General features: G+C 54.7%; 7 protein-coding genes across 26 annotated transcripts in view; 3 read left to right on the top strand and 4 right to left on the bottom strand.

Moving 5' to 3' along the window:
- The first annotated feature begins 239 nt into the window (after nt 1-239).
- Nucleotides 240-28696, top strand: SHMT1 (serine hydroxymethyltransferase 1). Of its 4 annotated transcripts, none has more exons than XM_081027376.1 (12): nt 240-332; nt 12917-13035; nt 13950-14095; nt 17499-17614; nt 17978-18138; nt 21136-21217; nt 21714-21926; nt 23230-23346; nt 24721-24843; nt 26241-26357; nt 26963-27073; nt 27394-28696. In XM_081027376.1, the coding sequence occupies exons 2-12, from the start codon at nt 12940-12942 to the stop codon at nt 27564-27566; spliced, it is 1455 nt and encodes a 484-aa protein (XP_080883502.1). In that variant the 5' UTR covers nt 240-332; nt 12917-12939; the 3' UTR covers nt 27567-28696. The 4 variants fall into 4 exon arrangements, with proteins under 4 accessions (XP_080883502.1, XP_080883500.1, XP_080883503.1 ...); XM_081027374.1 differs by having other exon boundaries at nt 246-433; XM_081027377.1 differs by lacking the exon at nt 240-332 and adding an exon at nt 541-815.
- Nucleotides 28320-42445, bottom strand: SMCR8 (SMCR8-C9orf72 complex subunit). 2 transcript variants are annotated; one of them, XM_081027373.1, is made up of 4 exons: nt 39704-42445; nt 33364-33780; nt 30510-30653; nt 28320-30392 (listed from the first exon to the last, which is right to left on the bottom strand). In XM_081027373.1, the coding sequence occupies exons 1-4, from the start codon at nt 42061-42063 to the stop codon at nt 30365-30367; spliced, it is 2949 nt and encodes a 982-aa protein (XP_080883499.1). In that variant the 5' UTR covers nt 42064-42445; the 3' UTR covers nt 28320-30364. The 2 variants fall into 2 exon arrangements, with proteins under 2 accessions (XP_080883499.1, XP_080883498.1); XM_081027372.1 differs by lacking the exons at nt 28320-30392; nt 30510-30653 and having other exon boundaries at nt 32896-33780.
- Nucleotides 42446-42698: 253 nt separating this feature from the next.
- TOP3A (DNA topoisomerase III alpha) lies at nt 42699-72983 on the top strand. Of its 5 annotated transcripts, XM_081029442.1 has the most exons (20): nt 42699-43079; nt 51011-51070; nt 51987-52060; nt 53145-53220; nt 53949-54057; nt 55404-55547; nt 55694-55864; nt 56144-56244; nt 57451-57525; nt 59388-59470; nt 60390-60597; nt 62059-62244; nt 62440-62569; nt 65337-65450; nt 65553-65718; nt 66545-66688; nt 68506-68628; nt 69513-70210; nt 70396-70427; nt 71184-71922. In XM_081029442.1, exons 1-19 carry the CDS (start codon nt 42900-42902, stop codon nt 70413-70415), a joined length of 2862 nt encoding a protein of 953 aa, XP_080885568.1. In that variant the 5' UTR covers nt 42699-42899; the 3' UTR covers nt 70416-70427; nt 71184-71922. The 5 variants fall into 5 exon arrangements, with proteins under 5 accessions (XP_080885568.1, XP_080885566.1, XP_080885565.1 ...); XM_081029440.1 differs by lacking the exon at nt 70396-70427 and having other exon boundaries at nt 71184-72983; XM_081029439.1 differs by having other exon boundaries at nt 69513-70427; nt 71184-71924.
- A 2698-nt stretch (nt 72984-75681) lies between these two features.
- On the bottom strand, nt 75682-81673 carry MIEF2 (mitochondrial elongation factor 2). 8 transcript variants are annotated; one of them, XR_013992030.1, is made up of 5 exons: nt 81527-81673; nt 80071-80227; nt 79762-79942; nt 77857-79282; nt 75705-77764 (listed from the first exon to the last, which is right to left on the bottom strand). XR_013992030.1 is itself a non-coding variant. In XM_081029445.1 (4 exons), the coding sequence occupies exons 2-4, from the start codon at nt 80215-80217 to the stop codon at nt 78225-78227; spliced, it is 1386 nt and encodes a 461-aa protein (XP_080885571.1). In that variant the 5' UTR covers nt 80218-80227; nt 81527-81663; the 3' UTR covers nt 75682-78224. The 8 variants fall into 8 exon arrangements, 4 of the variants coding, with proteins under 4 accessions (XP_080885571.1, XP_080885572.1, XP_080885573.1 ...); XR_013992031.1 differs by having other exon boundaries at nt 77857-79279; nt 81527-81628; XM_081029445.1 differs by having other exon boundaries at nt 75682-79282; nt 81527-81663.
- Nucleotides 81674-82907: 1234 nt separating this feature from the next.
- On the top strand, nt 82908-95737 carry FLII (FLII actin remodeling protein). Of its 2 annotated transcripts, none has more exons than XM_081028563.1 (30): nt 82908-83072; nt 84798-84908; nt 85158-85229; nt 86383-86463; nt 86750-86835; nt 86963-87124; nt 87262-87365; nt 87692-87867; nt 87957-88114; nt 88753-88837; nt 89240-89387; nt 89571-89704; nt 89925-90137; nt 90425-90604; nt 91245-91327; nt 91436-91510; nt 91735-91818; nt 91927-92098; nt 92584-92688; nt 92774-92965; nt 93217-93405; nt 93520-93659; nt 93740-93980; nt 94124-94278; nt 94371-94431; nt 94514-94642; nt 94719-94825; nt 94919-95024; nt 95145-95210; nt 95289-95737. In XM_081028563.1, exons 1-30 carry the CDS (start codon nt 83010-83012, stop codon nt 95421-95423), a joined length of 3813 nt encoding a protein of 1270 aa, XP_080884689.1. In that variant the 5' UTR covers nt 82908-83009; the 3' UTR covers nt 95424-95737. The 2 variants fall into 2 exon arrangements, with proteins under 2 accessions (XP_080884689.1, XP_080884688.1); XM_081028562.1 differs by having other exon boundaries at nt 82919-83072; nt 89568-89704.
- A 158-nt stretch (nt 95738-95895) lies between these two features.
- On the bottom strand, nt 95896-112015 carry LLGL1 (LLGL scribble cell polarity complex component 1). Of its 4 annotated transcripts, none has more exons than XM_081028564.1 (23): nt 111854-112015; nt 108556-108653; nt 106422-106503; nt 106201-106331; nt 104969-105127; nt 104732-104894; nt 104516-104651; nt 104168-104222; nt 103853-104007; nt 103558-103781; nt 103300-103367; nt 102134-102287; nt 101956-102060; nt 101073-101365; nt 100643-100790; nt 100324-100522; nt 98491-98786; nt 97759-98023; nt 97466-97580; nt 97147-97259; nt 96808-96928; nt 96600-96679; nt 95896-96350 (listed from the first exon to the last, which is right to left on the bottom strand). In XM_081028564.1, exons 1-22 carry the CDS (start codon nt 111932-111934, stop codon nt 96601-96603), a joined length of 3240 nt encoding a protein of 1079 aa, XP_080884690.1. In that variant the 5' UTR covers nt 111935-112015; the 3' UTR covers nt 95896-96350; nt 96600. The 4 variants fall into 4 exon arrangements, with proteins under 4 accessions (XP_080884690.1, XP_080884692.1, XP_080884691.1 ...); XM_081028566.1 differs by having other exon boundaries at nt 100324-100477; XM_081028565.1 differs by having other exon boundaries at nt 104516-104648.
- An 8269-nt stretch (nt 112016-120284) lies between these two features.
- The window catches only part of ALKBH5 (alkB homolog 5, RNA demethylase), a 19841-nt gene continuing 18229 nt past the window's right edge, over nt 120285-121896 (bottom strand). The window contains exon 4 of the mRNA XM_081027821.1: nt 120285-121896. This exon is cut by the window's right edge and continues 1 nt beyond it. Coding sequence (XP_080883947.1) covers nt 121720-121896 — 177 coding nt within the window. The 3' untranslated portion in view covers nt 120285-121719.

The following is a 121896-nucleotide window of genomic DNA, read 5'->3' as shown; positions in this document are numbered from 1 at the left end:
TGCACAAGTTAAATATAAGCCACAAAATTCACCGCCAATCCCAGCGCTCAGCGGTCTTGCCACAAGTCCCCGCCTCCGCTACCCCGGGTGCGGCCAAACGCGCCCGCGCCGCGGTCCTCGGGCCTCGGTGAGCAGCCCCTTGCGCGGGCCTCCCAGGCACCGGGCCAAGACACGCCCACCGCTCCGCGGCAGCCAATGGCGCTGGCGCCCTCTGATTGGGCGCCTCCAGAGGCGGGGCCAGGCCCAGGGCGGCGCCCGCCGGGTACGAGTGAAACGCCAGCCTCCGAGCGGCAAATTCACTGTTCGAGGCTAGCGCGGCGGTCACGTGGCGGGTGCGCGGCGGGGCGCGGGTGGACAGATCTCCGAGTCTGGTGGCGCGGGCGGCATCGTGGGGCAGAGGTGTCTCTAGGCTGGTGCTCGGGACCCCGTTTCGGTAGGTGGGCGGCTTCGGGTCCCGGGGCCTCGGGGCCAGCGGCGCGCGCGGGGCGCGTGGGTGTCAGCGCCTTCGGGCCGTACTCCCCACCCCCACCCGGGCTCTGAGAAGCGGGAGAAGTTGAGCACCTTGGTGGCTGGGGTGAGGGTCGGACGGCGGCGAGCCGGGAGCGGCCGCTTCCTGCACACAGATCGGTGCGGCGGGGGTGATGGCCTCCCCGTAACACAGCTGCGGAGGCTTAGTGCTGATACAGGTCGCCGCTGTCTACTGAGCACTTTTATCGCGGAGCATTTTAAGTGCCGCTCTTCACCTCGCTACAGTATCCTCACGATAAAGCTGCAAGGCGTGTGCTATCAGGGAGCCCATTTTACAGATGAGGAAGGTGAGGCTGGGAGACAAGAGCTGCCTTAGGCGCGACCGTGCAGCGAGCAAAACGGCAACACCCGGAATTGAACCGAGGCTCTCTGAAGCATGGGCTGCGGATGTGGTCGCTACGCCTTTTAGAGTATACGACCAGATGCCTGCCCGGGATAGGCTGCGGGGAGGGGTTGCGCCTGTTGTCTGCAATCTGTCACCCCCTGTTCTGGGAGACAAATGTTGCACTGTAGGGTTCTTGGCCCAGTGCCCTGTGCTTTGAGGTCCTGGAAGTTAAGAGAACCTCGATCGGTTCAGGCCAGCACAAACTTGTGCAATCAATCAGGCAGCTGCTGCACTGGAAACACCCTTTTAGGGAACATGCAATGGAAGTGGGTAATTGTGCTTTTATTTAGAACAGTGTCATGAAGAAGGACTTCGGAACTAGAGGTAAGCCGTAGTTCAGATTCTGACTCTTATTATAGGACCTTAGACCAGTTAGTTCTCTGAGCCTCAGTTTCCTCCACAGTAGAGATCACAAAATCTGTGTGTAAGACAGGCATTCAACAGGGTAGTTTCCTCAGCAGACCCCTGGCTGGTTGCACTTGTGTGACAAAAGCCCAGGGAAGATTTTGGAGGTATGGGGAGGGTGGTGACCTTGGAGAGTGAATTCACTTTCCTGGGGTTGAGGTGAGGGTCATGCCACAGATGAGTGACATTTCCCCAACAGAGCTATCCAACACTGTAATGGCTGTTAAGGCTCCAGTGAGTGTGTTCCCCTGAGGTGCTCAGCACGGGTTACTGAGTGGTAACAAAGATGGCCCTAAGGTTATCTGATTCTTTAGTAACGATCGTACCGGATAATTTTGGAGTACTATTCTGCCTGGCACTGTTCTGAGCGTTTTTTGTCTGGTACCTCATTTAATTCTTATACCCAGCTTCAGAATTGTCATCGTCCTTATGTTACATTGAGGGGACTGACACATAGAGGTGTTGGTAATTGGGGTTGCTTATTAGAAAGTGGAGAGTGGGCTTGGAACCCAGCAGGCGGGCTCTGTGCTGAGCCCCAGCGCTGTTTCCCCAGGTGTGACCTGCACGGTTGAGAAACGGGAGCATCGATTTCCCAGATGGATTGAGATGCAGCCCAAGACCGAGGTTTCTAGAACACAGTTTGAAACTTGTAAAATATGTACTGTCAAGGTGAAAATCTATTCTCCCAGCCCTGCTCTGACCCTCGGCCCGTGAGTCTCATCTCCTGTGCCTGTGCTTTAGTCCCCAGGCTTAGTCACAGAGGTGTGATTTCTGACCCTTGACAAATTGAACTTTCAGTGTCAGGGTCTTTGCACTTTGTGTTTGCTCTCCCTGCTGTTTGTTCTCTCCTACCCCAGATCTCATAAGCTTGGCTCCTTTCTACTGTTTAGCTCCCAGCTCAGGCACAATCCAGGCCCCATCTGAAGAGCGCCCCCCTTGTGTATTGCCCTCATAGCAATCATCATTGCCTGACATTATCTTGTGTATTTCTTGTTTGCCTGTTTATAGTCTGTTTTTCATAAGAGCAGGACCTCTGTCTTGTTGGCCCTAATAGTCTTAGTTCCTAGTTCAGTGCCTGGGACATAGGAGTTGCTCAATAAATATTTACTGGAGGAATGAAGGCATTCAATGTAGGCTGATAGTGGAGTAGAGCTTGTAAATATCAAAGGCTTATTTTCAGTTAAACATAGAATTACTATGTGATTATATCAAACGTAGAATAACTATATGATCCAGCAATTCTACTTCTGGGCATATACCCCAAAGAATCGAAAGCAGGGACTAGATGTTTGTACACCCATGTTCATAGCAGCATTACTCACAATAGCCCAAGGTGGAGGCAGCGCAACGTCAGCAATGGATGACGGGGTAAGTAAGATGTGGCATATACATCTAGTGGAATGGTATCCAGCCTTAAAAAGGATGGAAATTCTGACACGTGCTACAACATGGATGAACTTTGAAGACATTATGCTAGAGACATAAGCCAGATACAAAAGGACAAATATTGTGTGATTTCATTTACGTGCGGTACCTGACATAATAAAATTCGTAGGGCTAGAAAGCAGAACAGTTGCCCCCATGGGCTGGGGGAGAGAGGGATGGAGAGTTGTTTAACGGGGACAGAGTTTCATTTTGGGAAGATGAAAAAGTTCTGGAGCTGGATGGTGGGGATGGTTTGCACAACAATGTGAACGTGTTTAATGCCACCGAATTGTGCACTTAAAAATAGTCAAAATGATAAGTTTTGTGTATGTTTTATTACAATGTTTTAAAAAGTGAGAGAAGTTAAAGATATATTGTTTTTCAGGCAACCTCCAGTCCTTAAGAAGAGATGCGAAGTGTGACTTCCGTAAATGTAGTATTAACTAAACATGGTGACGCTCTCTCTGCACCTTAAAGAGTGCAGTCTCAGGATCTTGGTCTTTCTTGTTTTACCAGCTGTCCGGCTTCCCTAAGTCCCGTTAAGCTGACACGTAAATTGACCATCACACTCAGGATCTTTGGCTTTCTTCCTGTATTTCAGAATGCCTGGAGATATGATAGATTAAATTGATTTACTAGATATGATAGATTACATCTGTAATAGATATAATTGATTTAATTGAAACAAGACAAAGAATCTTGAACTCTGAATGAAGAATTCAAACTTCTTCCTGGTTAAAACAAAAATGGTTAAAAAAAAAAAAAGTTTAATTTGGACTCCAGGAGGGTGTGGATTTAATGAGGGAAAGATTAAGTCCTCCCTTTGGGGGATGACCTGATCCTGAGTGGTAACAGGGTGCAGGAGAGAAAACTCCTTCAAGTGGGTGGATGGTGAGAGCAGGGTGCTGGCCTCAGGAGGGGGAGACGCCACACTGCATACTCGCTCCCCGGGGTTAAGAAGTGACTGTGACTCAGAACCAAGGAAAAGATTTGCAAGGAGGGCAAAGGGCAGTAGGTTGTTAGCTGAAGTGAAATGAGTGAGACCACAGATGGAGACAGATTCTTCTTGTTGCTGAGCAGATTGGAACCGAATGCCTTTCCCGGGGTGACCTGTCCATCTGTCTGCCTGTCCTTAGAGAAGAAAGGTTCCAAATGGACATTAGTTATTTGTTGGTTGCTGTGTTGCTGGCCACCTTCAAATCCTTTTTAACCTTGATGAGTCAATATTTTAAAAAAGCTTTTCTCTTTGAGATCCTAGGACCAGGAAGCCCATTTTGCCTCTGCAGGTTTTTTTATGGGCTCGCCCCTGCTGAGGGCGTGAGAGTTGGCCCAGGCAGAGGTCCATGGGATGCACTGGCCGTGCTGGAGTGTAGAGATCAGTGTGGAGAAGCCACGGGCATAGTGCCCAAACCAGTTACACGTCTCTCCCTCCACCTCTGATGGGAATGGGGATGTGGCTGGCCACATGCCAGGCTCCCTGCCTGACCTTGGCAAGGTGACACTGCTGTTACCACCCGTGTCCATTGCATTCAAGTACAAGTGCCTCACCTTTGCTTTGCGTTTTGCAGGCATGGCTGCATTTCTAATCATGTTGTGCTTAGGGTAAAATAATGGGTGCTTTGAAAGCTCTAGTGAGGCATCTCCTGGTTAAAGGTTATTGGTAGTTTCTTCTCAGTAGTAGCTCTGCCAGAATTTAAGCACGATCACTGTGGTTTGGGACCGTTAGACTATTTTATTGAATGGGTCTATCTGTCTAGCAAATGATACTGCGTATTTGTATAGTAGAAACTACAACCTTCCTGCTGTGTTTCCCTTTCCTCTTACATCACTGCCACACTCATACTTCTGACACCAAGTGTGCGGGGGTTCCCACACGCCAGCAGTTCTGTGACACCAGCGGGGTGCCCTACAATTCTATTTAATTCTGATACTAACTGTAGCCCCACATGACCGTCCCCCACTTCAGATGCCAATCACAAGTAATAGGTCCCCAGGTTACCCACAACTTCTGTCCGACTCAGCTACAAATCAGAGGTTCCCATGACCTCCTCCTTGGGTTCCATTAATTTGCTAGAGCAGCTCCGGGAATTCAGGGAAATACCTACTATTACCAGAGGCTGTGATAAAGGACACAGATGGACAGCCAGATGAAGAGATACACGGGGTACCATCTGGGGAGGGTCCCGAGCTCAGGGGCTTCTGTCCCCGTGGCGTTGGGGTGTGTCACCCTCCTGGTTCGTGGTTGTGCTCACCGACCTGGAAGCTCTCCGAACCCCGTGCTGTTGGGATTTCACGGAGGCTTCCTCACATCGGTACGATCGGTCATTAACTCCATTTCCAGGCCCTCCCCTGTCTGTGGAGAAGTGGGGGCTGGAGCTGACAATTCCAGCTTCTCATCATGGCTTGGTCTCCTGGTGAGCAGCCCCCACCCAGGAGCCACCCAGAGTCACCTCGTTGAACAAGAGATGCTAGTTCTCTTACTAGAGCATGTGATTTAGAGTTTCAAGTCTGACCTTCATGGCCAACTTGTTATGCAACCACGGGCTAATTCCTAGTCCTCTTATCACTTAGGAAATCACAAGGGTTTTAGGAGTAGAGACCAGTACGTATTTCTTATTATTTCATAGGACTCTTGGGAAATGGGCTCTCTCCTCATGGTTGGGTCTTTCTCAGCACAGAGGTCCTCTCCTCAGATACGCCGCGGCCCAGTGGTCTCGAGTGAGCCCTGCTTGCCCCAGCCCCCCAGCGCTGGTCCTTAGCAGCACTTGTTGTCATGGCCGCTCACAGGCGAGTTGTGAAAGAATTCACGAGGCAGGTAGAAATAAAGAAGGAAGACTTATTTAAGGAAGAGAAGGGTCGGCTGGGCAGTCTGCTGGAAACTACTATGTCGAGTCTTAGTTTCATCTGAAGTTTTACATTTTCTAACCAGGACGTAAATTGCTTCCGCCTATAGTGAATTTTCTATTGAGTTCAGCTTTGCCCGTCGGGGTGGGGGAAGCAGTTAAACTTGTCATAACAGCCTTTGCACATGCTCTGTAGATTTAAGTTGGAGCCTGGAGTGGATCCCATAGAATGCAAAACCTCTCATAAGTCTCAGGCCAGCACTGGGTGGAAGTAAACAGAACCACTGAAACTGGTCTGCACCGCAAATCTATAGTAAACAGTCATTAAGGTTTGGCAGAAAGGAGGCCAAGAAAAGAGAAAAAAACTTTTTAAAAGTCCCAAGCTAAATTACACTTGTTAAATCAGAGGTTCCAATCTCAAAATAGAAGATTTAGTGTCGTTATAATCTCGTCTCATCATTTCTCCCATCTCTGCTCAGCAATGAAAAATCTTTGGAAATTGGGGCGAGGGTCCATCTTCTGTTTCAGAGCTGGGCAGGGGCGTAGAGTTGTCCCACCTACGAGATTGGTGGGCAAAGAAGGTGGAATGACCGGGCCCCAGAAAATCCAGACGGCTGTATCTAGAAACTGGATTGAGTTGGGGGCTCCAAACTGGGCGTTGGAGCTCTGATCTCTAGGGCCAAAGGCCACTCCAGGGCCATCTGCAGGGAGGGGCTGAGAACCATGTGCCATATAATGGACTCGATTCTGAAAGAGACCAGTGTAACCAGCAGGTTAAAGAGGTATAATCCAAATAGAAGTAACCTAAAAATAATGAGGGGAACTGGAAAAGGTGAGAGAAGAGACCACAACTGGGATCCCTAAGAGTGAAAAGGGGGTCCCAGGTAGGGTGCAAGAGGAAAACAAGAGCTCTTAAGAGAACAATAGTAATAAAGAGCAGCTCCAGGAGTCAGAGGTTAGTTATTAGCACTTATCAGTCTTTAACAAGGGAGAGTGACTACCTTGTTTGTAGAGGCGCTTTAGGTCTTCAGCTGGCTCACAGGAGCAGAAGCAGTAGTCTTCCTTCTGGGAGAGGCCTGTGGAAACTTAAATGAAACAGGTTTGATTGGAGGGAAGGGGACCCAGCTGCTGACTTTCTGCAGCTCGGCAGCAGTTGGGGTGCTCGGGAGAACTGCATAAGGTCTCTTCTATTTAGGAATTAACTGGACTGTCAAGGACCCTTTCCCCCTCTAGGCTTCTAACAATACTTGGTCCTGACTTCAGGGGGCTGCGATGTGTAGAGAGGTTGGCCTGGGGGAGGTGCCGGTCCCTATATTTCCTGAGAGCCCGCTGAACCTCTCAAGTTAATAATATAGGAAATAAGAGAATTGAGGTCAGAATCTACAAGCATAAAGCAATGGGCAGCAATTAGAGCTGGGGCTTAGAGGTCTCCTGACCAAGCTTTCCCCCGGTCGTTTTCAAGGGGCCTCTATTGACCTTTACAACTGAGCAGGTTTCAGAGAAAATAGGTCCAGAGTGAGCAGTTGAGATAGAGACAGAATAAATGGCTAATTAACAGGCTTACGTGCTACGTCAAGGGTCACCTGCAGTGGTGCCCCTGTGATAAGAACAGCTTGGGAGCTGCTTGGAACTTCAGGCCCGTTAATTAATCACAGCCGTTTGTGGGGAAGGCGTTGGTCCCAAGTCCCTTCAGAGCAGGGGACAATCCTTCCTCCAGTGCCCTTTTATTTTGCACAAGGGGAACAACTGCTCTGGAGGATTAGGACACTCCTTACTGCAATGGTCTGGGCTTCTATATCCAAAGCAGGCTCCTTTACCTGGTGTGTCTCTTCTGGGGTTCCAGGGTGCTCTGAGGTGGCTTTGGCTTGTCTATTAACTGCACCAAAACGTCTGGCCTATCTCTGGCCTCGTCTGGTCTCTCTAGTTCTTTCTTTCCTCATCTTCTCTGTCTCGGTTGTTACAGACATTTAAACAAATTTCCTGGCCTTCTGTAAGGTCTGTGCCTTTTCATTAAGATGCAACAATGGGTCAGAATTAGTATACTATCTTGCCAGGTTAGGGAAAACCGACCAAACTTAATGAATTTACTCTAAAATTATCTAGGTTTATAGTAAAAACACTTAAATCGTTCCTTACTCTGGCTTATATCTGACATGAGATGGGCACATGTAGTCCTAGAATACAGAAGCTTACACAATTATTAGCAAAACTTAGTTCTTACTATTGTGAAGATTTACTTTACTAACCAAGGAACTGATTAGGACAATATAAAACAGAAAATTATTCTGATGACACATAAAATCTTTGCTTTTTAGACAGAAAACTATTTTATAATATTAGTAGCAGACCAATAGTCTAAGAAATTTGTCCTGTTTAGCAGAGAGAGAGAAAAAACTACTGGCTTACTTTTGATACTCAAATTTACTTAATCATATTTATGTAGCTTAACTATACGTAAAATTCTCTCAAGACTTTTTACAAACCTTCTACAACTTTCCCAGTCCCTCTTAGTTTGTCTCTTCTCACTCATTCAGAAATAACCATCTTTAGGACAAACTACTTGCTTTCAGTTCCCTCAAAAATGAATGTCCATACCTTATACCTTCCTTGAAAAAACATAATTTTTTTTCATATTAGTTAGAATCCATAACCTTCAGAACCTTAATTTTTACTGCCAATCCAAAGCAAGCAATTAGCACTTCCATTGGCAAATCCAGGAATATATTTTGCAACCTTCAGAAACATAGGCTTTTATAATAAAATATAAGATATATTTACTAACATCTCAATTTATCTTTTAATGTTCCTGTGACAAGAAGCCAGAAATAGATGAACTCAGACGTATCTAATTATGTCAGCATTTCATTGTTACCATTTAACACAACTTAGCAAACTAAAGTCTTAAGTTACCAACAGATGCTGAGAAATCACATCCAAGCATCCACATTATATAATTAATACTGAAAAGTTTCATTTAAAACCTTATTTGAGTTACTTCTTATTAGTTCTTAACTCTATGAGATTTTAAAGTTAATTGTCCAAGCTATTTTCTTGACAAATTTGGTAACAGAGATAACATGAATTTATTTTAAAAGTAATGCCAGAATGCCAGCACGTGGGAGGATGGCGGACTCCTGGCCAAAGGCAGTCTCCCTTATAATGAGTCGCATTGTGGGTGGTCCCTGCAGGACTTAGAACTGGACCAGTGGAGTAAGGAGGAGGGGTCACAGGAGACAGGGAAAGGGATGGGGCAGAAGAATGGGAGGGAGAGGAAGGGGGGTTGCTGAAGCCTGGGCAGGAGGAAAGTCCAGAGACTGTCTCCACCATGGGGGGCACAGGATAAGAGAGGACCATCAAGGAGGTCGGGGGAGGTAGAGTGAGGAAACTTAGCCAAGCACATGCCGCATTGTTTCTGGCGGTCCGGATCTTGACTTAGGGCCATTAAGGCATGTTCATAGGGGGCCTCGGACCATTTTTGTAGCCACAGGAGGAAGAGGTCTAGTTGCATGGTGTTAAAGTTAAGAGTTCTGTTGGCTGGCCAGACTTCCTGATTATCTACTGTGTTTCCCCGAAAATAAGACCTAGCCAGGCCATCAGCTCTAATGCGTCTTTTGGAGCAAAAATTAATGTAAGTCCTGGTATTATGTTATATTATATTATATTGTATTATATTATATTATATTAAAGACCCGGTCTTATAGTAAAATAAGGCGGGTCTTATATTAATTTTTGCTTCAAAAGACGCATTAGAGCTGATGGTCTGTCTAGGTCTTATTTTCAGGGAAACACAGTAGCTTATATTGTGGCCAAGCACCATTACAGAAAAAAACTATTAGAGAAGACAGGTCGAATTTTGTCCAATTCTTAAGAAGTCAGCAGAGAGGAGAGTCTTGGGAAATAGAGGGGAAACCTCCCATGAATGAGGGACCATTACAGAAAAAAACTATTAGAGAAGACAGGTCGAATTTTGTCCAATTCTTAAGAAGTCATCAGAGAGGAGAGTCTTGGGAAATAGAGGGGAAACGTCCCATGAATGAGGGACCAGTAGTTTGTGATAGCTGGGCAGGAGCTCAAGGGGCATTGCCCGCCACCCTGCCCCCCCAATCTCCGAAGGGTTCCTCCAACTCGGTGATGGACTTAACTGGTGCTTTACCGCGCACCCAAGAGGGAGTGAACCAGAGAAACTGACTGACCGTTGGCTACTAGCGCGTCCCCTGCAGTACTAAAGTCGTGGGTGGTGGACCTGGCCCCGCGCCCCATGGTCGTCCCCAGGTGTATCTATCCACTTACCGACTGACATTCTGAGGAGTCACTGGAGGTGCTTACTGGAAAGATCGGATAAAAGGCGACAGTAGGAGATAGGGAGTGAGAGAGAAATGGGAGTCTCACACCACTCAGCCTTGGGAGTCCCCTTTGGAGAACAGGCGGGCTTTCCATTCCACTGGAGAGCAGCCCCCTCCAGGAACCGTCAGTTCCCGCCGAACGCATGGGGCATCCGAGAGAGACTCGTGAAAGGGAGAGGAAGGAGACCTACTAGTGTGTGTGGGTTCGCCCTGGATGAGCTGCCACTGCCAGCTGCGCCATGTTGCAGAGTAGGTCTCGGAGGGGGTAGAGCCACCGGAGAAGAACCCTGGTGGGGACAGGAGACAGCCAGTCCCCATACGGGCCACCAAATGTCATGGCTGCTTGCTTGTGGGTTGCGGAAGAATTCATGAGGGAGATAGAAATACAGTAGGAAGATGTATTAAAGTAAGAGAAGGATCGGCTGGGCAGAGTCTGCTGGAAACTACTACGTCGAGAATTGGTTCGTCTGAAGTTTTATATTTTCTAACCAGGATGTAAATTGCTTTGGCCTGTCGTGGAATTTTCTATTGAGTTCAGCTTTGCCCGTTGGGGTGGGGAAGCAGTTAAACTTGCCATAACAGCCTTTGCACATGCTCTGTAGGTTTAAGTTGGAGCCTGGAGTGGATCCCATAGGTTGCAAAACCTCTCCCAAGTCTCAGGCCAGCACTGGGTGGAAGTAAACAGAACCACTGAAACTGGTCTGCATACCGTGTTTCCCTGAAAAGAAAACCTAGCCTAGCTGGACCATCAGATCTAATGCGTCTTTTGGAACAAAAAATAATATAAGACCTGGTCTTATTTTAATATAAGACTGGGTATAATATAATATAATACCAGGTCTTATATTAATTTTTGCTCCAAAAGACGCATTAGATCTGATGGTCTGTCCAGGTGTTATTTTCGGGGAAATATGGTTTGTAAACGTATAGTAAACAATCATTAAGGATCTGGCAGAAAGGAGGCCAAGGAAAGAGAAAAAACCTTTTTAAAAGTCCCAAGCTAAATTACACTTGTTAAGTTGAATTATGCCAGAGATCTAAATCTCAAAATAGAAGATTTAGTGCCACCGTTACAATCCCCCGTCTCATCACTTTCCTCATTTTGTCCTTGTGCATTTAGCGCACTTGTTTGTTTGCTGCTCGTCTTCCCTGTGAGCGAAGTCCCGGGAAGGCAGGCCACAGTCTGTTACGGTCACCGCTGCATTTCCTGCAGCAATGCCATGGCCGGCACAGAGAAGGGCCTCAATAAATAGTTGTCGAATGAATGAATTTTAGCTGAAAATGTACCAAATTAATGGGAAAGTATTGAAAAGTTGCCAACTGTTGACTAAGGGAAATTAGTTCCTGTAAGTGTTTAAACTTTCCACCATGGGACATGCCACTGATCACAAACTCTGGTTCTTAGTAGAAACATGTGAAGGATTTTCCAGGATTTTAATGGGATGTAATTTTCTGATGAAAAATATAGACACAAATCTGACCTTGTAATTCTTTGTTTTTAAATTTATTGGGATGACAATTGTTAGTGAAATTACATAGATTTCAGGTGTATAATTCTGTATTACATCATCTATAAATCCCATTGTGTGTTCACCACCCAGAGTCAGTTCTCCTTCCATCACCATATATTTGATCCCCTTTACCCTCATCTCCCACCCCCACCCCCCTTACCCTCTGGTAACCACTAAACTATTGTCTGTCTGTGTCTATGAGTTTTTGTTTCTCATTTGTTTGTCTTGTTCTTTTGTTGTTTTTGGTTTATATACCACATATCAGTGAAATCATAGGGTTCTCTGCTTTTTCTGTCTGACTTATTTCACTTAGCATTATACTCTCAAGATCCATCCATGTCACAAATGTTCCTATATCATCTTTCCTTAACGCCTGAATAGTATTCCATGGTGTATATATACCACAACTTCTTTATCCATTCATCTATCAAAGGACATTTTGATTGTTTCCATGTCTTGGCCACCGTAAACAAAGCTGCAATGGACATTGGAGCACACGTGTCTTTATGTATAAATGTTTTCAGATTTTTTGGGTAGATACCCAGGGGAGGGATTGCTGGGTCATATGGTAATTCTATTCGTAATTTCTTGAGGAATCTCCACACTGCTTTCCATAGTGGCTGCACCTGTCTGCATTCCCACCAACAGTGCATGAGGGTTCCTTTCTCTCCACAGCCTCTCCAACACTTGTTGCTGTTTGTCTTGTTGATGATAGCCATTCTGACTGGGGTGAGGTGATATCTCATTGTGGTTTTTATTTGCATTTCTCTGATGATTAGTGATGTTGAGCAGTTTTTCATACGTCTTATTGGCCATTTGTGTGTCCTCTTTGGAGAAACTGACCTTGTAATTCTTACAGTGGGATTTGTTTTGAGGCAGGGGAGTGCTTTAACTGGCAGTTTCTACAGGAACCCTAAGGAGTACCTAGAGCATGGGATTTGGAGTTCCAGTCTGACCTTCATGGCCAACTTGCTGTGCAACTATGGGTTAAGATGCTTTACTTCGCTGAGCCTCATTTTTATTACTTGAAAAATGGAAAAAATAACACTTAATTCAGCAATTCATTTGTTCAGTCATTTGGCAAATATTACTTCGTGTATGGCCATGCTGGATTCTGTGGTTTCAAAAAAATTAAAAGAACATAGGCTTTGCCTTCAAGGAAGTTTGGGGGAGAAAAGCCATAACCAGGAAAAGGTTACTTGGGAGGACGCTGCACAGGGCTTTCTGTCTGCTGAGTCAGGCTTCAAAGGCAACCGGGTAGTTGATGTTACTAACGGGATAACAAGCTGACATCCTAGTTCGGAAAGGACCCAGAAGTTCCACACAGTGGTTTTGCAGAAGAATTTCTTCGTGTTTACCAAGCCGTTCTGAGGGAAATGCTAAAAATATAATGTCAGTACTTTAGCAACTCACAGAACTAAGAGGTTGCAAATGAGCTTTGACTAAATTTAATGTTGGAAGTTCTTCCTCTTTCAGGCAACTTTTGAAGCAGTGGTGCAATGGCGACTCCAGTCAGCGGGTCTCACAAGGATGCCAACCTGTGGCCCTCTCATGAGAAAATGATGGCGCAGCCCCTGAAAGACAGCGACATTGAGGTGAGGGGTGTGGGTCTTCATAGGTCTTCTTAAACTGGAGTCTCTTGCTTACTCTAGTTAGAATCATAAATGAACTTTATTCGGAACAGCCTTGCAATTAGTATAAGAGTGCGGATTTAAGAGACAGTGGCTGACAGAGTGCCAAAAGGCCTTCCAGGGTAAATTTTAAATATTTCAGAATTTCTACAAAGTACCGAGAGAGCACTGTGCTGTCTGCTCTGGAGGAAAGGGGAGGGGGACGAGTCGCTGAGTGCTAACCCTTACAGTTCAGAGGAGTACATCTGGACACTGAGAAGCGTCTTTTCTTTATGTATCTTTACGGCAGCTTTATACGTGAGGTATCATTCACTAACCATACAAATCATGTATTTAAAGTGCACAATTCATTGGTTTTTAGTGTTTTCAGTCAAGTTTAGAGTATTTTTATCCTCCCCAAAGGAAACCTCAAACCCATTAGCCGCTACCCCAGGCCCTGCCAGACTCCCCAACCCTCGGCAACCTCTGGTCTACTTACTAAGCATCTTTGATCTTAAGGAAGAGAAGCAAGGAATAAGGTTCAGGGAGGGGAAAGCTTGGTGAAATGTAGGGATAAAAATAACAAGATGGTGTAGAATTAAAAATTAGGTGAGATACTTATTTTAAAGCTCATTTTCTCTTTAATTATGTCGTTTTCCTTAAGTCGTTGTCTTCTATTAATTCCTTCCCAGATGCTAAAATGTTTGAGGAAGATTTCCTCTATTCCTTAAGAGCTGTGGGAGTCTTCTGAGTTTGCTTATTTGAGTTATGGTTGGCTTCTGAGGGCACAGCACAGCTGTATACTAGTGGCCCTTCTCTTTCCTGAGTTACTGCTTTGATCAGAGCAAAATGTTCCAGTGAAAGGCCCAAATGTCTAGCGTCTGCTTTCTTCTCATCAGGTTTACAACATCATTAAGAAGGAGAGTAACCGGCAGAGGGTTGGATTGGAGCTGATCGCCTCCGAGAATTTCGCCAGCCGGGCAGTTTTGGAGGCCCTAGGCTCTTGCTTAAATAACAAGTACTCTGAGGGGTACCCAGGCCAGAGGTATGTGAGTGTTGTCAAGGCCTGCTTCTGAATAGTGATGGGAGGTCCTGAATCAGGATAGAATCCAAACCACGTGGGGATGTCTGTTCCGCTCCTGCTCTGACACTCTTCCAATGCCCAGTGTGTGACAGATAGCACCTGTGATTTAGGAGCAGGTACACTCAGGGTCACATTAACAGTCCCTTTGGACGCTTTCTAGAATAACAGGCTAGTCCATAAGGAATGTGGAGCTGCTGGACTGTCAGCAAGCCTCTAGAAAAAAGTCACCAAGTGCTCCGATGCCATGGAAGGAGGCTGTTGCTATGGGAGTAATCAGATCTGTATCAGGAGTCACCTGGACGGGAAAACGGAATCTGTTGCCCCGGCAACCGTTTCTGCAATAGGAATGTTGGGTTTACATATGCAACGATTTCGGTCGACTCTTTCACCCTGAGAACCATGAGAAGTTATACTCATTTTTGTTTTTTACAGTCATCATCAACCAAAGGTGATGACTGCAGAATCTGACATATGTTTTTTTTCACATGTGTACGTTTATGTCCTAGAGAACACAGAGCAAGAAGGGTCACCTTGGAGTTGAACTGGCATTCTATCCTGAGATACCTGGAAGCTCTCTGTTGAAGGGCATTATCTTTCTCCTGCTGTGAATGACTTAACTTTTGTGTTGTGCTTGGAAGAGTTTATTGGGTGTTTTCACAGCTAACCTCTCATTCGATCCTCGTGGTAGCCCTATAGGGAAAGTGGGGCTACGTTCCACATTTTAAAGATGAGGAGCTGAGCCTCACTAAAATTCAGGGACTTCTCAAATTTACACACAAGTAGCTGAGCTAGGACTCAAATCCAGACATTTTCAAACTGATAGGATAAAAAAATAAATATCTGGTCTTTGTCCCTGGTTTCTTTCACTTGACCTCCTAAAACCCTTCACATCTATGGTGATAGGAATGTCTTTTATTAGTCACAATGAGCCCTTTCGAGCATACCTGGGTTTGTATTAAAGAGGTGGCTCTCGGTGGATCCCTAGGTAGCTTCATGTTGGGGGCTGGTGGCTAGAACAAGCAAGGCACGATTGGGGGGCTGGAGACGAGTTAATCCGTGGTCAATGACACCTCATAATAAAACCTCCATTAACCCTAAACCGTGAGGTTTGGAGAGCTCCCAGTTGGTGAACAGTCGAGGTGCTGGAAGCGTGGCACTCTGGAGAGAGCATGGAAGCTCCGAACCTTTTCCCTACACCTTGCCCCATGCGCCTCTTCCATTTGGCTGTTTCTGAGTTGTATCCTCTATGGTAAACCAGTAATAGTAAGTAAAGTACTTTCCTGAGCTCTGTGAGTCATTCTAGTGAATTTTCACACCTGAGGGAGTGTTGTGGGAATCCTGTGTTTGTCAGACAGAAGTGGGGTAACCTTGGAACCCAGCACTTGTGACTGGCCTCTGAAGAGAGGGCGTCCTATGGCACTGAGCACGTAACCTGAGGGGTGTGATGCCAACTCTGGAGAGTCAGGTCAGAATTGAATTTAATTGTAGGACAATTGATTGGTGTCAGAATTGGGTGGTGTGAGGAGAAAAAAACCCCACACATTTGGCATCAGAAGTGTTGTGAGTAAAAACCTCTCATCCCCCTCTTTATTGTGGTAAATATGCATAACATAAAGTTTATCATTTTAACCATTTTAAATGTACAGTTCAGTGACCTTAAGTACATTCACAATATGGTACAACCATCACCACCATCCATCTCCAGAATTTTTTCGTTTTTTAGAAACAAAGGTCTGTACCCATTAAATCATAACTCCAGCCAACAAGCACATGAAAAGGTGCTCAACATCACTAATAATTAAGGAACTGCAAATTAAAACCAAAATGAGTTATCACCTCACACCCATTAGAATGGCTACAGTAAAAAAGAAAAAACCAGAAAGCAAGTGTTGGTGAGGATATGGAAAAACTGTGACCCCTGTGCAACCCCTACTGTTGGTAGGAATGTGAAATGGTGCAGCCACTGTGGAAAACAGTATGGACGTTCCTCAAAACAGTGAAAATATAATTACCATGTGACCTAGCAATTCCACTTCTGGGTATATAGCCAACAGATTTCAGAACAGGGAGTCAGACAGATTATTTGTACACCGTGTTCATAGCAGCATTATTCACAATAGCCAACAGGTGAGAGCAACCCGAGTGTCCACTGATAGATGAATGGACGAGCAAAATGTGGTGTATCCGTATGTATCCGTACAACAGAAGGTCCCTTAGCCCTATAAAAGAAGGAAATCCTGTGACATGCTACAGCAAGGATGAACCTTGAGGACATGATGCTAAATGAAACAAATCAGTCACAAAAAGACAAATACTATGTGATTCCACTTACATGAGGTATGTAGAGTAGTCAAAATCATAGAGCTGGAAAGTGGAATGGTGGTTACGAGGGGCTCGGGGGGAGGAGACGGGAGTTGTTTGTTGGGTACAGAGATTCAGTTTGGAAAGACGGAAAAGTTCTAGAGATCTGGAGCACGACAGTGTGAGTGCACTTGTCAATGTGAGGTACGTAACACCATTGAACTGGACACTTAAAAATGGTTAATAAGATGGTAAATTTTAGGCTACGTGTTTTTACTATAATAAAAAATATACATGTAAATTTCATTTACAATTTCTAAGGTTTTTTTGATTACAAGGCCTAAGTGTTTAAAAATTTCTTCTGGATTGAGTTACTATGATTATTAGTATGTATACAGATAGTAAAAAACAAATATATGATCAATTTTGATATTAAACGTAATTATTAAACAAAAAAATTTTTTATTAGAAGTATGAAAAAAACCCAGTAAGTCTCTCCCTCTCCCTCCCGAGCCCCTGGTAACCACCATTCCACATTCTGTCTCCATGAATCTTACTATTCCAGGTACCGTGTTTCCCCGAAAATAAGCCCTCGTTAAGATTGTCAGCCAGATGGACGTATTTAGTACATTATGATGATGTTCTAGAAGTAGATGACATGACTGTATTTGAATAAATGTAGATGTTGTACATGAAAAAATAAGACATCCTCTGAAAATAAGCCCTAATGCGTCTTTTGGAGCAAAACTTAATATAAGACCCAGTCTTATTTTCGGGGAAACACGGTACCTTACGTAAGGGGAATCATACAGTTGTAAATGGCTTATTTCACTTAGCATAATGCTGATGTCCTCAAGGTTTATCCATGTCGCTTATGTCAGAATGTCCTTATAGATGAGGAGACACTTGCTTAATGTAACACAGCTTGGCACTGATGGAAGATGAGTGGTGCTGGGTTCTCACCAGGTCTCTACTTCTGTTCTTCTGTGCCACCCCCGAGCTCTTTGGCCTCTGTACTAAGCACAGAGGTTTTGGCCTAAATCTCCTGCTTTCCTTACCACAGGTATTATGGCGGGACTGAGTTTGTCGATGAGCTGGAGATCCTCTGTCAGAAACGAGCGCTGCAGGTCTATGATCTGGACCCCCAGTGCTGGGGGGTCAACGTCCAGCCATATTCAGGTAATGCCCACTTCCAGACAGGCCTGGAGCCGTCTCCTGGGGCTGACATTCACAGAGAAGGGCCCTAAAAAAGGACGACCCCTAACAAAAGTTACAAATAGCTAAACCGTCCAGGTGTGTGTTTTCCCATCGCCCTTGGCTCTCAGTTGTGCTCGCCTCAGCAGTGCCCTACCTCTGAACAACCCCTTCCCTTCCCCCCAAGGCGACTGGTGCAGGGGATACCCTGGGGGTTGGGGGAATGCATAACGGTGGCCAGGCCTGTTCTGGCCACATCTGGTTGATGGCTTAGTGCCCAAGCTCGCGGTCCTGCTTGGTGCCTCATGGACAGAAGCAATGAGGTCTCCTCTGGCCTGTCCGGTCCAGGCTCCCCTGCCAACTTCGCAGTGTACACCGCCCTGGTGGAGCCCCACGGGCGTATCATGGGTCTGGACCTGCCCGACGGAGGCCATCTGACCCATGGCTTCATGACAGACAAGAAGAAAATTTCGGCTACATCCATCTTTTTTGAATCTATGCCCTATAAGGTAAGAGTGCCTCTTTTCTCCATAGCTCCAGTGCTTGGCTACACCTACAGAAATAAATGTTGTTCACGTGGCACTAGAGGAAGTCCCCCCCCTTTCACCATCTGTCATTTCCCTGCCTGGGGACTCCTCAGGCTTACAGGGCAGGCCGGGGACAGTTGGAACGGAGACCAAGGGGCTGAGGTGAGGAACAGGGAGGAGGGTGGAGGAGGCTGGAGGAGGTCCCAGCTGCAGCAGGGGTGCTGGCTGCTCCAGAACTAGGGGCAGCGACAGCTGGGACGACGGCTCCTAGCAACCAGGCCTACCATGGCCGCAGCCGCGTGACAACAGCTGAATCCCTGCATCCAGCGCTGATGCCAGCACCACCAGCACCTGCTCAGCCCTCCACAGTCCCGTCAGCAGCCCATGTGCCCATCGTGGGACCAGCACGCATTTGTGGGCACCCTTGTCATAAACAGTTTGGTTAAAAAGATTCATGTGAGATTCATGAGCTCATGGGGGGCATAGTGACTTATCTATAAGGATGATTAGAGCAATGGGTGAAGAAGAGGTACCTTGCACACTTCTTTTGGTGTAGACTGTGCACGTGGTGATTCTTTCTCGTATCCAGGAACCATCCCGTGGTGTTTACTGTCACCTGGGCCACTCCTCGTTTCACATGTCCTACCACGAGCAAAGGGAGCCATGCATCACTGTGCTGGGTTGAATATCAGACACATAGTTTGATTCCTTTGAGAAAATCAAGCCAGTGCTCTCTTGGCATTCTGTAGTCATTGTCGCATATCCTGCATTGTTTGCTGTTTTCATTTATTATTAGCCTTTGTCTCAGTTCTGGTGATTACACATATACTTTTTGTGCAAATGACAGTGCATTGCTTTTCATGGAACACCTTTGTACTTCCAGTCACAGGTATCTGCCTTGGTCAGCGCTGACCTTGAAGCTGGATTTTTCAAACAGCCGTAGTAGCAGTGTTTTCTGTCTTTGCACTTAGAACACAAGCCAGTTACTACAGTTTCTTTCACCATGGACAGAATGGTGGCAGAGTAATCACCGAATTGTTTTCTGACATTAGATGAAGTCTCGGGGAGCCTCATGCTTTTTAGCCCAATGTCTGCTGTTACTGAAGTGTCTTCCAGGCATTAGCAAGCCCGGAACTGCATCCTGTCCCCGCCAGCCACCCCCTGCTTGACACCACTGTGCAGGCTGCAGCCCTGTGGGCACAGTAGGAAGGCCCACGCAGCGGTGGGCCTGCGGGCGGTGCAGAATGGTGGGAACTGGGACCCTGGCCAGTATGGGCAGCAGGAGGCACAGCTCAGCCAATGGAGGGACTGCTGTGGGCACCAGCCTTTACGGGCAGGGAGGGAGACAGAGCCCTGACTGGCCTCCAGCAGCAGCCCCTCAGCTGCCCACCGAGCTGCCGCCATGCCCAGCCTTTCTGGCCCCTGCCCTCCGTGGGACTTCTCCCACCTTCCGGTAACATCCCCACACAGAGCTAGGATTTCCTCTCCCTGGAGAAACAGCAACGTGAACTCTCTGCCGCTCGCCCTCCGCTGGTTCTAAGCGCCCCAAAGAGGAGAGGCTGCTTCCTTCCTGACCAGGGCCTCTGCACCCCTCTGGCCCCGGCACAGTTTCTCACACATGCCTATGAATTCTCCCAGGCGCTACTATATCGTTGAATTTTCAAGATTAAAAAAAGCAAAAAACTTATAAAAAAAAATCCCACAAGTTTCATAAGCAAAATGCGGAGGGAGAGAGCAGCAACAGATTTTTTGGGTAATTATGTCTTTAAAAATTTTTTTTTTTAGAATTATGTCCATTTTTTCACCATGGGATCAGCTGTTGATTTTTCATTAAGATAACAGTTTCTTTGCTGAGTTCAGGTGACTGAGAAAGAATCAGCTACATACTTAAAACCACACATTGTCCTTCAGCCTGTCTTTCCAGATGATGTCTCAGTTCCCATAAGCTTGCACATGAGCTTCTGTAATTATGTTGAATTGAAAGCGCTTTTTTTATTTGGCCAGGAAGGAAGCAGCCTCCCCTCTTAGGGGTGCTTAGAACCAGCGGAGGGCGAGCAGCAGAGTTCATGGTGCTGTTTCTCCAGAGAGAGGAAATCCTAGCTCTGTGTGGGGATGTTACCGGAAGATGGAAGAAGTCCCACGGAGGGCAGGGGCCAGAAAGGCTGGGCAGGGAGGCACCCGGTGGGCAGCAGAGGCCAGTCAGGTCTGGGAGCTGGGGGCTTCAGCACAGGACGTTTCTCACCACCTCCTCCCTAGAGGGCTCCCATGCCCCACACCCCTAAACCTTTCCTCCAGTAACTCCCTTTGATTATTTTTACTTACATTTAGCAGAAATGCTTTAACACAACTTGAATAAACTGAAGTTAGTAAGAAATGTGTTGCTACAAAAGAAAAGAAGTTTCTTTACGTGTAGATGGATCCACAATGGAATTGATTTCTGTGTGTGGTGGAGGGAGGCGTCTGGGTGACGGTTTTCCATGTGGATATTTAGTTGACCTAGTGCCATTTACTGGAAGATGAAACTTTCCCTGCAGTGCCACCGCTGTCATCGATCAGATGACCACCCGTCCCTAGGGGTCCTGTGTGCTGGCTCTCCTGCTCTGTCAGCTTGTCCGTCCACAAGCACACACTGCCTTCGTTAGTGTAACTGCTTAAGTGTTTTTCATTTTCTCTCAATGTTTTGTGTAGAGGTCTTCTACATCTTTTGTTAGAGCCTTTATGGCTTTTGAAAGTAATGCTATAATTATTAAAATTCCATTTTCTATATTTTGCTGCTTATATATATGACTGTAATTGAGTTTTGGTTTCCAACACTATATCCTGGCCTGGGACACCTTCCTGGTTGTCACGGCAGAGGGGAGCTAACAGCTGTGGGCAGGTGCAGAAAATCATCTTGTCCTTGACAACTGGCGCCAGTTTGGGCGGGAGGGCAGGCTGGCGGGCGCAGCTCGAGCCCGCTGTCTCCGTGACACTCCACAGGTGAACCCGGAGACTGGCTACATCAACTACGACCAACTGGAGGAGAACGCCCGCCTCTTCCACCCGAAGCTGATTATCGCAGGTGAGGGGCTGGGCAGACAGCAACTGCATTAGCCGATTCCAGGCCTCTTACAAAGTGAAGAAGGGGCAGCTCCCCAGCTTGCCCTTGCTCCCTGCTAGCTTCTGCCTTGGATGGCTGAGCTTCTTGGGTCTAAGTATATTCTTCTCTTTCAGGACCAATGTCCACGTTTGCCACCATTAGGTAGAGTAATTCTACTAGGTAGAATAAGATCTGGGGTTGTTCTCAGAGAAGCATCTAGAAATTATCCCTGACTGATTGGGGGCGGAGAGAACAGTCGGGGGCCACCCCAACCACCATGACATTGAACAGGCAGAGATCAGAGTGGTTGCCTTTGGCACAAAGAGGTTCTTCGAGAACATTCTTCATTTCTGCTCTCAGATTTTAGAAGGAGAAATCTCTAAGCTTTCAAATATGCATATCCAGAGGCCACTTTGGAGCCGACTCTCAGCTGGCCGTGGGTATCTCTGACTCTACGGTGTCACCTTGGCCATCTTAGGAACCAGCTGCTACTCCCGAAACCTGGACTATGCTCGACTGCGGAAGATTGCCGATGACAATGGGGCGTATCTCATGGCTGACATGGCGCACATCAGTGGGCTGGTGGCGGCGGGCGTGGTGCCCTCACCCTTCGAACACTGCCACGTGGTATCCACCACCACCCACAAAACGCTGCGAGGCTGCCGAGCCGGCATGATCTTCTTCAGGAAAGGTGTGCTCTGAGCGTGGGGTCCGGGCGCTGCTGGGTCTGCCCTTCTGGGGGGGGGGGTTGCGTTCGGCTTAGGAAGCGGGGGAAAACTGAGCTGGGATCCCTTGAAGATATTAGGGTCCCTTAAAGAGTTCCACGGGGGATCTCAAAGAAAGCCCTGAGCATACATAGCTAGCCAGGTCCTGGGAAAGTAGAAGTATTGTTCTGGGTGCTAGCACCCCTTGGCTCAACTCATCCTTTTCTCGAGGTCGGTGTTGAGTGAAAGGAAGATGTGCGTGTCCGGCCGGGGCTGCCAGGAGACCTCACAGTGTAGCAGGGTTTTGGTGAAGTTATTGTAGTCTAGGTGTGTCTCCTGGAAAAAGACCCACAGTGATTAAACCGTGAGACGCTGATGTGTAAATCCTGGCCCCCACTTTGTCATTTTAGTAAGGACTTTCTCGTTCTCGTAGTGGGATGCTTAGAGCCCACGGGAGGTGCTCCCCGAGTTCCGCAGCCCCCATTACAGAGAAAGCCAGAGCAGCGACCAGGCCATCACTCAGCCCTTGGGACCTGGAGCGCGAACCTGGCATCGGCAGAGAAAGCCGCCTCTGCTGACCGGCTTTCCCAGGCCCTGGCCAGGCTGCACACGCCGTGTGCCTACTCGAAGCGTCCACACTCCTGAGGTCCTTCTTCAGTTGTGTTTTAACGTTTCTGAGGCAGGTGGCCGTTCCCGCCTGCCTGGAAGACATTTGTTTTTCCCCCGGGATGTTGGTGTGATTTGTTTGACCCAGCCAGCTGCAGCGCCTCCTGGTCGGCCCCGTACTTGCTGTGTGATGTTGGGCTAATTGTGCAACCTCTCTGTGCCTCATTTTCTTAACTCCATAGTGATCTTAACAGTACCAGTGCGTTTGGATTGCTGTTGTGAGGATTAATGAATGAGTTTAGGTAAAGTGCTTAGAGCAGTTCTGGCTCGGAAGAAGCTCTGTGGAGACAGCAGTTATTACTGACTACTAACTTTTTCTCTGAAAGGAACCCTATTCCCACATGAGTCTTGTCTTCCTCCACCTCATCACCGTGGAAGACGGCTCCCTGGTACTTTAAGGAAATATGCCCAAGGCATGCTTGTTGTTACAATCTCAGTGGAGGGAAAATGTTCATCTTTTCCTTTCATCTGAAAGGGTGGTCCGCCCTCCTCTGGAAGCAACCGCCCTCGCTGCCCAGCAGGAGTACGGGCCAGGCTTGAGCTTAGTGCCCCCATGGCTAGTCTGGGTTTGAGCCCAGGCAGGGAGAAAACGGGAAAGCCTATCTGATGTTTTCTTTCATCCAGGAGTACGCAGCGTGGATCCCAAAACCGGCAAAGAGATTCTGTACAACCTGGAGTCGCTCATCAACTCTGCTGTGTTCCCAGGCCTGCAGGGAGGTCCCCACAACCACGCCATTGCTGGTAAAATATCACCAAACCCAACTGCGAGCCTTTGGAGGGAGCTCCTTTACCCAGGGGGGCCCCCATGCCGTCCGCCTGGGGGCTCCCCGCTTTTGCTCATCCCGTGGCCCTGAGCTCCCGTCTCACCTGACCACCACAGTGTGTGCCAGGACTTCACACTGGGGAGAAAGTAGAGGAATCTCTCTGTCTAGGAGAGGCTAGCAAGGAAGACAGCGGAAACAGTGGTGACTGGTATAAGGGAGGGACACGAGGCAGTGCTGGCCTCCCTGGGCATACTCAATCAGCCCCGGTTCTGTGTGTAGCCCTCTTGAAGAAGCAAGGGAGGAATCTGACAAGTAGAAAACAGCACAGCGAAGGGAGTGCGATTAGCAAGGACGAGCTGCCTCTTCGCAGACATGCTGACCTCCCGTGGGGCAGAGGCACCTGTGTCTGAGCAGCACGCCGTCGACCTCGGGGTCGCACCAGGAGCTCCTGGGTCTGTCTGATCCCATGACCCTCCAGCAAGCATTCAGTGAACGATTCTTCCTCTGTTTGTACAAAGGGCTTAGAAAATTTGTGATGATCTCAGTTACTTCACTGTCTTCTTTGGAACAAAGCAGCTGGTCAAAGAGCCCAGGATGAAGGTGTAACTTCTCCATGAAAAGCAGCACTCCTGTTTCCAAGCAGGGAGAGGGGGAAGCAGTGAATGGAGGATCTGGGCAGCAGCAGGCATGGGGCAGGGCTGGGCGTCCACCAGGGTGGCTTCACGCCCCCCTTTGTACCTGCAAGCTAGCCTCTGCAGTTTCTTAACCCTTGGATGATGGCATGGCCCAGCCTCCAGCCACTCGCGGCCTTTTCCAGTCATTGCCAGACACACTGGAAGCTTGTGGGCTAGGACTCAGCCACATGCATTTTGCATTCTCCTCTATTTTCTGTGCCCTGTAAGCAGCCTTTGGGATTCAACACAGGGTGTCGGCCAGGTAAGTCTGGATGTGCAGGGCAGAACAGGCCTGCACCTCGCACCTGGACTCTGCAAGCTCTGCAGAATTTGGCATCAAAGCGTCAGCGCTTAGTGCAGCTGAGGAAGTGTTTTCACATATCGAGCTCAAGAGGGACTGTAAATTTCCGGTGGTAATCTTGTTGGCATGGGACTTCCATGCCTGGATCAAGGTGACCTCAAAAGCAGTTGCTCAAACAGAAGAGGTCTGGCCGTTTAGCCAGGTAATTGTAGGGTTAAAAATATATGTCATTTGGTGGTGGGGGGAGGATGTGATCTACCCCCTTTGGTGACACTGAGAAGCGAGGAAGCCTGAGTGGGGGCAAGGGTGTTTTCTGACTCTCAGCCTGTCTTTTGATCCCGTCCTTTCTTCGGGACCCATCGTCTCTTCCTGCCAGGTGTCGCTGTGGCCCTGAAGCAAGCCATGACTCCAGAGTTCAGAATCTATCAGCGCCAGGTGGTGGCCAACTGCAGGGCTCTGGCTGAGACCTTGATGGAGCTGGGCTACACGGTCGTCACAGGTACTACCAGACACCTGGCGGCCCCCGCCAGCCCGGGACACAAGGCTGCCCCTTAAGCTCGCACGAAGCCTCGCAGCGCCTCACAGCACGAAGCCAGCCAGGCTGTGGCTGTAGGGCAGTGGCCCTGGCGCTGCGGCTACAGCTGGGGTCCGAGTCGGGACTGCCTCCAGAGGAGATGAGCCCCCCATGGCTTCCGCCTGCCTTACTCAACGGCAGCTGCCTCCGTGGCTAGGCCAGAGATGGTGGTAATATCACCTGCTGTTTGTCACCTGGCAGGTGAGGCCTCAAGTCCTCAGAACAGCTTTCTGAAAGGAGTACCCGAGGCTCACCTGAGAGAAGTTAGGTCCCGGTGGTCACACGGCTGGTGGGTGGCAGAGCCAGGATGTGAGCCCAGGGCCTTCTCCGCAGCGATGCCTGTGCTGTCCTCTGGGCCTGTCCCCACTCACCAAGAGTCAAGGTGGAACCGGCTGTCCTGCCGGGAGTGCGTGGGTTTGCTATGTGTACGTGCTTTAATGCAAAGATAGTGACGCTCAGTGACCCTCGGTGAGAGGGACTTTCCCGGCGAGGGCCCCGCCCAGGGGTACACAATTAGGATGGCACAGTTTTTCCGGCAGAGCGCGTGCTTTGTTATTGCGAGGAAAGGCAGCTTTATTCTTCTCACAAGGCTGCCGTGCACGCTAGCGGTAGGTCCAGGAAAATGGGTCCTGGTCTCCTGTGTGTGCAGGTGCCCACTCCCTGCCCACTGTCCTTTAGAGGTTACAGGCCCGTCTGAGGAGTGGGCTCCTCACCAAATCTTGTGAGCAGCAGGACTGGGGCAAACCATCTTCTCAGCAATCCGGGCTAGCACCTCTTTTCTGTTTTCCTTCACTTCCTTTATTTGCTCTCTTCTCCACCCTCCACATCTAGTAAGAAAGCCCCAGAAATCTGTGTGGACTGTGACCCTCAAGGTCCCTTAGGTCACTGTTTCTCAAACTTGGATGTGCATACAAATCGCTGGGCAACCCCTTAAATGCAGGCCGGGGTGGGGTCTGCCTTTCTGCCCAGCTCCCAGGTGGTGCCGGTCCAGGAACCAGGCGTTGCAAGGATTTAGGCCAAACTCCCTCTGGCTCCCGGCGCCCAGGCCCTTCACCTGCACCTGGCACGCCGGGTCGCTGCAGCGGGCACTCTGATCCCTGTGCTCTCAGCTTGCAGTCCCCTCAGCTCCAGGCGCGCTTTTACCCTACCCCGTCCTTTCTGTCAAACTCGCAGGCCCTGATTCAACCCCCCAGAACACGCCGTCCTGGCCTCGCCGGCTTTAGCCCCCTTCCTCCACCACCCCCGTCTCAGGAGAGCAATTCCTTCGCTTGGCATGGAATCAGCCTTCTAAGGCATTGCTACATGTCCAACTTGGTTTCCAGGTGGTTCTGACAACCATTTGATCCTCGTGGATCTCCGTTCCAAAGGCACAGATGGTGGCAGGGCTGAGAAGGTGCTAGAAGCCTGTTCTATTGCCTGCAACAAGAACACCTGCCCAGGTGAGAGTCCTTCTTGGTCTCCTCTTCCACACCTCTGCACTGAGGGCCGGAGTTACAGCTGATGGGAATTGGCTCTGGGGACACCTCAAATGATTTGGGAGGTAGATAGACCATGCTGTTTGGGAGCTCAGCTGTGGCTTGCTCTGGGCTGCTCCTTGACAAGCCTGTCACCCTGGCAGGGACGGGGGACTGAGATGGAAGGTGGAGTGCTTGGACATGAGGCGGCGTTTGGATGAGGGAGGAGGGGCCTTTGGAAAACAGGCTGGATTTCTTAGTGGGTTGTTAATAAGACGTGGGCAACACTTCTCAAAGCCAGACAGATGCTAGCCTCACTTTTAGAAGCAAAGGCCATGTCACAGAAGGCCACCTTTTTTTTTTCCCACAAAGCCACTTTCTTAACTGTTTGAAGTAGAATGGTCAAAACGTGCCCACTGCCTGTGCCTTTGCTTCCACCTCTACTGTGGAAGCCAACGGGGCTTGTCTCCCTCTTGCTAGATCGAGCTGGCATAAGCAGGCTATTCCTTTTGCCCACGTGTCCCTTTTTAGTACACAGTGGTCAGTGGTGAGTTAGTGCAGCCCAAGTACAGAGTTTGTTTATGTTAAAGGTGACAAAAGTGCACTGCGACCCAGTGGGCTGCGACTGGGGACCCCAGCACTGACGTCCCGAGGACTTCTGGAAAAAGAGTTCCAAAAAGTAGCCCACTTTATTCACAGAGGTAAGGACATAGGTTTGGAAGTTTGCCACATCATGTTGTGTCCATGGAGTCTCTCTGACTGCGTGGTTGGGACCGCGCCACTGAGGGGCATTTCTGTGTCAAGGCTGAGTGCTGGGGACAGGACACAGCAGTCACTTAGCAGACCACCTGGTCTGAGGTTTGTAAACTTGTCCTGCTCCAGGGAGGGTGCATACAAGACTCATTTCCCGGGTGAACACTACTCCCGAGGGCTGCCACACCCCCAGCGGCTGGGGCGCTTGGGCAGTTGGGCCTCGGGTGTGTCTTGCTGGCCCAGCAGCCTCATTGTCTCTGCCGCACAGGGATAGAACTGACTCTGCAGCTTCAGAGCGACATCGGTGCCAGAGCCACCCTGAAGGAGTTCAAGGAGAAGCTGGCAGGGGACGAGAAGCACCGCAGTGCCATCAGGGCTCTCAGGGAGGAGGTGGAGAGCTTCGCGTCTCTCTTCCCTCTGCCTGGCCTGCCCGACTTCTAGAGGAGCCACCAGGCCACAGCGCCTCGGGGCCAGAGCGTTGGGCCTGCCCAGGAGTGCCTGCCCGACGCCCCTCGCCCTTCTGAGGACACGGAGAAGCACCGCCATAGGGGACCTGGTCACCTGTGTGCTCTCGGAGGCTTGCTGTGGGAACTTTTCTCACGTTACCTTCTTCATGAATCAAAATCTGTTTTAAGGCCCATTGTTAGTAATTCTGGGACAAGTTATTAGGGAGTTTAAACCTGAGTCTCGATTGCTACACAGCTACATAGTTACTCTGGAAAAATGAAACACCTCTTTAGCCTTAATTAACTTAGATAGGGGGATAGAGCAGAGCTACTAGAAAGATTCCAGTAAGTTTACTTACCCTTCTCAGTTACTGGGCTTCCCCCAGTCAGTGCAGCAGCTAAAAAACACCCCAGTTTGTAGCTTGTAAAAGCTGCCCGTTCTTAATATTCTGTTACCAGGTAGGACGCCAAAGGAGACCGGAATTAGGACATTACAGCTGAAGAGGGAAATTCTCAAGTGTCTGCTGTGTGCTTTCAATCTGAATTCTAAGTTAGACAAACCTATGCAAGGTGCCCCCAGTATGTGGTTTCTCTGTTAGCAGCTGTGGAAATGGTGTCCTTCATCCACCACTCCTGGGCAGGTGGGAGCACCTGGGGTACCTGGTCCTCCCCTGGTGTCAGCATCAGGCCAGGGGCCCCTCTCCCCTGCGTGAGAACCAGCTCCCTCCTGCAATCAGGAAACCAAAGGTCACCTTCCCAAAGGCAGTTTATTTTTCACAAAGCTGCAGTGCAAAACATAAATGACCATTTGTAATAAGCAATCAAATTTTTAACCACAGAATGTCTACAAGAATTATAGCTTTAAAAAATACAACCAATTTTTATATTTCAAAAATAACGCAAATAAATTAGTTTCTTAAAAAGTACACTTCTCATACTATTTGTTTGGCATTTACTCTGGTTGAACTCTGGTGCAGCCCTACCTACGAGCTGCTGTCACACGTCTGGCGTACTCTTGCCCTCGCCAGGGAGGATGACCGCAGCTCACGTAGCGGTCGGGTCACATTCACGCACAGACAGAGGAACATGCAGTAATAAAATACTTTTCAAAAAATAACGAATATGACTTCCTCACAGACTATGCTTTTCACTGCAACCCTAAGGGCAGGCGGCACTGCTCTCGGCCCAACCTGTGTAGACAGCCAGCGTCGGCCGTCGGTGGGAGGGGCGCCCTGGGTCCTGGAAGGTGCCCCTGCAGTCTGGAGTCTGGCACGTTGTTGGCATTTACTCCAGCATGCGGGGGACGGCTGCTGCAGTCCCCTGGGGTGTAGGTGACACACCAGTCCCCACATCTCTGCCCAATTTGGGAGTTCTTATGCTGCCGAGTCTTCTGGGGCTTGACTCCTCCCCAGCTAGGAACAGACATCTCCAAGACCTCTGTGTCGCCTCCACGTTGGAGCTGAACCACCAGTCCCAGGAAGCCAGAACTCCCTGCCAGCAGCTTAGTTCACTGCAAGGTGCTTCCCCCTTCCAATGGCCGTGACCAGACCTTCACAGGTAGCGCCCGACTGGGTCAGTGCTCAGTGGAAACAGGGCTTGGGAAAACTTGGCATGCTCGAACCTTATCAGCCGAGGCTGGTTTCGCTTTCCAGCAAAAAGTAGAAATTTGATACTTTTTCCTTTTTGCAGTCTGTTAACACTGTCCCTCTAGTCCCTAGGACAGTACTGGACAAAAGCTAGAAAGCTGGCTGGTTTGATTCAAAGTGCGAACCAAGGCACTTTCTTCTGAGCTGTCCAGGGAGATGGCAGGTAAAACCGGATTGCTGGCTGGGGAGCTCAGTGCCTCTGAAGGCCAATCACACCTGATGGGTCCCCACCAGCTGAGTGCTGCCACCTGTGCAAAGATGACACGGCAACAGCAGGAGACGCTGACCCACCTGGCAACAGCAGGTCCAGGGAGGCGGAGGCTCGCAGCACCGGCAGACGCGGTGGTCAGTGTGCGTGCTCGGTCCTCAAGACCGTACTAGGCCTCCAGACGCCGGCTCTGAAGAGCAGCAGCCTGGCCTTTGGAGTAGAACGGGTGGCCTGCCTTGGATTTTGAAACGGGAGGTTTATTTCGGCTTGGAGCCTACTATGCATGTAGTAACTGATCGGAAATGAAGTTAAAAGCTAGATGGGAAATGACAGCTGAGCTATCATGGCTCATGTCCAACTTCTGGGGCAATGTGTCACTCCAGCCATTGCAGTTAATTATGGAAAAGTCACTTCTAAAATCCAAAGATTCCACTAAAGGAGCAAGGTCCCTGGGGAAAGAGGAAGGTGTGAGGCAGCAGCTCAGGCTGGAGCCATCTAAGCGCCAGGTGTTATGCAAGACTTCGGCTGATCTCTAAAATGGAGCTCCTGGAAATCACTACTGCATAATTGCTAGCCTGGACTGCTTTTAAAAAGGTGGGGGGGGGGGGGTGCGGAGGCAGGTAATTGGAAGTTGAAACAAACCTCAAAGTTCAATGCCTGGTCCTTCAAAGTGACAGGACGGAAGAATAAGGGGCTCTGATGTCCTTTATTTTCTGGGAAGAGTTTTTCAATGTTTTATTATTAACACTTATATTGATCTATTACTAGAGGAAAACCTCAAATGAAAATTCTAGAAGAGATTAGTCCCATTGCATAGGGCTCCCCACCATTAAGATTTACAGATGCATCTGAGACTTCTAGTAGGTTCCAGTTCTCCAAAGTGGAAGAGGGCTGGGGAAAGGTAGCTTCAGAGTCTCAACTGCCTCTCCCGAAACTGGCTCAGTCCAAGTACCACTTTAAGATCCCTCTGAAAAGAAACATACTTGGCATCAAGCAATCCTTTCAAATGGCCGCACTGAAAAGTTAGATTTTAACCACAAATTAAAATCCTGGCATTCACCTACTGGTCAGTGAGGGGACTTGCCTTCTTCGTGAAGAACAACTCCAGGGAGCCGCTCCGTTTGCTCTTTCTGTGGTGGGCGCTGCAGGGCCGTCTTCTGGTAACACCTGCCTGGCCTGCCTTCGGGACCAGGGACCATCGTGGAGGCTGAGCTTCCGAGCAAACGCCCTGTGAGGCAGACGTCTGTGGGAGGGTGTGGCTTGCGCCTCCACAGGCCAAGTCTGACTAACGTGCCCGTATCAGTTTCCCGGGTGAGAACTGTATAAACCGCCGAGCCCACATTGGTGTGAAACACAGCAACGAAACAGCAACGGTCACGCCTATGATCCCTTTCCACTTCGTCGTTGGGACCCCAGACTCACGCCCCTGGAGGCCTCGTACACAGCATTTAGCCACCCAGTTAGAAAACAAAGTGGCATCTGAACACGAGGGAGGGGAGAAGGTGACAGATGGGAGCTGAGAGAAACAGGATTCCGACGCAGCTTTCCCCACTGGCACACCCTTCCCATTTCAAAGCTGCCAAGATGTTCCTGGAAACACGTGTGTGTGTGAACATAGGCACAGGTACAAGGAACAGGGATGAGACGTAAGCAGTACACTTGCCACAAACGGTTCTCGGTCAGAGAAACAAAATCACATCCATGAAGACAGCCACGGCAGAAGGCTTTCGCCTTTCCTGGAGAAATCTCTGCCATGACAGGAATGGGACCCGGACCAGAAGCTGGGGGTGCGAGCCAATGGCTGTATCCTTGAGAGGAGGCCTGGGCAAAGAAGGGACCACAGGAGTGACGTGATGCAAGCCCTCCTGTCATAGGGGGCTCTGCCTCTGGGACCTCCGTGACATGCCACCAAGCTGACAGGCGGACCGGTCCCCCAACGACACAACACGGCCCAGGAGACGCGCTCGTGCTCAGCACTGCTGGCTCGCTCAGATGTGTTTTATCACAATTTTCTGGGAACAAATGAGAAGCAAATACCGAGAGTTCTCCCTACTTAGTGGGAAAAACAGCTTAAAATAGTATAAAATTTTCAAGATTGCAAGAAACCCTCCATCTAGATACCAGTGGCATTTGTTTAAAAACCTTCAGGGAGGTCATGTTGGTTGGACCAGGGAGCGTCTCCTGAGAAGGTTGGGGGGTCATGAGGGTAGAGGTGAGCTGCTGCAGTGAGGGGGGCCTATTTGGGGGGTCCATGTGGGGAGCTGAGGACTTGGGGGGGTCCATGGGGGGGAGGAGCTGTGGGGAGGTGAGTATTGGGGATCCAAGGGGGAGGGAGCTGTGTGGAGGTGAGTGTTGGGGGTCCATGGGGGGGAGGGAGCTGTGGGGAGGTGAGTATTGGGGGTTCATGGAGGGAGGGAGCTGGGGGGAGGTGAGTATTGGGGATCCATGGGGGAGGGAGCTGTGTGGAGGTGAGTGTTGGGGGGTCCATGGGGGGGAGGGAGCTGTGGGGAGGTGAGTATTGGGGGTTCATGGAGGGAGGGAGCTGGGGGGAGGTGAGTATTGGGGATCCATGGGGGAGGGAGCTGTGTGGAGGTGAGTGTTGGGGGGTCCATGGGGGGGAGGTGAGTATTGGGGGTCCATGAGGGGGAGGGAGCTGTTGGGAGGTGAGTATGGGGGGGTTCCTGGGGAGAGGGAGCTGTGGGAGGTGAGCACTTAGGGGGCTCCAGGGGGGCGGGAGTTGAGCTGCCTTGAGGTGAATATACTTGGGGGGTCCAGGGGGTGGGAGGGAGCTGCGGGGAGGTGAGCACACTCTGGGCCTGCACAGCCTCCCAGGGCACGTACATGAAGTCAGCCACACAAGAAAAGCTTTCTTCTTTCCTGGAGGAAGTCCCTGCCATGAGTTATCACCAGCTGGGCTGCCCATCCAGACCAGCCAGCTGAGCAGAACTCTGCTGTCACCGCGCCCACAAGACCCCATGAGAGGTAGTGAAATAGTCACAAAGGTTTGCTTTGGGTGAGGGGACTGGGGTGTGACCTCTGCCAAGTTCCAACACGCATCTGCAGACCTTCCTGAAGAGGACAGTGCTCTCTCGCTCTGCAGAGCTGGTGGGCGAGCCCCCGAGCCTGCCGGCCCTCCATCGCGCGCACAGTGGTGGCCTCATGGCCCCGCCTGGCTCCGGGTTTTCCAGCATCTCCACGAGCGTCCGCACTGACACGTATCTCAGTGACACGACCAGTGACTCCTACTGACCTGTGGGCCCAACCCCAGGCATTTCTGCGCCTGGTGAGGGCGGGAGCATGGGGATGGGTGCCGCTCATGCTCACTGTAGCACGGGACCCGGGTCGGTCTTCCACCCCAGCGGGGGCACAGTTTCCTCCCCCCACCTCACTTGTCGGAGCCTCCCCTGGGACGATACGCTGTAGCAGGCCATTCAACTGGTGTCTGAATGAGACAATGGACGTTCCGGCGTCCTGTTTTCCACCAAATCGGTGCAGTTAGCGGCTGCTTTACTTGCTTTTGCCGCTCAGTGTCCCGCGCAGCTGCATGTGGCCCCTGTGGCCCTCCCATCAGGGCTTTGCCTTCCTGCCCCTCATCCCGCCCCACTGAGGCTTTCCGCCGCTCTGGCTGCCAGTCCTCCGGAAGCCAAGCACCCCTTCCCAATCCTGGGGCCACTCGCCAGGGAGACAGAGCTGTTACTGTCCTTCCAGACGCCTTCAGAGAGCCAGGCCCCCGCTCTGCCCAATTCCAACTTGCAAGCTGCCTGGAGCCCCCTGAAGACCCCAGCTGCCACCCTGGTTTCCTTCCCACCTACGACACCACAAGTCTCAACAGCCCTGAGGGCAGCTTGGTCACGCCAACCCTTCCCTTCCCTGTGCCGAGTCACAGTGGCTGGGACTGACCTCAGATTTTGTACAAAAAACTGGGGACATAGTCAAACCTGAGCATGGGGTGGCTGGTCCCAGGAGACTCCTGCATGTAATGCAGCTTGAGCAGCTCAGCCAGGTACTGGACCACCTTCACGTCTTCATTCACGAGACCAAGATTCAGCTTCAAGAAGCTGGCCTGCCGGCTGGCAAGCAGCTCCTGTGTGTCCTGGTCGTGGGCTGGCAGGTGCAGGTGGTGGCAGAAGGTGTAGAGGAAGGCCTTGGAGCAGAGCTGGGCGAGCATGCTCTGCACGTGCAGGTAGTAGGTGCTGCCCCGCTTGATCTGCGTACGGTGGTCTGCCAGCCGAGGCACGAGGGTGCCGCGGTACAGAGGGCAGCGCAGGGTTTTGTTGTCCAGGTCCAGGACGCTCGCGTAGCGGCTGTAGCGGCTCAGCGCGTGCAGAGTGCCAGCGCTGGCAGGGGACGCCGATCTGAAACACACAGGCCAAGGTCAGCAGGAAGGTGAAGCGGACACCGGGGGCAGTGTGGCCTCCCGTCTCCAGCCAGCGCCCACCCGGCACACACTCACTGGCTTTCTGGAAGGCCAATCTGACCGTCATCATCGTCAAAGGGCTCCTTGCCACCCTCATGACCAAATTCACGTGCCTTGGCATGGCCCACAAGGCCCTGCACACCCTGCTTCGTGCTGGCCTCTAAGGCCTCATCTGTCCCTTCCCCAGTGACTCTACCTTGTAGCCAGGCCAAGCTTTCGGTGGGGCCTCAAACTCATGGGCCTATCTGCTCTGCCTGGGATACCCTCCGCTCCCTTTTACACTCAGCTTATGCCAGTTTAAACCTTCTCCAACCTCCTCTGATCGCCTTTTGCTTTCTTGCTGTGTGACCTTGGTCAAGTTCCTTAACCTTTCTGAACCTCATCTGTAAGACAGACCTACTAGTTCTACCGCATGAGTCGCTGTGGAGACGAAATGAGCTGTGCTCAGGAGAGTGCCTGGCCCTCAGCACCACCAGCCCACACTAAGCAGTGTGGCGACAGCTGTCGGTCTCGTCCTGCTCACTGGACGAGTTTCTGCAGACCCAGGACTGGCCCTAGTTTGGCCTCCTACCCCTGCTGCCCGGGGCTGTGCCCGGCACATCGGAGGCTGGCAGCAGGGTTCGCTCAGTGAGGGAAAGAGGTCGGCGGTAGGTCTTGGTAAGCAGCTCCTCAAAAACCCCCTCGGCATCAGTTTCCCCAGAGGGGCTGGGACGACCCTACAGTACGGTAAATGGCTGGCTGACCAGAGATCTCACAGACTGACACACGTCTGGAACTGAGGGCCCGTGTTAGACCCAAGGTGGTGTGTAAAGAGGACTGACAGTCGCTTGGGACCAAGGTAATCTATTTTCCCTTCCCGAGTGTCACCTTATGTAGTTAACAATCATTTACTGAGCAGCTACTATATTCAGGCAGCGACCCGCGGGCTGTGCAGGCAATGAAGGATGAGCCTGCTGCCTGCTGTGCTGGGAGAAAACATTCCCTCAAGCGCAGGCGGATGCGGTCTGTCCACGGGGGCCCGGGGCTGGAAGCTCCCAGAGGAGCGGCCGCGGACGGGCTGGGCCGTGAAAGAAAGGTGGGCCGTGCGAACGTAGAAGGCACCCACACCACAGCCAGAGCCAGGTCGGCGACATGGGAAAGCAGAGGGCCACACGTTCTGGGAACCGTAAGGAGAGCAGTGGGCTGTGGCCCGCATGCCACAGGGACGGGAAGGAAGTCAGGCGTGCAGGCAGCTCACTGGCTTCTCGGGGAGGCGACCTTTCCCCACACATTCCCGGTACGCTAGGGCCACTCCCGAGGCACCGCTGCAGCAGCACAGCCACGCCCCATCTTCTCTTCCTGCTCCTCCATTCCAGCCCCCTGTCCCGCCGGAACACACCGGCCGCAGGCCCAGCCTCGTCGGGGCTGCTCTGACACCCCCACCCTCTCCTACCTGTGGCAGCACATGTTCTCTGAGGTGTCGCACCTTCTACCTCTTCCTCCATGTTTCCCTCAAAGCGCCTCATCAGGAGGCCAGATAACAAGGGAAGGAAGAGACAAGCCCCAGGCCTGTCCCTCGGCTGCACAGCAGGTCTGGGGCGTCTGTGAGCCTCATCCGTCACCTCCCACACCTGGTTACATTCCTTTCAGCCTATCCCAAAGCCAGGGCGGCAGCCTCTGCACAGAGGAGAACACTGAGGCCCAGAGAGGGGCCGCGGCTTGTCCACGGTCACCCCGCTAGAAAGTGGTTGAGCCAGGACTCAACCCAGGGCCTCTAACACGTTTCCCACCAGAACTGAGCTGTTTATCTAACAGTCCAGGGCTTGTTACTGCTGCTTAGTAAGTTGTAAAATAATCTCTGGTTTTGATTTAAAATAATGGGAGACTGACTTGACTGTTTATCCATCTCTTGCACCCACTTTGTGGCAGAGGGCCTACTTTAGTGAAAAAAGAAAAAATCAAGGGCCGACGAGACTGGCAGTTCTGGGCGGGAGCCCGTAAAAGCAGTTCATCATCTGAGCTCGTTTTAGCTGGAGTCAAAGCACCTGAGGGGGACGCGACCCTCCCGAGTCACAATTCCCTGATTCCAGATTAACCTGGCACACGAGCCCGGCCCCCTCTATCACTGAGCACCCCAACGAACGGGAAGTTCATGATCACACAAAGGTCCCTTTTCTGCTCATTCTCTTTTATGCTGATTCTCTGGCTCCCTGTTTCAGTGCTGGGTCTGGCTGTGGGACTGACTCGCCGTCCGTCTACAACTCCGAGCACTTCCGAGGGTCTGGAATGGCACTGGGGCTGTCCACACATCCAGCCCCGCATGGGGCTGTTACTACAAGCCCCTCACAGACGGGCCGGTGAGCTTTGCTGAGTGAATGAATGCGATGGTCCAAATGGTCCAAATTCACAGCTCGTAGAGCTAGCACAGGATTTGGACTCAGAACATCCACTGCCCCCCTCTAACAGCCACAGACTTCGCGCCACAGGTTTCCATCTCGTGACCCTTTCACATCCTGTCTACCATTCACCCCCAAGGATTCTAGCCCCTCAGCTGACCCTTCACTGACAGGTCCCCAGGGGAACAAGGCCTCTGACCCCCTGGAACCTACCGTTCCTCATGCCTGAACGGGACCGCTGGAGGCAGCTGTCCCAATTCCCAGCATGTGTACACAGGAAGTCTGAGCAGAAGAGCTCTGAGAGAGAAGTCATCACTCACTTCCCACTTGGGACTCTTGGAAAGACCTCAGCGATCACTTCTGACAGGTCTTGTTTCTGTGGAGGGCTGCATCAGCCCCGCCACCCAGGCCTGCCCTCCTCGCAGAATGCTCGGGGGTCACACGTGATGGGCCCTGTTGTCACACAGCGCCTACCCGTCTGTCCCCTCGTACCTGCCCCTAAACAAAGGAGAGTCTGTGAGATGGATCCTTTCAGGGACTTTGCTTCACCTTTGTGCTCACACCTTACGTCTCCCTGTTTGGCCCCAAAGGATGGCTGGTTAGTCAATGACGGGTAAGATTCCTCAAGGGAGGCACAACCTAAGCCAGGCATAGCCCCATGGGGGCCATCTGGAGAAGCCACGGGGTTGACAGAGGTGGCATAGACGCCCCTTTCCCCGGCTGAGGAGAGCCTCGGCCTCTGTGTCTGCATTGCTTCCCACAACCTGCTTGGGCAGAGATGCAATGATGTGAATGCATCAGTCCTCCATCTGTTCACACCAGTAAGTTTCGGCATAAAGGTTTGGGCCCTGGGGAGGCACATGCAACAATGACTGAGACACCCTGGGACATTCGCTTCCGGCTGCCCGCAGGCAAAGGGGTTGGTTTCAATCAGTTTCCTAGTATGACGTATGAAATTCACAGATCTTGAGATTAACAAGCTTTACTTCCTCATGTGTTAATCAATAAAAGCTACGTGTTGGCCCGATTTGGCGCTCAGTCCTTGAGGCTCGGGTCCCTCGGCCCTCCTCTCCCCCCACAGCTCCTGTCGTGCAGGGCGGACAGGGCCCTCCGGCCGCTGCGCTCAAGGGGCAGGTCTTGTCAGCTCCCTCTGCAGATGGAAACAGCCTCCGAGAGGTCAGGCTCCCAGTGGTGACAGCTGGGGCTGGCGTGAGGGCTGCTGGGTCATGGGACGCACCATGGCTGCTGACTCGCCTGATAGTGCTGGCACTGGCACAGTGGCTGGCACACAGCCCCCAATAAATATTTGGCAAATGATCATTCGCTGATCCAACCCTCATTTCCTCAGGAGGGCACAAAGCCTCGCCCAGGTGCCCTCTTGCACTCCTGGGTGCCGAACACGGCCCAGCTGCCAGCTGCCCTCTCCTGCACCACGGACACGTCGTTAGGTAATCACAGCGGGATTTCCGTGCAGCCGACTGCGGCCTCAGGACCCTTCTCAACACCGCCTCCAGCCAGGTACCTGGTAGAGCGCAGCTGGCGTAAGAGAGCAACCTTCTGCCATTCGGCACAATCTAAGGAGGGACGTTCAGGAAAAGCCTCTGGAAAGGGCAGGACCGTACTGAACCTGGTCCTCGATAAGCCAGATAATGTCCACAGATTGATGTGCATTTTAGAGTCTGTTCTGAGGTAAAGTCAAAGGTCAAGAGTTGGGGTGAGGGGATTGAGTTGGAGGTGGGGGGAGAGGTAGAGGGAGAGGGGGGAAAGGGGAGGGGGAGGGGGATAGGGAGGGGAAGGAAGGAGGGAGAGAGGGAGGGAGAGAGGGAGGGAGGGAGGGAGGGAGGAAGGGAGAAAGGGGTACCAACCTATCATTCCACCAAGAGCGGTAACAAAACATAACCCCTGGAAAGCCCTTCCCTCCCCGGGACAGAATGGTGAAACCCAAGCACACAGAGGCGGCGTGAGCAGAGGGTCAGGACCCTGGGAGGAAGGACAAACTGCAAGGCCACTCGGTGCCGTCACCCACCTGCTGAGCCTCGGCTTCTGCCTGTGTAAGCAAGCACTCACAGCTTCCCGCGATGCCCAAGGAAGGGGCTTGTCCAGGTGTCTCAGTCTATCACACCAGGTCCCCATGGTGTCCCTCTAACCCCAAGGGCAACCCCATCTTTCAGGTGGCTCAAGCCAAAGACCCCAGACCTTCTTCAGCCTCCCTCCCTTCCTCCCACCTGTCACTAAATTACTCCCGTTGTCTTCTTAGAAGGCACAAAGCACTGTTAGAACTCGCATCTCCCTGCATGGCGAGGCTCTGGTCGCCTGTGTGCCCCCTTTCCTAAACTACACACCCTTCCGGAGCAGTGGCCTGGCTGCTACCCCAGCACCCGCCACCATGGCCTGGGGTAGACTCTCAACAAGTGAGTCCAGCATGACATGGAAGTGGCACCTAGTACGGGGCCAGTGGCGCAATGGATACGCATCCGACTACGGAAGTGGCACCTGCCTGAATCTCCCCCCACGACCCTGGGGAAAGCTTAATGCCGCAAGCGTTGGAGTGAATCCAGCTGACTCACAAGGAGACTCGGACGGTGACTTCACTGGTACCAGAGACCCGTGTAAAGGGGAAGCCAGAAAACGAGAAACGGTGCTGACTGCAGCGTGGAAGACATTCCTTTGCCTTCCTCTGTGGTGCGGGAGGCAGAGACTGTCTGTGCCAGCCGGGACTCCAAGGTTCACCTCGCTCGACACCTTCATCTTACACACGAGCGGAGTGGGGCGCAGAGAACTGAACACAGTGCGCCTGCTTGAGCCAGACAACTTGTCAAGCAGTGTTCGGGAAAACAAAAAGAATCTACCGAAGCACAAGTGAGTAACACGGGAAATGAAACAGAAAACACTCAAAGAGAGGGAGAAGGAACTGGCTTTTGCGTTTCCCTATGAAGAAAGCCTTCTCGGGCAAACAGGACAGGGAGTGAAAGCCGCTGGAGCCGAGGTCCCTCGTTGGCGATGGCTGCCCTCTCCTATTACTACCCCAGTCCTTTCTCGGAAGCAGGTCTCTCCTGGGCCACTTACACCATAGCGCTCCTTTGAGATTCAGCAAGGACCCGAGATCTCAAAGCACATCCTTTCCCAAACCTTGCTGTACATCACAGAAAGTCCATGTCTCACCCAAGACCAACTGACTCAGAATCTCTACAGGTGGGGCCCAGGAATCGTGATTTTTACAATTCTCTAGTAATTCCGACACAGCAGGGAGCACAGCAGGCTTGGCAACCACTTATGAACTACGACGCCCTCATGTGACAGACAAGGAACAGAGGTCAGGCAAGGGAACGAGTTGCCCAAAGTAACAATGAGTTGGTGACGTCTGGAAGCTAGACCTCCTGATTCGGGGTCCACCACACCAACTTGTTAACCTTAATTGGGGGGGGGTGTACATTTGAAGCCTCATTTCTAACTGGACAGGGCCCTTCCCCACCCGTAACCAATTACCTCTGCAGGCCAATAAGCTTCCACTTCTGAAAATCCATAATGTGCAAAGGGGAGGAGACCCAGTGCTTCACGGGTTTGGCATAGCGGCTGTAGTTGGGGATGAAGATGGACAACGCTGTCACAAGCTTCCTGACTATGGCCTCGTCCTCCCCCAGGACCACGAGTGTCCTTCCGCTGAGCAGGGAGTAGATGGCTGGGTGGGCAAAGGGATACTGACGGATGAATTTTAAGGCATTCTGGCCAGCCCTCTTTTTATGCCTCTCAGAAGAGGCGCCGGCGGGATGAGCAGAGGAGGGAGTCCTGTCCCAGCTGCTGGAGGCGACACTGCTCACGTAGCTGGTGGTGTCTGAGTAGTTGTCCAAGCTGGTCTTACTGACGTCCCGGCTAGCCAGCAGGTGACTCGGGTCCAGCTCATAGGCAGGGCAGCCTTCGGAACTGTTGTCTCGGGAAGAAGGGCTGGCGTTTTCCACCGTGAAGTCCACGTGGAAGCCCTGGTCCTTCTGCCTGTAGCGCTGCGGGGGGGTGCTCACTACTCCATTCTTGTCAGAGAGTGTGGGGGCTGGAGTGGAGAGCGGCCCCTGCAGACTGTCGCTCTCCTTCCCGATGCAGCAGGAGTCTGCCTGTGAGGTGGCGTTTTCTAGGCTCCCTTCCTCGGCTTCTCCCAGCTCCGGCAGGCTGACGCCTACCTGGAAGTGGATGGCTCCCTCACTGTCATCCGCATATGACTCCTCTTCATTAATGGCACTTGGGTAGCTGGCCTTGAAGTCCTCAGGGATGAGGGCCTCGGAAGGGCAGGTGCTGAGGACCTCGATGCTGTCCTCACTGACTGTCCTGTGGCTGACAGCTTTGCTCCGGACCACCTGGGGGCTCAGTGACACCGTGAGGCTGGCCTGGCTGTCGGACGTGGCCAGCACACAGGTGGGCTTCTCCGTGCCTAGAACCTCGATGCTTTCCCCACTGCTGACGCTCCCTTTCATGTCCATATCCAGGTAGTCCAAGTTTTCCTGGGGGTCAAAGCTGCTCAGTCCTGTCCCCTCCACTTCCCTGTACTCCTCCTCTCCAAGTTCCTGCTCCATCTTGATGAGCACAGACTCCACACTGGACTTGTAGGAGCCAACGCTAATTAACACTTGAGGAATTGGACATTCTCCTAGGGACCCGGAAGGCGGCCTGTCTTGACTGGGCTGAGGGGGTGTGCTGGCTTGTTTCTCTACCACCCTCTCATCGACCTCCACAAAGTCTTCAAAGAGGAAATTCGTTATGTGCTGTTGCTTTAGCAGCGCTTTGTCGATCTGGCTGGTCAGGAGATAGCACAGGTCTCCTCTGAACGTGTGCTCAATGTGGCTGAGCTGAGCCAGGGTCTGGGTGAAGTACTCAGTGTCACAGAGCTCTTCCAAGGTCTTCAACTTCTTGTCAAAACACTTGGCGGACTTGGCCTTGATGAGTTTTGGGGTGTAGGCAGGTCTGGAGGTGTATAGGTCTGTGTCGGCACGCTCATCAGGATTAGAGGTAGTGGCTGCCTGGTCAGGCTGATCCTGGGTGTGCCCCACCGCCCCAGAACACAAATCAGACCCCTTCACCTTCCGATGAGGGTACGAGCGGATCTGCTTCAGCAGGTCTCGGTGCTCGATGATGGATTTCTCCACACTGGCCAGTTCATTGGCCTTCTCAATTGCCTGCGATGAGTAAAACCCTCTGTCGTTGGCGTTCTTCTGGATCTCCGTCTCGGTATGCAGCACCGTCCGGGTGTAATCCAAGTCTTTTAGTTTCTTCTCCAGCTCCCCAGCAAAGGACTTCCTGTTGCCTGTCTTCAAGCACTCAGACGCCTTGGAAAACTCAGCTGAAAGCTCCTGAAACTGCTGCATGATCTTGTGCTGGTCTGCGGAGATGTAAGCCATGCAGAAGGGCCTCACGAAGCCACGGGCCTCCAGGTCGTACAGGGTGAGGTGGTGCACGTAGGCGAAGGCTCCCTCCTTGGAGTCTCCCAGGACCACCTTGGAGTCCTCCACGAAGTGCAGCTTCGGGTAGGCCGACCCGGGGGGGTGGCCCACGAAGGAAGCCTGGTAATCCACAGACATGATCCGCAAGGAGAAGTAATTGAGATCAAAAGTACCGAACACTTTGGTGTCATTGGGGACGGTCAGCAAGGGCTGGGGTCCCACCTGCTCCGAGAACTCGGAGATGAGGATGAAGTCCCGGGAGAACTTGGCTGCGGACAGTTTGGACCACGGGTTAGCCCCTCGGCTCGCGAAGGGGAAGAGCGGCACCGAGTACTCCTCGGGCAGGGCCGGCTCCTCGTAGGGCTCCTCCTCGTACCCGTCCTCTTTGGTGAAGGCCACCACGTCCGGGGCGCTGATCATATTTCCAGGCGTACGGGGACAACATGGAAAGGAAGGCGGGGAGGACGCCGGGGCGACGGGGGCGGCGGGGCCGGGCGCCCGGGAGAGGAAGCACTTCCGAGGACCGGAACGCCGCAGCCCCTCGCCGCGGCAGCTGCTCCGGGGCGCTCCGAGGCCGCGCGAACTCCGCGGGCCCTCCTCCTCCTCCTCCTCCTCCTCCTCTGGCGGCCGACGCACAGCACCTGCGGCGAGATGGCCGGGACGCCCCCGAACCCACCGTGACAGCAGCCGCCCCGACCCTGGGCAGACGCCTAACGCGGGGCGACGGGCCGCTGCAGGGACCAGCCAAGCGCTGCCGCCCCTACGACCCGAGAGCAGAAACCGTCGCGGCTCGTCGGACGCCACAGCCCCGAGCCAGCTACCGCGGCGCCGCCATCTTGGTGTCACATGACCCGTGCGGCCGGCGCCACGTAACCCGGAAGCGTCTGCGTAGACCTCCCAGCCGGCGAGAGGCTGGGACTGGACTGTAGAGCGGCTCGTCCCAAGGACGAATCGATCGAGGCCAGGAAGTGAGGCGGAGGAGCGGAAGCGTGAGGGGACGAGTGGTCCGGGCGCGCGGGGCAGTGTGGGAGTTGTAGTTCGCGGCCCGAGGACTCGCTCCTGGCGGAAGTGGCGGGAGAAGGCGGGCGGAAGCTGGACGCCGCGGTGCGGGAGTCCGTGCAGAGGCGGCGGTAGTGAGAAGGCTGCCCCGCCGAAGCCCGGGGGGCTGTTGGTGGGGAGCGGGAGTCGGGCAGCGGCGCTGGCTTCCCCGGCATGTGCGGGCCCCCGGGGAGCAGCTGCGGGCGCCGGGCCTAGGGATGATCTTCCCGGTGGCCCGCTCCGCAGTCCGGTGGCTGCATCGGCCCGGAGGCCAGACCCTGCCCCGGTCCGCCATGGAGGTGGCCTTGCGAGGCGTGCGGAGAGTACTGTGTGTGGCGGAGAAAAACGACGCGGCCAAGGGGATCGCCGACCTGCTCTCCAACGGTCGCGTGAGGCGGGTAAGGGGCGCGTTGGCCACCGGCGTGCGGGGCCGCAGCGGTCCTCGGGGCGGCACGCGCGGCGGGGCCCGGCACAGCGGCGCGGCGACCTCTCCCGCCGCCGGGTCTCTGACCACTCGTCCGGACCATTGCCGTCGCCCCGTCGTCCCTGCGGGCTGCCGCACCGTCCCCGGCCCGCCCGGCCCCTGCCACGCGTCCTGTGTCCGCGCGGTGTGTGGGTGCAGTGACAGCAACGCGGTGCAGGCGTCTGCGGGTTCGAGGCCACGTCAGCCTTGCTCCTCCTCGTGCAAAACTAATTCCGAGGGGCAGGCACCTAAGGGGCAAGGTGTGCTCTAGACACCCAGAGGGAACAACGGAGGGGAGGGAAGAAGGGGGTTCGGAAAGGAGGGCCCGTGCAGGCCGCAAGAGCTGTCCGGGAAACTCTGAAACAACACAAGTGGATCCTGCAGTGATTTTCTGGAGCACCTGTCCAAGGGCATGGAGTGGAAGTCCCCTGCTCCTTCTTCTTTCAAATCCCGGGGTCCTCAGACCTGGTTCCAGTGTGTGGCTAGCGGAGCAGGAGCCCAGGTTGTGCGGACGCGGCGGAGTCCTGCTGACCAGCCTGGAGGTTTGCCTACTTCTGCGGCCCCGGGCCCCTCGGTAATGGCCCACCTACACCTAACCGGTGTGTCATTTAAGTCTCTCCTTCAAGGAACCCTTTCCTCACATCGCTGTCCCCCACCTGGGTCAGGTACACTTTAGCATAAGCTGTCATGGCACCCTGTTCTATTGGGAAGGCACCTACCAACCACAGGTAAGTAGTGCACTACGCAGTTACTCATTTGGTGTCCCTCGCCATCCCTCCTTGGACCCTAAGCTCCAAAGGAAAGGGGCTGTTTCTGTTTTGTTCATTGCTGTATTCCGGTGCCTAACATAGCGTCTGGAATACAGGAGACTTTCAGTAAATATTTTTTGGAAGAATGTTGGAGCTGAGTCTTGAAAGTTTCAGCAGGAAGTGGAAACAGTATGTATAAAGAAGAGCCCCTCAGCCATAAAAAAGAGTGAAATCTTGCCATCTCCAACAACATGACTAGACCTCGAGGGTATTGTGCTGAGTGGAATAAGTCAGACAGAGAAAGACAAATGCATGCGATTCACTTATATGTAGGCTCTAGAGAGCAGGATAAATGAACAAACAAAACGGAAACGAGCTCATTGATAGAGAGCATTTTGATGGTTGTGAGGTTGGTGTAGGGGATGGGTGAAGGGGGGGAGGGGATGCAGAGGTCCAAATTGGTAGTTACAAAATAGTCATGGGTACGTAGAGTATAGCATGGGGAATATAGTCAGTAGCATTGTAATAGCTGTGTGTGGTGTCAGATGGGTACTGGGTTGGCCGGGGGGATCACTGCATACGTTGTATAAATGTGTAGTCGCCGTGTGTACACCTGAAACTAATATAATATTATGTGTCAACAGTAATTGAAAAATAAAAATAAAATACACACAGGAAGGGAGGAAGGGCAAGCAATGCCTTTTCATAAAAAAACAAACAAAAACTGGCTTGAAACAGCTCAGCATGTTGAAAAACTGAGAAGTTAGTGGTGTGAGATGGAGGAAGCAGTGAGTTAAGCAAGAGGCAGTTGAAGGCAGGCCATGAGGATGTTAGCCATGTATTTTATGCTCGAACGTTAAAGTACAGGATTTACTATTTAAACCATTTTGACGTATACAATTCACTAGCATTTAGTACATGCACAGTGTGGGGCAACCATCCCCACTCTCTAGTTCTAGATTTTTATCACACCGAAAGGAAACGCCATAACCATTAAGCAGTGTCTCCCCACTCCCCACTTCCCCCGGCCCCTGCCAACTACGAATCGGCTTTCTGTCCCCCAAGAGTTTGCTTATTCTGGATGTTTCATATAAAAAGAATCATATCTGTGGCCTTTTGTGTAAGGCTTCTTTCATTTAGCATGATGTTTTTGAAATCCATCCATGTTGTACCTTTTCCTTTTAAATGGCTGAATAATATTCCATTGTGTAGATACATCACATTTCATTTATTCATTCATTAGTCGGTGGACATTTGAGTTTGTTCCAGCTTTGGCTATTGTGAATAGAGTTGCTATAAACATTCATTGTCAAATTTTTGTTTGAATTACCTGTTTTTGGTTCTTTGGAGTAAATTCCTAGGAGCCGAATTGCTGGGTCATAGTTAACTCTATGTTTCACTTTTGGAGGAACTTCCAAACTGTTTTCCACAATGGCTGGGACATTTTACATTCTCACCAGCCATGTTCCCAATTTCTCCATATCCTCACCAACACTTACTATTTTTTCCTTTTTTTGAGTATCACCATCCTACTGGGTGTGAAGTATCTCGTAGTTTTGGTTTGCATTTCCCAAATGACCAATGACGCTGAGCATCTTTTCATGTGCTTATTGGCCAATGTGTATCTTTGGAGAAATGTCTTTTCGCAGTTTTGAATTGAGTTGTTTGTCTTTTTGTTGTGATTTATAAGAGTTCTTTATATAGTCAGGATGCTAGATCCTTGTTAGGTATATGATTTGCAAACATTTTATCCCATGCCTCGGATTGTCTTTTCACTTTCTTGATAGTGTTCTTTGATGCACAAAAGATTTTAATTTTGATGAAGTCCAGTTTTATCTGTTTTTTCTTCTTTTGTGGGTTACGCTTTTAGTGTCATTGCCAAATCCAAGGTCATGAAAATTTGCCTATGTTTTCTTCTAAGAGTTTTTGCTCTTATATTTAGGTCATTGATCCATTTTGAGTTAATTTTTCTATATAGTGTAAAGAAGAATTCAACTTCATTCTTTTCCGTGTGGATATCCAGTTTTCCCAGCACCATTTGTTGAAAACTGTCTTTTTCCCCTTGGATGGTTTTGTCACCTTTGTCAAAAATCAGTTGTCTGTAGATGTTTGGGTTTATTTCTGGATTCTCAATTCTGTTCCATTGTTCTTTATTGCTGTCCTTATGCCAGTAGCACACTGGTTTGATTACCATAGTTCGGTAAGAAGTTTTGAAATTGGGCAGTGTGAGTCCTCCAACTTTGTTCTTCTCTTTCAACATTGTTTTGGCTGTTTGGGGCCCCTTACGATTCTATTTGAAATTTCGGATCGGCTTTCCATTTCTGCAAAAAAGACTTGGGAGTTTTGTAAGGATTGCGTTGAATCTATAGATCACTTTGGGAAGTATTACCATCTTAATATTGACTTCCAATCTGTGAACTCAGGTCGTCTTTCCATTTATTTAAGTCTTCTTTAATTTCTTTCAGCGTTGTGTTGTCATTTTCATTGTGCTTTTGGATGCTGTGATGAATGCAATTGTTTTCTTACTTTCCTTTCCAGATCCTTCACTGCTGCTGGTTTTGTGTGTTGATCTTATATCCTGCAACTTTGCTGAATTTGTTTATTAATACTAATAGTTTATGGCTTCTTTAGGATTTCTATCTACAAGAGCATGTCATCTGTGAATAGAGATAGTTCTACTTCTTCCTTTCTGATTTGGATGTTTTTATTTATTTTTCTTGCCTAATTGCTCTGGTTAGAATCTAGTCATCTTGACTAGCGATGGTGGAAATGAACATCTGTGTCTTGTTCCTGATCTTAGAGGAGAAGCTTTCAGTCTTCTACCATTGAGTGTGATGTTAACGGGGGGCGGGGGGAATGCCTTTTATCATGAAGGGTGTTCGATTTTTATTAAATGCTTTTTATGTGTCAATTGAGATGAGCAATGTAGGTTTCAAGTGGAGGAGTCCCAAGGTCCTATTTGTATTTTATAAATCATTTTGGCAGCAGAGGATTTGAAGAGTGGAAAGCTAGAGTCAAGGTGGCATCTGTTGGAGTGCCCCTTGTGAGAGATCAGAGGCCTGAACTCGAGACCCTTGTAACAGTTTGGGTAGGAGCAGAGGGAATGGCAAGGAAGGGAATGGTGAAGCAATGAGAGTGTAAGCGGTAAAGTTCACCATGCTTTTACAAACCTTGGTCCTTCTTCCTGGAATGATAATTTCCTTCTTTTCTCCTGACGAGCTCTTCATCTTTTGAAAGAAAAATAAAAGACAACCTAAATGTAACCTCTTTTGTGAAGTCTTTCCTGAGTGTCCATTTCCTTCTCTGTTTCCAGATTCATTTTCATCTCTCATGATAATAGCAGTCGTCATGGGTCAAGATATGTAGCTGTTTGTCCATCTCTCCCATGGTGTTTCACCTCCCTAACAACAGTGACGGTTCCTAGTCACTTACTTATCCCCCAAACAGAGCCTGCTTCATGAAAATCAAATGGTAAATATACATCAAATGTCGTAATCCCTACCTTTAAGGGACTTAAATTCTGGTAGAGGTGCTAAGACACATAGACACACACAACTCAGAATCAAATGATGATCATTGCAGCTTTATAATAGCAAGGAAGTGAAATAACAGGCACTAGTAATGGAAATAGAGTGGTAAAATAAATTGTATGTTCTTATGACAGATTATCAGACACCTATTATAGAAAAGACTTTTAAACATTTTAAGTAATACACGTATGTGTTTGAAAGAAATTCACTAATAAGTGATAGAATCTTTCTTTTAAACCGTAGTACTTGAACAGTTCAGAGAATACATATGTAGATCAAGTAATCCATCCCCACCATCCGCAGTGACCACCGCTGATAACTCACAGGTCCTTGAGGACTTTTCCATGTGTGCACAATTTTTTCATGGTTTTATTTTTATATTCAGAAGGAGAAATCTTAAAAAAAGAAACCCTGGCAGCAATATGATCAATTTCTCCAGAGTGCTTAAAGAAGATGGACTTAGGCTCTTTTTTTCCCTTTTTTAATAGAGTGGCTAGCACTGCAACAGAGATCACAGAAGTTACATTCTTGCTCTGTCTACTAGATTATTCTCTTTCTCTAGGCTCCAAAACGCCACTGTAATTTGGGAGCAGCCCAAAGCACCTGAGCGCCTCACCCAAGCAGTGGAGCCACACACAATCGCATCCCATCCTCAGACAGGAATTACAGGGAGGAAAGTTTGGAATATCAGGAAAAACATTTTACATCCTCAAGACTGTCCATTGGTCGAGGAGGCTGCCCGGGAGAGCCGGGACTGGGGTTGCACACATTGTTACATAAATCTTTACCCAGAGAGGATTAGAACCGTGTTTTTCAGACTGTGTTCCCAAGAGACCCAAGAGCCGGTGGATGTGCACCTCAGGAGCCGCTTGGGGCTGGACTGGGGCAAAGTTGTGTTAGCCGGACTCGGCCTTGTGCAGCCAGCATACCTCAACCTTGTTGTGTCAGGCTCCATGTAAGATTTTGTTTGGGAAGGCCTCAATGCTTTCTTTAAAGGAAGTAGGGAAAAAAGTAGAAACCATTGATAAGACAATTTCTATTCTCTATTATAGTAGTCTCCCCTTATTGGAGGTTTCGCTTTCAGTGGTTTCATTTACTTGTGGTCAACCATGGTCTGAAAATATTAAATGGAAGATTCCAGAAATAAACAATTCATGAGTTTTAAATCGCACACTGTTTTGGTAGCATGATGAAATCTCACGCTGTCCCCCTATCCCACCTGGGACGGGGCTCATCCCTTCGCCCAGCATACCATGCTGTATAGGCTTCCCGCTCGGTAGTATCTCCTTAGCAGGTGCGCTGTCACGGTCTCGCAGTGCTTGTGTTCGGTCACCCTTATGTTGCTTCATAATGGCCCCAAAGTGCAAGAGTAGTGATGTGGCAATTCGGACATGCCAAAGAGAGGCTGTAAAGTGCTTCCTTTAAGTGAAAAGGTATGTATATAAAGAAAAAAAACTATGTATAGGGTTCAGTATTATCCGAAGTTTCCGGAATCCACTGGGAGTCTTAAAATGTATTCCCCAAAGATAAGGGGGGACTACTGTACTAAAAGGGTTAACTAGTAATTGGAGATTATAGAGGGGAGTTTCTCTTCTTGGTATCATTAGAACAGTGAACTCTAAAGTAGCAGATACTAAAAAGAAATTCCCTTTTCAAATTTGCCATTATGCCTCAGAGAACCTCGTTCAATGTTCTTCCACACAGAAAAGTTGTGTTTGTGAGGCTGAGGGAGGATCGTGCCGACACTGGTCTTTCCTGGCCCCAGATCCCAGTTTGCCTTTCTCTTCTGCGCAGTGTTAGTGTGAAACTCACATGCAAACTGCAGTTAACCCTTGAACAACACGGGCTTGAACTGCATGGGTCCACGCATGCACGTGGATTTTTTTCCAATCAATACATACTGTACTGTAAATGTGTTGTCCTTACAGTTTTCTTAACAAGATTTTCTTTTCTCTAGCTTATTTTACTGTAAGAATGTAGTATGTAATATACAGAGGGTGCCAAAAAAATGTATATACATTTTAAGAAAGAAAAAAATTGTATTAAAATTATAATACTCGATATATAACGATAACAAAAGATGAATACAAGTCACGTTTGACTTCTGCAGTTACAAGAGGTGCTCGAAGTGGTTACCATTCAGCGTAATTTTAATACAGTTTTTTCCTTTCTTAAAATGTAAAAAACTAGGGAAAAAAAACACAAAAAAAGCCGTGTATACATTTTTTGGGCACTCTCAGTACATATAACATACAAAATGTTAATCGACTGTTTATGTTATCAATAAGCCTACTGGTCAACAGTAAGCTACTAGTAGCTAAGTTTGAGGGGAGTCAAAAGTAATACGCAGATTGTTGACTGTGGGGGCTTAGCACCCCAACCCTTGCGTTGTCCAGGGGTCAACTGTACTTTAACCCCTTTGTGGAAGAAGGTGTTATCTGCTTAGAGAGGATCTTATTCATCCCTAAGTGCAGCTGAAGTAGTGCTGTGTAGACTGGATTCCAGCCCTGACTGGGTTTCATGTGTTACTGTACTTCAGAGCCAGGGGGACGTTGGAGATAACTTTATTCAAGAATAAACAGGTTCAGAAAGTGAATGGTTTGCCCATGGTCGCCAGTTTACTGGTACAATTGTATAGCCAGGAAGTGGTAGAAATGTGTGTGACAGGGAAGGAGGAAATCATCAAAGGAGTTATGCCCTAACCCTTCCTCAGCCATTAATTTATCATGTGACCTTAGACAAGTCCATTCTCATCTATAAAAGGATGCTGTATTAGCTGAGCTCGAGGTTTCCTCCCAGGATAAGAACTCCATGGACACTATCAACTCCATGTACAACTTCAAGTACATCCTTGAAACTGTGTTTTGAGGGACCACTTAATGGTGTTAGTGGTCCCTCAAATTTACCCTAGTTTTTATCTATAGGAAATACTGCAGTTATTTTTTTTAAGATTTTTTTTTTATTATTGGGGAAGGGGTACAGGACTTTATTGGGGAACAGTGTGTATTTCCAGGACTTTTTTTTCCAAGTTAAGTTGTTGTCCTTTCAATCTTAGTTGTGGAGGGTGCCGTTCAGCTTCAAGTTGTTGTCCTTTCAGTCTTAGTTGTGGAGGGTGCCGTTCAGCTTCAAGTTGTTGTCCTTTCAGTCTTAGTTGTGGAGGGCGCAGCTCAGCTCCAGGTCCAGTTGCTGTTTCTAGTTGCACGGGGCGCAGCCCTTGTGGGAGTCAAACCGGCAACCTTGTGGTTGAGAGGACGCGCTCCAACCAACTGAGCCATCCGGGAGCTCAGCGGCAGCTCAGCTCAAGGTGCCGTGTTCAATCTTAGTTGCAGGGGGCAGAGCCCACCATCCCTTGCGCGACTCAAGGAATTGAACCGGCAACCTTGTGGTTGAGAGCCCACTGGCCCATGTGGGAATCGAACCGGCAACCTTCGGAGTTCGGAGCACAGAGCTCTAACCGCCTGAGCTACCGGGCGGCCCTACTGTTGCAGTTTTAATATTCCCACTTAGCAGGGTTTTGCTTGATCTTTCTGCTAAGGAATCTTTTTTTTTTATGAAATTTATGTGTTTCCTTTATTTTTGTTTTCTAGAGGGAAGGACTTTCTAAATTCAATAAGATCTATGAATTTGATTATCATCTGTACGGCCAGGTAGGTACTACAATATTTCCGTCATGCAACTGAAGTGTACTTTTAGACCCATGTGCCATTTTGGTTTATGTTCCCTGGGGTTTTAGTTATGGCTTAAAAAGAGCAGCTGATTACTACAAACCCTCTCTAAATTGCTGTATTTTAGAATTACTTAATCAAGAAGAATTAGCCTGACCATTGTAGAATATGTCACTGTCTTTTAAGAAGAACTGTTGTGACCAAAAGATCCCCGGTCACAGGCCATCATTTTATAATTCATAAGGAAGTCTCTTTTTAATAACATGTGGTCCCATCTCAGCTCTTTATAACAGGAAAGAAGCCAATGTACAATAGTTTGAAGAAGTTTGAAATGCTATAAAAAGCATCATGGTACTAGAATTAGAATGGTGATTGTGTTACTATGACTTTTGGCTTCAAAGAGTTTTATTTATGTTTGTTTCTTCCCAATCAACTGGTTTTTCTTTTGTTTTATTTTTCATAAACTTTATTTTTTAGAACAATTTTAGGTTCACAGCAAAATTGAAGGAAGATACACAGAGTTCCCACATACGCTCTGCCCCCCACACACTCAGCCTCTCCCATTACCAACGTCCCTCACCACAGCAGTACATTTGTTATAATTGATGCACCTTCCTTGACACATTATAATCACCCAGAGTCCGTAGTTTTATTAGGATTCGTTCCATGTTGTACTATATATGGGTTTGGACAGATGTGTACATAAACATATCCTTCATGATAATATCATACAGAGTCATTTCACTGCCCTGAAAACCCTCTGTGCTCCACCTGATCCTCCCTCCTCCTTCCCCTGCAACCACTTGTTTTTTCTTTAATAGAAGTTTCTCCCTTTTATTTGAATGATTTGGCAAAAGCTAATTGCTGAAAGACTAACTCGAATTTTGTTATCATTCAGAATGTTACCATGATAATGACTTCAGTTTCTGGACATTTGCTGGCTGATGATTTCCAGATGCGGTTTCGCAAATGGTCAGTACAAGTCCTAGGGGAGGGACTTTGAGATTATTACAGCAAGTTGTAAAACATTACAGGAATTTTGAGGCATGTTGGTCTTACTGTATAACTTACAGTACTAAGATGACTGATTCAGCTCACACTGCTGTAACAAAATACCATAGACTGCGTGGTTTCTAAACAACTGTATTTCTCCCGGTTCTGAAGGCTGGCAGGAGATCAGAGTGCCAGCAGCTGGGTGATGGCCTCCTTCTGTTTGCCCACTGCTGACCTCCCACTGCATCCTCACCTGGTGGGGGTCTAGAGAGCTGCGTGGGGTCTCTTTATAAACACACTCACCCCCGTTTACGAGGCTCCGTCCCCATGACCTCATCACCTTCCAAATGTCCCACCTTCTAACACCGTCACTTTGGTGTTAGGATTCCAACGTGTGAATTCTGGAGGACCCGAACCCTAGAGACCTAGCAATGACCAAGACATTGTGAATTTTTACCATGTGCTTAGAATAAACAGCTACTTTTAGTCGTGTGCCCCAAAATAGCCAGAACTTTCCATGCAGTCATTGGATTGCATTTATCCTATTGCAGATACTGTGTTTCCCCTAAAATAAGACCTAACAGGATAATCAGCTCTAATGCGTCTTTTGGAGCAAAAATTAATATAAGACCCGGTCTTATTTTACTGTATTATAAGACCAGGTAAAATATAATTAATATAATATAATGCAGTATAAAAGACCGGGTTTTATGTAATATAATGTAATGAAATATAACATAATACCAGGTCTTATATTAATTTTTGCTCCAAAAGACGCATTAGAACTGCTTGTCCGGCTAGGTCTTATTTTCGGGGAAACGGCATATGCGTGAAAGGGTTCTAGAATTTCTCCTTAGCAGTTTCTATTAATTGTCACGGGAAGTGGAAAGTACATTGTGTAGAGGGTCAGAGGCTTGCTTTTAATCCTCTGGCATTTTCATGTGGGATTTTTGCTGTTGGGGATCCATCCATGAGTGTCCTGGAGTGAATTTTTCTCATTGATAATGGAGGACTTGCCGTCATGGGCTGAGGTGGGATTGTTTTGTTTTCATTTCTTTTTTAGGCAGAGCTGCAATCCCCTTGCCCTCTTTGAAGCAGAAATTGAAAAGTACTGCCCAGAGAACTTTGTAGACATCAAGGTAGGCTCTTTTGGGAGACATATATAGCACTGGAGTTGAAGAACCACAAAATACTTGAACTGAATGATCTCTGTAATGCATTGGAATTTAGAGATAAGGTTTTCCACCAAACTAAGTACCATGATGTAAAAAATTATTCCCACCTATTATGTAAATGAAGCCTAAGTGGCCAAGGGACTGAAGTAAGCCTTTTTATGAATAGCAGTTGTTGAAATAAACTTTAAGAATAAGTATTGTTAAATTATTAATTCTAACTCCCACCCCACCCCTAGTTAGGATGACGAGACTACAAAGTATACATGATCATTTGATAGTAAGTTGTGAGTTCTCAAGCAGTCTGGGGGTCTGTGTTAGTTCACTGCTAACTGGAAACCTTGGCATGAAACTCAATTAAGGGTTCATTTTTTTAAACCAGAACATAACCAGAACCACTAGAGTTATGCATATATGTTAGAGCTGAGTTTTAGGTTCCTTCATGCTAGTGTAGTTTTATTAAATGAGCCTTCTAGAAGCTCATTAACTGGGTCTGTCATTCTAAGCTGGAGGATTTTACTAGTTTCATCACCATCCTTAGGACTGGTAAAAAAAGTTTTCTCTGGTCTCTTTCTCACCAAGTTAGCATATTTCAAGAACATTATTAATGTTCAGTCAGATGTTTAGTGTAGAGGCATAAAGTAATTGCTCTGCAGATCGTGTTCTCACTGCTCTTTCCCCACCGGGAACTTCAGAAAACTCTGGAACGAGAGAGTCGGCAGTGCCAGGTCCTGGTGATCTGGACCGACTGTGACAGAGAAGGTGAAAATATCGGGTTTGAGGTTATCCACGTGTGCAAGGCTGGTAAGCGATGCCGCTTCTGCGTTTCTGTGCTTTGGGTCCACAAAAATAGATGGTTCTCCTACACCTGTGCGCGAGTGGCTGTGCCTGACTTCCTCCCTGTACGCTCTTCCTCCTGAACCCACCTGCCAGTCTCACTGGCTGTGTGTCCTGGAGCGAGTCACTGACCCCTGGGGAATCTCGGCTTCCTCATCTGGAAAGTCAGGCCCGTCTGGCACAGTTCCAAGGCTGCGTGAGAACTAAATGAGCTGACAAGTGGCATAGATGCTGTAGCCCAGGGCTTGATAGGTGTTAGGTCCTAGTAGATTGCCAGCTCCTCCAGAACACGGGCTGGATGGTTTTAAAAAATGATATGTATACAAAAGAATGTATACACCATGTGTAAAGTATGAAGAATAATCCTAGAATGTTCCAGGTGTTTTGTTTTTTTGTTTTTACTGTCTCCTCTTTTAAATTAAAAAAAATTTTTTTTTAACTTTTATTTATTTTAAGTGTGGTTCTCCAGGACCCATCAGCTTCAAGCCAAGTAGTTGTTTCACACTAGTTGTGGAGGGCGTAGCTCACAGTGGCCCGTGTGGGGTTCGAACCGGCAACCTTGTTAAGAGCACGGCGCTCTAACCAGCCGAGCTAACCGGCTGCCCCAAATTAATTTATTGGGGTAACATTGGTTAATGACAGTATATATTTTTCAGGTGTGCAAAATTCCATTTGCTGTTTAATCTCATATTCTTTATACAGTGCCTCAACATTAGTAAATGATTATTGAAGTGAACTTAAGTGCCTCTTCACACAGTTAGTGATTTCAGGTAACGTAGACAAAGCGATGTGCAGGCCAGTCTCGGGCTTCACAGTGTGGGGTTTCTATTTTCCCTAAGTGTTTTTGTGTCTGAAGCTATAATGACTCCTAGGATTTAAATACATTCACTTTCAGGGATAGTGTATATGTCTGTTATTTCCATGACAGGACATGAAATTCCCCCATAGGACCTTTTAATTAACAGTTTTCTTTTCCTAAAAGGTCTAAGAGAGCAAGTGAGATTAATGTCTGGAATCGTTCACCAAGAGAGTTTCAGTTAATAGCTAAAAATTTATTCCACCAGTATTTATTTATTTATTTATTTATTCATTCATTCATTCCACCACCATTTCTGACAACACTGAGTTTGGTGGTTAGAGTAGTTTCCTGTTTAGACAACATACTGTTAATTTAACCTAATCAGTAAAATTAGACACCTGAGCACTTCTTGAACTGGTTTACCTTTCGTTCAAGGTTTAAGAAAAGTGAGCCCTCGATGATGGGAGGGCAGTGTAACTTGGCTTTGACCCCGGTGCCACTTTCTGTTCCACAGTAAAGCCCACCCTGCAGGTGCTGAGAGCCCGTTTCTCTGAGATCACCCCCCGAGCCGTGAAGACAGCCTGTGAAAACCTGACTGAGCCTGATCAGAGAGTGAGCGCCGCTGTGGACGTCAGGCGGGAGCTGGACCTGAGGATCGGTAAGGAGCCCACGGACTGAGTCCTGTCGTGGCCCACGTGGCCATTGTTGACTCAGACCCAACACTGAGGTTTGTGTGTCAGCATGTGTAGCTAGCTTTGACCTTCATTTCCTTGTTCCTTCTTTCCCTCCACCCTCACTTTCCAGGAGCTGCCTTCACTAGGTTCCAGACTCTGAGGCTGCAGAAGATTTTCCCCGAGGTGTTGGCCGAGCAGCTGATCAGTTACGGCAGCTGTCAGTTCCCAACACTGGGGTTTGTGGTGGAGAGATTTAAAGCTATTCAGGCTTTTGTACCAGAAATCTTCCACAAAATTAAAGGTAGGGCTGGGGGAGTTGTTTATAATACGGAACCTAACGGCCCAGCATAAGCGAGGGCACCATGGGACCTCAGTGGCTCTAATTAAATGTGTGGGGTTTTGTTGGTCTTGCTGCCCTTCACCCTACTCCAGTCATACTCAGAATCCACCCAAGTTTCTTTCTCAGTGATCTTCTCTGTCTCCTAGTCCTTTGGTTTTCACTGTAATGTCCCTAATGTCTGTCGTTCCATGTAGTCCGCTGAGGATTTTACTAGTCCTGCCCGTTTGTGTTTCCCAATAGTAACTCATGACCACAGAGATGGCGTTGTAGAATTTAACTGGAAAAGGCATCGTCTCTTTAACCACACAGCTTGTCTTGTCCTCTATCAGCTTTGCATGGAGGTAAGACTTTTTTTTTAAAGATTTTATTGGGGAATGGGAACAGGACTTTATTGGGGAACAGTGTGTATTTCCAGTACATCCATCCAGGAGCTCAACAGCAGCTCAGCTCAAGGTGCCATGTTCAATCTTAGTTGCAGGGGGCGCAGCCCATCATCCCTTGTAGGAGTCAAACCATCAACCTTGTGTTTGAGAGCACGCGCTCCAACCAACTGAGCCGTCTGGCCACTCAGGAGCCCAGCGGCAGCTGCACACAGTGGAGCCTAAATAAAACTCAGTGCTCTCTACGTTTGATGAGTCAGCTGTGTCCACTGGCAGGTTTAGTGTCCGTTTGCTGAGGGAGAGTAACGACTATTGAGCATCTGCTGCGTGCCAGACACTGTGTACATGTGGTTTCCCTTAGTCCGTATGATACCTGTGTGGGTGGTGATGCTCTCCCCATTTCACAGATGGGAAAGCTAGAGAGGGAGGGAACTGCACGGCCACAGCGGAGCTCGTGAGGGACAGGTCATGGACGGGGTCCCGTGTGTCTGACTTTAGCTCCTGCAGACCATGCCGCCTCCCAGGCGTTACCCTGTCTGTCCACTGCTCTACCCTTTGACCCTGAAGGTCACAGAAGCAGCTGGCAGCTCCGTGATACTGCGCATGTATTTGTTCAGTCAGAACAACCTGCCCCTTTTGGTGCTTGACTAGGATGTGGTAGGTGGGATCTCTGAGCACCTGGCCCCAGTCTATTTGGGGAAGGGAATTTGGATTTTGATACACAAATATTCTCATTAACAAATTACTTGAGTTGAGTTCTTTGTGCATGTGGAGTCCCTTAAAAGTATGAAGTTGGTCTTAAGGTTAGAGTTCTCCAGCATGTATTCTATAATTTCTCCTGTTTCTAACTCTGTATTATCAAGAATTTAAAAAGAAAGAAAAATAGTAACACTGAGCATGCAAGATAGGACACTAAGGAGACGCTCAGGCTGTGGCATTTTGTAGGCTCCGGAGGAGGCACCGTAGGGCTCATGAAGTTGGTTTGTGTGGGAAGATGGCGATGGTGTCCACCCCACTGTGGGCTACAGGCCAACATTACGTGGGGCGCTCACAGCTGCAGCGGGGCCTGTGCTGGCAGGCGTGTGACTGGGAATGGGGAGTGGGGGGCCGGAAAGCGGGAAGACGCAGAGCAGGTGAAAGTGGCCTCTGCTTTCCTTGGCTTTTTAGGATCCCAGGGCAACCGTGGTGGAGGTCAGCTGTAAGGCGAAGAGCAAGTGGAGGCCTCAAGCTTTGGACACTGTGGTATGTGCGGGAAGGATTGTGCCAGCCCCTGACTTCCTGTTTTACGCACCAGGGCCCTGCCGTGGATGTTGGCTCGGTGACAGGAAGTGTAACCCTTCCCAGGGCCACACAAGAATGTGTTTGGGAAACACAGAAAGCCCAGAACATGGCCTGCTTGGCCTCAGGATTTTTTTTAAGCTAATAAATGCAATATAAGTACTTTATGTGGAGCTTCAGAGGCAGAAAGAGGAAGATGAATCACCCATCGTCTCACCATTTTTATGTGTTGCGTCCAGCGCAACACTGGCAGTGAGGGAGGAGAAGGGGCAGTGTTAGGTTAAAATTTAAGAAAGAAAGAAACAGAGACTTTTAGTGATAATGGCTTTTATTGATAATCATACAAGGAAATGGTACTGTTTTTTACACGGTCTGTGAGACTCATCCATCATGTCACAAAAGTGAGCTAAACCAATCATCCCCGTCCACTAGCAGCCAGAGCAGAGAGTCCCATGATGATTTAGGTGAGGTATATGCCTCCCCGGGGACAAATCTCATGTTGAAACTTCCGTTGAGCTAAGCGGAGAGAGCTGATCTTCATGGCTGTCATGATTTCTCTCACAATCAGGTGAGAGAGGAAAGCCAGAGTCAGCAGTGGCTTTTCCCAGGCAGAGGGGATGGGGAGGCAAGGCGCCTTCCCAGATCTTCCAAGGCAGCTCATTGGGGGTCCCCATGCGGTTCCGCCTGGCTTAGGTTGTTCCTCACGTGAGATATCTTACCTGTCTTTGGCTGCAAATCATCTTTTGGGGACCAGACAGAGAGACATGAGGTGTAAACATCATGATAAAACAAAGTCCCAAAAAGGCGGTCCCACAGACTCTTCTTTCTTTAAGGAAAAACGGGGGGGTTGGGGGGGCGGCAGTCGGCTAGGCTACTGTGTGACAACACTTACGTGATCTTGGCGTTTTCTCTTCCTATTTCTTTCATATGCCTATTTTTTACAGCGTTACAATTGGAGTAGTTTCTTTTTTCCACCCAAGTATTTTTTTTCAGTGTTTCTGTATCATCTGTGTAAGCATCATTTTAAATACCTGCTGTAGGAGTCTCCCCTAGAACAGGGCTTCTCAAATTTTTTGACCTCAAGAAGAGCCACCCTCATGGGACACATCTGAGTAAGCCACATTAGGAATGTCCCTTCCCAGTCACCGCTTTGCAGGAAAATCCGGGGTATAATTCCTGTCGGGGCTAACTCTAGAGGTTGACCCTGCAGAACGGCAGGCTGAGAAACAGTCGGGCACCGGTGGGCCATGCAGTCTTGAGTGGGACGTGTGTGGGGCAGGGGAGGGGTGAGGGACGACGGGAGAGTTAAGGATTCCTATAGAAGGCATCTGTAGTGTTTTATTACTCACTGGTTAAATGTGCTTTCACATGTAGCCAACACCAGGGTTTTTGTCACCAAGGGGAGAGGATAGCAATTATCTCCCAGGAGGCCTGGAAGAATGGTATTCAGTATCCAGGGGGATTGGTGGGCCTGGATGGTGTTCCCAAAGTGTCGCTGTCAGGCTGCCAGGGTTAGAAGCAGTGTATCAGATGCCTGTTAAAAAAGACAGATTTCCGGCCTCCTTGCCTGCCCTCCTCTGGCAGAATCCCTAGTGCTCAGGGCCCGGGAATCCCTGTGCTTCCTGGGTAATTCTTGCTTCTGCATATCAGAGTCAGAAGCACTGGAGTAGAATCTGACTCTGCCTGGCAGGCCCAGAAATCTGTGTGCAGCACAGTCTTTCTCCCTCTGTGACGGGCCAGACAGTTCTTACGATGGGTTGTGTGGCTGTGTGGTGCCCTCTGACTCCCACACTGTACCCTAACATAGCTGTCGACACATTTCACAGGAGCTTGAGAAGCTGGCTTCTCGAAAGTTGAGAATAAATGCGAAAGAAACCATGAGGATTGCTGAAAAGCTCTACACTCAAGGGTAAATAAATATTCCACGTTTGGGAATAGAATTTGGTGCATGTTTATCAGCCTGAAATGTTATAGAATAGACCTTATGGGGAAATACAGACTGTCTAGGTAGATGTCACCCAAGCTCTGAAGTAGAAAAATGTTGACACTGACTTCTATTTTCTGATAATGGAAAAGGCATTTCAAAATTTTTCCTAAAATCAGAGCCCATCGAGTGCATTCCAATCCCACTCCTGAGCCCTCAGCAGCTCCCCCTGAGGCCCTGGCAGGTGACAGGCAGCACCCATCCAAGTTGTTTGCCTGTCAGAAATCAGCCTTGAGGGCCAGGATCACCCCAGGGCCATCCAGGGCCCAGTGTGCGGCCACACGCCACAGCTTCCTATGGAATGTGCTGTAAGCGAAATACATACTTGGTTTCAGAGACTTGTCTGACAAACAATGCAGACAGGCTCAGCATGTTTAAGGGGCTAAGAGAAAGTGATCACTTAGGCATAGGGACCACATTCTAGGTTACTGGGCAGCATTGTTGTTTCTGTATTTGAAGAAGCACAGACTGCTGCAGGTGTCAGGGCTGTGGGGCTCCCCCGCGGTCACTGTCAGACTGACGCTCGAGCCCCGGGTGTGCCCCGGCCACACGGCTGCCGGCAGAGCCGAGCTGTAGTGAGCGTGCCCTGCTCTCGGCTGCCTGTCGTTTATCCTTCGGCTTCTCTGCGTGTCCCAGCAGGAGATCCTGCTGCTGCTCACCCCCTGGGGGGTGTGTGCAGGGGAGGGGGGCACATCTCAGAACTTCGCTCCCCGGAGGTCGCCAAGGTTGTCTTTGGTTGAGTTGGCTGGATCAGACGGGTTATTGCGGTGTGACCGGGTGTTTTCAATCTATTGCAGTTGTTTATAGACCAATTTCTTGTTCTGTTTGTTTGCCTTCATTTTAGGTACATCAGCTATCCAAGAACTGAAACAAACATTTTCCCCAAAGACTTAAACCTGACCGCACTGGTAGAGCAGCAGACCTCAGACCCACGTTGGGGGGCCTTTGCCCGGAGCATTCTAGAGCGGGGTGCCCCCACCCCTCGCAACGGGCACAAGTCTGACCAAGCTCACCCTCCCATCCACCCCACCAAATACACCAGCAGCTTACAGGTTGGTTTCCCTGACTCTGCTACTTGCTGGAACCCAGAGGGAGGGGAGGGCTCAGTAGTGGGATTTGAATTTTCTCCGTGGGCTCTTGTAGGAACTAAGTGATTTTGAAATATCTCTTCCATTTCAGAAAAGAGATGTCAGGGTCGAAATTCTCCTATTTCACAATCTTCTGCTTGGCTTCCATGCAAGATGCCCAGGGTGGGCTCTGCTCTCTCCCCAGCCCCACCCACGTGCCCACTCTGTCAGCTCCCTCTGCTGCCTCTCTGCTTCCTGCACACCCAGACTAGGCGCCCTTCCACAGCCCCCACACAACCACCTTCTGCATCCCTTGTCAACTAGAAAAACCCTATTCATCCTCCTAAGATCAGTTTCCATCACCTTCCCGAAACTTCCACATCATGCTCGTGTCACGGCAGGACTGTCGCACTCAGCTGTGCTCGAGCATGTCCCATGTCTCAGTACTTTTCTCAGCTGGGGAATAAGCTCAGTGAGGCCCAAGCTAGTTATGCCTTTTTGACATCTGCAGGCTTATTGCAAAGCTCAGTAAATTTTGGTCTTTTTTTTTTCCTTCTTTTAATTACGTATGTTATTATTTCTGATTTTGAAAGTAATATATGTTTATTTTAGACAATTTAGAAAATATAAAAGATGGTAAGGAAGACAAAAATTGCCTGTAATCTTACCTCCTACTGAAAACCACCTTTTTTTCTATGCATGTATATACAATTCTTACAATAAAATTATAACTTTAGTTTCATAAACTACTTTTTCCATTTTGCATCATGAGTATTTCCCCATATGCTGAACTATTTTAAAGTATAGTACTTAAGGATTGCATACATGTGCCATAATTTATTTTGCCAAATCTGTTTTTGAAGGATTGTTTACAACTTTCTGATACTTGATGTACCAAAGTTAACATTCATATACATAAACATCAGTGCGGCTCTCTCAGTCCTTCCTTTGAATACATTCTCCAAGGAGAAGGAGTGGGTATGAGTATGAGCCCCTTCCGGGCTTCTGATGGGTTGAGCCTCACCAGTGGCTTGATGTCTGAACTGGTAGGAAATCGCCGTGAACCCTGTGCTCAGGGAGTCGGTGTAAAGCTGCCGGGTGCATTGTCCCTGTGTGTCTTACACACGAGGGGCCTTAACTTCTTCTGCGCTTGCCTTGTTTTCTGCGTAGGTGGGGTTATGTCCAAAGAATCACTCTTCAGGGCAAGAGGACTCCCTTGCTTCCCTTTGCCTGATTGGGCTTGGGACGTTTATTAGCCTGGACCCATACACACGCAGTGGGTTTGCCTGGCACCCCACTGCAGTGCGGGGGCTCCGGGAGCAATGTGCCTGCTCTGCACAACATTAGGCTGGAAGGCGGCCTAAACCGGGTTCACCTACCAATGATGCCGAGATCCTGGAGTGGTGACGCTCTGGCGGGAGTTTCAGACTCTTCTTTTCTTCACAGGGAGATGAGCAGCGACTCTATGAGTTTATCGTTCGCCATTTCCTGGCTTGCTGCTCCCAGGATGCTCAGGGGCAGGAGACCGCCGTGGAGATTGACATCGCTCAGGAACGCTTTGTGGCCCACGGCCTCGTGATTCTGGCCCGGAATTATCTGGATGTGTACCCATACGACCGCTGGGGTGACAAGGTGATAAATCGTGGGTGCAGTCAGAGGTCAGAATCCAGGTGTCACCCCGTGGGCCTCAGGGTGAGGGGAGCACAGTTGTGTTCCCGACCCTAGTGCCATTGGATAGGGCAAGGCATGTTCTTTGAACTGGACGTTGTCTTTTGCCCGAGCGCCATGGCACAGGGATTTGACTGATGCTTCTGCTGCTCTCTGTAGACCCTTCCTGTCTATGAGAGAGGCTCCCGCTTTCAGCCCAGCACTGTGGAGATGGTGGATGGGGAGACCAGTCCACCCCAGCTGCTCACTGAAGCCGACCTCATTGCCCTCATGGAAAAGCATGGCATTGGTCAGTAGCTCGTTGTCATGGTAACTAGCGGCTCGGGAGTACAGCAACTCTAATGTGGGTTTCATTCCCACTTTATAGCTGAAGTGAGGCTTAGAGAAGTTAAGAACTTAACCTAAGGTCGCAAAGTGTGCGAGTTATTACAAACTAGGTCACAATAACTCCGCAGTCAATGCTCTGAACCACGGCTCTGCACCATCCACGTCAGGCACAGCTCCGAGGTACCGTGGGTGTGGTTCCAGACCAGGGCCATGAAGTGAGTCACACACACTTTGGGTTTCCCAGCACGTAGAAAAGTATGTTTGTACTATAGTCTATTATACATGCAGGAGCATTATGTTGGACAGAAACAGAGTACGTACCTTAATTTAAAAATACTTTATTGCTAAAAAATGCTAACCACCTCTGAGCCTCCAGAAAGTCGTAATGTTTTTACTCGTGGGGGTCTTGCCTTGATGTTAATGAAAATGCTGATCTGTGGAGCTGATAAAAGGAGGGATACCTGTAAAGACAGACATTTCCCATAACTCAGAGGTCTCAACCGGGGACAGGCGCTGTCAACAGAGTCGATCTTTTTGGCCCAGACTGGGATTTGCTGTTCTTGTTTTATTTTGAATGAGGTACCAACATTTAAAACGAGAGATTCCACATAAAACTCTGCCTCTTCACCTTTTAAACTATCTGGAGTTCTGGCACTTGGGCCTTTACTCCCACATCGACAGTTATTTGGATTGGAGCGGCAGCCACTCCTGTCGAGATGGCTCACCCTGGGCTGCCCTGACTTACTCCCTACATGCCAGGGCCCTGTGGGGTCTCAGTTTGTCACCCCGCTATTAGCCACGGGTGGCGATGTTCTTAGATTTTTGTTAAAGCATTTCCCATAATTGTTTAAGAAATAGAAATTAGTGGGGTTTTTTGTGTTTGTGTTTTTTTTAAGCTAGACCAGAATTGTTTTGCTCACTAAGCCCCATAGCCCAAGCTTTCCTGGTGGCTCTTCTTGTGCCTAACCTGCTGCCCCTTGTCATTTCTCACTGCAACTCTGAGGATTGTCTGTGGTGAGCCTGGTCCAGTAGAACCGTGCACGATGGTGAGGGAAGTGGATGAAGGGGGCGGTCAGCTCCCTGTGCGTCTGCCCCACTACCAAGTGAATTTTGTAGTTCTGTAACCTAGGAAGACGTTCTCCCAGCTGGAGTCCACTGGCCATCACTGGACCTCCAGAAAGCCCGTACATTTAGGTGAAATTACAGGTAGTTTTCGTTCCATGATTTGCTCATTAAAAATGTCTGAGAACTAGGCCCTGGCGACACAGAGAGGAGAAGGCCTAGGCCTTCCCTTTCAGGGTTTGTCTAGTGGGAGAGTCAAACCAGACCATTAGTTGCGATGCAATGGGTTCTGAGGGGGACAGGCAGGGAGGGACCTTAAAACCTCATCGTAAGAATTCCTAATGAATGAAGGCAAGCCCAGCAGTGCAGGCAGGGCCTGAGGACGGGCACGGGCAGGAAAGCATGTGCCGCCCGGGGTGGGGGACTCACAGAAATGAGGCCAGAAAGATGATTTGAGCCATGCCAGGCTTGGGCGTTGGTCTGTGGTCAGCAGAGAGCCATTTCTAAGATTTCTGAGGAAAGGAATGACAGACATATTTTTACAAATTCTAACAGGTTTATTGGCACGTAATTCATATACAGGATTCATTGCTTTAAGATGGACAAGTCAGTGTTTAGTGTATTCACAAAATTGTGCAGCCATCACTACAAATCAGTTTTAGAACATTCTCTTCACGTCAGAAAGAAACCCCATGCCCACCAGCAGTGACTCTCCATTGCCCTTGTCTCCAATCTCCGCCAGCCGTAGGCAGCCACTGATCTTTCTGACTCCATAGGTTTGCTTGTTGTAGACATTTCTTATAAATGTATGAGGGAGTTAGGCAACATGTGGTCTTTTGTAACTAACTGGTTTCACTCCGAGTGAAACTGAGTGAACTGGTTTCACTCCGAGTTTTCAAGCTGCGCGGTAACATGTGTCCGTGCTGTCGCATGGCCAGCCCTTTGTTCCTTTTTATTACCGGATACTCGTTCACCTCTTGTTTATCAGTTGTTGTCTAATCATTGATGGACGTTTGGGGTGTTTCCATTTTGGGACTATCATGAGTAATGCTTCCGTAAACTTTGTGGACAAGTTTTTGTGTAGACATGTTTTCGGTTCTTGTGAGTAGATACCTAGGAGTAGAATTGCTGGGTCACATGATGACTCTTTAATTTTGAGGAACCGCCAGATTTTTCCACAGCAGCTGCTCCATTTTGCATTCGTCCAGCTGTGTATGAGGGTCCCAGTTTCTCCGTATCCTTACCAACAATTGCTATTATCCGTCCTTTTTATTACACCCATCCGAGTGGGCGTGAAATGATATTTCCTTGTGGGTTTGGTGTGCGTTTCCTTGATGGCAGAGCTGTTTGAAAAGCCCCCTATGGCCACCCCATAAAGATCGGGGTGGGTGGAGGAAGAGCAGGAACTAGGAGGCTGAGGGTGTAACGATGAGATGAGACGGTGTGGGCTCTGGCCGTGGTTCTGACTCATGGAAGTGAGGAGAAGGACTTCGCCTCAGAGCTGGAGTTGGTGGCCTTACTGAGCAAGCAGATACGAGGGAGAGCGGAGGGGCCGTGGTGGTTTCGACATGGGCTGGGAGTGAACGGGAAATCCAGGCGGGGAAGGGGCCCGCGGGACACTTGGGAGGAGGTCTGGATGAGCCTGAGTAACCTGCAGTGGCTTCCAGGTACTGATGCCACTCACGCGGAGCACATCGAGACGATCAAAGCCCGGATGTATGTCGGGCTTACGCCAGACAGGCGGTTTCTCCCTGGGCATCTGGGCATGGGACTTGTGGAAGGTGAGGAGGAGGGAGCTTGTGGCGGGCGGCTGCGGGAGCCATGTGGCCGGAGCCCTGAGTGGCGCTGTCTGGGGCCTCACAGCACATTGCTCTTCCCTGTAGGTTATGACTCCATGGGCTACGAGATGTCTAAGCCTGACCTCCGGGCTGAGCTGGAAGCCGATCTGAAGCTGATCTGCGAGGGGAAGAAGGATAAATCTGAGGTTTTAAGGCAGCAGATCCAGAAATACAAGCAGGTTTTCATTGAAGCAGTGGCTAAAGCTAAGAAGTGAGTGCCAAGCCCCGCTGCCCTGCACACGTGGTGATCAGTTCTGCAGCCTCGGCCCTGACATTTCCCTAAGTGGGAGTCTGCGGTCATTCAGCAGAAACTTGGTGTAGACATGGAGACAAGCTGTTGACATTCTTTAACATTTTCACAAGGTATAGGTCCTCATAAGCCCTGCCCTTTAGGGTGTTAAATCCCCACCAGGCCAGCTCAGCTTCACGAGTGGCCCCGTCACCTGGCAGGGCTGTCCACATACAGTTCCTCCACTCCAGGCTTTCCTCCTGAGTTTTGCTTGTTTCTTTCCGTAGAGCTTTGCCAATGTAGAGACAATAACCCGAAATGACTGGGACCTGCTGTTCTGAGCCCTTGGCTTTAGAAGTGCCATTCTCTTGATTTTGATGGTCGTGAATTAGTAGATAGCACAGGCATAGAACACGCAGGTGCTGGTGTGCGACCGTTTGTTCTGGGGCGTACTTGGAGGTGGCCGTGTAGCAGGCAGCACGTGTGCGTTTTGTTACGAATATTTCCTACCCTGTGGCAGTTTTGAAAGTGCATGCGCTGGTTTATACTTAGACTCAGACAGACACTTCTGGAGTGTGTGCATGGACCTTGTGTGGTTTTGTGTGATGTGAAGCCAGCGACGAGGCAGAAATACCTGCCCTGTGGCCGGACCCCTCCTGGGAGCTGCCAGGGCCCAGAGGAGCCGGGGCTTGGCCAGCACAGTTCTCTGTCTGCCTCCGTTCTGTGGCTGACCAAGCAGCCGGTTCCCTGGGTCCCACACATGTTGTGTGCACGGGAGACTGTTGCAAATGCTGTGCTGTTTCTTCAGGTTGGACGAGGCCTTGGCCCAGTACTTTGGGGAAGGGGCAGAGGTGGCCCAGCAAGAAGCCATCTACCCGCCGGTGCCGGAGCCTATCAAGAAGTGCCCCCAGTGCCACAAGGACATGGTCCTCAAGACGAAGAAGAGCGGCGGGTCAGTGCCGGCCTGCGTCCCCCCGCCCCCGTTGCTCGCCCAGCACTGCCAGGCCCCATCGTTTTATTTCTGGGTTGTTATTTAAAGGCAGCCTGCTGTGGGCCTCCTGGGAGCTGGGCTTAGAGACGTGAAGTGCTATGGGATTCTGAGGAGAGGGGCGACCGGCGACCAGCTAATGGTGGGGCTTCTGTCCCCCGTGGAAAGCACTCACTCATCCAGTGTGTGGAGAATGGTGGAGAAGCAAGAGCTTCAGACCCGGAGGGTCCTGGGTTCAAATCCCACTTCTGCCACAGAATAGGCTTTTGTGCCTCAAAGCGGGGTACTCACTACTCTGAGCCCCAGTTTCCTCTTTCATATGCTCAGGGCGGTGGTGCCGTGGGAAAGGTGAGGATTCCGTGACGGGCAGGGAAGTGGCACAGAGCCGCGGACGTTAGATATTCGGTAGCACTGCTTTGCTGCTCTCCTGGTTTTGCTGAATCGGGTCGGAACGTATCGAAGCCCTCTTCCCTTTCAGTGCAGGAGTTCAGAGTGGGCAGTTCGCCCAGGGCTCGGGGGCCCGGCCTGGCCTGGCTGCCCAGCGCAGCCTGCTGCCGGGGGAAGTCCACGGCAGGAGTGGGGCATGGGGTGGCGGTCATCATTGCTCGCTAGCCATCCTGTGGCTGGCGTGATGCAAGGTGCTCGCCAGGCATTATGTCGTTTGACTGCATCGCGACCCTCCAGGGCAGGTGTTTCTAAGGAGTGAAAACGGAGGCTTGGGGGCTGAGGCGGTTTGTCCATGGCGGGAAGCCCCGGGGAGCAGGGAAGGGGCAGTTTGAACCCCGGTCTTCACAGCAGTGTGCCGACCCCGCAGGCGGCAGCATTGCTCACCCCGTGTGGCTACGTGACAGGTTCTCCCGCTCTCAGACAGCAGGGCTAGTGGCGCCGACCTGGCATCCCGTGTCAGGGCCCACAAACGTGGCTTAGCCAGTGCTGGTGCCGTATCAGTGCGTAGTAAATGCTGTCGGTGGGTTTTCTCTGCCACCAGTGGGTAAGTGGACTAGTAACCACTGGGATGGATGGGGAAGACTTGCTTTTGTGTTAGCTCTGAGTTCTCTAAATTCTTGAGTCACGCAGGTGGGTCTCAAGACTGTCTTGTGAGATTTACCACTCCAGGGTTTATCTGGTAATTTCTGGGGTTTTGGATTTGCTGTTTGAATCATTGGGATTTGGGATTTGTCTTTCCTGGTCTAGTTATCACCCAGGCGCGCTCGAAGGGCATTGTAAATTGTGTGCGTGTTGGCTAGTCCAGTCCTAAAGTTTCCCGACTGGAAGGCATCAGGAAGTGCTGGCCAAGAAAGGCGTGGTGCAGGCGCCGAGAGTAAAGGCTCTTGCGTCACAGACGGGGTTCTAGTCCTGGCGCCCCAGCTCGCTTCCTGTGCCTCCTGGAGCAGGTTTCCAGACTGCTCCAGGCCTCGGTTTGCTCCAGTGTAAGCTGACGATGTCACGAGGTGAGACAGCTCTCAGCACAGGGCCTGAGCGAGCCCTCGGACTCGGCAGTGCGTGTTCCGGGTGTTGGTAGTGGGTTGGCGGTTTCTAAGCAGAAAGCAGAGGCAGCGGCAGCCGTTTCACTTTCTTAGGGAGGTGAGAAATAAATGCAGGCCAGTTCTTCTAAGTCATTCATTACTGTGACTGGATCCATAAGTGTCCTCCAGAAAAATGAATGTCTTTAATCAGCTGAAGAAAAGTTGCTTTGCCAGATGGGCGACAGTGTAGGACTGTGTCCCCTGCTTCCTGTGGTCTGATGTTGGCTCCTGCCTCCTGGTCCCTGTGATCTGCAGGTTCTACCTCGGCTGCACGGGTTTCCCAGAATGTCGATCAGCCGTGTGGTTCCCTGAGTCGGTGCTGGAGGCCAGCAGGGATGGGAGTGTGTGTCCAGTGTGTCAGCCACACCCTGTCTACAGGTGAGCTGGGTGCTGAGTCAGCTGGGACTGGAATTCCTAGGACCTCGGGGAGGGTGTCCGCTGTGCACAGCAGCAGCCAGGCCTGGGGCCCGCCCGTCCTGCGAGGCCGCACTGCGGACAGCTGAGGAGAGGACGCATGCATTGAATGTCATTTCCAAGTTCTCCCCAAGCCCAGAGTCCTCGTGGGGAATGGATCCTCCCACCTTTCGGTCACTTGTGAAAATCATTGAGAAACCCAAGGAGCCTTTGTTGTGGGTTAATGTGTGTCACGATTTACCTTTTTCTAAATTAAAGTGGAGACGTCTTCCAAAATTTAGTTTATTGTTTATACCAAGTGTACTGCATGCTGACATAAATAACATGTTTTTAGGCTAACATACCTATTTTCCAACCCCTCAGAAATAAGAGTGTATGGGTTTCCATTTTTGTAAGTCTTCTATCTGGCTTAATAGGCGACAGTTGGGTTCTCATCTGCGTCCGCAGTCTGCTGAATTTACTGCATGTGTTGTGTTGTTGTAGTCTCTGGGAAACTACTGCCAACACTGGGAAAAGTGAGAGCACAACACATTTAACTTCTTAGCGTTGTTACAAAATACTTTTGACCTCAGCTCGAAGCTCCCAGAAGCTGCTGAAGCACAGTGAGAACCTGCTCCAGGGACGAGCTTCTGTATGGCCACGCTTCACTAGGGGCTTAGGCTCATGTGCCCCCACTCTGCACTCTCGGGAAGACTGGAGGGGGCTGGTGGTGGGCTGGTGCCTTGGGGGCGCTTCCTGAGGCAAGGGGATACTGAGGGGAGACCTAGGATGGGTGCGTTTCTGGGGACCAAGGAGAAGCCTCTTGTACCTGGTAGTAAATGCTTTTTCTCGTCTTCTGGCCTCACCAGGTTGAAGTTGAAGTTTAAACGTGGTAGCCTTCCGCCGACCATGCCTCTGGAATTTGTTGGCTGCATTGGCGGATGTGATGAGACCCTCAGGGAGATCTTGGACCTAAGGATTTCACGGGGCCCCCCCGGAGCTTGCCAGCCAGCCACCGGGCCCTCTGGCTACCTGCAGGCTAGCCAGTCCTTGAATAGAATAGACAGCCAGCACAGCCACCGCCGGCCTCCTGACACCAAGCAGGCCAGGCCCTCGCCGGCTCTGGCCCAGAATCTACCACCGCCCACTGCTGCTGGTGAAAGCAACTCCGTGACCTGCAACTGTGGCCAGGATGCCCTGCTGCTCACTGTCCGCAAGGAGGGTCCCCACCAGGGCCGGCAGTTCTATAAGTGCCACAGTGGCAGCTGCAACTTCTTCCTGTGGGCCGACAGCAGCCCTCCAGAAGCAGGAAGGACTCCTCCCTGCACGTCAAGGCCCCCAGCTGGCTCACTGGGGCGCCCACTGGGCTCAGGGAACCACCCAGGTGGGTTTGGCAGACCTGGGGCTGACCGTGACGGTGGCGTGTCCTGCCTGTGCGGCCAGCCCGCTGTCAGACTGACTGTGCAGAAGGACGGGCCCAACAAGGGGCGTCAGTTCCACACGTGCACCAAGCCCAGACAGCAGCAGTGCGGCTTCTTTCAGTGGGTGGACGAGAACGTGGCCCCAGGTGAAGAGCGGTTCCAGGGCGGGGCTGGGGGGTGTGCAGCTCCCTGCCTCAGGCTGCAGGCAGCAGGAGAAGGCCTGGGGGCGGGGGTGGGAGCAGGACGGGGAGTGGGTCGCCTTGCTCTTCCGGCTCCTCACAGGGCCGTGTTCAGCAAGGCAGTGAACGGCACTGTCTCCATTGCAAACCAGAGGGTGCCACCGTGAATTGAGTTCTTCACCAGGTAAGCGCGTGATCATAGCTTTACACATCAGGAAGGTGAGGCCCCAACGAACGGAGTGATTTTGCTCGGGTCACAGTGACACAGCCCAAGATCTGAGTGGAGGAGACCTGCTCCCACAGTCCTGTACTCCTGTAGCCTTTGTGAACCTTAGAAATTGTTATCGTCAGTCTCAATCAGTGTAAGAAACTGACCCTCCTGTCTCGGAACCTACCCAAGGTTACACGGTTTGGGTCTGATACCCCAAAAGTGGGTATGTGATAACTGGCACCCACATTTGAAGTGTGTGAGAAGCAGCTCAGACATGTGAGGGCCACCCCTGTCCCCCTCTGACCTCCAGGACAGCGGCCCAGCTCGTTGTCCTGGAGAGTCAGGCGCTCAGTCCTAAGAGGCCGGTGTAAGGACTAGAAGCAGCCAGAACTCGGGTTCCTTGCACGGGAGGTAGGGAGCAGGTCGTTGGTCGCGAGCCCACTTTGCTGCCTCACCACACAGCGTCAGGCCAACTGCTTGCCTGGTGTCCACTTCAGTGAAAAGGGTGTAGTAAAGTGACATCAGTGCCCCTTTACCAGGACGGGGAGAGTGGGCCGAGGCCTTTAAGCGCTTAGGCCCAGGTAGTGACGTGTGTTGGCAGAGTGGAGGGGCCCGGCCTGTGCGGTAGGCGTGACTGCATAAAGGTGGGGAGGGCACCTCCACCCAACACTAACCTGTGTTTCCGTCCCCTTCGGTGTGTCCTCAGCCTTCCCCTGACTCTTCCCACAGGGACTTTTGGAGCCCTACCCTGGTCAGGAGGCAGAAGAAGAACCCAGGGACCGGAGTCCAGAAGCAAAAGAGCCCAGTCCAGCTCCTCAGACACAGGGTCCACGGCCAAGAAATCCCGGAAATGCAGCCTTTGCCACCAGCCTGGACACACCCGCCCCTTCTGTCCTCAGAACAGATGAGGGCAGGGCGGGGAGAAAGGGCCACTTCCTCAGGTCTCAGAAATGAGTTGTTTCCACGAGGACCGGGTGGCCCTTCGCGGCCCTGGAGGCGCTGAGGAAAGTTGTGCTATTGGAGTCTGGCCTGCCGGTGTGAACGAGTCAAGGTCCAGACTGCTCCCTCAAGGAGTCCACCTGTTGGACAGTGGCCCCCTGCCCGGGCCACTGCCGAGAAGTCACTGCAGCTTCTCCCGGTGGGCCCGCTTGGATTGTTCCTGTGAGCGCCACAGAGAAGCTGGGAGTAGAGCATGGAGCCCTGGGGTCCGTGCATGTCGTGGCTCTGGCCACAGGGCTTCCCTCGGTTCAGAAAGCACCCTGAAGGACCAGCGCTCCCAGAGCAAGCTCTGGGCAGCCTGGAAGGGGCTTCTCTCCGCAGACGTCCTGAGGAAGGAGGGTGTACAATTCAAGGAAGTGGTCTTGTCCTAAAATTGTGTCTATAGAAGAGGCTTTATTCCTTTACCTAAAAGCCGGTGTACCTGGGACACTCCCAGCTCATGTGCCTTAATAAAGAATTCTACCCCTTTACTCTGGTGGGTATGGTGCAGCGTCTGGTGAATGGTGGCAGGAGCAGCAAATACACCAGCCAGTGCTCGAGGGGCCGCTCATCGGCCTCTGGCCCCGTGGCCTCTCCTCCCTACCTTCCCCCTCCCTCTCCGCATGCTAAGTGGGAAGCTTACGTTCTGGCAGCCCCACAACCTGCTTGCTCTGCAGAGCAGAGCAGATCCAAGATTCGGAATACTCTTCATCTTCTATACCTCCGGAGATTGTCACATTTCCTTGTTTGCCTTTACAAAAAGCTTGTGATTGTTATGTAACCATATTGGCTTTATTTTATGCTTAGAAGACAAGCAGAAATGCAGTGTGGGTTTCCCAGCTGCATTGCTAAGCGCTAGCTGGTGAAGAAATGAACTGTCCTCATGTGTTGCGACTCCTGCCCCTGTGCCCCTCAGACCAGTAGGTCTGCCCAGGTGGAGAATTTTTTATTTTGTTTATGTTTTCATTTTATTGGGGAACAGTGTTTTTCCAGGGCCCATCAGCACCAAGTTGTTGTCCTTCAATCTAGTGGAGGGCGCAGCTCAGCTCCAAGTCCAATTGCAGGGGCACAGCCCACTATCCCATGTGGGAATTGAACCAGCAACCTCACGCTCTAACCGAGCCATCCGGCTGCCCCTGGAGAATTTTTGTAAGTGCAGATAGATGCCCAGAATTGCTCCTGGAGTACCTGATCAGTGAGTGTGGGTCACGGCCCTGCATTTATCTCCCGTCCCCCACCTCCCTTCCAAACCCTGGCAACCACCAGTCCACTTTTCTGTCTCTGGTTTTACCTGAACAATGTTTACCTGAACAATGTTCTGAACAATGTTTCACATAGATGGAATCATACAGAACATGACCTGTGTCTGGCTTCTTTCACTTAGCATGGGGTTTGCAAGTTTCATCCACTTTGCCGCATACGTCAGTCTTTATTCCCTTTTATGACTGAACGATGTTCCATTGGATAGACCACATTTTGTTCATCCATTTGCCAGCTGATGGATGTTTGGGTTGTTACTACCTTTTGGCTGTTGGGAATAGTCCTATAAACATGTGCAAGTATTCAGACACCTGTTTTCAATTCTTAGGGGTATATATGTAGGAGTGGAGTTGCTGGGTCATAGGGTAATTCTGTGTTTAATAACCATACGCGTTTCTGCAGCAGCTGCACCATTTTCTATTCCCACCAATGCACTAGGGTCCTATTTCTCCACTGTCTCACCAATATTTGTGTGTGTGTGTGTGGCCAGCCTGGTGTGTGAAGTGGTATCTCATTGTGGTTTTGACTTGCATTTTCCTAATGACCACTGATGTGGAACATTTTTTCATGGGCTTGTCAACCATTTGTGTATCTTTGGAGAAATGTCTACTCAAGTCTTTCGCCCATTTTTCTTTTTAACTTCTTTTTTTATTAGGGAACAGTGTGTTCTTTTTCCAGGGCCCATCAGCTCCAAGTTGTCCTTCAATGTAGTTGTGGAGGGCGCAGCTCAGCTCCAATTCCAGTTGCTGTTTTCAATCTTAGTTGCAGGGGACGCGGCCCACTATCCCATGCGGGAATTGAACCGGCCACCTTGTTAAGAGTTCGCGTTCTAACGGACTGAGCCATCCGGCCGCCCCCAATTTTTCAATTGGGTTGTTTGTCTTTTTGTTGTTGAGTTGTGGATCCTTATAGATTCTGGATACTAGATGCATTTGTGGGTTTTAATCTTCCACAGGTAACCCATGTGTGCCAAGGCCAAGAACTGCTGGATCGGACCACCGAGGACAGACCAGCTCCCGTCCTGACACTCCCTCGACCTGCTGTGCCTCCCTGGGCCTGGGCCTTCCCCACGGCGCCGGAGCCACCTCATCTGTAACGTGTTAGTCAATCGGAGGCTCTTTGGTGGAGGGTGACAGGCCCACTCACAGCGAGAACTTCACCAGTACAACCTGTGAGGGGGTTTTCCACATCTCTCGGAGGCCCACTCAGGCCAGCAGCATTTAGTGCACTGAGAAATTGATCCTTCCGCCTCCGACAGCGACTGGAAAGGTTTGAGCCCCGTCTCATACAGCTTGACCGTGCAGGATTGAAGAGAAGTTGCCTCCCCATGTATGAGCCCTGGCCGAGATTAGGATCCCGGCCAGGGGGTTATGCGCCATTCTCAGCCTGCCAGCTCCCCTGCAAGGACAGTGGAGGCTCCGATGGGCCTTCTACAAGCATCAAAGTGGGAATTGAAACGGTCTGCCTCCATGTCTGTCCCTCACAGCCCCGTTCTCCGTCCCGAGGTGAGAACCTGCGTGGCAGGGGAAGTCGGCCACCTGCCGTTCCTCGGAGAAGAGGAAACCTGGCTGACACCTCTTGAACTGCCCCACGGCGCTTCTGCCTGCCCCAGTCTGAGAAACAGCACGCGTGGCCACCCCCACAGTTGCTAGTATTTGAGGAAACTGACGCTTACTCCTCTTGGAGCAGCTGGAAGCTAAAAATAGCTTCACGCTCACAGCCGGCCACTCTCCAAGCACCAGGCCCAGTGTGCCCAGCAGCAGCAGCTTGAGCACTGAGACCCCGCTGCCCTTTGGGGTGAATTCACAGCCACCTTTCCTTTCAGGGCCATTACAGCCCACAACTTCAGCTGTTCAGACCCAAGGATCCCTGGGCTAGAGTACCAAGGTGGTGCTGGCACTGGGGGGGGGTACGTGTGTGCCCTATGCCTGCCTTAGACCCCCTGCGTTCACGCTGCGGGGTGGTGCTGGGGCAGCCGGAAAGTGTGTTGTGAAATCCCACAAGCGAAAGAGCCTGTGAGGCCTGAGGCCCCAGCCAGTGAAACTGTGTTGTCTCAGGAAAAGGGGAGCTGTGCAACGATGGCCCAAAACAGCACTTGTGTTGGCCTTTGGAATACACTGGTTTTCATCTGCTACACCCATGCTTCCTCACTGAAGTACAAGCAAATTGTAATGTTACTGGGGGGGTGGGGGGTTAAGACTTATTTTGATTGGAGAAGAAAAGTATACTTTTTGAAAATGCAAATGTGTGATGTGCCAGGTTGAAGGCCCCTTGTTTTGGAGAACAGGACAGAGGTGGAGCGGTGGCCCTGCATGAGGGGCTTCGGGGTGGGCTGTTCCAGAGCCTGACGTTGGGCCCAGCGCCCTTCTTGTACCCAGAGGAGGTGCACACCTGCTCTGCCGCCCCTGCAGGATCCCTGTCTGCTCCATGGGGCTCTGTGCGTAGCCTCGTGGCCCGCTAAGTTCCTGGGGTCTTAGGGGGCAGGCCTGTTTGGAACCAAAAGGCAGGAAGTGCTTTCCTTGTGTGGTTCGTACACTAGCTCAGGGGCAGTTATTCTAGAGGTAGAGTCCAGCCAGTTAAGGTTTCCGAACCAGCTGACTCCACTAACACTGACCTGACTTCCTTTTTCCTCAGCGTACAGGGGGCAGACGCTGGGAACCACGGGCACGGTGTCACTGGCAGGAGTAGGAATGGCACTTCCACTTTGCACTCTAAGTAGGAAGATCTTGGGAGAGGAGATTGGGAGAGTGCAGGGACGTGGTGGTGAAGCTCAGTGGTGGGTGGAGGAGGGTCCACCTCTGTCTCCCAAAGGCGGCATCTCCCTGCTGCCCCAGTCCCGCCATCCCAGCTCAGCGCCTTAGGGGTGGTTCTCTGACCTGCAGGCTGAAGTCCTGTCGGAACACTTCAGCAAGGTCCCACAGTCTGAACGATGTTTGAACGCTTTCCATTCCCAGGAGTCGTAATGAGAAAATACACGTGCACAAAGGTTCTTTCAGGGCTTTTTTTTTTTTTAAAATAGCAACGACTGAAACAGCTGGACAGGTACCCCCACTTGATAGAGCATTCTGCAGCTAAGGATTCCTGAGGAGACATGCTTCCAAGTGAATTTATAAAAAGGATGCGCTGTTTTATGTGGTAAGAGTTATTCTTGAGTTGTTACAGTAAAGGAGGTTCGGGTGACATTTGGAATCAGTTTCTGTTTGCCATTTCTGTGTTATTTTTATCTGCTCTGGCAGCCCTTTCTGCGCAGGTGGCATGTGTGCCGCCTCACAGTCCTCACGCCAGGCCTTGGGTCACTTGGAAAAGTTAAACCGAGGACGCAGATTGCCCGGCTTTGCCACCATGGCTGAAAGGTGTAAATATTGAGCTGTTTAGACCGTGGGCTGAGACCACACGAAGCTCGGAGTTGGGATCGTCCTTTGCAGCAGCTGGCCATGCAGCCAGCACGGCCCAGGCCAGCCAGCCCGGGACAAGCCCCTGCGAAGGCTCTGAAGCAGAACGGTGGTTGGTTTCCAATCTCCGGCTGGAAACTGAAGTCCCGGATGTTAAGCTTGCGTCGGCCATGTAACCGCGAACACCTCATTTCTCTCCCTTTTATTTCATCCTAGTTTTTTTTCTTACTGAAACCAGGTGTGAGGGGAAATTCAGAGCTTCCTAAAGCGTGAGGCCTCCCCAGAGGGGACCACATGTGAGGGTTTGGTCACCTAAGAAGAAGGACTCCAGACCAAACTCACCTCCTGGCCTGCCGCCCTGGGCACGCCCAGGCCAGCCCTTCACCAGGCCGCGGTGGTCCTGTGGAGGCGCCGTGCCCAGATGCCGGCCCTGCAGCGGGGGGCTCTGTGTGCTTGGGCTCTGTGATGTGGGTCCGTGACGGACGCAGTAAGACCCAGCAGTCTGGTTTGGGGACGGTTCACTTTGTGCCAGGCTCCGGGTTAACACTCCTGCCAGCAGTTACTCCTTCCAGCAGCCCTAGGAAGTGTATGCTATCATTCCCAATTTCTGGGTGAGAATACCAAGCACAGCCTCTGTCTGCAGCCTGTTCCCTTGCTGCTCTCAGCTGCCATTACAGCTGCTTAAGGCTCTCTGCGCCAGCTCCTGGGCCAGGTTACCTGAATGGCCCTCAGCTAAGCCTCCTGCTCTGGCCCACACCACAGTCTCTGCTCGCAGCCATCCAGCGATCTGTCTTAATACCGCAGAGGGCCCCAATGCTTTTCATCTGTCCTCGTGACAGCCCCTCACGTCCTGTCCCCCATCCTTGTTTTGTAGTCACGGTTGGAAAGGTTGCCCTCCCCCACTCGTGGGGCCATAAGGAGAAACGAAGGAGGTGGAGAAATCACATTTGTCTGACGCTGGCTGCAGGGCTTTGGAGCAACTTCAGCTGTTCCAGAACGCACAGGGAGGCTCCAAAGTTCAGGCTTCGGCAAGAAACAAAACCCTAACCAGTTGGTTCCCATTCCCCAAGCAAGACATCACATCAGCACGCTTGTAATATTCTCCATCTAACCTCCTTTCCAGTCAAATCATACCCCCTCCAGCACCATCCCCAGCGCCTCCAGCCAAGCTTCCAGGACTCCAAACACTGCTTATGACAGCCTAGCACAAGTCACACAGACATCTGAATTTGTCCTTTTATTCTTGTTCACATTCCTCGAGGCACAGCTCTGCTACAGCAGGAAGGATACCAAGATGAGGAGGGCCACCTGGGGGGGAGGCAGGCCCCCTTCGCCAGCCCAGCCCCCCCAGCCACGCTGCAGTGAGAACACAGGCTCATGTGGCCTCTGGGAGGCCCCTCCAGGAGGGCCCAGTAGCAGCTATCAGGATTCCCTCGGCTCTGGGCAAGGCAGGTAGCCCAGAACCTCGGCCAGCCGCCCCAGGGGCCACCACTGCCCAAGGAGAAAATTCGCCTAGTTGGAGGGAAAAGGGCCTTCCCCAGAGGTGTGAGATGGGCAGCACATCCGGCTCAGCTCCCACTCCAGGCTGGAGGAGAGAGCTCAACAAGCAAACTAGACCGAGGACACTGGCAAACACCAGCCAAAAAGCAGCATTCCGTCGGTACCAGGTGACTCCGGCCCCTGGGGATGAACAAACACATGGTGTTTACCATTCAGCACCAGAAGCTTCGACACGCCTGGAGCTGCGGCACCTGAGGAAAGCACCAACTCACCCTGTCAACAGAAAGACGGAGCTGGCCTTACCGCCCGCCTAGGACGGCGGAAGCCAGGTTCATTGCTGGTGATGGAGCAGTCCGAGGTCCTGGGGTCCGGCCCAGAGGCTGAGGGGGTGCATGTGAGTGGCGGCACTCCGGGCTGCCTGGGCAGTCCAGCCACACTCACGTGACAGCAACCCAAGCACTCTGGGCTCAGAGGGTTCCAAGTGACTGTCGCCTATGCACGTGCTAACCGCGTGGGCCTACATAATGCACCCTCTTTGATTCTGGCTAAAAGTACGAGAAATGCTCTCCAAATCCCTGGAAGGGAGGAGTGTGCAGCTTACCAGCATGAGAACACATGCCGGCCACCCCATCCCACCCACCTACAGCAGCCCCTCGGGGTACTGAAGGCCAAGGTACAGCGCGTAGCCAATGTCGTCAATCTCCTCCTCACGCAGGCCGTCAAAGAGGTTGATGCTGGGGTTGCAATGGCAGGGCAGGTGGGCCCGCTCCAGGCTGCTGATGAGCAGCTCCAAGGCCTGCAGGAAGCGCCCCCCTAAGGCCTCCTCAGCCCAGCCCCCCTCCTCCTCCCCGAGATGCAGAACCACCTGGGTCAGGTGGGCCCGGCCCAGCCGCCGCAGGGCGGGGTGGCCTTGGCAGACGTGACACAGCAGCAGCAGCAGCCGCCGGCGGGCCCCAGCGTCGCGGTTATCCAGAGCCTGCAGCCGGGCGGCCTCTGCCGGATACAAGTCCTGCAGCCAGAGGTTCCCGGCCAGCCCTTCCAGGGGCCAGGCCACCAGGAGGCAGTCTTCGGCGTCGGCTCCAGGGACCGCCAGCAGCACAGCGATGCTCAGCTCCAGGTGCTCGTGCTGCACCTCGAGTAGCAGCTCCTCCGAGGCCACACTGGGCCGGATCAGGCACCCGAGCAGGCTGCCGATCGCTGGCCAGTTGACGGAGGCAGCCAGTGCTTTGCGGAGCAGCTCCAGCAGGACGCGGGAAGACAGGTAGCCGCCCACCAGGAAGCGGTCCCAGGGGCTGCTTCCCCGGGGCCGGAACTCAAGTTGAGTCCTGCGCACAGCCCAGCAGCGAGGGTCCCTGGCCACAGTGTCCACGCCTGGCACCAGGCTCCACAGACCCGGCTCCAGCATCAGGGGTGCCAGGAGGCGCACATGGTCGGAGCAAGCCCACACCTGCAGGCCGTCGTAGAGCGGGCCCCCGGGGACAAGCGCCCCAAAGGGCAGTTCAGGGAACTTGCTCTGCAAGTAGGCCTGGAGCTCCAGGGCAATGTCGCCAGCCAGCTGTTTGGCCAGAGCCACATGGGACACTGTGGTGGCCACGTGGTCCCGCTCGAACAGCAGCAGCTTCTCCTGGAACGTGAGGCACAGCGGTGCTGGGGGGCCAAGCTGAGGCGGCGGCTGCGGGTTAGCGCCTGCGGGCCCTGCTGCAGAATCAAAGGGCCAGAGAGCAGGTCAGCAGGCCCTGGCATGAGCCGAGAGAACTCCAGCCCGGTTACTGACCGTGCCGGCCCTCGGCCTCATTTTCCACCCCTGTAAAATGACCCTGAGAAAGCACTTTGGTCCTCACGTACAAACAGCAGTTGGACGACAAATCCCCATTGCCCAGACCCCAACACTCAGGGGCCGAAAACGCTTCATGCAGAGTGGGGAGACAGGTCCTGAGCCTCAGTTTCCCCATCCGAGGCCCCCCACTGTCATAAGGCTGCTGCCCTGCTCTGCTACTACCCCTGCAGCCACATGTCCCAGTGGCTGGAGCCTCAGTCGTTGGAGGGCGGAGAAGCAGAACCATTAAACATGCAAGGAGCCTGCAACAGTCAGTCAGTGGCAGGTCCTGGCTGCTTCTCCTGAATGTGACCACCAAAGGGGGACCCAGCCAGGTTAGAGGGGAAAGGGTGCCATTCACCTTGGGCAGAGGGCAAGCGGGCGGGAAGCAGCACGGGCTGGCTAAGGGCAGCAGGTGGGGACCGGGCCTGTAGGCGTGGAGCGGTCTTGAGCAGGCTCAGTTCCTTCCAACCGTCCTCCAGGCATGTGCTGTCCCCCTTGGTGTCATCGTCATCCCGAGGGCTGGTGGCCCTGTCAATGAGCTGCAGGCAGAGTGACAGAGATCAGAGCGTCCAAATCCTGGGCAGCCACGGCAAAGCCCAGGGGCAAAGCAAAGCAGGCTGCTGGGTAGAGAAGCAGGTGCCAGTCCTGTGCAGGCCCCGGGCCTTACCCGCTTCACAGCCAGGGTGGCGATGCCCAGCACGGCAGCCCCGCCCACGCCCAGCACCAGGCGGGCATTGGCCAGGAGGAAGTCCACAGCATTGCCCAGCACGTCGTTGTCATGCCGCTTGCCCCGTCTCGGGGAGAAATGTGCCATGGCTGCCTGCCTAGAAGAGAGCCGGGGTGCAGGGACCATGGAGCGTGGGGGCAGCCAGGTTGGCAGTGGGGCAGGTGTGGGTAGGCGCTCTGGCTGCCATCGCGCTGGGGTGTCTGAGTCAGGCCCGCAAGGTGGCTCCCGCGTTTCAGAAGGAAGGGGCCTCTCAAGGGAACTGCCTGAGCCCTCTTCCCCCAGCCTGCCAACAACCCGCCCACCCGCTGGCCAGGGGGCCACACAGAAAGGCCCTGCATAGGTCAGAGAAGGGGCCGTGTCCCTGACCCTGCCACGCAGGACTCCCGATGTCACCAAAGACTCACGAGGAGGGTGTTCCCGTCACCCCAACGTTACAGAGGAGCAGGCTGCTGCACCGTGCGCGAGGGGTGGCTTCTGGAATCCACAACCGCAAAGGCTCCAGGCTCTCGCCCGCCCCCGGGTCCCGGGTCCCGGGCCCCATCAGACCCCCTGCGGTCAGGCCCTGCTTCCTCACCCCCGCACAGCGGGAGGAGACAAGGCCACAGGAAACCACAACTTGGGGGCCCTGGAGGGTGTCTCAGACCCCAGTGAGGCCGGTTACCCCCAATCCTGACCAGGGAGCCGCCGGAGGCCGTGAGATGGGCCAGGCTGGGGGGGGAGCGCACGAGCGGCCTGTCCATGGCCTGTGCGGGCAAAGCCAAGGCCGCGCTGCGGGGACAGCGGCAAAGTCGCTAAACACGAGGACGCCAAGCAGAGGAGTGGCCCGGGGCCAGGGACCGCGCTCGGCCTCGGCCTGGGACAGCGGGCGGTGGGAGCTGCCCTCACTGCCCGGAGCCGCAGGAACAGAGGTGAGCGGGCCCCGAAGCCCCCGCTGTGCGCCCCGCTGTGCAGAGGCAGCGACGGGCGGAGGGGGAGGAGCCCAGGACGGCGGGGCCGGGAGGGCCAGGCGCTCGGGCAGCAGAGGCGCGCACCGGCCCCACGGCTCTTCCGGGGGGACCGCTGCCCGCAGGCCCCGGGGCCGAGTGACCGCGAGGCGGGCAGCCCCGGCTCCCTGCGGACACCGGGCACGTGACCCTGCGCTCCGAGCCAGCGGGCCACCAAGGACGTCGCCCTGTCACCCTGCCTGCCGGCCGTGGGCGCTTAGCGCTGCTGCCAGCTTCCGAGACGCCCGGACCAACCCGCGCCGCCCGCCGTCGCCCAGACTAAAAATAAAGCCCGGCCGCGGGGCCCGGGTCGGTCAGAGGCGGGCAGCGCGCCCACCGGGGGCAGCGGTCCGTCCTCGCTCCGGGCCCCGCGCTGCCACCTGCCTCCCCGGGCCGCCCCGCTCCGGCCGTACCTGCGCCGCGGCGTCAGCGCACCAAGCGTCGGAGGTAGCGGGTCTGGTCGGGCCCGGACCCCGACCCGCCTGGGAACGGAGTGGGAAGGACCTGGGAACCGAACGCCGAGGCTCCGGGGGCGGCCGCTGACCCCGGCACGCACGCAGACGGGCAGGTCCTAGCCCCAATCGGAGTGCTCAAGGCCCGCCCCTCGTTCCAAAATACTGTGCGGCCCAGCCAATGGTGGCCAGGCCACGCCCCCTAACGCATTCCGCGCTCTGCGGAGGTGGGACTTTCCGACGCACCCCGGATTTAAAGGCGCAGAGTGGTGTTCGCAGCCTCCCTCCCGGCGGTGTGGTGGCACAGCCGAGGGTTGCGGAACGTGCTGGCTGGCCCCCCGGGCCCGTTGTGACGTGTGTGTGATTGTAAGATGAGCTTCTGGTTTGGAGACAATTATCTGCGCCCCCGTTCCTTCTAGGGGCTGGGCAGACAGGCGGCACTTGGCCCAGAGGCGCGCAGGTCTGACCCTTTAGGTCACTTCTGCGGGAGTGCCTTGGTGGCCTCCTTATTATGTATCGGCCTGCGGGGCACACAGCGTGACCCAGAACTACCCCTGCCACCAGCTCCGTGTGACCTTGTGCCACTTCACCCGAGCCTCAGTTTTCTCTCCTGTGAAATGGACACGCCAGGCCCCCTCCACCTTGCGAAGGATGGTTGTGCACATAACCTGTGGCTCATTCGGCATTTGTGTTTGGGGGACCGACTATGTGCGGGTCGAGGGGAGCGAGCGAGCACATAAATGGACGTGAGGGGCTGGGGACTCTAAGCAGAAGTAACGCGCCACTTATTGAGTGCTTTCTGTATGCCACGAGCTGCACCTGCGTTTGCTCCTTTGTTTCTGGCGACGACCTTGGGAAGCATTTCACGGACGAGGAAGCACAGCCAGGAGGAGGTCTGGGCTCGCCCACAGCTCCGGGACCCTCGGGCCTCTGCGTCCTCCTCGGGCGAACAGAGACTCCCGGGCCTTGTGCGCCCCCCGGCCTGCGTCCACAGCCTCCCCGGCCACGGCCCACTTCAGTTGCTGCTGCAGCGCAGGGGACCGAGCCCGCGACACAGCCCCGGCCCTGGGGCTCAGGGACTTAGCCTGGAGGCTGTGACGCCGCCAGCGGGAGCACCGGGACGCCCGGACTCCTCGCGGCCCCTCCAGTACTCGAACAGACAGGGAAACTGAGGCCCGGAGGCCCACAGACCGCAGCGGAGGAGGCCGGTGCCTCCCGCGACCCGCCTGCGGGCGCCGGGGCGGGAGGGCCGGGCCCTGACTCCGCCTCCCCGCCGGCTCGGGCGGGAACGAGTTCGCGGGGCGGGGCCGAGTCCGAGGGGCGGGGCCGAGTCCGAGGGGCGGGGCCGAGTCCGAGGGGCGGGGTCGGCGCTGGCCCGGCCCGCGGCTCCCGCAGCCGCCCCCAGCCAGCGTCGGGCCCGCCCGGCAGCAGCAGCAGCGGCGCCATGGAGGCCACGGGAGTGCTGCCGTTCGTGCGCGGTGTGGACCTGAGCGGCAACGACTTCAAGGTGAGGCGGGCCCCCCCCCCCGGGCCGTCCCTTCCGCCGCAGCCCGCACCGCTCTCCGCTTCCTGTCGCGCCCGCCTCCGGGCCCAGTACCGCCCGGGACTGCGGGCGGGGCCGGGTGGGGCTCTCGCGGGGCTCGGGTTCCCCGCCCGGAACCGGTCCCCAAGATCTGCTTTCGGTGCCCTTACGGGAAGACCGAGGCCGGCTCGGGCCGGCGTGGACGCCTGGGTCCGGGGTCAGCCTAGGGATGGGCTGAGGCCCCCCCGCGCCCCCCCCCGTGTCGCCGTCCTGGCATCTGAGCCCCGCCGGGCCCGAGTGGGCCGGGGTCGGTGAGCTCTGCTCGCACCGCCCAGCCGCCCTTCCCCGTCCCGCTGAGGTCACGCGCCTAAGCCGGGCCCTGACTCACTGTCGCGCTGCAGGTTGTCGGCCTGTCCTCGGGGCGGGTCTGGAACTCTTCACGGCCACCGCTTTGTCCCTGCCACCGCCATTCCCGTCCTGTGTGGTCTTGGGCAAACCACTTCCTGTCTCAGAGCCTCGGCCTTCCCATCCAGTAAAGGGGCTTAGCAGTGGTCCTCTTGGAAGCATGGGCTACTTGGTGTGGAGAGTGTGTCAGACATTTGTGCCAGGCCCTGGGTAGCCGTGGTTTGAGCGGCTTATGGACTGACAGACCGGGGCCTCAGGAGCCTGAGCCCAGCCTTGCAGCCAGTCAGTGGGCGAGGTGGTGCTAGAGGCCAGGATGAGGTGAGCAGTGCCAGTGACCAGAGGAGTCAGGGCAAGAGTGGAGGTGAGAGCTGGCCTGGAGTACCAAGAGGGGCAGCCCCGCTGCAGGGTGGGGGAGTGCGCGGACTCAGGCCGCAGTCAGTTTAGCGTAAGGGAGCCCAGGCTTCCGCTGTGGTCGTGGGGCCAGGACTGAGGGCAGGCGGGGTCTTCCTGCATTTACCCACATGTGCACACACCGTTGACCCCATGCACAGGTGGCCACACCACTTTCTCTGCCTCCATGCGCACTATCCTCACCTGGGGTCTCTGTGTCCTTTTCAGACCCGGAGTCTGAGTCACTGGCGGGGAATGTGGCTATAGGGGGAAGGGGACACAGCCAAGGACACTAAAGGCACATGCTATCCCAAGCTCCCTGCCACAAGGGCTGGGGGTACTGAGGTGGGCACTTGAATGTGGGCAATGAATGGATAGACAAATGAACAAGGCAGTGCCTGTGCAGGGTGGGGAGCCGGGGCCTTGCACGGGGGGTTTGGACCTTGCCCTAAATGGCTTGTATGCTGATAGCAGGGTGGGGGCACAGGTGGGACCTTGGCAGAGGCTCAGGGGGTACCCTCACTTCAGGTGGCCCAGGCAGAGCCTGGAATGCTGGGCAAAGGCATGTGAGCCACACAGCTGGACACTGGAGGTGTTACCTGGATCAAGCCAGTTTCATCCCGACCCTCCTGGGACTCAGAATCCAGCAAGAGAGACAGATCTTAGGCCAACAGCCGTGCTGATAACTACTTGTCCTCACAACACTTTTGTCATGAGAGGGCTTTTATTAGCCCTATTTTATGGATGAGGAAATGGAGGCACAGAGTGGCAAAATGACTTGTCCAGGGTCACACAGCTGGTGAGAGTTGGCTCTGTTGCTCCCCAAAGGCTTCCATGGGCAGTTGGGGGCCATAGAGGGTGGTAGAGCAGGGACGTTCCTCTCCCAGACCAGCCTCACCATGGCTTACCCCCCAGGGAGGCTACTTCCCTGAGAATGTCAAGGCCATGACCAGTCTGCGATGGCTGAAGCTGAACCGCACTGGCCTGTGCTACCTGCCAGAGGAATTGGCTGCTCTGCAGAAACTGGTAAGGGGCTTTCAGCAGGCAGCGTGGGAGCGTGGGTCCTGTGGGTGGGGCTGGGCCAGGGGGGCGGAGCCTGTGCAGAAAGCGGCTGTCTTAGAGGAAGATGCTGATAACCGTGAGTAGAGCTGGAGGAGAGGGAGGGAGCTGCAGGGGGGACTGGGCCATGTGTGGCTGGGGGCCACCCCGGATGGTGCAAGACTGTGGTGGCAGATGGGGCCTCCACTGAGCCTCTGCTCCCTTGTCCTGGCCCAGGAGCACTTGTCTGTGAGCCACAACCACCTGACCACGCTTCACGGGGAGCTGTCCAGTCTGCCATCGCTTCGGGTGAGTGCTGCTGCAGGCCACCATGCTGGGAGGTGGGGATTGGAGTCCAGCCAGAGGGGTGAGGGCAAGGCCAGCCCCAGGCTGGACTAGTACCTCTGCCTATCCCTGTGTCAGGCCCAGGGGCCTGTCCCTAAAGGGGAGAGGATATAATGAGGCCCTGTGTTAAGTAAGCCATGGGGCAAAACGTAAAAAAATCCAAAGTCCCACCCTTTTTGGACAACTACAATAACAACAACTAATAGTGGCTAAGCACTGCTCCAACTATTTCCACGTTGGGAAATAGTTTTCTCCTAAGTTTTTTCCAGGGTTTTTTCTTATAATCCTGACTTCTCCCAAGTTCACAGTTGAGGACACTTGGCCACAGAGGCAGGTCACTTGCCGGAGGTCACACAGCCACACATTGGTAGAGCTGGCGTAGGGTGGGGTGTACCCAGGAGGAGAGGTAGTCAGGGTGGCCTGCTCACCTTTCTGCTCTTCACAGAGCCTCTGACATCCCAGAACACCAGGCTCTCAGCCAGACCCCTCTGGCTTCGGCAAAGGTCGTTCCTGTCCATGGCCGGAGCTCTGAGATGTTAAGGGCACAGCCTCAGGATTCAGGCTGCCTGAGTTCACATCAGCTCTGCCACTTCCTGGCTGCCTGACCTCAGACAAGTCCCTTCTACTTTCTGGGGAGGGTTCAGTGGGGGACCGCTGTGAAGCAGCGTGGCACCACAGACGTTAGGGCCAAAGGAGAGGCAGTGGCTGCCCTGAACCCTGCTGTTACTTGCCATCATGGCACCATTACCCAGCCTGTCTTCTCTCCCCCTCGACCTTTTTAGAGGTTTGTAGCATGAGGAGGTTTCAGCCCTAAGGGGAGAGAAAACAGACGTGCTCAGCCCAGAACTACACCCCCATCTTGCCCTCTGGAATTGAGGAGAGATTGTTCGATCAGAAAAGGTTCCCTGAGGACTGTGCTGGGCTGTGGGGCACATTTGATCTGGGCTTTGAGGTGTGAATAGGAGCTCATAGGGAGGCTAGGAAGAGCTCACCAGGTGGAGGAACTACGCGTAAAGACTAGGATAGGAGAGCATTGAGGCCTGGCCTCCAGTGAACTGCCTAAGGAGATGTCCCTCCCTGATCCCTCTGCTTCTCCTGGGGGCTGGTTTTTCCCCAGGCCATTGTGGCTCGAGCCAACTGCCTGAAGAATTCTGGAGTCCCCGATGACATCTTCAAGCTGGATGACCTCTCAGTCCTGGTCAGTGGTTACTCATGCACTGTTATGGCCCCTGGGGCCATTGTTCTCCCATTTTATAGATGGGGAAACTGAGGCTTAGAGTAGACAGTGCCTTGTCCAATGTTGCTCATGGAGTCACATCCTTATCCTGGGCACCCTTCCTCCCAGGGTCCTGCTGTCTCCCTTTGGTCCTGAACCCCCTCATCTACTCCCCTCTCTATGCCCTGGCTGATGCCCCAGCCTGGCAGAGGACTGGCGAGGTGGCACCAGCGCTGACACCTCCCCTGGCTTCACCCCTCCTACCCAGGACTTGAGCTACAACCAGCTGACAGAGTGCCCGCGGGAGCTGGAGAATGCCAAGAACATGCTGGTGCTGAACCTCAGCCACAACAGGTGCCCGTCAGGCCGGGAGTGGGAGCTGGGCGGGGCCACACACAGGGGAGACCAGGTGGCTCCTGGAGGTGGGCGTGTGGCACTGACTGGGTGGCCCTGCCCCTCGCCCCCTCCCTCCCGCCCGCAGCATTGACACCATCCCCAACCAGCTCTTCATCAACCTCACGGACCTGCTGTATCTGGACCTCAGTGAGAACCACCTGGAGAGTTTGCCCCCCCAGATGCGTCGCCTGGTGCACCTGCAGACACTCGTGCTCAACGGGAACCCCCTGCTGCATGCGCAGCTCCGGTCAGCACCGCTCGGGCCACACCCCTCCAGAGCCCGCCCCGGGGGTGGGGTCTGGCCTGGTCCCTTGGCTCCCCAGTGGCTCTCGGCCCCGTGCCCTTGGGCCTGCCCCTGGCCTGACCACCCACCTCTCCCTGCAGGCAGCTCCCGGCTCTGACGGCCCTACAGACCCTGCACCTAAGGAACACCCAGCGCACCCAGGGCAACCTCCCCACGAGCCTGGAGGGCCTGAGCAACCTCACAGGTCGGCAACCCTTGGGTGACCCCTCAGGCTCTCGTCCCCTCCGGTCCCTCGCTTCCTGTGGAGGGGCTGAACCCTGCTGCTCTGACTGCCTCCCAGAAGGAAAGGATGTGGTTCTGACTCTCTGTCACTGTCACGATGACTAGTAATACCACCAAGTTATGAGCACCAACTTTATGCCTAGACCCACCGGTGTGAGGAAGTTTCTCCAAGTGGGGAAGCTGAGGCTCAGAGAGGTTAAGACCCTTGCTGAAGTCCACAGAGCCCGGAGGTGGCCGAGCTGGGGCTGGCTGAGTGGGCCCGGCTGACGCATGCCACCTGTGCCCTAGATGTGGATTTGTCCTGCAATGGTCTGTCGCGGGTGCCCGAGTGCCTGTACACGCTCCCCAGCCTGCGCCGCCTCAACCTGAGCAGCAACGAGATCGCGGAGCTCTCCCTGTGCATTGACCAGTGGGTGCACGTGGAGACCTTGAACCTGTCCCGCAATCTGCTCACCTCACTGCCTGTGCGTCTGGGCCTGGGGAGGAGGACGGGAAGGCGCTGGGCCCCCCTCGCTGCCCCCCTGACTCCCGGCCCTGCCCGCTTCCCCTCCAGTCGGCCATTTGCAAGCTGACCAAGCTGAAGAAGCTGTACCTGAACTCCAACAAGCTGGACTTTGATGGGCTGCCTTCAGGCATTGGCAAGCTGGCCAGCCTGGAGGAGTTCATGGCCGCCAACAACAACCTGGAACTGATCCCTGAAAGCCTTTGCAGGTGCTGGGGCGAGGCTGGGAGAGTGGGGCAGGGGGTCCCGGCACGGAAAGCCCCGGGAGCATGGCCAGAACCCGCCCTCCGGCCTTCCACCACACAAAATGGATGGGTTAGGCTGGCTTTGGGGCTGGAGACCACAGCCCTGTGCTAGCAATTCCCAAGTTGGGTTTCCCCGGAGCGCCGTTGGGGGTCACTGACAGGGATGATGTCATACGGGTTCCACAGCCACGTGACGTTGGGACCTGGTGCCGCTTCCATCCCCTCTGGAGGTCACAGTGTCCACTAGTGTGGTCTCCGGCTCTCGAAGTGCTTCAGGCTGCCCCTCCCCCACCCCCACCGGCAGCAGCTTCCAAACCAAGTTGAGGACCAAACATTTCTTTGGTGCCCTCTTCTGTCCAGGGGCCCTTAATCTGCAGAAGGCCACTTGGAAAAATTCTGCTCCATCAAAGTCACAAAAAGAACGTCCCAGTCATTTAGTGTGAAGAGACTCCAGTTGCACGCGCTCCAGCCTCCCTGCCTTTCCAGCATGTCACAGGCCACTGGTTTCTTAACTAGCCGGCTGGCTGCTCGTCCTCTGGCCCTACCTGCCTTCCCTGCCCCTCATCTGCTCGCTCCCTGAGGCCTCGGCTCTGTCTTCACAGGTGCACAAAGCTGAAGAAACTCGTCCTGAACAAAAACCGCCTGGTGACGCTCCCAGAGGCCATCCACTTCCTGACAGAGATCGAGGTCAGGGCAGGCCCAGGGACGTGAGGGAGGGCAGTGGGGAAGACAGGTACTGACAGACCCTCAGGAAACACCACGCACGGGTATCGCTGGACGCAGCAGAGGCTTCCTGGAGGGGTGGTCAGTGCCAGGGTGCTTTTTGGGAGAAGGTGAGCCACATCCTATATCCGTATCATGCTGGACAGTGTCATTTAGGTCCCACAGCCAATTTGCAAGGTCACATTTCAGAGAAAGTAAAACCAAAGCACATGATGGGCGGCCACAGAGCTGGGATGAGAACCCAGGCCCCTGGCCCCAGCCCTGGGCCTCTTAGCCCTGGCGGCTGCAAAGAGCAAGAAGCTGAGTGTGGTGTGGCTAGGAGGTGGGCCTCAGGCTCAGCGCCACCTCTGCTCATCGCACGAGCAGGTCCTGGACGTGCGGGAGAACCCCAGCCTGGTCATGCCCCCCAAGCCCGCTGACCGCGCCGCCGAGTGGTACAACATCGACTTCTCGCTGCAGAACCAGCTGCGGTTGGCGGGTGCCTCCCCTGCAGCAGTGGCTGCAGCAGTGGCTGGTGAGCAGGGAAAGGTCTGGCCTGAGAGCGGGGTGTTCTTCTCTGGGGCTCTACTTACCCATCTGTAAGTTGGGTGGGACCCAGCTCTCTGGACCCTGGTGGATGGCATTGGTCCTTGGGTGGCTGGATGCCTCAGGGGGTGGGCCCAGCCAGAGCTCAGTTGTTTGTCCCTCCCCCAAGCAGGGGGTGGGCCCAAAGACCCCCTTGCTCGAAAGATGCGACTACGGAGACGTAAGGACTCGGCTCAGGATGACCAGGCCAAGCAAGTGCTGAAGGGCATGTCGGACGTGGCCCAGGAAAAGAACAAAAAGCAGGAGGTAAGTCAAGCCAGGGTCTGGGACAGGGCAGGTGGCCCTGGGCTCTCCTCAAGACACATTGTGACCCAGGCCGACAGAGAGAGAGAGAGAGAGAGAGAGAGAGAGAGAGAGAGAGAGAGAGAGAGAGAGAGGAGAACCCTGAGCAAACCCCCCACGGTGGGTGGTGACACCAGCCTGCGTGGCTGCACAGTCAATCCGTGCGCTGGGACTCTGACCCCAGGACAGCACTGATGCCCGAGCCCCCGGGGGCAAGGTGCGGCGCTGGGACCAGGGTCTGGAGAAGCCTCGCCTCGACTACTCAGAGTTCTTCACGGAGGACGTGGGCCAGCTGCCTGGCCTGACCATCTGGCAGATCGAGAACTTCGTGCCCACGCTGGTGGAGGAAGCCTTACATGGCAAGTTCTATGAGGCTGACTGCTACATCGTGCTCAAGGTGAGACTGGGGCGCACTGTCAGGAGCAGCGTGACCCCCAGTGCCATCATCTTAGATCGCTCAGAATCCTCAGCGCCACAGTTTTGGTCCCACAGTTTTGGTGGGAGGGCCAGGCTGGGCAAGGAGCCCAGGCGCTGATTGCCCAGGCAGAAGGGCGGCAGTGCGCCCCGTCCCCCCAGGTATCCTGGGCGGGGGGGGGGGGGCTGGTGCCATCAGAGCAGCCTCCCTGGGGTGAGCCGGGAAGCTGGACTGCCCGGTGAGGGCTGACACGCTGTCACGGCCCCCAGACCTTTCTGGATGACAGCGGCTCTCTGAACTGGGAAATCTACTATTGGATTGGGGGCGAAGCCACACTCGACAAGAAGGCTTGCTCCGCCATCCACGCCGTGAACCTGCGCAACTACCTGGGTGCAGAATGCCGCACTGTGCGGGAGGAGATGGGTGACGAGAGTGAGGAGTTCCTGCAGGTACCCGTGGGGGGCGGAGGGGCAGGGCGAGGGTGGTCAGCATGGCTGGTGGGGGGCAGGAAGCTGAAACTAAAGGCTTTTGGGTTGAGACCTACAGCAACAGGCAAGGACAAATAGGGAGAGATCAGGGGGGCAAGAGGAGGCCAAAGGTGGGGAGCCTTGGCCAGCAGAGGCCAGGAGAGAGATGGGGAGCTGGGACCAATAGGGGCCAGGGGGCGGGGCCACCGGCTGGGCACCAAGGAGGCAAGGCCGAGGTCGGGACCGAGTCTGGTGAGCAGGGTTAGTGAGCTGTGCAGGGCCACCTGCCAGCTGGGTACGTGTAGATGGGACCATACACATGAGATTTTACCCACATTCACCCAAGTCTGCCCTCCTCCATAAACCTGCTTGCTTCTGTACCCTGACACACGCCACACATACCTAAATGTGCTGTGTATATCTAAACTGGCTCATACACGCAAATATAAGCACGTTCATGTTTGTGTACATCTTAACACTACAATACGTGTCTATATTTAGACACAAATCTTACTCTTCCGTTTTAACTTCCTCATGGATTTCTAGCACCTGACACACCTGTACACAGGTGGTTTGCTGAAGGGTGGGGGCGCTCAAGGATGGACTGTCCCCTCACACGCAGGTATTTGACAATGACATTGCCTACATTGAAGGCGGGACAGCCAGTGGATTCTACACGGTGGAGGACACGCACTACGTCACCAGGTGAGGCGTGGTATGACCTGCACTCAGCTGGGAAGTCCTGGGGGAAGGCGGTTAGGGTAAACTGGTCCCTTGGTACTCCCTCCACGCCACTTTTGCTCCGGCCCCCAGAATGTACCGCGTATATGGGAAAAAGAACATCAAGTTGGAGCCCGTGCCACTCAAGGGGGCCTCCCTGGACCCGAGGTAAGCCCCCATGATGTGAGGTGGGAGTCCTTGACCCTTGAACCTCCTCCCCACCAGTGAGGGGCAGGTGTGGGCTCTAGAAGAGAAGGTCTTCCAGCAAGTCTTTAACCCGTTTGACGGAGCTCAGCAGGACCAGCAGGGGGGCTAAAACCCAGGGTGGGGTCGGGGCCTGGAGGCAGTCTTTGCCTGTACCCATCACAGCCCCTCCTGCACCTCCTGTCCAGGTTTGTTTTCCTGCTGGACCGAGGGCTGGACATCTACGTGTGGCGCGGGGCCCAGGCCACGCTGAGTAACACCACCAAAGCCAGGTACGAGGACTGCGCCTTTCTCAGACATGGGGGGGGGTTTCGTGCGAAGAAAAATTGCCATCTAAGAAGGGGCACGGGCCTTACTAAGGGCCTTGCACCTGCCCTCAGGCTCTTTGCAGAAAAGATAAACAAGAATGAGCGGAAAGGGAACGCGGAGATCACACTGCTTGTGCAGGGCCAAGAGCCCCCAGAGTTCTGGGAGGCGCTGGGTGGTGAGCCCTCTGAGGTCAAGAAGCACGTTCCTGATGACTTCTGGCCACCCCAGCCCAAGCTGTATAAGGTGAGCGGGGTGCAGCTGGTCAGGTGGGGGAATGGGCCTCGCAGCACGCTGTGACTGCAGGTGCCACCTTGTGGACAGGGACCCGCCTGAGCAGAGGCCCGAGGCTGGCTGGGTGTTTCCTGGAAGGTGGGGCTGGAGAGGGAGGCTGAGAAGTGCCCAGGTGCCCGGCCTAAGAACCTGGCCTTAATTGTACAGGTGACAGTAAGCCCTGGGGTGCTGTGAGCAGGAAAACGACAAGTTAGAGAATTAGAAACGACAGTAAGGAGTAGGGAAGGCAGGCAGGGGAAGGCCACTACAAAGTCTTTCCACTGATAGTATCCTTAAAATGACCTTGGGGTCGAGGGAGGAAACTAAGGCCCCCAGAGGAAGAGGCAGCGGGCCTGACTGCACACGGCAAGGTCGGGCCGGGCTCCAAATCAGGGTCTTGTGGGTGGGGCTCGTGTTCCCAGACCCCGCCCCTGCAACACGCACCTTTCTCCCGCCAGGTGGGCCTGGGCCTGGGCTACCTGGAGCTGCCACAGATCAACTACAAGCTGTCTGTGGAACACAAGACGCGGCCCAAGGTGGAACTGATGCCGGGGATGCGGCTGGTGAGACACGCGCGGAGGAGGCGAGGAGGCGGGATCCTTCGCGGGTGGCCGGGTGCTGGCTGACCTCTGGCCTCTGGCCCCGCAGCTGCAGAGCCTGTTGGACACGCGCTGCGTGTACATCCTGGACTGTTGGTCGGACGTGTTCATCTGGCTGGGCCGCAAGTCCCCCCGCCTGGTGCGTGCCGCCGCCCTCAAGCTGGGCCAGGAGCTGTGCGGGATGCTGCACAGGCCACGCCACGCCACGGTCAGCCGCAGCCTGGAGGGCACTGAGGCCCAGGTGCGCGTCTCCTGAGGCCTGGCCAGGATCCCGCGGCCCCGTGAAGCCTGAACCTTCTGGGGATGGGCTACCACCCTCGGGAACCCGGCCCAAGCCCGTCGCTGCCCCTCTGCTGCCCAGGCCCCGCCCCCTCTTCACGTGCCCCTCCCACCCCGTTTCTAATTGGGTCCCCGTACCGCTGGGCCCCGCCTCCCGGGCCTCGCTCCACCTCCTCCACCCCCGCCTGCTCCAGCCCTTCCCCCCCTCGGCAGGTGTTCAAGGCCAAGTTCAAGAACTGGGATGACGTGCTGACGGTGGATTACACACGCAACGCAGAAGCCGTGCTGCAGGGCCCGGGACTCGCCGGCAAGGTGAAGCGCGACGCGGAGAAGAAGGATCAGATGAAGGCTGACCTCACGGCGCTGTTCCTGCCGCGACAGCCGCCCATGGCGCTCTCGGAGGTGGGGACGGGCCCAGGGGGCTGGGTCCCCGGACCCTGGCTTGGGAGGGGACTCCGTGGGTCTCTGGCGGGCGAGGAGGGCCGGCCGCAGCCCACCAGCCACGGTCCCGTGCAGGCGGAGCAGCTGATGGAGGAGTGGAACGAGGACCTGGACGGCATGGAGGGCTTCGTGCTCGAGGGCAAGAAGTTCGCGCGGCTGCCGGAGGAGGAGTTCGGCCACTTCTACACGCAGGACTGCTACGTCTTCCTCTGCAGGTGCGCGCCCAGCACAGGGCGCCCACTCGCGGGGCCCCTGGGGCTGGGGGGTCCCTACTCACCGCCCTCTGACGCTGCAGGTACTGGGTCCCCGTGGAGTACGAGGAGGAGGAGAAGAAGGAGGAGAAAGAGGAGAAGGCGGGGGCTGAGGGCAAAGAAGCGGAGGAGGCAGCAGCCGAGGTGGAGGAGAAGCAGCCCGAGGAGGACTTCCAGTGCATCGTGTACTTCTGGCAGGGCCGCGAGGCCTCCAACATGGGCTGGCTCACCTTCACCTTCAGCCTGCAGAAGAAGTTTGAGAGCCTCTTCCCCGGCAAGCTAGAGGTGCGCCTGCCGTGCCCCCCTCAGCCACGCCTCCGTGGCCTCCAGGGGGTGCTTTGCGGTGGGACTGAGACCTGGGGAAGGCTGGGCCTGGGAGGGGCAGGGAGGCATCTGGGGAGCTGCCCCTGACTCTTCCACTCCCCCAGGTGGTGCGCATGACACAGCAGCAGGAGAACCCCAAGTTCCTGTCCCATTTTAAGAGGAAGTTCATCATCCACCGGGGCAAGAGGAAGGCGGCCCAGGGCACCCTGCAGCCGAGCCTCTACCAGATTCGCACCAATGGCAGCGCCCTCTGCACCCGGTGCCTGGCGGGGGAAGGGGCACAGGTGGGCGGCTGAGGTCACTGAGCCCCCCCCCCCCCCCCCGACTGCTTACTGACACCCCTTCCCCCAGGTGTATCCAGATCAACACCGACTCCAGCCTCCTCAACTCCGAGTTCTGCTTCATCCTCAAGGTGGGCGTGTGGCCTGCCGAGGCCTGCGGTGTGGGCGGCGGGCTGTGGGCTGCACCTCACTGAGCCCCTGCACACTCCCCAGGTTCCCTTTGAGAGTGAGGACAACCAGGGCATCGTGTACGCGTGGGTGGGCCGGGCCTCAGACCCCGACGAGGCCAAGCTGGCCGAGGACATACTCAACACCATGTTTGACGCCTCGTACAGCAAGCAGGTGACCAGGGAGTGCGGTGCGCGGGCAGGTAAGCGCGGCACACGGGCCCCTGGGCTGGACCAACCTTTCTCCACAGGTCATCAACGAAGGCGAGGAGCCTGAGAACTTCTTCTGGGTGGGCATTGGGGCGCAGAAGCCTTATGACGATGACGCCGAGTACATGAAGCACACCCGGCTCTTCCGGTGAGGCCGCGCCCAGACCCCTGCCCAGCTCCCTCCTGAGTGCTGGCCTTGCCGCTCATGACCCTTAGCCGCTCCCTAACCCGTGACCCCCAGGTGCTCCAACGAGAAGGGCTACTTCGCGGTGACTGAGAAATGCTCCGACTTTTGCCAAGATGACCTGGCTGATGATGACATCATGTTGTTGGACAATGGCCAGGAGGTGAGATCCCTGCTGACCCTGCCCATTCGAGGACCCACCCGTTTGTCAGTGGGCATTCTGAGGCTAGAGGACGGGGGTCCTGGCTCCCTCCTGAGACTCCCTCCGCTGCCCGCCCCACAGGTCTACATGTGGGTGGGGACCCAGACAAGCCAGGTGGAGATCAAGCTGAGTCTGAAGGCCTGCCAGGTGAGCGGGTGGGGGAGGGCCGAGGCTGGCGTGGGGGGCTGGAAGGCCTGCCCGGGCTCACACGCGGCCCGCTGCCAGGTGTACATCCAGCACATGCGCGCCAAAGAACACGAGCAGCCCCGCCGCCTGCGCCTGGTCCGCAAGGGCAACGAGCAGCACGCCTTTACCCGATGCTTCCACGCCTGGAGCACCTTCCGAAAGGCCCTGGCCTAGGGCGACCCGCCCGCCTGCAGTGCTCCTGTCGCAACACCAAGCTCTGGGGGAGGGAGCGGAGGGGCCTCCCTGTGGCCGTGTACCACCCGCGTACACGGAGCCAGCAGAGGCTGTGTGCAGCTGCAGCCCCACTCCGTCCCCCTCCCCGCCCCAGTGCCCCCGCCCCAGCAGCACAGTCCAGCCAGTACCAACGGGGGTCACCCTAGTAGAAGCTCACAGGCCTCTGGACTCAGCTCACGTGATACTCCCTCCCCTGCCAGGGATAAAAGAGACATGGTTGCCACTTAAGAGATATTAAATGCTTTTATTTTCAATATTAAAAAATCAGTATTTTCAATATTAAAACCGCTAATTTTAACAAAAATAACAAAAGAAGAACCCAAGATACAATCTACAGGGAAACCCATCCTGACCCCCCCACACCCTCCCACACATCTGGCCTCAGTCCTGGGTGACCAGGGAGCTCCCTCCGTCTGTCTGTCTCTCTCTCTCTCTCTCACACACACACACACACATACGCACTAATGCACAGGTTCAGGGGGCGGGGGCGTGGGGGGCTGCCCACGAACAAGTACCAAAATAGTTTTAGAAATGACTGTCCAGCCTGGCACTATCCAGCCAGGCATTAGAAAAATATTCTTTGTAAAGAGATGGGGGAAGGGTGTTGTGTGGCGTGGCTGGTGGCAGAAGCTGCCAGCCCCCGCTGTCCTCCCCGCTGGCATCTGCCCTCCAGGGTAGCCAAGTGCCTACAGGAAGGGCCCGTCCATATCCACCCCAGAGGCTCTGAGCCAAGTTCCAGGACCACACCCTGGGCTGCCCAGGGGCCAGGTGCGCAAACAGGTCTGTGCGAAGGGCCAGGCACGAGCCAGGGGTCCTGGATCCCAGCTCCCGAACAGGGCCGTTGGTGGCCAGGTAGTTTTGGCCTTCCTGGTAGTGGAAGAGAAGAGTCAGCAGAAAGCCGGGGAGCCAACGGGCAGGTGGCCTGGCCTCACAGGTGCCACCACTCAGCCTCCTCTTCAGAGCAGGCAAAAGGGCCGCCCACCCCCCTAGGGGCAAGGGCCTTGCAGTGACAGCCTGAAGGGGTCGGGCCAAGCCACTGAGCACTGATCACATCTGGCCCACGAAGAGCTGGGCGTGCAGACCAGGTAGCCCCAGGCTCCCCCACACCTGCAGCACCTCATTTAATCAGGATGGCACAGGCTCGAGCCTCGTCTTCCACCAGGTTCCTCAGATTCTTCTCAGATTCCTCTGAAGAGCTGCAAGGAGAGGCCATGGGTCACGATCGGGTCGGGCCCCTCTGCACTGCGATGTTAGGTTGGCTGGGGGCGGGGGAGGGAGGCTGGGGAGCCAGGGCGGCCCCTTCTGTGGGTCCCGCCCACCTCACCCCAGGAAATCCTGCACGTCCTCCACTGTGACGTCCCCTGTCGTGTCCAGTGTGGTGTCAGCACTGGTAGCCGAGTCAACGGACATAGGTGAGAGCGTGGCCTCAGGCGGCTCTGGGGTGTCTGTAGGGAAAAAGTGATCCGGCCTCTGCGAGGGCCCTGGGGTACCCGCTGTACCTGGGGACCCGGAGTCAAACCCAGCACGTGTGGGACATGGCAACGACAGGCCCCCCCCCCCCCAGGCTTCCAGCCTTGGCTCAGCCGCTGCCTCCCGCAGGGCCTGGCCTGATGTCTGGGCGGATCGGGGTCCTGCCACCCCTACTTCACACCCAGCCCCTCACCAGTTCCCTTGCTGTGGACAGGATTTAGGCTTCCATCGTGGCTCCGTGGGGCCAGGACAATGCCTGGGGTCCCGTTAGCCTGGCTCAGCTTGGGTGATTCTTGGAGCCTGTAGCTGCAGAGACAGGGCCGTGATGGGGGGGAAGAGGTGGTCACAGGCAGGTACCCCAAGGCTCAAGGGCCAGACCCCTGTCCTCCCATTCCTGAGCCCTGGAACCAGAGAGGGGTGACACCAGGGAAGGCCACCCTTGCTCCATGCAGAATCCGGGGATGGGGATGAGACCAGCCTTGCTCGCAGGCCAGGGCCACCCCTCCACGCACCTGGCAGAGGCGGCATTGCGGGGCCAGCTGATATCCAGAGAGCAGAGCGGCTCTGTGATGTTCCGAGCGCTTAGCGAGAAGCGTTCGAACTCGGACGGGGAGATCAGGTAGAAGCCTGGGCAGGGTGGGGAGCGAAGGGCGCAGGTGGCAGACGTGCCCCCACCCACAGCCCCTCAGCTCTGCCCTGCACTGCTGGCTGGCCCTGCCCCCCGACCTGCATCACCCGTTCTGCTGCCATTCCCTGGCACTTGTGTACCCACGCGGGTCCCGGCCCCAGGCAGCCTTTGCCTCACCCTGGCCATGGCGGGTGAAGACACAGGAGGCGATGCCGCTGATGTCCTCCTTCCGGATGCAGGAGTAATGCACCTGGGGCCGCAGGCCAGGCACCGAGAAGACGTGCACGTCCCCCAGGTTGGTGAGGCAGGCCAGGCAGGTCTCGGCATACTCCTCGCAGGCCACGCTGGCAAATGTGGCCAGGGCGACCTTGCGTACGCGACAACCCTCGTGGGCTGTCAGCTTGAACTTGGTCTTGGCGCTCACCTTGGGCAGTGTAAACACCTGACAGCGGGCAGGTGGCGAATGAGCAGATCCCAGCCCTGTCCACGCCCCCAGCGCCCCTCCCTCCCTGGTGCCAGCACCAGCCCCCACCTGGAGCCCAACCTGCCACTCAGGCTTGTACCACCTCTGCCTGCTTCACGTGTTCCTAGAAACCTCCCAGGGCCCCTCCTGGGAGAACCTGGCAAAACCAGTCACGATGGGTTATGAGGGCGAGATGGCTGGTGCCCCCCAAACCGTGACTTCCTGCCAGGCAGAGCCCTGGGGAGCAGTCAGGGGGTCCTGGTAGGGGCTCGGTGAGAAAGGAGGGTCCTGCAGGAACGCAGCAAGCTGAGGGTTCCTCGAGGTTCTGCACGGGCATCTCTGCCGGCAGGAGGGTCTCGGGGGGTGGGAGGTTGGGCAGCTAGGGGTACAGGTAGGGCAGGGGTTCCGGGGAGGCAGGAGCGTGGCGGGTCTCGGCGGCGTCTCACCTTGAACTGCTCCTCAGACGCGATGAGCACGGCGTGGCCACCCTGCATGTCCGGGGCCTGCGCCAGGTCCCGCGAGGCCTCGTAGGGCTCGGGCAGCGGGCGGCCGCGCCCATCCAGCACGGCGATGGCCACCACGGGCGCGCGGTGCATCAGCTGCACCTCCTTGCCCAGCACGGCCTCCACCACCCGCTCAGGCCACTTCTCGCTGCCCGCCGCCGCTGCCGGCACCTCCAGCGCGTAGGCAAACACAGAGCCCGAGTTGGTGCCGGCCCACATGGTGGGTCCGTGGTGGGCGGCTGCAGGGCAACAGGCCGGTGAGGCGGGGCTCCTGCCCACGTGCCACAGGCCCCTCCCTCCTCTCCTGACCGGTTCTCCCCAGTGACCAGCCGCCTCACGGCCTCGGACACCTCTGTCCTGACAACAACAGAGCCCCGATGCGGCCCCGTCAGAGGCTGGAGCAGCCTCCCAGGTAGCTCCACGCAGAAGTCCGCAGCACGCACTGAACCTGATCTCTCCAGGGCCATCCTGCGGCCCCCTCGGCCCCACCACAAAGCCCCAGCTCTCCCCACCCCCCACATCCCATCACTAGTCCCGCGGACACCTCAGAATAGGGCCCTCACCCCGAAGGTGCATGAGGGTCCTGGCCGTGCCCCCTGCTTCATTCACCCCCACGACTGTCAGTGTGTCCTGCACACGGCAGCCGGACACGAAACCCAGGCCTGGGCTTGAATGAACTGAGGCCGTCTCGCCTGCTTTCCCCCTGCGAGCTGAACCTCTGGGGAAGGTCCTTTAGTGAAGAATCAGAGCTAAAAGCCCAGGAGCCAGGGGGGGCCCCAGCCAGCGGTCACAGCTGTGGACCCGGCATGGATGGACGTCCGCAACCATCAGGGGGAGCCAAACCCCAGCGGCAAGTTAGTGAGCAGCGGACACCCCACTGCCCAGCCGGCTGGGAACTGAGCCGCCTGGGCCTTCCCACAGGGAGCACGGAACAAGGTGAAGATCCCCGAGGCTGCCACATCCAAACAATGGGAAAATCCACTGCACAAAGGACCCTTGGCAACACCAGAGGACCCTCTCTCAGAACCAAAAGACTGAAAGACACATCAGTGAAACGCCACGTTCAGACTAACTGGATGCTGACCCAACACCAACCACAAAATGCATTTCTGATATGAACACAGAGAGCTGCCCACGGACCAAGTGTGACAGGGGCCTCCGGGACCAGTGTTAGCTCCGTGGGGTGTGACACGGGCACCATGGCTGCAGGCGACATCCGTTAGACACACACTGAAGTACTCACACTGGGTTTCAGTTAAAAGACTCCAGGAAGGTCAGCATGTGTGGCTGTGGCAGCAGCACCAGGTGACGTATGTCGGGTGCCCACAGTTCTGTCTTTGTGTACGGTTGTAAGTCTCCATTATGCAAGTTAAAAACCAATCCGTGAATCGCTCAATAAACCTGAGCACCTCACTTCTCTGTGCAGGACCCTCTCGGGGCTTCAACCACTCGGGGTCAGAGTGGCCAGCACCAGCGCCTCTCCCTCCACCGCAGACACACTCGCGGGCCGTCTCCCAGCACGTGCCCACCTCAGGGCCTTGGCACTGGTGGACCCCGAACTCTCCTCCCCCAGATCTTGGGCTCTCAAGTCCCAGAGGCTCTGCTGGCTCGCTCATCAACGCCGCGCCACCAGAAATTCCACGGGACACTTTGGGTGGCCGAGGCGCCCTGTCGCCAGCCCAGTAATGCTTTCCAACCCCTGGAAGATGCGGTCCCACCCGCTCCCCCACCACGGCCCATTCCCTCGATGGCAACCCGTGCCTCCCCTGGCCTCACCATCTCGAAGGAACGTGTCAGCGAAGTAGAGGCAGCGCACCACACCCGAGAGCGAGTCGTCGGCCGAGCGGGGCTCGATGCGGCGCTGCACCGGGGTCATCTCCACGTCCTGCGGGCAGGCCTGCTCTGCCAGCTGCGCATTGGCTTCCTGCAACTGGAGGGCCGCGGGGCTCCGGGCCACCGTCTTCTCCCACTCAGCCTGCCACCAGACATCCCATCACCCTGCCCCGCTCGCCCTGACCCCCCGGGGCTGGGGCTGCTGAGGGCTGTGCAGCAGCAGCTGAGCAGACAGCGGGCTCCGGGCCGGGGCCCATCTCACCTTGCTGTTGGCGTGCGTGGCCCGCTTCTTGCCGGAGACTCGGCTCTTGCGGATGCGCCTGAAAGACTGGCGCAGGGACTTCTTGAGCGACTTCACCCGGGAGAGAGGCCCCTCCATAGCCAAGGAGTCGTTGGGGTGAAGGGTGCACCTGGGGGCAGACAGGTGCCAGCTGTGCCACGGAGCAGCCCCCGGGCCAGGTGGGAAGGGTCCCCGGGCAGCATGCCCCAGCCCCTCCTGTCGGCCCGCCAGCCCAGCAGCTGCACCGCACATAAGGACGCAGCTGCCAGACGCAACGGAGCCAGCTTCGCCTCACCAACTGTGAAAGGGCCAACCGAGGCGTAGGTGGCTGAGGGAACACCGGGGTCCCACAGGAGGCCGGGCCGCGTGAGGCGCAGACCCCCCCCAGCGGCTCCGGGCCACCCCCACACACCTGGCCAGCACAGGGCTCTTGCGCTGGTAGTCAAAGAGGCCGAAGCCGTGACTGGTGCCGAAGGCCACGAGGCTCCACTCGGTGTGCAGGGTGACAGCAGTGACGGCGGCTGGCGGCAGGCACTGAACCAGCACCCGGGGCTGGAAGCCGGCGGGCCAGGGCAGAGGCCCCGTGCGTGGGCTCAGCCGCTCATGGCCCTTCCACGTGAAGCCCTCGCGGTCCTGGAGGAGGTCCACACTGGCCATGCTGACCGCCTGCTCTGACGGGAAGTCGCTGAGCTCCAGAACCAGCACCTTTTGAGCCCAAAGCCGGGGGTGGGGGGTCAACATGGAGAAAGGGGCCACCTGTGCCCCACCTGAGCCTGCAAAGCCACTGCGGGGGGACAGGCTCTGAGATCATCTCCAGTCCCTCCATGAGTAAGCACTTACCGAAGGCCGACCGTATACCAGGTCCCTCCCTGAGCACCGAGGACCACAGTGATGACCAAGACCCATGTGGTCCCTGTCTTCCTGGAGCAAAGTACCCCGCCAGCACCACCCTCGTCTCCCATTGAGCAAGAAGCGCACACTGAGTACCTTCTGTCCACTGGGGAGTGCTGGGGGCACAGCAGTGACCGAGACCCACAGGTCCCTGCCCTCCCAGGGTTCGCCTACCCGCTGTGCTCCCGCCCCGGCCCCAACCCTCCGTGTTTCCCTACAGCCAGTGCTTGGACATAAGGCCCAACAACAGGCCCACCTCCCTGACTGGCCTGGGCCCAGCCAGCCCTACCTAGGGCCCCCTTCCCACCTCTGCACTTCTGCCCCCGCTGGTCTCTCTACCACTTCACCAGACCCTGCAGGTCAGAGCACGTCTTCCAGAAAGGCTGGGGACACCCCCGGCGTACCTGGCCTGCAGTGCCAGCCACCACCATCTGGGCTGTGTACTTGCAGAGTGCCATCTTCTGCACGCCGAGCCGAGGGTCATCGCTGTAGGGGTCGAAGCAGCCCACCTGGGAAATGGGAGGGAGCGATGACATGGGGCAGAGCCAGCAGCAGGCTCCGCGGGGCCGGGGAGGGGCCCACCTTTCGGAAGGGTGGCCAGTCGTCCTCAGCAGCCTGGGCCAGGCTGTCAGCGTGCTCACAGTCTGTCTGGAAGAGGCCAGCTGTACTCAGCTTGTACAGCGGCCGCAGTGCCACGCCCGAAGCGTCCCAGAACCGCACGGTGCCGTCCTCGTGGCTGCAGGGAGGGGAGTATCAGGCCCACGCCGGGTCCCTGCATACTCCCCCACCCACTCCTCAGCGACACTCAATGAGCACCTACTGTGTATGCCCAATACTGGCCAGACTACTCCTGCATACAGCAAATAGGAAGGACCGACGGCAAACATTCTGTGTGCCTACTGCATGCCAGGCCACGTGCACCTGGGCCCGTCAAACATGGTGAGAAGGTGTGGACATCATCACCAGTGTGAAGAGCAGGAAACGGAAGGGGAGGTAATCCAGGGAACAAAGGACGAGGAGGTTCTGCCCCCACTGGGACATCCAGAAAAGGTGACGAGCAGTTAGCCGGTCACAGAGCAGAGGGCTCAGCTGGGGCACGAGGCAGCCATGTGGGCTGCCTGCAGGAAGAGTGGGAGGCCGGGAGGAAGCAGAGAGGAAGAGAGGGGAGGAGCAGGCCGATCTGGGTGTAGCCTCAGGTGGGAAGCCCTGGCGTGAGGACCCGAGTCTGTGTTGCTGGCTGGAAAACCCCCTGCAGCCCTGAAAGCCACAGGTAAGAGTTTTGTAGCAGGGGAGGGGATGCAGGACTCAGAGGCCCAAGGGTCCCAGCACAGGCAGGCAGCAGGGGAAGGGCAGGAAGTGGGGGCCTGAGTCACCTGGCACGCCAGTGCCCGCCGGGCCTAGCCAGGCTCTCCAGCACCTGCCCTGGGCAGCTCAGCGTGGGCCGGCCCAGACTTTCCGGTCCCAGGGCAGGCTGGGTAGGTGGAGCTCAGTTCCAGGCCAAAAGGCAGGGCAGGGACGGGCTTGCACCAAGGTCTAGGAAGTTACATCCCAACCCACTGAGCTAGAGAGGGTGACCAGGTCCCTCCAAGAGCCAGGCCTGAGTCACTGGGCAGGTCAGTGCCTGCCTGTCCCAGGCTGCGCTCTCCCACACCTGCGTGGGCTGCACCGGCCCCACTTGCCCCCCCACACACACACATACACACACGTCACAACTGTGCCTGGCCATGGGACTTGAAGGTCCGCCCTACCCGGTCAGCAGCAGCCCTCGCTGCAATGGCTCCTGGGCCAGGTTCCGGCCCCCGGTGATGGGCCAGCTCTGGGAGAGGGAAGCGGAAATGTCAGTGGAAGGTCAGGACACATGTCTTGCGCCCTGTCCCTGAGCTTTGGCCTCAGGACTGGATACACCTGTCACATTCCCACCTGCAGGCCAAGGCCTGGGCAGTGCCCTTCCCCGGGAACGCCTTCCCTCCCCAGGACCCCACGCTGCAGGGCGCCCAGCTACCCACCGAGGCACTGGAGGCAGGTGGAGGGCTCTGCTGCTCGCCAGCACTCACGATGCGGGACCACAGTTTGGCAGGCACGTTGGCGACGTGGGCCGAGCAAGTGATAGCGGACGAGTGAAGTGGGGCCAGGTATGGAGCAGGCACAGCTGGCCAGCCGGGCGTCTGCAGGTCCAGCACCACCAGCTCCTCCTCGAGCAGCACGGCCAGCGCCTGGGGCTCGTCGAACTCTGTGGGACAGGGCGGGTGAGCATGGCCACGGGCGGTGCGGGCGCAGGGTGGGCGAGGGCAGGCCACACACCGTCCTCGGGCCGTGTGCTGTGCACCGTGAAGAAGTCAATGATACGGGAGGTGAAGTCCAGCGTCACCAGGGTCTCGGCCCGAAGCACGCTCACACAGTGGCGGTCACCATAGCTGGCACGGGGCATGCCGCCACTGAAAATGATAAAATGGCCCCTACACAGGGGCAGGGGAGCCACGTGAGCCACCTGGGCCCGGAGCACACACTGCTCGCCCCAGAGAGAGCGTTACAGGACATCAGGTGCCCGAGAGCCCCCCAGCCCCCCGCCAGCCAATGCAGCCCCCGACCCACCCCTAAGATCGGCTCCCCACCTACCCAGATTCACAGTTTCGCCACAGAATTTTATTGATGGCTTTGCAGGGGAAGGGGCCTGGAGGAATGGGACAGTGTCAGGCGCACTTGCTTGCCCGGAACAGAAGAGCTTCAGGTCACACCTCTCACCCGTTCTCCCATTCCCACGCTGCCCCATCACTCCCGGCCTGGAAGCTGCTTCCTGCCACCCCGAGGGGAAGGCCCACCGCTGCTGACTGCGCCCCACCCCGGGGCTCTCGCCTTCCCGGATGTGGCGTGGCTTGCCGCCTCGCACACGTCCTCCTGGATGTCCCCGCGTGCCTGACCTTGTGCTCAGGCGGCGGGGCTGGCCTCAGCCCGCCCAGCACTCACCGTACGGCATGGTGGCTACCACCGGCTGTGTTACTGGGGAGCCGCCGGTGTCCACAGACCAGACGGCGTAGCTGCCATCGCTGTGTGAGCTGACCAGCGTGCTGCCACTGCGCTCCCAGCACAGGCTCTCCAGCTGCTGTAGGGCAAGGCGGACGGGCGTGAGCAAGGCGGCTTGAGCAGAGGGCTCCGCGGTGGGCGCCAGCCTCCCACACACACCTGCTTCCCCAGGAAGACGCGGTCGGCGCACTGCGCAGCCTGGTTCCAGATGACCAGCAGGCCCCGGCTGTAGCCGATGAGGATCTTGGTTGGGTCCCGCAGGTGTCCCTGGAGGGACTCCACGGGGCCGAGCGCCTTCCCGCAGCGGTAGTCATCTGGCACGCTGCAGAGGGAGCACAGGTGAGCCAGCAGCACGGCCCAGGCAAGAGTAGCTGCGGGAATCCACCTGCCTCTCACCTTCGCAGAACCTCATCAGGGCCAAGGGTCTGCCCCTCAAGCAGCATCAGGGTGGGAACATCCAGGAAGAAGACACTGCCACCCTCGGTGCCCAGGGCTGCCATGTCACCAGCACCCACTAGCAGGACCACTGTGATGCGGGCGAGGCTGGGGGGGCCACTGCAGGAGACGAGGGCGGGGGGTGAGGGTGTTGGCCCACCGCCCTGCCGAGGACGGTGCAGGGGGTGCTGAGCCACCACTGTTAGCTCATGATGGGCCCTCCGTGCTCACTAGGGCCTGATCATGGAGGGGCTGGTGAGCCAGGAAGGCAACGGCGGTGGCTGTGGCCATCATTCGCTCACTCAATTATTCATCACTGTCGGCAGGAAAGGGATAAAAATAGGTTCCCCAGGTCTTGGAGACGGGCTCCAGGGCTCCTCCCACCCACCAGGAGGCAAAGGCAGGAAGCAGGCCACCGCCTGGGCCAGCGCGAGGAGATGCAGGACACACGGCTCTCCTGAGACCCACCGGGAAGCCCGTCACCAGCCCTCTGGGGAGCTCCTGCCTTCGCAGGCAGGCCCCAGGTCACCCACACCTGAAGAGGCGTGGTCTGGACGGGGCTGCCACCCGGCCCCCAGCACGAGCAGTCCACAGCTCGCGTTTTGCAGCGTTAAGCACTCACCCACTGTGGCCATTTAAGCGAGGCCCGCAGGACCGGGGCTGGGAGGCCCTTACTCTCACACGTACGGGCTCCAGGCCGTTCCGGGCGCCCTGCTGGCCATCCTGTCAGCACCTCCAACAGCACGGCCCAACAGGACCCTGCTTGCCACCAACCTGCCTTTCACCTGTGCACACTCTGACCTGTCACCTCACCCCCAGCTTGCGACAGCCCGGGATCCCTGCTGATGTCAGCTCAGCTTAGGCCTGCCCCCGCCCCAGACGCCTCCACCACTGTGCAGCCCGTGGATGAGGTGAGAGACGTCTGGGACCCAGTGCACACCCTCCTCCTGCGTCTCCCGGTGCTCCAGCGGTCTTGTACCATGGACCCCCCACCTACTCACCTCGGGCTCAGCCGGAACTCCCCTTCCGATACCCGCCAAGCCCATTAGCACATCTCAGGGAAAAGGAGTCCAAATGCTGCCTTCTGGGACCCAGGCTCAGCTCACCGTACCCCACCACCCTAAACCCCAGCCCCAGGCAGCGTCTCATCCCCGCCATGCCCGCGGCTGGTCCCCGGCCAAGCTCTCTCGTACCTGGCACCGTCCAAGCCCAGCCGACTGGGCGGCTGGAAGCTGAGCGCTTCCTCCAGCTGGGCACAGCCATTGTGGTGAACGATCTCCCAGAGATGCAGGCTGCTGTCGTCCAGCAGGGTCAGGAGGCGGCCCTGGGGTGAGCAGAGACCAAGACTGGGCTGGTGGGCACTAGGAGGGGGCACCTGGGGGCCATGAGCCAGCGGGCGGAGGCGGAGGTTTACCTGGCCAGGCAGGAAGTGTATCTGGGTGACAGTGGCCATGTCTCGGTGCAGGCCCGTGAACTCCACGCCGGGTGCCCCGTAGCTGAGGGTGATGGGTCAAGGGCAGAAAGCAGCAGGTACCCAAGCCTCCTCCTTTTCTAGGACCATTCCGATGGGCCCCGTCGGGCCTGCGTCACCAGGAGCACTCCAAAGTCCAGGTGGGCCCCTCTCTGCAGAAGCACAATCCTGCACCCCACGGTACCCATCCCCAGCTCAGAGTGCAGGCTCCACTCCGCTCCTACAAGCTGTGCTGCGGCACAGCCGTCCCTTCCTCGTCTGTAAGAGGGGCGCCGACGTCTACCGCGTAGGGCTGACACAGGGCGCGTGAGAGTGCAAACATGGTCAGCACGCGTGGCCCAGGCCTGGCACACGGCCAGGGCTCCCCTCTGCCAGCCTCACAGGTGTCTGTGTGCACGACAGTGAGCCCTGCAGGCCGCCCCCAGGCACGGATGCCAGGCCAGGCCTGGGCAGGGGAGCGCAAGGCAGAGCAGAGTGCAGGTGCCTCTTCCCACAGCTGCAGGCCCAACTCCAGCCATCGGGGAGGGAACCGACTTCCCTCCAGGGCAGGCAGGCAGCCAGAAGCCCCCGCCCATGAAACACACCCGCTCACAGACGCTTGGACAGGTTGGCTAACCCGCTTCGAGTGCCTGGCATCACCGCCAGGGTCCCAGCAACTGCAGGTCTGCCCGTGGATGGGCGGGGCCTATGGGGCCCCAAAGGGAGGGCAGGGAGGGGTCAGCGGTGCTGCCTGGGGATAAGGCAGGAGCCAAGCCGTTGCTTGGAGATAGAGCTGGGATTCCCTGCAGGAGCTGGGAGAACACAGAAGAGGGGACAAAAGAGAGGGCAAGATGGCTGGGCGGGAACCAGGGTCACCAAGGAGACAGGCTAGCCCCGAGGGGGAGGGGTGGCTTCTGTGTCCAGGGCCTTCTTCTCCAGCCTCAGTTTCCCAACCCATGGCTCCAGGCCGGGGTGGTTTGGGGGAAGGAGGGAAGGGCTGGAGGGAGCTCTGGCCTCCTCAGAAGCTGTCTCCCAGTCCGTACAAGAGGCTCTTTGTGAGCACGAGCAGCCAGTGCCCAGGACAGACCAGCACACCAGGAGGGCCAGCTCGAGAGGCTGAGACGCGTGGCCTGGGGCACTGTGACACACCGACTGCAAGGACACGACACACGTGTGGGCACAACAGTACCTCGCGGGGCAGGAGCAGCAGGCCAGGAAGTGGGTACCCACGGGAGGAGGGGGCATCGGGCCAAGGCACAGCCCCTAAAGCAGGTAAGGTCAGCATCTGCAGGCCCAGACGCCCACTTCTGCCTGGCCAGTGCCCCCAGCCAAGGGTGGGGAGACCCCCACCCCTCCGCTTTACAGGCATTGACTCACTTTGTGTCAACTGATACCCCCAACAGGGACACTGAGCCCCAGAGGGTGGGTCACACAGGGAGGGGTGGAGGTGGCCGTCCCTGTCCCGGGAGCCGCACGACACACCGTACCCGGCTGCCCTGAGTGAGGCTTCGCTTCGGGCCGTGGGGGCGGGTGCTCCGTGGCAGGCACGGAGGCATCAGCTGTCTGCGTGCCCCCTCCCCACCCCCATCCCGCGCTCGCAGGGAAAATGCCCGCTTTGTGCAGCTCGCATGGCCCATTGTGCGGCCGCCAGCATCCAGGTGGGGGCTGAGCTGTGGTCACCACGCAGAGCCTGGCACTGCCCCCCAGCCTCTCTGATGAACACACGTGTCCTCACAGTCACACACGTATGTGTACCCAGTCACCAGGGCAAGTCTGGCTGTGTGACCCTGGCCCACCCCCCACCCTCAACAGGTGCCGTGACCAGCCAGCCCCAGGCCTGGCCTCCCTAGTCAGTTGCTGGGACGATGGATCACAGGGTCGCCGAGGAAACTGGCTGGCGGAAATGCAGCAGGGACAGCTGTGGCCACTGCAAGCTGCCCCCCACCTCTGGGAGGAGGTACCCCAGGGCAGACGCCCTGCCGGCCTCCGCCAGGATCTAGGCACCTACCACAGCCTCCCAGCCCGGGCCCTAAACAGCACACGGGGAGCTACAGGCAGGCGGTCCTTACAGCCCCAAGGCACGGTCCGCAAAGGATACATCTTGACGGCCCCAGTCCTGGTGCCAATGGCCATGATGCGAAGCTCGGGGTCAAAGGCCAGGGCGCTGGGCTGGTTAGGGAAGCCATGCTCCACCGTCTGCGGGACAGGGGAGGGCATCTGTCCAGGCACAGCTGCACCCCAGCCCAGCCGAGCCCACCCACGGCAGCCTTCAGGTTCTGCCGCTGCTGCACATGGGACTCAAGCCGGGTCCACCTGTGCTGTGCCTGCGTCGTAAACCCCGAAGCAGAGTCACCCTCCAGCTGGTATGGAGGGCCTGAGCCCCTGGGCCCCACCCCGGGCCAAGCCACCGTCCCTCTCAACACCCGTCTCCACCCCACTGTGCACAGGGCCCTGGCAACAAAAAGGAAAGACAAGATTCAAGGAGGTGCAGGCACCCCATTCCTACAGGCACAGACTGAAGCTTGGTGAGGCCCCATGCTGCCTGGGGTCCCCCGTGAAGTCCATGGTGTTCCCCAAACACCGTCCCTGTGTGGAGGTCAGAGGCCAACCCCTAAAGTCATCTAGGCAGAGGCTCTAGACAACGTCTAGCCCTCAGACTCAGAAACAGGGAGACTGAGGCCCAGGGAGCGTCCTGCCCAGACCCTGAAGGTGTCACCCACCTCCCAGACTTGGGTTCCACAGCTGGAACTGAGGAACATGATTCCCACCCCATCTGTGGTGGAAATGGTGTGAAGGGGGCCTGTGCACTGGGGGTGTCAGTGGAACAGCTCCCACCGGTCCTCTGCTCCCGGCAGGGCCAGTCCCAGCACAGACTGGCCCTGCCCCACCAACGTGACATAGGCTTTCCTCCGTTGCCCACCCACCCAAGGTGCTCCCACTCATGCCCTGAAGCCAAGCTAGGGGGGCCCTTCCACGGGAAGTCTGCACCTCCAGCCCCATTCCGAACGCCAATGTGGGGTGCCACCTGTGGACCACTGGAACCTCCCGAGAACTGCCTCAGCAAGACGCACATTTTGTAAGAAACCCTGGTTCCTGGGCCTGTGGCCCCAGCCTCCCTCCTGCCGCAGCCCATCCAGGCAGGATCTGAGCCCCCTGGACAGCTGGCTTGGCCTTGGGCTGCTCACGGCACTCTCCAAGATTCATTCGCCCACCTGGGCACTGGGGGCAGTGAGTCCACCTGAGGACAACTGCCCATTCGGCTGGGAGTGAGGGCAGCGTCCCTTTCCCACCAGTACCGCCATGCCAGTGCTGAACCGGCCCATGTCTGGACCGACCCCTCCTCTGCTTGGGACACCCCCAGGGGCTGCCAGCTAACTATGAGTGAGAGCCAAGTTCTCACATGTGACCCCTTTCCTCCTACCACTCTCCTCCAGCTCACGTGACTCCAGGCTCGCTGGCCTTTTGCTCTCCTCCAATTTACTAGGCAGGCTCCTGCCTCAGGGCCTTTGCACCTGCTGTCCCTCGACCTGGAACGCACTTCACCCCGCACTCCCCATGACAGGCTCCTGCCCATCACTCAGGTCCCAGTTCACTCAACTCCTCAGAGGCCCCCAGCAGCCACCCTGGCCATAGCAGCCATCCGCGTCCACATGCTCCAGGCCATCACCCTACTTAATTTTATCCACAGCACTAGCTACCATCCAAACTGCTGCATGTTTTATTCTTTGGTTTTGCCTTTTCACTGTCTCCCCCACTAGGCCATCAGCCCCCTGAGTGAAGAGGTACTTGTCCCTTTTGGTCACTTTGGTGTCCCCAGCACCTAGAACTCACACCCAGTAGGAACAGTATTTGTGGACATCCCACAGACAATTTGTAGGCAGGGCTGCGTGTGGACAAAATCCACGCGTGCCCCGACCTGCCTCCCCCTCTGGTGAGCAAGCCCCTTGCCCAAGACCACCCTCTCCCAGCACTGCTGCCCACGCAGATTGGGACCTCCCTCTTCCTAGGGGGAACCCTCGCCTTCTGCCAACCCAGGGCCAGCCAGGGAGACAGAACCTCCCCACCATCTGTCTCAGGTCCCCACTTCACACCCCCACTCACTGGCCGGGGAAGTGACACCTTAGCTCAGTGCCTGCCCCATCACTCTTCTCTCACCTCGCAGCGGCTCACCCTCACAGCCACCCCGGCACAGGAAGGGCGGCGTCTGGGAGCACCTGGGCACCAGCCCTCTCTCTAGGCCCCAGAGGCCTCTGACAGGTTCTCGGCCACCAAGTCTGAGGCTCCTGGCAGCCCCCCATCTGCCCCAAGAGCTGTTCGGGTGCCTCAGCCACTCCAGGTCCAGCTGTCCGAGAGCTCCCTCCTGGACACAGGAGGGCCCAGGAGGGCCACAGCAGGCCCTCGAAGTTAAAGTCAAATGCAATCAACAAAAGGAGATAAGGACAAAGTGCCCCAGCTGCATCTGGGACTTTGGGAAAGTCATCACCCCTCTCTGAGCCTCAGTTTTCTCACCTGCAGGATGGGGATATGACCCCCCCCCCAAGAGCAGTGAGGACCTGTGCAATCAGAGGGCTTGGAGGCCAGAGCCGGCACTCTGGGAGGAGTCAGCCGGGGGCAGGCTGGGGGTCCACGCGGCCGCACATCAGTGCAGAGGCCCGCAGGGACTGACCCGCTGCTCCTCCGGGCCCACGTGACGCGGAGCCAGGGCTCACAGCAGGGAGGGAAATGGCCCCATTTCACAGTCAGGGAAACCGAGGCGCAGTTGGGCGCACAGCCCTCGCGGGGCAGGGCAGAGTCTAAAGCTGCGGGGGAGGGAGGAGAGGAACAGGGAAGGGATTTCCCGGCCCCACCCCACCCCCAACATCTGCCTCCTCTCCCCAGCCCTCCGGCCCCGCCCGGTGCGAGAGCAAAACAAACCCTGAGCCCGGCTGCCCCCGGGGCTGACAGCTAAGGAAGAGCCCCCAGAGAAAGCGAGGTGACGAGACAGAGAGTGGGCCGGCGCGAGCGCTCGAGGGACCGCGCGGACACGCAGAGGCGGAGGGGGCCGGCGGCAGGCGAGGCCAAGGCTCCAAGATGCTGAGACAGACTCGGGGACGCGGGGACGTGAAGGGGCACGGAGGCGACACTCAGGGACAGAGGCGGACCCTCGGGCTGGGGCCGGGAAGGCGCTCGGTCGGGGCCAGAGCCGCACCGACCGGGCCCCCGAGGCCCGGGGACCCGGAGACGCAGCCCCGGAAAGTCGGCGAGGGACCCGGACCCACCCAGGGCGCGGAGCAGGGGCGGAGGCGGCGCGTGGGGCCCCCTGCCCCCGGGCCCGACGTGGCTCCGGCCCCGGGCCCCCCGCCCCGGTGCCCGGCCCGCCCCCTCCCGCCCCGCCGCCGCCGCCGCCGCCGCCGCACCTTGTTGAAGGCGAAGAGCTCCTGCTTGAGCTTCTCGCGCTGCGGGTCGGCGCCCTGCCGCCGGAACCGAAACTTCATCATCTTGCGTCCAGCTGCCGGCGCCGCGCCCGCCGCCGCCGCCGCCTGCAGGATGCGCCGCGCGGCCCCGCCGGTCCTGGGGCGCGGGCGGGGCGCCAGGCGGCCCGGGCTCGGGAGCGGGGCGGGGCCTCCACGGGGGCGGGCGCCGGGCGCGACTGACGCACCGCCCGACCAATGGGCACGTCCGAGAGCCTCCCGCCCCGCCCCTGCGGGCCAGACAATGGGGAAGACTGGGCCCCGGTGCTCCTCCAAACTCGCGAAGGAACGCCCGCCGAGCATGCGCCGAGGCGCGGCGTCTGCCGGGACTTGTAGTCTGCGAACCAGGGCTCCAGCGCGGGCAGCGGGGGGACGAGTTTGGAGCGGGCCCCCGCGCGTCCCCGAACTTGGAGGACGTTTTTTCCCTCCTCCAACGAGCGAGCGACGTGCATATTCAGGTAATGAGACAGCCCTGTCTCTAAAGCCACGAGAGTTCTGACTGGTGCAACTTTCTGGTCCTTCAGCCTCAGTTTTCCCCATCAATGCCACTGGCTCCATATTTTACCAGTTTCCTGGGACAACACTTTGACTGCTCCCCAGTGTGCCCAAACTCCTCCCACCGACATTCTTTTTGCCCTGGCTGTGTGTTCAGCCCCCGGGAAGGCCCTTCTCAGCCCCCAGCCCCTGGGGAACTCCTACACAGCCTTCAGGACCCGACATAAAAGGCTCTGTGTGGCAGCACAGGGGATTCTTGGGAGTGCCATCAGCCAAAGAGAGGTACAGAGACCCAGCAGAGAGGAAAGGCCCTTTCTCAGGAGGTGGCAATTGGAAAGGTCCTGAGATTGGATTGTGCCTTTTCCAAGAAAGGGGAAGGGCCTCCCCTGTGCAGGGAACAGTGTATAAACAAAGCTGTACCCGGCCTCCCCTCTCTGAGGGACAATCGACTTGTCCCCACCCACGTCTCAGACCTCCTTTTCTCATCTGGACAATGGCCTCCAGGCTGAACCTTTCCTTCCAGGATGAGGACGAGCTGCCCTGGGCTCAGGGCTGGGCAAGTCTGTGGTCCCAGAAGCTTAGGTGGGGCAGGTGGACCAGGCCCCAACCCAACCAGCTGTGTCAAGGGAGGCGGGCCTGATTTTTGACTCCCAGAGGCAGCCGCCAAGCAACAGGGGCCTGGCTGCCCTCTCCACCCTCGTCAGCCCTGCTCAGCCCTTGCCTGGGTTGGAGCTGGACCTGGAAGAGGGGTGGGTGGGGGTAAGGATGGTGAGGGGAGGGGAAAATGTTAAGAACAACAAAGCTTGAGTGCCCGAGTGGCAGGCACTATTCAAAACCTTCTCCTGATTTCAACTGATTTAATGCTCTCAACAGTTCTGTGAGGGAAACAACATTATCCCAGTTATACAGTTGAGGAAGTTAAGATAAATGGGCAAAAGCAAGAGCAGCTTTGATGTGAGCTGTGGCCAAAGCTGGCTGGACAGAGGCGTCAGACTCCTTCCTTGGGCCAGTGCCCATCCACAGCCAGCACGGGCAGCTCAGGCAGCTCTGACACCTGGGTTCTGGTCCCTGCCCTGCCATCCACTGGCTGAGCGACAAGGCCTGAGCCCCAGTTGCTTCTTCCACAAAATGACGGCCTCACACAGAGAAGCGTTAGGAATTTGTTAATTCATATCCCAATTCACCACTTAGAAGCTGTGCAGCCTGGAGCAAGTTGCTTAAGCTCTCTGTGCCTCATCTGTAAAAATGTGGATAATACTAGTACCTACCTCAAAGGGTTATCGTGAAGATGAAATTAATTACTACTTGTAAGGCCCTTAGACTGTGTCGGGCAAACAGGAAGAGCTACGTGAGTGTTAGCTGTTATTAGAGTTCTTACTACTCGCTATTTGAGCTCTTCTCCTCTATCATCCTGGGCCAGTCCCAGCCTTTCCCCAGTCTCCATTCTTTGAAATGGGACTTAGTCATCAGTCAGTAAGCAACCGTGCCATCCCCACCCCACCCCCATCCCACGTACACCCAGCGCACAATCTAGGGGGTGAGACAGAGCTGAGTGGAGACCACAACCACCAGGGGTGCACTGTGCTGTGATGGGGCAACGCATGGGGGCTGTGGGAGCCCAGCAGAGGCATCTGACCCCGGGCAGGTGTCCTGGAGGGAGGGGGCACAATTCAAGCTAGGCTGTAACCGGTAGAGAGGGCTGGAGGGTAGACAGACAAGGGTCCCTGGCAGGCAGGCGTTCTCAAATTGGCAGAACTCCATCCCCCCCCCACACACACACACTTGTTAACAAGACAGTTCTAGGTCCACCAAATGTGAATGCCTGTGGAGCCCCAGAATCTGGATTTTAAACCAGGCATTTCCCAGGTGACTCTGAGGCCCAGCTTGCCCCCACCCAGTCCAATTGAAGGGGGTTAAACGGGTACACTGAGGTACCAATGCGTAACCTGAGACCTGGGCAGACAGGCCCAGCCCATCCACACAGCCGGGCAGGGTTTAGGAATGGCACTGGGGAGGGGACCATCTCCCAGCCTGGAGGGTCTGAGGCACTAATGACCGTCTCCCCTTGCCCTTGAGCTGGGGCACTCCAGGCCTATGATTACTAGGGTTGCCCAAGGCAGCAGGGCCAGACCGCCAAGCCAAGTCTGCTCATTCCTCGAAGCAGGACACTAAGGCTCAGGGGAGCTCAAGCAAGGGTGTGGACGCAGGGTCTTCAGTGCTTTCAGGCGCCCCACACCTATCCTGGGAGATGGAGTCAGACAGGAGGGCACCTGAGTCAGCAGCACTGGAGGGAAAGCTGGTCCCTCCTTCAGACTCAGGTCAACCTTGGGCCAGGGAGGAACTGCTGCCTTTTCAGCATTTCCTGGCTGGGATGGCTTCTCCCTCCCCCCTCCTCCTAGGCCACCCCAGGGTCCTCACCTAGCTCTGGGGTGGGACCGGGTCTGGCTTCAAATCCCAAGACATCCCCATGCTGGCTGGGTGACTTCAGCTAAGCCAGTTGTCCACCGTGGGCCTCAGTTTCCTCATCTGTAAAATGTAGTGAGGATTAAATGAGATGGTTCAAAACAGGAGTTGAGCACAGGGCCCTGCAGGGACTGTACCTAGTAAGCCGACTTTTAGGACTCTTGCTCTAGGACATGCAGGCTGCCTCATCATTCTTCAAATGTACCAGATAAGCTTCTTCTGCCTCAGGACCTTTGCACATGCCGTTCCCTTGCCTGGAACGCTTTGTCCCCAGGTTTTCACATAGCCGAATCCCTCCCCTCCTTTTGGTCCTGGCTTAAATGACACTTGCTCCCAGAAGCCTCCCTGACCTATTTCCCCCATTCTGGATGCTCTCCTCTGCCTGGTTCTCTCTGATTTCCTCTTTTCTCCCCAGCCTGAGAATGAACTCCCCGAGGGTTCGGTTTTTAATGCTGTTCATTGCTGTGTCCCAGTGCCTAGAACAGCGTCTGGGACATAGTAGGTACTCAACACAGTTTGAAAAAATATACATATATAAATTAATTTTTAAAAAATATCGGAATATGAAAAATGTTAATGTGTGCAGGTGGTGAGTGCTTTGTGGCTTCTCTGTTAAGTATCTTTCGGTGCGTTTGAAATATTTCATTAATTCCACCCCACACACACATCCACAAATAATCCACACCGTTTAGGAATCAAGTCCACAGGAAGTGGTGGTTGATGGGAGGTGGGGGGGAGCAGGTGGGTGAGTAGGGGTGTCCCTGAGCCAGGCTGCATGCATCGAGGGTAACGTCAGAGGCAGGCGCCCCAGTGAATGTAGTATCTGTGCTTTCTCCCTGAGTCCTTGCAATGGCAATGGAAGTAGATACAAGGATGATCCCACTTTACGGACAGTAAATGGAAGCTCAGGGCAGAGAAGTGACTTGCCCAAAGTCACCTGTGGAGGGAAGGAGGGGCGAAGGGGAGACAAGGCGGAAAGCCCCGGATGGACGCAGAGTAGGGGCAGCAAGGGAGTGCAAGGAGAACCAGGAGAGCCCGGCTGAGGAAGTTGGGCCCTGCATCCCAGGACCTGGCCCAGATCCGCGCTGAGGCCACGACCCTCCTCGGAAGCCCCAACCACACAAGCAGCTTCTTCCTGGCACCGCCCAGGGAGCCTGGCAGACTGGAGGCGGGGCGGGGGCAGGCAGGGCCTGGGATGGGAGGAAATGAGGCAGCAAGCAGGCGGGGTGTTTGGGGACTGGCTGGAGGACCAGTAAGGAGCCCGAGCCAGTGGTAAGGGGTGAGCCCGTCACCCTGTGTGGTGTGGTGTGGTAAGTGAAGCTGGATCTAAGGGCGCTCGTTAGGGCCCAGAGAGGGGAGGTGGCAGTGGACCTGGGGCCCTCAGTCCACAGGGTGAACAGCGTGCTGGCCTCAGGCAAAGGAAAGCCAAATAGGCAGCGGGAGTGTTTGGCAGATCCCGCCTGTCCTCGTTATAAGGGAGGAAACGGAGGCTCAGAAAGAAGTGACATGGGGGATAATACAAGGGTCTCTGGACCTCCAGCCCAGTGCTCCTTCTCTGGGTGCCAGGAGTCTCACCCCTGACACTCGCCCTGAGCTGGGATCTGTGCTGTGCTTTCCTCGGCTCACGCTGGCACAAGGACCTGGGGATTCGGGTGCACCTGCCCCCCACAGGGAGTGTCAGGTTTGCGGCTGCAGGGGCTGAGCAGGTGGGCATTGTCACAAGCCTGTTGGAAGGTGGGGTTCTGGGCTTCATTCCTCTCCGTGGTCTCAAGTTCTAATCCTGCCTCTGCCACTTCATCTTTCTGGGCCTCAGTTTACTCATCTGCAGAAAGGGGGTGAATAGTAACTGCTACCATTTAACGACACTAAGCACTTAGTCGGTGCCAGGCACCTAGTCATTCCTTTAACCCTATGCCCATTTTACCAAGGAAGAAACCAAGGTCAGAGAGGTTAAGTAATTTGCCCCAAGTCACACAGCTGGTATGTGGGAGTCAGCATTTGAACCCAGGCCCCAAAGTGAGCTGCGGTATTAGAGGGTGCAGAGAGAATTAAATGAGACCATTTGTAAAGGGCCTCACTCACAATGCGAGTCCAGGTGAGGGTGGGGCTTAGGGCCTAGTAGCTCAGCCTGGAGTAGAAGCACTGGGACCACGCAGTACATTCCGTGCTGAGGGAAGCAGGGTTTGGGAAGCATCAAGGCAGCCCTGAGGACACTGGGTGAGCAGAGAAGGTGGCTTCCAGCAGGAGCCTAAGGCAGAAGGCACCGGCACGCGCAAAGGATGAGGCGAGAATGTCCCGGGGAGCGGTGGCCCCTCTGCCTAACTAACCCTGAGGGTCCTGGATAAGCAGGGCAGAGGCAGTGGGGGACCTAAATTCTCGCCTCCGGGGCCTCGGCTCCCCATTCAAACCAAAGGACAGGGTGGCCTGCACCACTTGGGAAGCACCATCGCTCAGATTCTGCTGCCCCCCTGTGGGCACCGGGGAGAACTGCACCAACGAGCACCCTGGAACCTAACTGGGGGACACCAGCCCCACAGTGCCCAATATTGGCTCCAACCCCGCCCAGCCTGGGCCCCAGCCCGTCCTTTTGGTGCAATGGCTTCCTTATTGACGGTTGGCTGTCCCTGACACAGCAGCACGAGGGATTCTAAGTCTGATCATGACCTCCTGTTCTTCACGAGAAGCCACTCGCCAAGAATCAACTGTCAAATTTTAAGCATTTTGTGAGTCAGTTGTTAAAACACAGCCATTATTAAAAATTAAATTACATGAAATTTAATTATATTAAAAACAAAGGTAATGTTCAAAACTAAGCACTTCCTTTTTTACCATATTTTACCATTGTCCGTGCTCTTTATCTGTTGTATCTGTATGGTGGAAACACCGTGTAATGCATGCTTCTGCCATCTCTTCACCACTCCAGTTATACTGCATGAGTAGCTTGAAATCAGCCGTGATGGGAGTATTTACACCACGGAAACTGGCAGACACTACAAATCAGATTTGATTAATTGTTGATTTTCTAGACCAGTGCCATCCAATAGAAATATAAAGCAAGCCACACATGTCATTTTAATACTTGAGTAGCCAGATTGAAAACAGTAACAAGAAACAGGGGAGATTTATTTAAATAGCATTTTATTTAACTCCAAAATATTATTTCAACATGTAATCAATATAAAGTAACTAGTGATATAGTTTACATTCTTTTTTCATACTAATTCTTCAAATTCTGGGGTATATTTTATACATAAATCGCGTCTCAATGCAAACTAGCCACATTTCAAGGGCTCAACAGCCAAATTGTCCAGTGGCTGCCGTATTGGACAGCACAGTTCTAGATTTAAGACACAGATGGAGAAAATATAAACGATGCAGATTAAATGTAAAAGTAGTGCTGAGGCTGAGAAATTCTAATCCAATAACCATACGCAGTTTGTTCAACGATGAGAAATCAATGTCATGTAACAAAATTAATGACAATAAATTTACCAGTAAAAGAGCAGTTGGTAGGCTGAACAGTGGCCCCCAAAGATAATAGGTCCTAATCTCTGGAACTTATACTTTTTTTTACCTTGTAGATGTGATTAAAGATCTTTACATGGGGAGACTGATTATCCAGCTGGGCCCTAAAACCAATCGAGAGAGGCAGAGGGAGATTGGATACACGCAAAAGGCCATGTGGTCACAGGTCCAAGAATGTCGCCAGCCACCAGAGGCCAGGACTAGGGCCTCCAGAAGGAGCGCAGCCCTGCCGACACCATTTCAGCCCAGTGATAGTAGCGGTTTTGGATTTTTGACCTCTGTAATTGTGAGAAAATAAATTTCTGTTCTTTTAAACCACGTCTGTGGTAATTTGCTACAGCGGCCACAGGAAAGTAATACAAGCTGATGGGACGCAACTCCATTTGCCATATCGTGGCTCATTTACAACCACAGGTTAAGCTACAAATACAAGAACTGAGCAAAAAGATCAACAAAAGCATCCTGTGAGGAACAATTGTCGATACCGAATTTATAATATTGTGTATTTTATTATTTGCCAGTTGTGAGCTACGCATCTGTTACAGCGGTACCATTTATAACCGTGTGCGTGCGTGCGTGCGTTCTATTCCAGGTCTTACATCCTCGGCACCCGGCTCGGAGCCTGGCACACAGGACAAATATTTCTTGAATGAACACGACTTTGGACCTGTTTCCCCCAGCACAAAACAGGCTTGGAGGAGGGGGCTCCCAGACGGGCCTACTGGCACTGGGTGCTGTGAGCACCTACTGTGTGCGCGACTGGACTGGGAGCAGAGACTGATGAGACTCAGCACCCGGCCCAAATGGTTGGTGCCCAGGAAACGGCTGGGGAGTCAGATTCTGAGAGTCAGTTAGGGGAGCCATTTCCTTCAGGCCGCCACAGGCTTGCGGACTGCTCAGACCATCGCGGCCGCAGGGCGGGGGTGCAGCTGCTGGGACTGCAGCCCCTCCCCCGCGCCTGTCCTGCCGTCAGTCCTGCAGGGCAAGGGGCCGCTTTCACCCAGGCACTAGGAAGAGGTCAGGGCTGGCTCTGTCCCCGCTCCAGAAGAGTCCCTCCCCGCTCCCCGCGAGGCAGGGGCCCAGGCACAGGGTGGGGTGCCCGCCTCTACCACATCGTCCGCGTGACCTTTCCCAAGTCACGTTGCCTCTCAGCTGCGATGCCTGCTGTCTGTGGCATGCAGGGCCCAGTCTGGCCAGACGGAGGCTCTGGTCCACCCTTTACGTCATGTCACCAATTTGCAGGACGAAGCCCCGGTCACTCACTTGCTTCCTCTAGACTGTCTTCTCTGTTAAATGGGCAGGAAGTGGCTTACCAGGTTTCCACAGCAAGAATTTGGCCGAGCAGACTGGCTCTGGGCAAGCGACCGAGGGAGGCTACACCAAAGGCCTCGCCCAGAAGCCCCCGGGCCCCGATCCCGATCCCAGAACGTCTGCCTCACGTCTGGACCCACATGCCACAGCCCTCGTACGCATGTGCAAAGCAGGGACAGTGTTTTGCTCACTATGGGGGCCAGGGTGGACTCGGATGGCAGATACTAGGAGCTCAAGAATTTGTTTCCTGTGTAAAACCACTTGCGTGTCTCCTCTGCCTGTGCTCACGCTGGCACACAGCCTCTCTGGTCGCCCTTCCAGGACTCCTGGCACCGGTGGGCCCAGCACGTGGACATGCAGTTTGTGAAATCCGCGCTCCTGGACCACGAGAGAAGGCAGCAGGCAGGAGGCAGACCCACCTTCGGCCCTCAGCCCTGCGCCAGCGACTGGTCCCTCCGGAGCCCTCGTGGGCAATGCGCTCTGCCCATTCCCAACCCGCTCAGTTTGAGGAGCAAATCCAGGAGGAAGGAGGCACCAAAGGCACGCCCTCGCTTATGATTAACATCAGACAACTGTTTCAAAATATATTAGATTTGTTTTTTATTGTAGAGCACACATATCAGGGCAAAGTGCTGCACACACACAACTACAAATCATTTTTGGGGAAAAAGCTGTAAAAAAAAAAAAAATAAAACTGCGACTGCTTTAGTTATGCAGTTCCAACTTGAGGAATCCACACCGGCAAAGGAGTCCTGGCCCGAGAGGGGCTTCTGGATGGTGGCTGCCCCAGATTTCTGCAGCCTTGGGCCTGGGCTTCTGTAAGACAAGGTCCCCCTGGGGTGGTGGCGGCTTGGGGACTGGGCGGGCCTCTGCTCTCAGCAGGCCTGGCTTTGGCCCTGGCTGGCAAGGAGACATTTCTAATGAATGTAGATCAGCAAAACCTTGCAACCTTCGAGGATCTGAGTAGGCAGAAACTGCCAAAGACTTCACTTTTTCCCCCCTTTCATTACTGTTTTTCATAAGCCCCTTCCCCTGCTCCCACACCCGAGGCAGAGGACAGTCTGCAGGCCTGAGCCCTGGCTTGGATGTGTGCTGCGGGCGGACACGGGAGGCAGGACCCTTCCTACGGGGATGACATGGGAAGAAGGCCCACGTTGGCCAATGTAGGAGAAAGGAAAGGGAAAGGAAAAAGCCAAGAGACCAAAGGAAAAAATGAAAACTCAAAACGAAACAAAAACCCTACCACACGCCACAATTTTCCATACCCCAAATGCTAGATTGGAAGGACACCAGTCCCTGTAGCTAGAAACAATTCCTAAAACTGCCCCAACGTGGGAAGTCTAACTGTCCCATACAATCACACGCATATGCTCTTGGTGAGAGGTCAGGACGGCCGCAGCCAGGGGCCTGTGGGCAGAGCGGCCCGTGGCATGGAAGCCGCCAGAGTGCTGCCAATAGCTCCGGGTGGCTGCAAGGGCTCGCACTGGGTAAGCCCCTGCCCTGTCATCCTGAGTGACTCGGCCACAGGAAGAAGAGGGTGTTTGCGTGAGTTTCCGGGGCCTGGAGAGCAGGTGGGGAGGTGGGAGGACAGCAGGACCCCTGTGGGGCCAGCAAGGCCAGGAGACCTAGCCCAGCAGACACAGGGCAGGTGGGCAGGAGACTGAATTTCATTTACAACAAAGATTTACACTGAAAGCAAAACAAGACTTTTCTGAACTGAAACATTTTGATGCTTTTAAATAAAACCAGCCTGACACCGCCCCACGTGAGGCCGACTGCCCCCCGGGCCTCTTCTGGCCACCCCAGCATAAGCCTGGCAGCCTTTGAATCCAGCAGGAACACCAAGAACGTGAGAACCAGGTCCCAGCCCATTCCGCTCTTCAGCCTTACCAGGCAACGAATCGAGGAAAATAATGTAAGGACCAAAACAAAGCAACCAACCAACCCCCCTCCAAACGAGCCAGAGGAGGCCGGGCTGGGTGAGGAGGAAGGAGGAAGGAGGTGGTCCCAGAGGGGCCTCAGTGCCTCCGCATCTTCACCTTGCGAGCGGGGCCGCCCGCCGCCGCCGAGCAGTCCTCGCCCGCCTCGTACGACTGGCGCCAGTAGTTCTCGGAGCTGAGGCCGCCCCTGCGCCGCGGAGTGGGCAGCAGCACGGAGCGCCGGTTCTCCTCCTTGTCCATCTCCAGGATGCGAGG

The sequence above is a fragment of the Rhinolophus hipposideros genome, assembly GCF_964194185.1.
Source record: "Rhinolophus hipposideros genome assembly, chromosome: 20".
In the NCBI taxonomy this organism is placed as follows: domain Eukaryota; kingdom Metazoa; phylum Chordata; class Mammalia; order Chiroptera; family Rhinolophidae; genus Rhinolophus; species Rhinolophus hipposideros.
Note: the sequence above shows the minus strand (reverse complement) of the source record. Positions and strands in the feature narration are given on the sequence as shown.

Excerpts from the sequence above, each read along its gene's own strand:
- SHMT1 (XM_081027376.1), top strand. The coding sequence starts at position 12,940 with ATGGCGACTCCAGTCAGCGGGTCTCACAAGGATGCCAACCTGTGGCCC. Across the intron at positions 14,096-17,498 it reads GAGGGGTACCCAGGCCAGAG|GTATTATGGCGGGACTGAGT; the intron begins GTATGTGAGTGT and ends TCCTTACCACAG. Across the intron at positions 21,927-23,229 it reads CATGATCTTCTTCAGGAAAG|GAGTACGCAGCGTGGATCCC; the intron begins GTGTGCTCTGAG and ends TCTTTCATCCAG.
- SMCR8 (XM_081027373.1), bottom strand. The coding sequence starts at position 42,063 with ATGATCAGCGCCCCGGACGTGGTGGCCTTCACCAAAGAGGACGGGTAC. Across the intron at positions 30,654-33,363 it reads ACCAGCCACCCCATGCTCAG|GGCGTTTGCTCGGAAGCTCA; the intron begins GTTTGACTATGT and ends TCTGCCTCACAG. Across the intron at positions 30,393-30,509 it reads AGTTGTTCTTCACGAAGAAG|AGGGATCTTAAAGTGGTACT; the intron begins GCAAGTCCCCTC and ends GTTTCTTTTCAG.
- TOP3A (XM_081029439.1), top strand. The coding sequence starts at position 42,900 with ATGATCTTCCCGGTGGCCCGCTCCGCAGTCCGGTGGCTGCATCGGCCC. Across the intron at positions 52,061-53,144 it reads CAGATGCGGTTTCGCAAATG|GCAGAGCTGCAATCCCCTTG; the intron begins GTCAGTACAAGT and ends TTTCTTTTTTAG. Across the intron at positions 62,245-62,439 it reads ACGACCGCTGGGGTGACAAG|ACCCTTCCTGTCTATGAGAG; the intron begins GTGATAAATCGT and ends TGCTCTCTGTAG.
- MIEF2 (XM_081029447.1), bottom strand. The coding sequence starts at position 80,256 with ATGGTCCCTGCACCCCGGCTCTCTTCTAGGCAGGCAGCCATGGCACAT. Across the intron at positions 79,943-80,070 it reads CCACCCTGGCTGTGAAGCGG|CTCATTGACAGGGCCACCAG; the intron begins GTAAGGCCCGGG and ends CTCTGCCTGCAG. Across the intron at positions 79,283-79,761 it reads CCGCTTGCCCTCTGCCCAAG|CAGGGCCCGCAGGCGCTAAC; the intron begins GTGAATGGCACC and ends TTGATTCTGCAG.
- FLII (XM_081028562.1), top strand. The coding sequence starts at position 83,010 with ATGGAGGCCACGGGAGTGCTGCCGTTCGTGCGCGGTGTGGACCTGAGC. Across the intron at positions 86,836-86,962 it reads CTGAACCTCAGCCACAACAG|CATTGACACCATCCCCAACC; the intron begins GTGCCCGTCAGG and ends TCCCGCCCGCAG. Across the intron at positions 92,689-92,773 it reads TGATGCCGGGGATGCGGCTG|CTGCAGAGCCTGTTGGACAC; the intron begins GTGAGACACGCG and ends CTGGCCCCGCAG.
- LLGL1 (XM_081028564.1), bottom strand. The coding sequence starts at position 111,934 with ATGATGAAGTTTCGGTTCCGGCGGCAGGGCGCCGACCCGCAGCGCGAG. Across the intron at positions 108,654-111,853 it reads AGCTCTTCGCCTTCAACAAG|ACGGTGGAGCATGGCTTCCC; the intron begins GTGCGGCGGCGG and ends CCTGTCCCGCAG. Across the intron at positions 101,366-101,955 it reads TGGCTGGCACTGCAGGCCAG|GTGCTGGTTCTGGAGCTCAG; the intron begins GTACGCCGGGGG and ends TGGGCTCAAAAG.